This window comes from Corvus cornix, chromosome 1, assembly GCF_000738735.6.
Source record: "Corvus cornix cornix isolate S_Up_H32 chromosome 1, ASM73873v5, whole genome shotgun sequence".
Classification (NCBI taxonomy): domain Eukaryota; kingdom Metazoa; phylum Chordata; class Aves; order Passeriformes; family Corvidae; genus Corvus; species Corvus cornix.
The window spans coordinates 114,810,809-114,949,975 of NC_046332.1; the positions used below are offsets into that span (position 1 = coordinate 114,810,809).

Sequence of the window (139,167 nt, forward strand, 5' to 3'; positions counted from 1 at the left end):
GTAGTTGGTTTGTCCCTGTGCACCTCAAGTGTCCTGAAGCACTAAGGAGTCCAACATTTACACCAGGATCTGGCCAGAACAAAAGTCTAGTCAGTACTCCCTCAAATGATCTGAAATAAAATAATTTTGACTCAATTAGAAGCAGTTCAGGCCCTACAGTGGCCTTGGCAGTGTGATGGAGCACTGGCTATGAGCCTATTGGACAAACTAGCTCTGGTCTCAGCTGTAAAAACCAGGAGCAGTCTTGCATTTACATTCTTTACATGCATTTTATTTGTGTGAATAATAAGTAGGTTCATTTATATGAATTACTCGAAGGAGTTTGTGAAGGTCAGAGGAATCTAATCCCAGGTTCTCTTAAATATTTAGTTTATCATCTCTTTGTATTTAAAGTTTCAGAAGCTGAAACGTTACTGATGTTATGCAACTGTAAACAGATGAGTTCACCTGATATTGAGGAAGGGAAAGGTGTTAAATAACATAGCTCTTACCCAGGAAAGACCAAAAACCTGCTGGCTTATTTTACAGAGTGCATTGCCATTTTTCTGAGCATGTATCTGCCTTGTTTCATGTTTCAAAGCAATTCAATGGAATTCAAAACAATTCATAGAATCAAAGAAAAATTTAGGTCTAAAAGGGATTTCTGGAGGTCGTCAGGTTCCCCAGCTCAGTGGAACAACAATTAAATGCTGAATGCAAGTAAGAAAACATAGTTCAACTGTTTAACATAAATTTCTGGACACTATGTGCAAGGGTGACATAAAAGGGTGACCCTGACCTACAGCCTGGATTTTTTTTTGTTTGTGTGTGTATTAATTTTGTCAGTAACACATTGTTATGCTGCCAGGTAGCATTCAGTATGGGACTGTATTTTTATACAAATTTCAGATGAGTAAAGAGGGCTTCTTTGAGAACTCAGTGTAGTTCCAAACTCCAGCAGGAGATTTCAGCAGCCCTAACACACACTCACAAGGTTCCTGCTGCCATCTGGTCAAGAGTTGTTCCTCAGTTAGAGAACCAGACTATGGAGTTCCTTTGAAGTATGGCCAACATTTTGGGAGGCAGAAAATCTTTGAATCCAGGGCCAGGACAAGGGCTGCCCAGTGCTGGACCTGTCTTACCCTGGTGCAGGAGGAAAACTCTGCCAGTCCTGCTGTAGCCTGTACAAGTGACTCGGGATATTTAGTGGTATCTGAAGCTTTACTTCCTAATGGGATTTTCTGTTGTTGTTTGTTCTGGAGAGCTCAATTTGATGAGCACTGATCAGGGCAAAGACTGAGAAGGAGGTGAATGCCCACTGTATACACATCCTCACTAATACCTCATTAAGCAGGATGGTTAATTACACTCTCAGTGCCACATCTGTAAACAGTTTGTTTCTTATCTGCTTAGGCCACATTTAAACGCAGGATGAAAAAGCAGTGACAAGTACTGTCACTAACCTGTGCAATGGGTGGTGCTTGGTGGGAAAAGGCTTGTGATTAGTGTAAAACTGGGTGACTTGGCTCTCAGGAGAGCTGTTGGCAGAACAGGCCAGTATCTGGTCTCAGTCTTCTTCAGTGTAGTGTCTTTCAAGAAAACAGTTTCAAATGATTGAGGTTTGGTCTACAACAGCAGAGCTGACACGAGAGGCAGCTTCTTGCTGCTGCTGAAATGTGTCCTTCCCTCCCTGCCCGTGTTCTCCTTCCTCCCTCACTGCTGCTGAGTTCTGAACTGTGACCAAGAGTATTGCCAGAATGTTTCTTGCTACTTTCTATTAATGTCAAGCAAAGAAATGTGCAAGTACAGAAACACCCCAACAAACGTCCATTTCCATAGCAGATGTTTATTCCCCCTGTTCTGTTACACACATTTCTAATTTAAAGGAGGACATGTCCGATGCCTGGAGAACAAAGCAGCCACTGTGTCCTTTTGAGGTTTTGTGTTATAAATTATCTTAGCCATAAAGTAAATTAAAATTGCACTGTTCCAGGACCTGAAGGGAGCCTACAAGAAAGATGGAGAGAGACTATTTACAAGGCCCTGGAGTGACAGGACAAGGGGGAATGGCTTCAAACTGACAGAGAGCAGGTTTAGATGGGATAGTAGGAAAAAAAGCCTTACTGTGAGGGTGCTGAGGTCCTGGCACAGGTTGTCCAAAGAAGCTGTGGCTGCCCCTGGATCCCTGGCAGTGTCCAAAGCCAGGCTGGATGAGGCTTGGAGCAGCCTGGGATGGTGGAAGGTGTCCCTGCCCATAGCAGGGGGTTGGAACTGGTTGATCTTTAAGGTCCCTTCCAACCCAAACCATTCTGGGATTCTGGGATTCTCTGAGAATCACCATTCCCTGCACACTGAAATGCCACTTCTAACCCAGGGGCTGGAATCATTAATTGGCTAATGAAATTGAAAGCATGATAATAGATTTATTACTTAAACTGCTGATTATGCCAATTGACCTTTTACTTAGAACTTTATGCCTTCATAAAACCTTCTTGCTCCCTGACAGGAAAAAAAAAGCAGCAACCCTGTGCTAGCAAATCTGTTCATTTGAGAACTGTGGCTGAGAAGCAGAAAACAACAAATGGAGCAAACTGAGTTCAGTGAGGTCTTACCTATGGAGTCTCCAGCATAGCATCGCCTCAGGCAGTGTGAACTGAACACTCAGCACCCTGCACCTGTGGCAGGAAAACCAGCCACAGCCTGGCACTTCCATGGAAATTGTTGCAATTAAAGGCTGTTTAGCTGACGTTTTTAATTGCCTTGGTTGCTGACCCACAAGTGTGGCTGAAGGCAGTGCATCCCTGAAAAGGAAACGCACAGAACACGAGAGATTCTGTGCCCTGTCACTCACTTGCCCACGGTGAACTTTCATCATTAAGCAGCTACAAAAGGGCACGAAGGACACAGGTGCTGCTTGGCAAATCTTGCTCAGTGGCAAAATAAACAAACACAAGCCAAGGAGTGATTTAAGTGTTGTAATGTGGGTAACCATAGCTTGTGGCTCTTCTTACAGTTTCCATTTCAAAGCACCATCAGTGCCTTCATAATCGTCTGACATTAATTGTATCCACCTCTCCCCTACCAAAAGGGATTAGCAGTTGGAATCAAGGAAACCAAGGCTTTGTAACTTATTAGCTGTAAGCTGCTGAGTGTAGCAATACAGCAAAAGAAAGAAAAGCTCCCTGTTTTGGTGGATGATCTTCCCAATATGCATTAGAAAGTCTTCATTAATTATTTCTGATTGAGTTCATTGAAATAATTGAATCGCATCTGCAATGCAGGGCAGACTTTGTCAGCAGCCTGGCCAGTGAGGGAAAAGGCTATAGATTTCCTTCCTTATTTCTTCTGCAGCGCCATGTGGCTGCTCACAGAGCTTGACAGCCAGCTGAGGTGTCAAGGCACCTACTCTGAGGCATTTGGGGTCCTGATTAAACAAGTAAAGCTCTGAGAGTCAACAACAAACTGAAGGCAGAGGGAGAGAAAAAAAGTATCTGCAAAGAAAGGTGAGGAAGAAAACTTCTCTAGAGGGAAATAAAACATCATTGGCAGTGGTGCTGCATAGGTCAGCAGTGGCTTTGTCGCAGCAGGAAAGGAGTTGCAGTGAAAAGGTTTCTGAACACTGAAGCAATTTTCTTTGGGCATCTGCTATGGGGCAGCAGCGTGGGGTGGCAGGGCTGAGTGGTCTCTGCATTGATACACACAGGTGGCTCAGCAAACACACAGTGATAAAGACAAACAGCTCAGCAAACACACAGTGATGAAGACAAACAGCTCACCTCCCTCTTCCCTGTACGACCACGGGGTCCTCTGTTATGTGGCAAAGGGAGCTCTGCCCCCTCAGAAAAAAAAGCCCAGCCTGTCCCTCTGGGAAAAGGATGCTCCCTCCTGTGCCCTGCGAGTGATGCTGTGGTCGTTTCCAAAGGAGCCCCTGTGGCAGGGACACCAAGGACCACAGACAGAATCCCACAGAGCATCATTTAGGTTGGACAAAGCCTCTAAGATGACTGAGTCCAGCCTTTGACTGAACACCATCATCTCAACCAGACCACAGCACTGAGTGCCACATCCAGTCATTTCTAGAACACGTCCAGGGACAGTGATTTTCCTTTCTTGGGCAGCCCGTTCCAATGCTTGAGCACCCTTTCCATGAAGAAATTCTTCCTGATGTCCAGCCTGAACCTCCCCTGGCACAACCTGAGGTCATTCCCTGTTGTCCTGTTGCCTGGGAGAAGGGACCAACCCCCACCTTGCTGCAACCTCCTCTCAAGGAGTTGTAGAGGGTGATGCTGTGCCTCACTGCCTGGTGGAAGGATTGCACTTAAATCTGGAATTAACTCTGTCCCAGAATGGATGGGGTTAATCATCATAACATGCAACCAGTGGAAGCTACAGAAGGTGCATTAACCATTTAGTGTGTGTTGTCTGTAAAAACAACTTTTAAATCTGTCCCCAAAATAATCTGTTTTACAATCTGAGGAATCCCTTTGCCAGGAAATAGAGCTTCTCTGCAGCTCCCAAAGGGTCTGGCAGCAGCACACGGGGTCCAGGCCCCACCAGGCAGGCACCAGAAGCCCAGGTGACCACACAGGTCCAGAGGGACAGGCAGGCGCAAGGTCCAGGCAGCCCAGGAGGACTCCAAGCTCCCTGCCAGGGACTGACCAGAGTTCCTGGCTGCAGATTCTCACTGCTCTTTCTCACAGCTCAGCTGTTCTCACAGCAGTGTGAGGGAAGCATCACCTCAAACACCAGCAGCAAACCCGTGCAGGACGGAATTCCCTGCAGAGGAGGATTACAGGGAAGGGGGCTCCAGTGGCTGCTGGCATTCCCAGGGCCCTGAGAAGCTGCACTGAATGCTCTCAAAATTGCAGTTACAGCAGCTAAGTCATTTCAGCAGGTCCCCCAAGACCTCAGTTCTCAGGTATCAGCTCAGAGCAGTGGAAATATGTGTATGTACCACAGCCACCTCCTCCCTTACCTCGCACTTTCCAGCCCTTGCACTTCCCAGTGTTCCATCCTCTTTAGTACCTGCCTCTTGTAAACACATTTAATACACTCAGCTAAACTTTAGACGTAATGAAAAAAAGTAAAATATGAAAGCCTTGGAAAGACTAAATTTATTTGTAACTCTGGATGGTCCTATTGCATAAGAGAGGTATTTTAGTGTTAAAATAGACTCTACCCACTGAGATCAGCAAAGGTTTTGCATGAGCAAAAGGAACAGAATTTTGACTTGTCATTTAATACGAAGTTATAAAATGTCTTTAAATTTGGTTTCACAACAGAATGTAGAATGTCACAATTCTTTTCAGGATCTCTAGGGAAAGGTAATCATGGAATCATAGAACAGTTTGGAAGGGACCTTAAAGATCACATCTTTCCACCCCCTGCCATGGGCAGGGACGCCTTCCACTATCCCAGGCTGCTCCAAGCCCCATCCAACCTGGCCTTGGACACTTCCAGGGATCCAGGGGCAGCCACAGCTGCTCTGGGCACCTATGCCAGGGCCTCCCCACCCTTACAGGGAAGGGTAAATAATCAACAATTAATATTAGTAGCAAGCAGCATGACAGAATCCATGATGTAACCATCATATATAAGTTATGGGGAAAATAGTTGATTTTCTTTTAAACTGTGTAGCAGTTCCAGCTGTTCTCCCAAGTCCTTGCTCCCCTCCACCCAGCACAGCAGTGTGAGCACTCCTGGTGAGCAGCAGCCCCATCCCAGTCACTCTGTGTTTGTCCTGTGCTCTGGCAATGGATAAAAGGAGTAGGGGAAACTAACTGTTCCTCTGCCAGCTCAGATGCCTCTCCAGTGAATTTTGATGGCTCGGCACAGGCACTGCTTCCCTGTTCGCTACCTTTTTGTTTTCATTTTGCAAATGGAGATGGGGAAGCAGTGATCAAATTTAAAGTGTTTTCTGAGCTCAGGCAGCATCAGAGAAGCCGGCTTGGCTGACAAGCTTAAATCTTCATGAGGATGTTTTTAGAGTATCAGGGAACAGACTTGCAAATTTCCAAGATTAAGAAACACAAAAAATGTTACTAAATTTGCTGGCATTTTAACAGAACAGTCTCTGTTTTAGAATCATAGGATCACAGAATGGTTTGGGTTGGAAGGGACCTTAAAGATCAACCAGTTCCAACCCCCTGCCATGGGCAGGGACACCTTCCACTACCCCAGGTTGCTCCAAGCCCCAGTGTCCAGCCTGGCTTTGGACACTGCCAGGGATCCAGGGGCAGCCACAGCTGCTCTGGACAACCTGTGCCAGTGTTTTGCACAGTTTGAATGTGTGTAATTGCTTTATACTGAAAAATATCACAACATAATGCTAATTTTCAAGCAGGGATTCTTTCCCCAACACAATTCCAATGTGGATCAGATTTGTCAGGAAGATCAGGCTTCTGCATAAGTGCTGCAACATGCAAGAGGCAAACCTAAAGGGAGCAGTGTTCATCAAGGGGGATTCACTGTCTGTCAGTTGGGTGACACCTAAATGAAACCCTGTGCCATGGAATAGTCCCAGCATCTGGCAGATTGTAGCCCCATGTGAATCCTTGCTCTGCTGGGAAAGGAAAATCCATCCTGGCAGCGTCTCTGGAAGAGTGTCAGCTGTGGGGCAGCAGGGCTGAGCCACGAGTCTCCTCCATCCTTCCACAGGAGGTGTGAAATGGGTGCTGTTTGCAGTGGAGAGAGCCAGGGTGCAGGAAAGCACGGCTCAAGTAAGACCTGAGCCCACAGCACCAGTATCTGATGGGAAGGTCACTGGGATTAAGGGAATCAATAGCACAGAGGAGCTGATCCAAGGTTGGAGCAGTCCCTGGGCCCTTTTGATGGGAAGCTAATGAGTGGGTGGCAGGGCTGAGATGGATCTGGTTGACTTCTCTAATAAAAACCTCCCAGTATTGTTTTCCCTCGATTTTGGCATTCTTCCCCCAAAACAAAACCAAGCGGAGCATTTCGCTGGAACATGAGTTTTTTTTAAAAAGCACTTGGTGTAAGCCTCATTTGAGGGAGTGATCATAGCACAGGGGAAAATAAACAATATAAATAACATCTGTGTGACATGAACTCTGCTATCAGAGCTAATGCCAAATGATGCTGGGAGCTCCCAAACATTGATTCTCTGAGCTGGAAAGGAGTAGCCCATTGCAATATTCCTCTGAGCCTGCAAAGATGCATCATTTAAATAACTATCTGTGCTAATCTAGCATAAATAATCCACAATTTCCAGGATAATGGGAAGGAGTCGACAGCAACCTGCACCTTCCAAAGAAGAGAGAGCAGGGTGAGGAATGGGTAAGAGAAAACTGAATTCCTCAGGGCAGAAGGGCAGAACTCTCACACAGAGCTACAAACTGCAGTAGTGTAGAACACTCCTGTCAAATCCCACCTTTCCAACAACATGGAGAACTTTCCTGCTGGCTGAGGAGGTTTGGTGCAGACATATTAATGCAGAACTGATTTGGCTTCCATTTCTTTCTCTTTTTTTTCCCAGCAGCAGTTCAGAACGGTCAGCCAAGGTGTGCACAGTGTCCTCCTGAAGTCCTGGTGTATGGGATGATGGGAATACACAGCCACCAGTGTGTATTTTACTGGATCAACTAGCATTGCTGGAAATATCAGGCAAACTTTCAGGTATGCAAGCCCTTATTCAGGTCTGAAATAGAAGCAACAATTTTCAGAGCTGAGTACAAGGTGAGAACAAACGCTCAGATGTTAATTAGGTATGTATCAATTAGGCCTTTGTTTAAAGGAAATGAATTTGGGAGCTGCAGAGAAGAAAGGATGGGGAAGAGGGCGGAAAATGAGAGACAGAGAAAGTTAAAGTTAAATGAAGCTGCTTGTCACCTGGGGGGAGGAAGAGGCAGGTAGTTTATAGCCTGGGGAACAAGAGTCAATCGTGGTGAGTGGGAGGAGAGTAATCATAAAAGTCACATCTGCCGAGAGCATGCTCCTCCAGATCAAGTGGCTTTATGAATTTCAATGCTCAGCCTCATCTTTAGGAGGGGTTTTGGAGGCTGTTGGGATGAAAAGTACTGAGATGCCAAAGGTGTTTGGGGAGCAGTGTTCTCCCCTTGGCAGCTGAGGTTGTTGGGGTTTATTATAGCTTGAAAATATGAGCCCACTTTGGTCTATCCTGCTTGTTCAGTTTTACTTATACAGTTACCATGAGGCCAGTGGATTAATTCCATGATATTGTTGGGAATATGGGTGTGGGATTTAGAGAAACTCAGAGAGAGGGAGACTTGGGGTGGGCCCCATGTCCCCACTTTAGATGGAGTGGAGAATTGAGAGGATGAGTTATCCCTGACACTTCAAGGAGACCATATTCTGGTTTTCCATGAGCTTCTGCTGGGGAATTTGGTAGCAAGCTCTGTCTTTCCTGCCTCATGCAGGATCCTTTTGAGGAAAGGGATGGTGAGCTCTGCAACCAAAGAGCTATTCCCATCTTTGTCACTGGGAGGCCCAAATCCTCAAAAATGCTGCGTTTTAGGTTAGCAGCACCCCACATCGTACATTCTACCAAATAGATATTGCAAATAGAAGCTCTGTTCAATCAGATCAGTAAGAAACCAAATGTTCAGTCAATATTGTGAGTACTCTTCAGTAAGAGTTCATCTGTTGATTCCACTCAGCCCACACAAACCTGAGGTGCATTTTGTTGAAACAAGAAACCTCCACATGGAGCCAAGTGTTATTTTTAAGTGGCTTTGTATTAAAGGTAGCCTGAATTTTCTGTAAAATACAAAACTGGTGAGATAAGTTTAGGAAATCTTACTGTGGCATGAAAAACTGTTTATCTTCAATGCATTTTTTCCCTGCATATACAAGCACAGAATTCAAATTAGAACATTTTGTAAGGAAACGTGGAAGGGTTTTATATTATCAAACTGTGCACAGTCTGTGAGCTGTAAAAAGCTGGATACTTCTAGATTACTGAAATGTCCCTCAAGTCATAATTATAAATCAATATGCATGTGTACAAAAGATTGGTGTCTCCATAAAGTGCCTGAAATTCAATATTTTTAGTCTACTGTGCCTTCTGAAAGTGCCTGCATATTTTATATTCCCTGTGAGCTGAAAATTGTCTCTGTATTTTATGTATTGTTATTTGTGGAGCTCTATTTGCAAACATAAGTAACAGCTAGTACTGGAGATGATATACAGGCTGTACAACATGCCCGAAGAAAACAAATCTGGAAGGAAATAAATGCCCCCAACCATAAATTCCAAGGACACGATGAGAATTTTTTAACCTCATGCCAACGCTGTTAGGAGTGTTCCATAGCTGTGTGGGATGCATTCTTGTAGCTGGCAGGAAGGGAAAAGAGCTCCAGACTCTGGGTAATGTGCACGTTTCCGTGGCTGTGGTTGGTACCTGTTTGTGCAAAAATCTTGGTTTGTTTGAGTCGGTGAGAGGTGCAGTCAGGGAGATGTTAATTCCTCCTGCTGCTGTGGGATGTGCACAGGCATTTTCCTGCTGGCTGGTGATCCCTGAGGTGAGCATGGCACCTTGGAGCACTTTTCCAGCTGCCAGGCAGGATGCACAGCTGGAGGGTGACCTGTCTGGGCTGTGCCTGGGATGTCTGACTGAGACAGCTTGGAGCTGTCAGCAGGGAAGGGGCTCCCACGTGGTTCCCAGGTTTGAGCCTCACTTAAAATCCTTAAACAGTTTGAGTTTGAAGGGACTTTAAAGATCATCCACTTCCAGTCCCTGCCATGGGCTTCCACTATCCCAAGTGGCTCCAAGCCCTGCCCAACTTGGCCTTGGACACTTCCAGGGATCCAGGGGTACCCACAGCTGCTCTGGGCAACCAGTTCCAAGTGCCTCACCATCCTCACAGGGAAGAATTCCTTCCCAATATCCCTTCTAACCCTACTCTCTGTCAGTTTAAAGCCATTCCCCTTGTCCTCTCATTACAGTTCCTGATGAAGCATCCCTTCCCAGATTCCTTGTAGCCTCTTTTCAGATACTGGAAGGCTGCTATGAGGTCTCCAACCTTCTCTTCTCAGATTGTTCATTCATCAGGAGTGCCAGGAAGCGCCTTTGCCCAGCCACAGCCTGCTAACCAATTTTTGGAGCACTGCTGGTATCCTCTGAAGAGCCTCGAGCACCAGGCAGCACAGCCTGGGAATCTTAGGGGGGACTCCCCAGCACAGAAATCTCCTTGTTGCTGACACAGTCTCAAGTTTGTGTCCTCTGGCCCATGGCATCAACACAGAAATTTGTTTGATTAATGTGGAAGGATACAGATTAACTGGAGAAAAGGTTTTCTTCAGTTCTAGGTTGGCTGCTTTACTCTGACACCAAATAATATCGAAGCTAAGCTTGGAAACAAGGGCTTGGAGATAAACAAAGGAGTACAGCTTGATCCCTTTGCAAAATACATCCCAATGAATCAACATTTTCTGCTGGGGAACCCCTGTCTCCATACAGTTTACAGGTTTTATTTTTCTGACAACCAGGAGGCCTTGTTAACAATGCACATGCACAGAAAGCCAAAGCTCCGTGGTTTTTACCCCTCAAGTCACAGGCTGCTGTTACCCTGGGCCTCCCTCTCCCATGCAATGGACATTCCTCTAATGAAGTGGATTTTTGTTTGTGTTTAGGTTGCACTCAGCCACAGGGGTAACAAGGCAATGTCAGCAATAGGAATACTTGTATCAGAATGAGGTAGATGTTTTTCTCCACGAGTGTTTAATTCAAAACAAGGATATTTTCAAGGACAATTTCAATATGCCACAATGTAAATTGCTTATATTTTTGTCTGTATAACACTACAAAATTCATTCCAAAGCTCCTCCTTAGGCAAACAAGATAGAAAGGCTGTAGATGGTCAGAACTCGAAACAGCTTTGTGTACAAACAGCACATGGCAGACCCTGCCAGTTCTGACAGACTGGCTGAAAATGCCACCATCAGTGCAAAATCTGGCACGAGTTAAGGAGGTGCCAAATGCTAAACGTGCAAAACAACTTTTCCTTCCTGAGTTCAGGTTTCAAATTCCTCAGTTTTGTTGCACAGAGTGTCACTGGAAGTGATTCTAAGCAGGAGCTTCTTTCAAGAGCACCTGCGTCGGTTCATACCAAAGATTACCACGAGACACACTGAATAATTCAGAATTCTTTGAGTGGGTAGAAAGAAGAGTACACTGAAAATAACTTGTTTTTCTGAAAGAGGTTTGCCTTTTTGTAAAAGAAAAAAAAATATTAAGCTTGAACATTTTATTATGAAATATAAAATTTCAGACAAAATATTTCATTAATTTTAGATACGGTTCATGTGCTGGATCTGCTCTGCTTAGAAGCTGCTTTGTTAAAGCATTTCCCATGGTCATTATCAACTCTATCCCTGAGGAAAAAACACTGTTCAAACTGAATTCCAGCAGCCACCATTGCTGTGACACAACTTGGCCCACAAGTAGAACAGAGACATAAAACATTCAAGCAACTCTTCAGAGTCAAGAGTTTCAAATCTACATTTTTCAGCTTAAGATTTCTGAATTTCATTTTTTTTAAAAAAGGATTTTTTTTGGCACATGGGTGATTGGGTTTTATTTTGAAATGGAACATCAGATTTAAGGCAAATAGCTCTTATAAAATAATGTATTGAAATGGAGAAATGTCACTTCTGATCCAAAGAGAGTTTTGTTAGAAATTTTGAAGCAGCCCTCATGAAAACTTGCCTTGATTTTATTACAGAATAGGAATGGAAAAATGTTGTTGATCTGAGAGCTCAAGATGATCAGCTGTACATAAAATACATTAAAAAGCGTAGATATTATATTAACCATTATTATTATTACTATTATTCACCAGTTTTTCTGAGATAATAAATATCTTGCATTTCCAGTCCTTGATCTTGCTGTAACATAACATTCCTGTCTGACAGGAGTTTTGCTGATTTCCTTGGGACCCAAAATGTGGATTCTTCTTCCACAGTCCCATCAAACTCATTGTCTTGGAAGTTAAGGCTGCCCATTTATGTCATTCATGTCCATTATTTTGCTGAGATATCACACGCTGCATTATAAAGGTTGCAATTTTATTTCATTGTATGAGGGGAAAAAAAAAAAAGAAAAATAACTTATAAGATATAACTTAAACTGAGAGAACTGGTTTTAACTTTTCTCCATTGCAGGAAGGCATCCAAACGTGTAAAAATGCAACTGCTAGAGAAATATCTTGGAGAAGTACATCCTACACGAGTGTCACATTCCTGATTTTCTTTGGGCTGATCAGATAATCAGTACGTCTTTGAGGTCGCACCTAGGGGAGAGCAGAAACAGTTACAGAACTAAAAGAGATCCTGGAAAAGCAGTCCCACAACGGGTCTCAGGAGGTTACCTGCCAAGCCCTCACCCCAGAGCATTACAGCAAAATGAGATCTATCATCAGCAACCCACTCAAAATCCAAGCACAAAGGAAAGCACGAGAAGCAGAATGAAACAAAAGCTTCGCATGCAACACGCTGCTAGCAGCTCTGGGAATTCATGATCTGATCTTATGCTGCCCAAAAACTTCTTGTGGCCTCTGCAGTCTGCGTGCTTTTAAGCAAAAGGTGATGTTGGGTGTTTCTCCTCTGGTTGTCTTAAAGGAAATACCTGTTAAGCTGTAAAAAATCTGAACACTTGCTTTCCAAATCCATTAGAAATCGCAGCAATCAGCACACCAGCATTTCCCGTGGCTGGAAGATCACTCTCAACATCTCAGTGTTTATTCAAGGCAGGCTTTTTTTAAACTTCCCAAGACTGGCAGGATTCCACTTCCACTGACTGCAGCCTGTTCTCAAACTGCCCCTGGTGGGATCAGAGCAGGGCAAATGCTCAGCAGTCTTGGAAAGCTTTTCCTCATCTGAAACAAGTGCAGTGCATCTCCAGTCCTAATTACTTGTGTGCTTTTACAAAACATCAGTGGAGAGGAAAAGACAAGGAAAAATTCTCTCTCAAATGCATCCAAGTAACATAAACTCTGGATTTTTAAATGCAGTAGCAACACCTTCTGCAACTCCTCACCTGGTCTCAAGCCCTTGGATATTAATGGAAATGCCACTGTTTTTTCTCAGTGAAATCTTTTATCAAGCAAACGTGGTTCTCTAACTACGGAGCAATCTTCTGAGGTTTGTTTCTGGAGCATTAATCATGCACAGTCTGTATTGCTCTGGTATTCTTCCAGTATTAAACATCTTCAATAATGCATTTGGTACATATACATTATTGAATAACACACAGAGGCAAATGTTAGATAACAAATGTGGACAACATGTCTCTGGTATTTAATGTGTCCCAGCACCACAAGGAAAACTGCGGGATAAATTTAACTATCCTAGAAACATTTCACAAGACAGCTGCCTTCTGTTTTAAACACAACTCTCTTTCTCCTCCCTCCCATTCCTTCTGGTTGCTAGAACATGCTGCTGTTTTCTAAATTTACCCTTCTTTACTGTTTATTTTTGCAGAGAGGAGAGGTACTTTGGGGAGTAACAGGATTGCCTGGCTCTGCTCAAGGACCTTTTCTAAGATCCCTCTGCTGCACTTAATTTCTTGCATCTCAGCCCAAAGACCTCAGTGGTGCTGAGCAGGGAGCTCTCTACTACCACTCCCCCTAAAATAACAAATTTACAAATAGAATAGAAAAAAAAATCTGAAAAAAAAAGTCAAAGGCAAATGTTATGTTTGTGGAAAGCAAATAATCCCAGATACTGTGGTCTGTGAGAATAAAGGATACTGAACCAGTAGCATACTGAGTAACCAGGAAGTTTCACAGGGGGCCCCAGAGCACACAGTCTCTAAAACTCCCTGAAATAGGTCATGGTTTGAATCCCATGTTTAGTGAAATACTGAGGTGAGAATATTTCCCAGAACTTGCTGCAGAAAAATACCCTATTGCACCAGATTTGCTAAAGGTAAAAAGACATTAATCACAAAGTTAATCCAGCAGTGTTGGAAAAGGAAAGTGGAAAGAGGCATTTTTGGGGCCATTTGGAGGCAATGCTACAGGAGATTTAGGGAGGGGATGGTGCCCCTGTGCCCTGCTCAGGTGAGAGCCCACCTGCAGAGCTGCCCCAGCCCTGGGACCAGCACAGGGAGGACGTGGAGCTGCTGGAGAGAGGCCAGAGGAGGCACCAGGATGAGCAGAGGGATGGAGCAGCTCTGCTGGGAGGAAAGGCTGCGAGAGCTGGCATTGTTCAGCCTGGAGAGGAGAAGCTTTGGGCTGAGCTCAGTGTGGCCTTGCAGGGCCTGAAGGAGCTGCAGGAAAGCTGGAGAGAGACAATTCCCAAGGCATGGAGGGCCAGGAGCCAGGGAATGGCTTCCCAGTGCCAGAGGGCAGGGCTGGATGGGAGATTGGGCAGGAATTGTTCCCTGGCAGGGTGGGCAGGCCCTGGCACAGGGTGCCCAGAGCAGCTGGGGCTGCCCCTGGATCCCTGGCAGTGCCCAAGGCCAGGCTGGACATTGGGGCTTGGAGCAGCCTGGCACAGTGGGAGGTGTCCCTGCCCATGGCAGGGGTGGCACTGGATGATCTTTGAGGTCCCTTCCACCCCAAACCATTCTGAGATTCTCTGATTTAGGTTTGCACATGATTCTGAACAGCAGGGAGCCAGAGGACAAGCACCAGCTGGATCCAGGCTGCCCTGTGAGAGCACTGGTGAAAGGGTAACCCCAACAGGCCTCTTTTTCTTTAAAAATCTCATTTTCAAGAATGAGCCATCCATCCCCAGTCCTGTCATGGCACTTCTCCTCACCACCAAAGCAGGAACTGAGCAGAGATTGCTCCCACAGTGGGGATGATGTCCATGAGGGTTCACCCTTGCCCTGCTGCATCTCTCATAGTTATTTGCTTTAGAATTACTTCTATTTCATGCTTACTGTGCTCTGGCATCAATTAATGAATAATTTCATGAATTTCAATCAACTCATGCTGTGTGCTGTCCCATTTTCTGGGAAGCTTTCTCTGAAGCAGCAGAGCCTTCCTGAGGTTGCACTTCACTGAAATGGAGGCTGCTGGCTCCTGGTCACTGACCTAAAACTCATTTTGTGGTGCTATGGAAGATCTCATACAACACATTACAAATAATAATGCAGAGGAGCAGGACCACGAAAACCATTTCGTATTTATATCTATTTATATATTTTGTATTTATATATATTTTTATATATTTACGTATATTTATATATATTTATATATATATCTGCTGGAGCTCCTGCTTGGTTTTGATTTCAAACTTGTTTCCTCTTTAGATTAAGTCAGTGCTCTGCTAGTCCTGCCAGTCCCAGTGTGAGGAAAAATGGCTTCATAATTCATTACATCCTACAGAATGAAGGGAAAAACAAACCATCTCCAGTGGCTTGCTGCACCAGCACAACATCACAGGGGTGAGTTTCTGAGGTGGTTCCCCCCATCAGGAAGGATGCACTAACTTTTCTTTTCTACAGTTTTACATCTCTTTGTACTGTCAGCTTGGCATCCAGTTAACCAGGGATATCTGACAGTCACATGCTTCAAAGCCTGCCTGTTGATTTATCACCTGCCCTGGGTGCCTTTTCACAGGGATTACTATAAAAGGATTATTATACTGGGAGAAGCTTCAGAGAGTTTGTTGGTTTGGTTGAGGAAACAGATGCAGCACAGACCTTTTCATCTCTTGCAGCTCTTCAGCCAGACCAAAAGAGAGCTAGCAACACATGGATGAATCAGAAGGTAAATGGAGTGTGTATCAGCTGGTTTCAGGGTTGAATCCTTCAGTGGTGCTTTGAATACTGATCTTCAGTCAATGAAAGAAGGATTTCTGCTCTTACAAGCATGTTTCAGTCAGTTCTGCAACCCGTGTGATATCAGTGATGTGAATGATGAGCACACATCTGGCACTACGAAACAGGACTCTGATCTCAACACTGACTTGACACATGGCAGCTCCTCAGACACTGATGCTGTGGAAGTGTGTGATAAACTGAAGGCTTGGTATTAGCCAGCCAAAAGAAAGTCAAGTCTAACTGCATTAGAACAGACTGCTGACATTAATGTGGTAGGAGTACTCCCAAATGTGTCTGCATGCATCACACACTGGGCTAACAAAAACAGAACAAAAAATCAGGGAGGCACAGCTTTCTGGGTCTGAAGGTTATTTCCCCCCCTGCCCTTAGTTTTTAATTTTCATTCCAAATTCACTTCATTGACAGGAAAAACACCCATCCCCTAAGTTCTGGATACCCTCAAAATAATTCGGATACACTATTACTTTATGTAGCAAACCAGTTCCCTCCCATCAACTTTCTGGACACTCACCACATTTCCCTGCCCATCAATACAGCCTGGAAACTCCCCCTTGTTTCTTCATGGGTTAATCCCACCCAAATGCCTTCACTCCTCCCCTTCTCCCAGAGACATTTGGAAAAAAACCTGCAAACTGCACCTGCCATTTTTCTATCTGCATCATCAATGTTTATTGCTCTCTTAATCAAGATATGCTAACCAATGGATAGCATAACATGACATATCTGCAGCACATTTCATCAGCAGGGGCAAAATTGTTTGCTTTCATTGATTTATATTTCTATTTATTGACCTTTTAATTCAATTTCGATTGCTTAATTTTTCTTTCCAACAACCCTCAGAGTCAGAGCAGTTCTATATGGGGCAATAAATGGAGCTGCAATTCATCATTCATTTCCTTCTCAGTATAAAACCACAACCACAACTAAATAATATTTCCAGTTTATAGAGTGTCATTTGGAGTAGTTAAGGAGAAAAATAGATCCTTCCCCATTAAGGCAGCCATGACTCACCCTGGATTGGAAAGGAGCAGCAAGGCTGTGGAAGCTTCCTGGAGCTGTGCTGGAGTCACAGCAGGAATGAATCCAGCCCATTGGAAATGAGCATTCACACCCTCTTATGGAATGGGCTCCTGATTTATCAGAGATGTTTATGGCGTATTAAATGGGCTAATTATGAAGCTTGTCTAGGAAATTGTCCAATCCTGCAAGCTGCTCAGTCCTTAGAGCTCCTTCTGTGGGAGCTTGGAAAACGGAGATCCTTGGAGGTGGCACTCAGCACCTGGCAGAACTGGCCCTGTGGCCCTTGTTCAGGCACAGCTGTCTGTGGGGCTGCCCCAAAATCTGCAAAACCCTGGGCAGGGGATCCCCCTCCCTGTGCTTGGGTTTTGGAAGGAGCACTGTGGGTCAGGGAATGAGGAACTGTTCCCTGAGTAGGACGTTGCTCCCTAAAACCCATTTTTCTGGCAGCTCAGCCCCGGTACTGGGAGCAAGGATCACACTTCTCCCATCTCTGACAAGAACTACATTTGCAATTAAACAGAAACCTGCACCTCTGCTCTCAATTGACCTTTTCTCAGTTAATATAATCACAATGAAGACCTTCCAGCACCTCTGACTGATGCTCCTGGCCTCCTCTCCCAGTAGCTGGTAATTTTTCCCTCAGCTCAATAATTTACTTCGTTACTCATCATTTTTTAAATGTCTTGTGCACACCTTTGATTTTCCTCCTTTCTTCTTTGCCAAACCTTTTGTTGAGGTTGTGAATTGATCAGTGCAGTTACTGGGCAGCATTTATCTTCTGTGGACACTCTGCATTAGTTTCTGATTCAAAGAGTTTGAATGGCCAAAAGCTGAGCTCAGTGTTTTCCTGTTGTCACCCTTTACAACAACACACACCAGGGATTTCAGGTTTGTACCCAGCTGGGTCCATGGGTAACAAATCCTGAGGAAGCAAAGCCTGTGATATGAAGTCTCCCTCAATCTCCCAAATTCTTTAAAATTGTAACTTTTTTACATATGGGACAGAAGGGATCAAATTTGAAGCCATTACCCTCAGAGACACAGGAATAGATAAGGTTTTAGGTCTTCAATCTGCAGTTTTTCTACCAGTAGATGCACTTCTTGCTCCTCAGGGAGGACTTGTATTTTCCTTCCTTCTTCTTGACCTCTAAAAAAGCACTGCAAGGACTTTTGCTCACATTTCCTGATTATCCAGGGAGAAAGAAGCAATTTTCTGGAGTCCACCCCTTCATGACCTCCATCCTTCACTATGGAAAAAAATTCTCAGGATAACTTCTTTTCCTCCTGGGTTTTTTTTACCCCCTATTTCTCACTATAAAGTCCTGAAGAATAAAGATGAAAAGTCTTTGGGAATGTTTCCCATATTCAGGCAGGGAAAGCCAACTGAGAAACACAACTTTCTGGGCTTAGAAGCTGCAGTGGCAGGAAGGCAGGTGGTTTCTGAGGAAATTGTTTGATTCAGCACTAACCTGCAAACATCTAAAGGAGTTAACATCTGATTTCTCCTACTTGACAAGAAATATAATGAGAGAGCACTACAATGCTTATTAGGCAATATACTGGCATCAGTGGTGATTAAACTTTATTAGAATATATCCAGGGACACCTTTAGTGAAAAAAACTTGTATTATGCAGCTAACAGGGAAGGTTATGAATGTAAAAGGAAAACGCTTTTTGTCTGGGAAATCTTTTACTGTGTTTGAATATATTGCCATAAAATTAAATCATGGATTGCAAATCCACCATTTAAGGTAAAACTTCAGCAGCCTTTGATCAGTTCCTGCATACACAAGACGTGGCCATCACAATACACTGAGAAGCCCTGTTCAAACAGAAGTTTGTCTTCACCAAGCCGTTTTTAGATTGCTGAATATTCTTCCATGTCGTGGTTTAGCACAGCTTGGTTTTTAGTTAAGGAGAAATGTGAACTAAACCACTACACTCTAACATAGGGAGAATAGCTCTAAATCATTTTTACCTCTAGATTCTCTCTTTGTATTTTCCAAGAATGTGTGTGCAGCTACTGATGCAGGTAGAAGCCACTGTAACTGAGTTTTTATATTGTCCAGGGACAACTGGTTTAAAAACATAACTATTTCAATTTTATGCTGTGTGCCTGTGATGGATTCAGTGTTTCCCTGGCCACTTGAACTCCTAGGCCATCTAACCCAGGGTTTCATGTGGAGGGCTGCACCTTTCATGTCTCAGTTTGAATCAGGGCAGCGAACAGAGTCTCCTGATGGTCCCCACTCAAAACTTTATTGTTCTCACAGTGGATGGAGCTGCCTGAGAACATCCAAATTCGATGCCTTTCAGATGTCACTAAATGGCTTAATGCTACCCCAAACATCAGTGCCCATGAACCATCAATGAGCACCCAGTCACCAGGAAATGGCCAAATGAATCCCAGAATCACCAAATCCCAGAATCACCGAATCCCAGAGTCATCAAGGTTGGCAAAGACCTTCAAGATCATCCAGTCCCATCATCACCCCAACATCACCATCATCACCCCTAAACCACATCCCCAAGTGCCACATGCAGATGCCTCCTGGAGTCAATATCCTGCCCTGAAATGTGTCCTGATTGTCCTCTCCTGATTGTCAGAGCAGACAGCATGTGCCACGTGCCTTGTGCATGGAAGCACAGCCAGTGCCCCACAATCCTGTTCACAAGCATTCCAAACACTGTCTGAAAGTTGCTTGGGGTTATAGATCCACGCTGAAGCCTCCACTGGTTTGTGCAGACTTTTCAGCTTTGCTTGAACTGTATTTTGTTTGACAAGTAACTAAAGTCAACCATCATAACTACCAGGCACAAATGCATCAGTGTCACTGCTCTTATTTTTTACGGGTATTACGTGATCCTTGTTTTAATTGCTGATTGAGTGCTCCCTAAATCTCATTGTGTGCCAAAAGAAGTTGACACACTCTGCTATGATTTATGTGCAATGTCATCCCCAAGACAGATTTCTGCACTGTACATGTTGAAGCAGCTCTTCAGCAATAAATGAGTTATCACTGTGTTGAGGAGTGAACTCAGTACCACATCACTGCCACCTTCTCAAGAGAATATTGGCAAAAACCTTCCTGAGGTGCTAAATGGATTTTACAAAAATATGGCATAAATTAAGATTCACATTCCTCTTGGGCTGGAAGCTAAGAGAGAGCAGCACCAGCCTTCAAAACGAGGCCACTGAGAATGGAACCAGTGGAGGAATAAACACTGAGCTCTTCTTTTTACATTTTAGCCACAAGGAAAAGGGGCAAAGCTCGGGGGGCACTGGGTGTTGGGTGTGTGCTTTCCCTCCCAGCTCTTACTGCTGAGATACCAAAGGTTTCAAGGTCAATGTAAAGTTCCTGATTGAAGCAACTTCTTCAATATTGGAAAATACAGTCAAAAAATGATCCAGAGAAAATGCACATTTATTTACTCTCTCTACACTAGATTTTGCTTGCAAAGGAACCTCAAACCTTCACAATGCCTCCATCTTATATCCACATCTCCTTCAGTCTGAAGGAAAATACAGTCAAGAATGCTGAAGGGACATTCCACTTACCTAATTGCAGCTCTAATTGACTTCTAATTATCTACTTCCACCCAAAATCTATGTTTGGCTATAGCACAATACATACTGTATTGTAAAAACCAAAAAAGGTCAAGATATTCAAGATATCAGCATTACCTTTGGCACAGAACTGATGTACAGATTGTCATCGGGGCCAGCAAACTTTGAAAACATTGGGGGAAGAGAGGCAAGTCCTGCAACAAGAATATAAAAGATTACTGATATTCAGTGTCCACCATGGCATGAACCACAAGGCATTCAGGAATGGCTAAACAGGATTTAATATTGTGAGCCAAACCATGGCTCATTTTTTGGGCTAACATGGCCAGGTTTTTTTATTGAGGGAGTTTGCAGGGGTGGCTTCTGTGAGATGACACCAGAAGCTGCCCCCACGTCAGACAGAGCCAGTTCCAGGTGGCTCCAGGAGGGTCCTGCCTGAGCTGTGACTGTGGTGGCTCCTCTGCCATAATGTATTTAAAGAAAGGTAAAAAGCACAGCAGGACCTGGGAAAGAGGAGTGAGAAAGTATGAGGGAAACAGTCCTGGAGACACCCAGGTCAGCAGAGAAGGGAGGTGACCATCCAAGGCCAACCCAGAACACAAACAAATATGAAACAAGCAATCTAGGACTCTGCAGAATCAATTTGTCCAGGTTCACTTAATTTTCCTTTTATTTTTTTATAACTCCTTCATTTTATAATGCCACGTACTCTGGAAATCTTTCCCCTGTGCTTATTTCTTCACCACTTGTATGTCAGAGAGGAAAGTATGTGTGCCTGGATTATAGACTCTGCACAATAATTTGATGTCATTAAGTGTTTGATTAAATGTTTTGAGAATAATGTGGTTATAAATGCAAGTGGTGAGTAACGATTTGGTGGAGATTTACATTTGCTTTTGAAGAGTCTTTGTGCTTAAGGACAAGAATTTATAATGCCTTAGTAATTTATCAGTAAAATAATAGTTCACTAACTGCCTTTATTCTTTCCCTTTTTTTTGTTGTTTTTTTTTGGGGGGAGGGGGGTTGGGTGGGTTTTGGTTTTTTTGTTGCTTCTTTTTTTGTTGGTAGTGGTGATTTTCTTTTGTTTTCACAGACCAACTGCAAAATATTGCCTAAATTGCTGCTTGTATGAAAATCCAGTCCTCCTACATCTGGCCCCAGAAGACAATTGGAAAAACAAAGGCATTTTAAAAAACAAACCCAGGACTAAATCTAAATTCAATTGCAAGGAACTTGGATGGTTTTTCAATATTTTCGGGGGATTTTCCTCTAAAAAATCAAAAATGTTTTGGAGAGGTCCAGGTCAAGCACAAGTCCTTCACTAAATATTGTGAAACCTCATAATTTTAATTGCCTGTTGTCCAAAAGGCCCATGTTGAGAAGCAATTTGACAACATGTGATTCACCAGCTTAGACTCACTTGGGCTTTGTTCTGTGTTCCACAATTCCTCTGGAATGTATCCCAGATTTTCACTGCCACTCCTCTGCCCGTTTTCCACATCGCCATCTTTTTTCTTCTCAGCTGAAACTTTTCTAGAAAACAAAAAGGTGCCATTACAAGTTCACCATGCTGGGAGAACTCTTGCCTAGCAGACTACAGAGAAAAAAGTGCATGTCTTACTTCCCAAAATAATAGGTGCAAAACATATCTGGACCTCCCAAGCAATTAGCTGGCACAAATCTTGTTCCATCTAAGTATTGTCCATGGAATTCTGTTTGGAAAGTTTCCATCAGCTGCAGTATCAGAAAGCACAAAAATAAAGCAACCTTCAAAGAGTGAGGACTCTCTTCCAGATCACAGGTTTTGTAGAAAGTTAATTTTGATCTCTGATTCTGAATTGCAGGATATTTAGGGGCCCGATAATGGAACACCAACCAGGTCACTTATGACAGCTCATCATTTTGGTGCCCAGTTGCAAAAACAGAGCATGTCCTCTCACATCCCCCCAGCCAGCTCCCAAGTGATTTGTCTGTACACTCCAGAATTAATCTTTCACTCTGAAATTCACTTTACCCATGAGAGAAATTCCTTGGTTAAAGTTACACATCTCTGAATTTGCAGAGTGGTGCCCTCACAGCTGCACAGGGAGAGAATGGTGTTTTTTACCCAAAACTCTGATGTTAGAAGAGATGCTACTCTTGATCTCTTGCTCTCTGGGCCCCTCTCCAGGATAGTCCCAGGTCCACCTCTGCCTAGATTTGAGGTGTGGCAAGAACAAATCGACTGTGGCAAACCAGGAATTTTCAGTGGGAAGGGGTGTTAGTGATGTTTGTAGAAAGTGCTGCGTGTCCTTGTACAAACGTTGTAGTGAGGGTCGGGCTCTGCTCCCAGGGAACAGGGACAGGAGGAGAGGGAACGGCCTCAGGCTGGGCCAGGGGAGGCTCAGGGTGGGCAGCAGCAGGAATTTCTCCATGGAAAGGGAGCTCAGGCCTTGGAAAGAGCTGCCCAGGGAGGTTTGGAGTGCCCATCCCTGGAGGTGTCCCAGGAAGGGCTGGAGGTGGCACTCAGTGCTCTGGGCTGGGGACAAGGTGGGCATTGGGCACAGCTGGGACTCCATGGGCTGGGAGGGCTTTTCCAGCCTCAGGGATTCCATGATTCTGTAATTCTACTTTTTTTATGTTTAGTAGGAACCACTTTGCAGGCCCACAAAGCATCAGAGGGGCGTTACTAATGCACACACAAATCTGGTGAGCCAGTCATCAACTATGGGGCTTTTTTAGGAGACAAACAGGTTAGATACCACTAAGAAACCTGCCATGGTTGCTAGAAGACAAAAGCAATTGTTTGGGGCTACCACCCCCACATGTTACATGACACTGTGCAGCCTCTTTTATCTGATCCTTAGATCCCAACAAACTCAGTAGAATAGCCAAATAAAAAGCAGCTACAAAAAAAAGAAAGGTGTGGGAGGTATAGGAAGATAGCCAGCCAAGTTAAAAATAAAGGTGGGAAATAAACCAGTGTATGTTTGGTCTCACTACTTCTTTGCTACTACAGCAATGCAGCTTCCAAAATCTGGACAAGCATCGCTCTTTTTACTGCAGGGAGGTTCCCCCCAAGGAAAAAAACACAGAGCCTACAAAATCTGTGATTGTTAATAATCCTTGTGAGTTCAGGGCCATTGTTCAGACATGCTGAAACTTTGCAAAGCTGTCAGCACTGAGTCTCTGAGTCCAAACTGAGCATCAGAGACTGACCTTATCCCAGTTTTCTTAACTTAAAGTGTAAGCAAGGTTTGTAAAGTCAGTGAGACAGCTCATGTTTAAAGTTAATGGAGAAATAGTAACTGTATTGTACTGAGAGCTAAAAACATGCATTCTGCCATGAAGGTAGAATTGTATCTGCCCAGACCAGATGCAAAAGCATAGAGGGAAAGTAAAGTTATGCCCTATTGTCAACCTGCTCAGGTTGTCTGAAAGAAAGCACTGCAGATCCACAACAGCAAGGCAGGGATTGGGAAGGACATGGACCTGAATGTTCCAGACCCCACTGCTGGGCAGGTCCTTCCCTGCATTTCAGCTGCTTTTTCCTTAGTAGGGTTGATCTTTGTGGAAGTTTTTGGGATTCTGAACCAAGTCAGAATCCAAGCAATCCCTGCTGATTTAGTCCTGCCCTATTTATACAGCTGCATTTGGCAAAATGATGACTTTAGCCCCACAAAGTAAGAAATCACACAGAAGTTTACATGTATGGCATGGCATAATAAGCATCATTTCCTTAGGAGAAAACAGAGGGTATCTAATTTCCTTATTTTGTTTCCTATCAATAAAGTGCTCTACAAATGGAAATCTGTCAACAGACCTCCACAAACTTTCCCCACAAGAGGCTGCTAATGAAACTGGGAGTTACTGATGTGCCAGGCAACGGGCTGGAACATTTTGTAAAGTCATTAAGGGACGGGGAGTTAAAAGCCCCACAAGCGTAGGCAGAGGATGAATTTACAATGCTGCCCAAGTATAAATAATAATATAAATAACCCCACTGCCATGGCTGTCACAGCCACACAGGTGCTGATAAAAAGGATCTTAATGCCAAGAGCCACCTGTTACTGATTTCTAAAGTTTTCCAGCTCAGTGCAATCATGGTCCAATGGCTTTGTACTGAAACAAATCCGACAATCACTGGAGGAGGTGCTGATACCCATAAACGGAGCAGCTTTATTAATTTTTTATAGAATTATATAATAGCTTGGGTTGGAAGAAACCTTAAAGGTCACCTCGCTCCAAGCCCCTGCCGTGGGCAGGGACACCTTCCACTACCCCAGGATGCTCCAAGCCCCAGTGTCCAGCCTGGGGCTTGGACAGAGAGTCCACAACCTCTCTGGGCAACCTGTGCCAGTGCCTCACCAGCCTCGCAGTCAAGAACTTCTTCTTAATATCTAATCTAAACCTGCACTCTAAACCCCCTTTTTACCGGTTTATCCAGCCTTAAAAGAGCCGGGGAGCCGGTGGGATTTGCCTGCCCCGCTCCGGGGCTCCGCCGCTGCCAGAGCCAGCCGCGCTGCCGGTCTGGCAGTGACACCCTGTGGCGGCGGCGGCAATCGCCCGGCGGGCTCTGGTCGCCAGCCATCCTCCTCTGCCTTCCCCGGGACACCTGGGGGCACAGCCAGCTCCGAGAGATTCGCTCTGTCTTTTAGGTTTAACAGAGCGTCTGCTCAGTTTGTCACCTCTGCGCTGGATCCATCAGCCAGGCGGCGCTTTGGGGTTTTGATGGGGCTTTGATGGGGTTTTCACCACTGCGGGATCAGAGTTCGCAGGCTGCTGCGAGCTCTGGCGCTCGCCTTTCATCCCTAAGGTCAGTCCCCTCCCCTGGATGCTGTCCCCCATCCCTCTGCTGTCCCCACAAGCTCACACAGCCCGACAGCACCGGGAGTTCTGGGATGATGGATGCCAGGACAAGGACACTGGCACGAACCTTTTGCCACCCTGCAGCAGCCTCAAAAAGTCCACTGAACACAAAAAGTTTTCCCACATCATCTGACTTACCTTATTTCATTTTGGTAAGTAGACTCTGAAAAAGAAAAGGAAAAAAAAAAGTGTTTAAAATGCAGGAAACTAAAATACAAAACTTCTGTAAGTTCTCTAAGAGCATGCCCTGAGTTCCAGCTACCCCAGGAGCATCTCTCCACCCCGTTTACAAAATTGGGCAGCCCTGTAGAGGAGCTTACATGGAAACTGGAATGAGGCACACAGCACTGAAAATATTCTTTAATAAAGACCCTTTAAATGTCTTTAAAAGTGAATGTACTCCCAAAAAACATGATCCCCTGGTGGTTAATGTGAAGGGCTGACACTGATTGCTCCGGAATCAATTTATGAGAGAAGCAGGATGGAGAAATTAAGGAGCATCTTAAACAGGTCATAGTTAAGAGCAGGATCTGCCTGTTCACTCTTCTGCTTGCAGGTCTTTACATAGCACCAGAGCTGACACAAGTAGATTTATGTCTAACCAAAGATATTTTTTAATGTATAGACCAACTGTGAAGGTCCACTCACCTCTCCTCTTTAGGCAGCAGCGCACAGCGACCACAATAATAACGATCAGGAGAACAATACCAAGAAATGAAAGCACAACTGCAACTACAATAACCCAGGTGCTCCTGTTGTCTTCACTGTAATCATTTTCTGTTAAATCAAATGGAGAAACATTGGACTATCAGAGCCTCAAAACATCCTTTCCAGAATATTTACCTTTTCTGTGAGATGCTATTAAGTGCTTGGTGAATATTTAACAAGGAGTCTGTGTTTTCCAAATGACAGACTCTGTATTTATGGATGGCACCCAAGAACTTAAAATATTCCCGAATTCAAATCCTTTACTGCAGTTGTAACTTTTCCCACTGCTACTTCTCCTTCGAAAAACACAGGGTTGCAATCTTGTAGCTTTATTTTATAATTACACCAGGCCCCCCAGAGTCCTTTGGAGACACTTGGGGAGAGGTGTTAAGATTCAATTTAGGTGTCCATACTGCAGATATTGAGTGTCTTGCCTGGCTGCTCTTGTCCGTGGAGAGAAAATAGGTATTTTGGGCTACAATTAATTTGACCAAATGTGTATTTGTCCCTTTCAATAAGCTGAACTGATCTGAAAAAATGTCCATTTCTCCCCACAAACCAGAGTTGTAAGTGATTAGTAAACTTGGTGATCTCTAGCCTGGAAATATGATTTTCTAATCAACTCTGTCTTGGGATTTCCCTCAATGATTTCAACAAGTGTTTGATTTTGGGATGTGCTTGGGGGGACACCTGTTCCCCATTTAAGAGCCCCAAAGAGCAAAACCTGTGAGTTTTGCTGACTGAGCTACTGACCCATCTTCTCTACAGCATTCTCACATTTAACTTATTCCTTCATCTTTGCTGTAGTCTACAGGGTTAAATAAGGGGATTTAAGGATGATTCAGTGTCTTGCTGAAATCAGTTGCTATGACCAAACAGGGCTCCCACGTGCAACGAATTTTAAAAATATCTTGCATTTAGAATTATAGAATCATGGAATGATTTGGGTTGGAAGGGACCTCAAAGATCACTCAGTTCCAGCCCCTGCCATGGGCAGGGACACCTCCCACTCTCCCAGGTTGATCCAAACCCTGTCCAGCCTGGCACTTCCAGGGATGGGTAATATTTCTCAGGCAGCTGGATGTACAAGGAAGATGTCAGTTCTGATTTCCACGTCATCCTGTCATCCTGCCCCTTGGTTTGACCAAATATTCCAGAAGCACCTCCACTTTGGCTACCCCTTGGAAAGCAGCCCCAAAACACTTTTGGCAGTTGTTTAGAAACAATCTTCCAACCCAAATTACAGGTGTGAGTCACATCCAAATTTGGCACAGCTCTGTCCCATGGGCTTATGCATGTCTTTTCCTCATTAGAGGTCCCAATTAACAACTCCATGGCCACACTTGGCTCGCAGCCTCTGGGAAAGGTACAACAGGAGGGAGGGTGACTGGGAGCTGCTCAAGGTCAGGGCAATTCCCCTGACATGGGAACCAGCTTTACCTATGGCAGGCAATAAACTAAATCCTTTCTATCTACAAATTTTCCTGGGTGTGTGTTTGGGGTTTGGAGGTTTCAGACTGCAAAGATTCAGTACCAGAGCCTCCTACAAAGCTTGAACCTCTGCCAGGAATCTGCATTCTCCAAAGCTCAGGTCATTATCCTTAAGGAATTTGTTCCAGTCTTCTCTAATCCTAATGCTCAATCAGCATGTTTAGAATGTCTTCTATTAGGAAAAAAAAAGCACTCAGTAACCCAAAAAAGCAGAAAATCCTGTAGGCTGGCATCAACTGATGATAAACTTGTTCCTAGTATTTCTATCTAGAAGTACTGCAACACGTATCTACATTTTAGCGTATTTTGTTCCATTGAGATGCCACAGGGATTTCAAGATGACTAAAATATGAAAGACAGCTAAATAGCTAGAGCGGAAAGCTTAACCCTAATGAGAAGGGAGGAGTTAAACACACCTGCACCGGCCCATTCCTGCAGGCTGGCTGCCACACCAAGGTATTTCACTCCCTGTCAGGGTCAGGTTATGTGCCAAGAGATTTATGGAGCTGAAGGACAGGGTACAACACAAACATTTCCCAGCACTTCAGCCTTTTAGTGTCTGCAGTTTTGGAGGATGCAGAAAGAAACTGGAGCTGGTGTGGATGAGGAGCTGCCAGGTGAACACACAAGCAGGGCTGCAAGGGAGGGGCACTAAATCCAAGCCAAGTTACATGAAGTGGACAGAGCCACTTCCTCATTCCACAGGGCCCATCCTCTGCTGCTATCCCGACCTCTGGCTCCTCCCAAAGTTTTCTAAACATTTACTTTGACAAAGTGTCTGCAGAAAAGGGGATTTTCCCTGGCAGGTGCTGGTGACCAGTGAGGAACGAGAGACTCGAAAAACCTGCATGTGGCTTCTTGGACACTTTGGAGCTTTCTGGCAGAGTTCAAAAGCAAAGGAAGTCTAGGCTTGTGAGAGACTCTCTGTCCTCGTCTTCTGTAGGTGAAAAGCCACAGGAATTCAACACCAAAGCCAAAGATGGCTTGGACCCAGCTAAGGGACTCCACCATGGATCCCATTCCCCAGTCACAGCTCTGTGAGTGCATCTCCTGGGATAACTCTGCAGGAGTTCCCAAATTTCGGACTCAGCCAAACACCACTGGGGGCGAGGTAACTCTGCAGGAAGAGCAAGTGACATAAAAATGCATCACTTTTTAAGGAAAGACTGACCCAGAGGGGCAGGAAGGTCGGACACTCCCTCACTAGGAGCTGGCTGGTTTGAGAGGGCTCAGATTTTTGGTAGTTGTTGTATTGCTTGAGAGGAACAAGGAGGAATCTGATTCCCCAAGCTTTTAAGTGAAGGGGGAAAATGACATTGCAGTAGTTTTGGGAAGGATTTTTTTACATGTTTGAAGCTGTTGTGTTCTTTGCCGACAGCCAACTAAGGCTGAGCCTGTATATGAAAATGGGGACAGCTCTGAGATTTTGAGTGTGATATATACATTATATACCTTCCTCTGTCGTGAATGCCATGCTTTTATTTCATTCTGATCATTTAAAGACTTCAGATTCTGCTATCCTGCCAAATTTTGAGTGCCTGCTGCTGCTGCACAATGGTATTTCCAAAGAGAAATGAATGATGGTCCTATACAATCACTAATTATACACTAATAGTGCTTCATGACATCTGTTTTTCTCCTCTTCTGATTTGCAGTGAGTAGCTATGGAAACACCACAAATGAATAGGCAGGGGAATTTATTAATTTCCTCAGGATAGTCCTATTTTGCTTAGTCAGTAATTAAGATCAATGTGACTACAAAAGGCCGTATTAGGAGTGGTAAAATGACCTTTTCCAACTGCATTACCAAGCAAGCACTTCTGAAAAAGGCCTGCTAATAATAATTCATACTGAAAACAAAGGGCACAGCTACTCAATCTTCTCAGTTGTTTATGTGTCAAAATGTCTACCAAACCCCTCATTGATACCCTGTAAGGATGTTTTGTATGGGCCATGTTCACCCGTTGCAGAAGGAGAATCAGTTCATCAAGAGAAGCTGTCAGCATGATTACAACCTTGGTGAAAATATTTAGAGTTCTCAAAGGCCTTGCTAACTGCTCTGGAGAGATTTGCACGAAATCCAGGCTTGGATTGAAGCAACTTTGAATTTCCTTAAGTAAAAGTCAGTAAAAAGCAACCTAATACACTGCTCAAAAAATTCCATATCTGTTAGTACAGAAATTATTCCTGTGTGCAGGAACTGAGAGGGTTTTTTCCCCAAGTCAGGGTAAAACTGGTATTGGATATTATGGAGAACAATTTCACATGAGGGTTTGGCTTTGTACGAAATTAAGTTAATATGGCAGGCATGGTCTGATCAAGGATATTTAAGATCCAAATTCCTTAGGTGTTTTCTTGGTCAAGGAGCACAGGCTGGTTTCCTAGCAGGGAATCCCCAGGAGTCAGAGGCAGATTATTTGTCAGAGGCTTTGTTTGTCTTACTCAGTCCTCCACTGGGCTTCATGGTTCATTAGACTGGTACCAGCGCATTTAACCCTACCTATACATCAGGCTGTGACTCCTGGCTCTGAATTCCACCTGTGCACACCCCAGAGGATTTCATTTGCAAATAAAAGACTTTTTAAAACAAAACAAACCGGACCAAAAGGCGCAGCTCTGAGTACAGGCGGTACAGTACGGGAAAAGTACAACAACAAACATTCACTTACCCGCAGCAGAGTTGTCAAAAATAAGAGTTACAGTTGCATTCTGAGGGCTGGGGAGTGCTTCTATGTCAGCTAAACAAGTCAAAACCTCAGTGTCCGTCGGAGTCAGAGTTAAGGTGCTCAGGGCATTGTGGAGGCCATTAGATCCTGGACTTTGCTGGTTAACATAGCTCGACTTATCAAGGAAAGAGTCATTTGTCATCCAGGTAATGTCTGGAGCCGGAGCCCATCCTAAGGCTTCACAAACAATCTCAATTGTTTGGTTCTCTTTTACTGTTAAGGTGCTATTTTTGATGAGTAAAGATCCATTAACTGTGGGAGGGAAAAGATGTTTTTGTTCCTTCAGAATGTTTCTTGGCATTGCTTTCCTGCTGGTAGCTTTAAATCTTATCTTGCTACCCAGAAACAGCTATGCCTTGAGATATGGAGTGGAAAACAACCATTATTAACACAGATATACCACATGCATGATGGAAGTGTGCAGTCATTTCAACTGCATGGGCCCATTACCCAATATGTCTAAAGCACAAGTCTCAACTTTCAGTACCTTTCCAATAAAAAGCAGGAAATTGTACTTTTTAGCCATCTTGATGTATTTCCAGCTGAAGGAAATATGAAACATGAACATGATGAAAGAACAGTGTTTCTCTCTAAGTTTTAAATATGCTCAGGTCATAAGAAAAGGTTTACAGGTAGGTGATGAGATGTTACCACTGCACCAAGCACCTCCTTGACAAACGGGTAGTGCCTGGTGGTGAGATCCTGCTTACCTGGCTGGAGTCTGATAAGGAATAAGAGATGAAACAGTAAAAAACAGGGGCAGTTATAACCCTTGTTATTGGCACTCTGAGTGTGACTAAAATCTGCTTGGACAGGAAAATTAAGATGAGGAGGGCAGGAGGCAAAGCATGGTAAAAGAGAGCATGTATTCCTTCCCAGGGATAATTTGAGCAATTCCTCAGAGGATTCCTTTAAGTGTAGCACAATAAAACAGCTTTTTGTTGGTGGCTATACACACCTTGAACAGAAAGAAAAGCAAAGTTGTTCTCGCTGGGTTGCTGGATGCTGCACTCAATCCTCCCAGAGTCACTCAGCTGCGTGTTGTGGATGATCAGCTCTGAGGTGAACTCGTTGCCAGTGGTGTAGTTGTGGGAGGTGAAGCGGTCAGTGGTTTCAACAGAGCCCTGGGAGTTGATGACAGTGAGGACAGGGCTGCCCTTGGACAGCCAGATGAGGACTTTCCACCCTGCAGACACCGTGCAGTTGAACCGGGCCTCTGAGCCAGCCAGGACTGTGGCATTGTCAGGGCCTTTTGTGATGGAGTAACAAAAGCCCAGACCTGCAAGGGAACAAAAATCAGTCCATAAACACATATACACCACCAACAGAGGTGGTTGTGTAGTGTAAAACATCTTAACCAGTTCAGAGATGGAGATGTGAAATCTCATCTTTCAGATCCTGCTTAGATCAAGTGGTTTTTTCTTTAAAAATGCCTTTAATTATCTCATCTCTCCTTCTCCCACTCCAAAATCACCTGTTTCTCTTCAGTAATTCACTGACTACCATTCTGCTGGCAGAAAAAAATTCCACTTTTAAATAGGAAAATACACGAGTTGCTTAGACTTTAAATAATTAAAGGAGTGTGTAACTGGTCCCTTTTCCATATCTTGGATTGCCACTGATTTTTTACAGCCCCATCACTTATCCTTCTGTGCTCTTTCCCCTATTCCTCAATCATTCATCACATACATTGTGATGTATTTCTTCTAAAGCCTTTATCAGGCTTTCTGTTAACTAGAGGTGCTGTAACTCCTTAGTTTTCATTCCTTGAAAGGTAGTATGAATTTTGGCTAATATTTTTCAGAGCTGACAGCTCCTAACAAAGTCATTCTGGTTTTTTTTCCTCCTCCTGGACCCAGGGCCTCCCATTGCCAACTCCACCAATTGCACAGGGCCTCATCCAGGAATATTTTGAGTCCAAGGATGGACATTTCACTCTCTGCAGACCAAGCAGTCCTGACAGGAGGATCAGCCTCACCAGTGAGCTTGTCACGACTTCCTAGGGAACATTCCTGCTGACAGAGCATCAGGACTGCCCCAATGCTTCCAGCTGAACTCTGCATGATGACAGCAATTAGACACCACAGTCCACAGCAGACTAATTAAAACCTCGTGCCTGCAAATCTGGCCTGAGAATAAGTGCTCAATTATGTTCCAGAGAAAGGAAGTCTGAAATGGTCATCGCTGCCTTGCTAAGAGTATTCAGGACAATGAAGTCATTTTTAAAGGTTTCGTTCACACCAAGTTTTTTAGGTAGCTTATTCATTAATGGATTAGCTATAAATTACTGAAAAAGAATATTTTGCTTTCAGTCAGCAGCTGATGTGAGAAAGGAAGGACCTGCTGTATTGTTCACACAACAGGGGTGTTTGATGGTTGTAGAAATGGAACCAGAGCCCAGTCTCAGCGATGACACTGCAACCAGTGCCTCAGTGAATTGCACCCAGGACATAGGGTCTGGAATCTCACTGCTCCATTGTCCAGACCCTTTTGCAGTTCCAGCCCACATTTAACCTGGGCACTCTATATCCAACCAGGTTTGTGCCAGGAATTGTTCTTTAATATAAATAGCTCTTCTCTTTCCTCCCACCTGCTGCAAGCATTTACAGACTTCTTTGTTTTGCAGGATTGTACAAACCTCACTCTCCCTGGTTCTCTGTATGGCTGACTCTGAGTCCTCTCATGTTTACAAAAATCTTCACAAAAATTTTTCACCTCCCTGGGTTATGCTACCTCTGCCATGCACCTCAATCTGCGAAGTATATCTGTGTGTGAGCAACAAAACATTAAATGAAAAGCAAACTTTACCTACTCCGATAATTAATAAAGCCAGATAAGATTAAGTAAACCATATTTCTGTTCAAATTAAAATTTACCCACTCTGCCCCTCTTCATGCAAACTGTTCTTTGTGCACTTGGAATTTATTTCCATGCCTGCGCAAACACTTCACTTTTTCAAGGAGCCGTGGTTTGCCAGGACTCTGAATAAATGATGCAACTTTCAGGACAATGCTTGCTGTTAATTAATCATTGAAATTTATCCCTAAACAGGAATAATCAGTGATAATTGGCTCTAAAAATAATTGGCTTCTGCTTTCTTCAGACATTCAGGGCAGTACAGGCAGGTAGGTATGAGTTCATTATTTATCTATGATAATTATCTTTTATCAATCCATAGGTAGGGTAGGATCTACATCTTCCTCCCCCAACCATGTCTGCTGGAGCAATAAATGGTCTTTCCCTGATTGCTGTCCCATAGGGAACAGGTCCCTGGGCCCTGCATTGGGGATCCTTTGGCAGGCAGAAGGAGTGGCACATAACCTTGCCTCCATTTAGATCCCAGCCCCAGCACAACCAATAAAGGAGTTTCATCAGCTTTCTCCACCTGTTGCCTGAATGGTTTTGGTGAGTTCACCTTTGCCTCTTTATCTTCTTGCTTTTATTGTTTATCCTGCACATGGAGTCCTGAACCAACAGCGTGTTCCATTGTCCGAGCCATGCACAAACACTGATAAAGTCACTTGTGTGAGGTCAAAGAGGACATTCAGGGCAGAAATGGGATCTAAACTCAGCTACCAATGCCTTAAGCCAGTGCTGGAAGTCCTTTCGCTGGACCTTGCTTCATGCACTGGGGAGAAAATGTTAGTACTGGTTTCATTTACATCCTGCTTCAAAAATACCTTGCAGATGGCTGCTTTTAAGCAAATTAAGGCCTCGGGCTAGATTTTCATTGCACTTTACAGGAATTACGTGTTCAGCTCTTAACAGCTGTTTTAACATCTGCTTCCCCACACACGAGCAGGGAGACATCCCACCCAGGCAAACACCATCCCTGCAGCAGGGAAATGTTGGCTGTCTCCCTGATCACCCCTTGGCTTTTGAAGAACAAAGTGAGGACACCTTCTTTGAGGCACATCACTAATGTCTATGGAGCTGTCACCAGAGGTGAAAATTTCCTTAAATTAAATGCTTATGGTGTCCCAGATGCTCAGTCCCTCCCAGCAGCGTGCAGAGCACAAACCAACTCCTTTATGAGCTGGTGTTTTCCCTCCTCTGCCACACAAATTCACTGTCACACCACTGCAGGCTGTGAAGGAATGAAAACGCATCTTGTGCAGGATGATGCCAGCACTGAGGGAACCTTATTTGCCACAGAGCAGCCCTTGCCCTTCATCAACAATGTTTTTTCTTCCACACTTGAGTTAACTCCAAAGGACCACTCTTCCATGCCGGAGTTTTCAACAACAAGGGCATTGAGATGTGGCTACCTTCTCTTCCTTCCCTCCTGTCCTCTGCTGGCTCTGTCTTTCCTCTTTTGTAAGTGACCTATTTGGATGCAGCACAGAGAAGGACAGCATGGGCTTATCCTTTTGCCATAACGATTCCTCTTTTTTTTTTTCCAGCCTCATTATCGTATTTCAAAATAATCTCCCCCTCTATACCCATACTGCCCTTCCACAAATGCTGTTTTTCATCCTTCAGTTTTTGTATCTAATATCTCTCTTCCTCCCTTGCCCCTATGATCTGTTTGAATTCCTACATCTCTTTCCTTCCAGTCTCTTTGAAATTCTTTTCTCTCTTCACTTTTTCTTTAGTCTCTTCCTTGCCCCACCACTGTGGCCCACTGCTCCAGCCACAGCTCTGCTATGAACTGTTAAACAGACAACAATAAATAAATAAATAAACAGCTCAAGTTTATTTCAGAACCCAACAGCCCTGCAGCTGAGCTTTTTGAAAGCCAAAGTAGGTGAGAGCTTGTCAAAGCCTGCAGAGAGGGACTGGCTTGTTCGCTTATGTTAACAAGATTTTTTAAATGCTTACAGGATGTTTCTGTCAAGTAATACCAGACTCCTGATGCTCAGCAACACTGATTTCCTCCCACCTGCACACAAACCTCTCCACAGCCCCCAGGCGAGTCTTCCTCTCTTCTCTTACTCACTGTTTGACAGCAGTCCCTGGTAGAACTTCCCAGTGCCCAAAAAGAAGAGATCCAGGGGCTTCCTGAGCCAATAATTGCTTCTGCACCTATGGATCTACCCTTTATGATATTTGTTTCTAGGTTTTTTCAGCCTGCTCATAATTTGGGATCCCCCACACCCAGTGACCATGAGCTTTACTATTTGACTACGAGCTCTGAGAAAAGAACAGGCTTTGGCTCGCCTTAAACCTTCAGATACTTTTACTGGTTGCCACGAATTCTTTTTGTTATGAGAAACTGTGAATAATCATTTCACCATTCACTTCCATATAATTGATTATTTTAATACATTTTTACTATTTATTCTTTTTCACAAGCAGGAAAATATCCCAGTCTAATGAAGCCTCCTCATCCTTCCCTCACATGGATGCCCCATCCCTGGAAGTGTTCAAGGCTGGATGGAGCGTTGAGGAACCTGTTCTAGTGAAAGGTTGGAACTGGAAGATTTTTAAAGTCATTTCCAACCCAAACCCTCCTATGATTCTTTGATTCTCTACCTTTGATCAGCTCTGTCACACTTTGTAGCTTGCTCAAACCTAACCTGTCCTTTCTGCAGTGGAAGGGTTAAGAAGACAGCCAATATCCAAGATAAAACCTTTCTGTGGATTTACATAATGCCAGATTTCATTTTACCAGCCTTGCTGAAGACATTAAATGGTGAAATTTTCTCCCTTTTCCAGCAATTTTCTCTCTTTCCAAGACATCTATTCTTTTCCCCGCTAGACATTGCAGTTAAGAGATGCTTTGCATTGAATGCTTTCTCTGCCTCTATTACTTACTCATCTGGCATCACGACATTTTCTGGCAAATCTTCCAAGTCTCTTTTTGGATTTGGCTGCCCTAAGTAATTCTGCACCACTCGCAAAGTCTGCCACCTCACAGCTCCCTCCTCTTCACCAGGTTGTTGAATACCACACATCCCTGTGCAGCTCCACTGGGAACAGCACAGCTCAGAAAACTCAGTGTTTATTCCTGCATTGTGTTTCCTTTCACTGACTGTTAATCCATGACAATACCTTTCCCCTCATCCCACTGCAGCTCGTTCCTGTCAGAGCCTGTTAAAATTCCAGCTAGACTATAATTAAAATAAAAAATCAGCCTCATCTCCATTACCCAGCTAGTCACTTAATATTCACTTTTCCTCTAAAGCTTTGCCACCAAGACACTTTTAATCTGAATTGACTTTGAAACTCAGGCATGTGGAGTGCACATTGGTGGTAAACCAGCAACGTGATAATTTGCACTTACTTCTGGAAGTAAAAAGCAGCTGCTGATATTGAGTTCTCTACAGATGCACTCTCAAAAGCAGTCCCAAACAGGAGGAAGAGAAAAACAAGGAGAGGGAGAAACTGGAAGTGAAAAAGGGTGGCCTCCCCATCTCCTCCCCACCCCACACACTGCTCAGTCCTTCACACTGAAGCACGCTTTTAATCATCAGCTCATTCAGGCTTGAAATGCAAACATCCCCCTTTCCAACAGTTCAAATAATCCTACTCTGTGACTGACTGCTCAGTCTGAACTCATCAGCAAAGGCCATTCACACCACATCAAAATTAGTTCCCATATTTTGTCCGTGGTGGCTCATGTCACAGGTTATGAACGTGTCCTACCTGGCAGCGAGGCAGTCAGGATTAGGGGAAGTAAAATGGATTTCTGGAAGCTCTCCATTGGAGCATTCTCTCCTGGTCCCTGAGACAGGAAGCCACCAGTGGTCACTGCATGCTTGAGGAGAAGCTGAAGGACAGAACTTATCGAGAAACTCAGGAATGAGCCGCTGCTTTGGGTCCTGTGACAAGGCTGACTTTGTGTGACCTGTATCGCCAACAAGGGGAAAAGATTGAATGAGGGAGGGCTGGGAAGCAGAGCAGAATCTTTCCTCAAATAACTGTTTCAAAAGACACAGAGGAACTTTCTTCAGCAGAGAAAATTACTCCTGCAGATCTCACATCCCTCAGTCCCTCCTGGCTGTTACAACACTCCTGCTTCAGCACTGACAGGGCCAGGGCAGCTCCAGCTGCATCATTAAAGTTACTTGTGAGCAACTGGCAAAATAATTCTCTGAGCTGCTGCATTTGTGAGGCTGAGAAACATCAAAATCTCCTCCCAGCTCCCCCGACTGAGCCCTCAGAAAGGCTGATAGTGCAAAGAAGGTCCCCACAGTTATTCCTCAGAACGTGAGAGTGCCTTCTATACCCCAAAATAAACCACCAGCAGCTCTCCACCGTGGTCAGAAATAATATACTGGGTGTGAGACACCACCTTACTTCCGTATTTTCTGCTTTTTCAGTGTTTGTGATTCACCTGTGGGATATCATTCTCCTCCCCCTCAAAATATGTGGGAGAGGCTTTGACTGAGCTTGGTTTACAAACTCCTCATCTGGGCAACCGAAGCTTGCCTTTATGAAAGGGACCCACGCCAGAAGATGGGGTTTTGTGGCCAGACCATATTTCTTGTCAGGAAAGTGTTTCTTGGTTCCAGGGGTGTTCTTTGTGGCAGCACTGTGCAGTGCATAAAAATTAGTGTCACCACAGAGACACCCTGAGTTTCCTGCTCAGCTGTAGCACCAGGCTGTGCCGGAGCTCCGTTCCCTGCCCGGAATCTGGCAGGCTCAGCCAGCATCTTGGGCCACATTTTCCTGTTTTTCAAGCTTTCAGTTTACCTTGGGAACCTACAGGACAGCCCTGTCACGAATCAATGTTTTAAGCCAAACCTGCGGGATGATTTCTTCACCTGCTCGTTCAAAGGCTGGTTTGGGTCTTCCTAGTGCATTTTGAAAGGTTTGGGGGTTTTTTACCTCCACATTTTACGTATGGAGGAGTCCCCAGCAAGTGGGTGGGGAGGGAGGGTGACTGTGCACAGCCTGGAGGGATTTCTCCTTGCTCTGTCACTGTGACAGCTCTCGGCATATGCATAAACCAGTCAGGATTACAGGAGCAGGTATCATCTGTCATATGAAGTGAAACAGCCCGAGTAGAACACCTGGAAACAAATCCAAAACACAGGGCTGGGTCCCTTTTCCAGCCAGCGCAGCAGCCTTCATACCTCCACTTACAAATCCAGCTGCACCCAAAGCAATCTGAGCTGGGCAAAGTTTTGTATGGTGAAGAATACTGGCTAGAATATTGTGCCAAACCCAGGACAAAAATCAGTAAACAGCTTAGGGTGAAGTAGAGCAAGACAGGAAAGGGAAGGATCTATAATATTTTGTTTTACTTTGTTTCAAAATGGACTTTTAAAGGGCCAGGAAACACTATCCGATCCCCAGATGAAACAGGATATTTTGGCCAACGATGAATTAAATACCTGGGGTTTGTTCTGGGCTGCTTTTCCGCTCCTCTGCAGGTGCACAGAGTGACTCATGTTGCCAGTGCTGCTCTGAGCCTGCTCCCTCCCTCATCCACGACACAGGTAGGGGATAATAACAAGGATAATACCACTCTAGAGGAATGGCAGCTGGATCCAGAGAGGGGCTTGGATGCTTTGGGCACCCCACAAAGGACACTGACCCCAAATGCCAGGAAGCAGAATAAGAGATAGAGCCACAAAACGCCCCTGCCACCCCAGGGCAAGCTCCCTGTTGAGGCAGGAGCAGGGACAAGGGTTAAATTATCTTCCAGCCACCAGCTCCGTCTGCTGGGAAGCAAATAAAGGCTGCAGAGGGTTTACCTGGCTCACATCCCTGGTGCTGAGATCCCCCACCGCTTTCCGTCTGACAACAGGTCCGGCTCACTGCCCACGCAGGAGGCTGGAGGTGTTCCAAGCGAGGATCCTGGGCCAGCCCTCACCTGCTGTCCCAAGGAAGCGTCCCTCAGGTGTTGGGGACACCGTCCCTGAGGGCAGGGCGGCCGGTCCGAGCTGCGCCTCGCTGCAGGCCGTGCCCGGCACCGTCCCGTGACACGCAGGGATGGCCTCTCCCTCTCTCCCTCCCTCCGCCCCGTCGCCTGTCAATGTTTAACCGGGCCCCGGGGAGGAAGTGAGGCACGGCCGGTGACACACGGAGAGAGCTTCAGGCCGCCCAGCCCGGCAGCTGCGCCATGCCCGCGCCTCATCCTCGGCAGGGCCGCAGGGCCGGGATGGACACGGGGCACGGCAGCAGGAGAGGGCTCTGGGCCTCCGGGTGTGCAACCACCGGAGAGCGCGATGGTGCCTGGAGGAATGTCCCCTGTTACAGTGACACCGAGGAGCGCGATGGTGCCTGGAGGAATGTCCCCTGTTACAGTGACACCGAGGAGCGCGATGGTGTCAATTTCCCCCTGTTATTGATGCCTTTTCCTGGTCTTAAAATCAAGAGTCAGACACGGTTAGAAGGGGGAAAGGGATTTTACCTTGGTATTTCTTTTAAGGATCCTTAGGTGCACACGTCCAGGTCATATGCATCAAGATGCACCCCGCCGAGTCTATCTCCCCAACATCGGGTATAACATTATAGGTGTTACTAATTAGCACATCTATCAAAGATTCCCCAATGAGAGGCTCGAGTGAGCCCCCCTCCCCAAAGAACCTTCCCCTGGATGGTTCTCTCTTGGTTTACAGAATGTGTTCTGGAGAGGACCTTGGGCTCTGGGGCACACTGATCCCTGGCTACGAAGCTTCTAAGATGTTGAGTCTCTTAGCTTGACAAACAAGTCCAAGAACGTAGGCAAAAAGCACTAGGAGTACAGAAGTTGTAAAAAGGTGTAACGGGTATAAAAGAAAGGCAAAAATCTTCATGGCATCATTATAATGACACAGGTGGGTATGATGGTGCCAGTGCCCCCATTACAGTGACACAGGTGAGGGTGATTGTGATGCCATGATGATTTTTTGCCTTTTCTTTTATACCCCTGTTATACCTTTTTTACAACTTCTGTATTCTCAGTGCTTTTTGCCTACATTCTTGGACTTGTTTGTCAAGCTGAGAGACTCAACATCTTAGAAGCTTCGTAGCCAGGGATCAGTGTGCCCCAGAGCCCAAGGTCCTCTCCAGAACACATTCTGTAAACCAAGAGAGAACCATCCAGGGGAAGGTTCCTTGGGGAGGGGGGCTCACTCGAGCCTCTCACTGGGGAATCTTTGATAGATGTGCTAATTAGTAAAACCTATAATGTTATACCCGATGTTGGGGCGGACAGAGATAGACTTGGCGGGGTGCATCTCGATGCATATGACCTGGACGTGTACACCTAAGGATCCTTAAAAGAAATACCAAGGTAAAATCCCTTTCCCCCTTCTAACCGTGTCTGACTCTTGATTTTAAGACCAGGAAAAGGCATCAATTGTACCGATGTCCCCCATTTTACTGACACGGGTGAGTGCTATGGTGCCAATTTCCCCCTGTTATAATGACACAGGTGAGTGTTATGTTGCCAATTTCCCCCCGTTATATAACACAGGTGAGTGCAACATTGCCTGGCGATGATGTTCCCTGTTGTAATGACACAGGTGAGTGCAGTGGTGCCTGGAGTGGATGTCCCCTGTTAAGTGATACAGGTGAGTGCAGTGGTGCCTGGCCCCAATTCCCCCTGTTATAACAACACAGATGAGTGTGATAGTGCCAATTTACTTTGTATACAACACAGGTGAGTGCAACATTGCCTGGCAATGATATCCCCCATTATAATGACACAGGTGAGTGCGATGGTGCGTGGAATGAATGTCCCCTGTTATAATGGCACAGGTGGGGTGAGTGTGATGTGCCTGGAGCACATCCCACTGCTAAAGTGCATCAGGCAGCATGGCAGAGAGCAGAAGGGCCTGTGCCAGCTGTGCCCTTGCCAGTGGTCACTGTCACCCACAGCCGTGGTCCATCAGCAACCCTTGACAGGGCGAGGGGCTGGGAGCTTCCAGGGGGCCCAGTTTGCAGCTGAAGGAGATAGGGTAGGGCTGGAGACCAGGCTTTGTAAGACTTGTTTTGTAAGACTTTTCAGGTAAATCTTCTGCGTGTAAAAATAAGGTGCCCATCCAGGGCACAAGGCCAAGGACAGCGATGGATCAGGCTGTGGCGTCACTGGGGAGAATCACAGTCACGGAAACAATTAGGTTGGAAAAGACCTCTGAGATCATCAAATCCAACCTTTGACCAAACATCACCTTGTCAACCAGACAAGAGCACTGAGTGCCACATCCAGCCTTTCCTTGAACACCTCCCGGGATGGTGACTCCACCTCCCTGGGAGTGCTTTCCAGTGTTTAATCACCCTTTCCGTGAAGAAATTCCTCCTGATGGCCCCAGGAGACTGAGGGGGTGTGTGTGCTCCCTGCTGCCTCTGAGATGTTCTGACAGCCTTTGTCTTCCTCCAAGAACTGCATCCTGCATTTTATGCCATTGTTGGTCAGTGAGCTGAACTGATGTGACACTTGAGGAGATTTTTATGATGAGTCCATCTGCCAGGAAGCTTAAATTGTAAAAAAGGGACATACAACTTCTCTGCACTGTATTTCCTACTAAGCACAGTAACAGTAGCAAGTAGAAATTAATGCAAAAATGACTCAAATTGGAAAGGTTCAGTTCAGCAAAGGGAAATGAATCATTCAGTTTGGGGAATTGTGAAAAATTTCTGAAAATAAATTTTAAAAGCTTTGCTTTATTAGAAAAAAATATCACCCTGACTTGTTAAAAGAAATAGCTGTGAAACCTGCAGGCAGAGTTTTTTTGACCAGTGATAACTTTTGTTACTATTTTCTTGACTTTACAAGCACCTTCTTTTTTAAAGTCTAAAAATCTCACACTCTTGTTCCACCAACTTAAATACCAGTATTCTTGAAATGCCTTCCATACAGGTGTGTCTGAATAAAGCTAGAGCAAGAAAAGGGATAAATAACATCTAATGAGCACGTTCCATCTCTGGCTGCCCAAGCAGGAAAAGTGCAGAAGGTTAAAGTGAATTTTCAGCTTGAATTAATCAAGAAAACTCTTCACAGAAACGCTTTGGAAAGGATTATAGCTGCTTTGAAAACATTTACAAAGCTATCATTTGGCACTACTGAGGAGAGATTGGCTCTGTCATCTCTCTAATTGCTCTTCAGGTAGGCTTAAGCTGCTCTGAGGTTCGTTCCCATCCCCTCAGTGTAGAAAGGACAAAATCATTTCTGTTAGAAAAGACCAGCATGAGCATTGATATTTTATTAATTATTTATTACTGCCTTTGTCGGTTCCTTCCTTTGGCTTTCCTAATGAACCATAATGTTGGGATGAGTAAAACCTTGGGTTGGGATGCAGTGGGATAAGGCATGGTGAAGTGTCTGAGTCCCCAGCCTCTGAGAACAAGGTGCATGCCTGTTCATGATGTTCAAAAGACCAGGTCCTAAGTTTGCCAGCCTGATTTAAATGGAAAAGCATTTGGGTCACTTTGTGAATCACCAGCCTGCACACCAGGCAGAGTCCTACCTCCCACTCCAGTTCCCTTAGACACTTCTTTCCAATTTTTCCTTTTTCTTCTGCTGGTGAGTAGGATGATTTTCTCCCTTTTTTTTTTTCCCCCCCAACCCTTCCAAACCCATTTCTGGATGGTGTGTACACTGTGAACTCCTAAGCAACCCCCCCCATTTTTTGTTCTGGGGTGTGTGAGGCTGGAACATATGTCTGCACAGCTTGCTGTGCAATCCCACGCAAGGAGCTCTGAGGGAAATGGACTTCCTGGGATTCGCTTGGTGAAACCTTCTGTCACTGCCATTGGGGCCACAAGTGTGATTTCTTTTTTTGGGGGACAAATTGTCATGATGGGAATGGTTTCAAACTGAAGGAGAGTTGGTTTGGATTGGATATTAGGAAAAAATTCTTCCCTGGGAGGGTGGGGAAGCCCTGGCACAGGGTGCCCAGAGAAGCTGTGGCTGCCCCTGGATCCCTGCAAGTGTCCAAGGCCAGGTTGGATGGAGCTTGGAGCCACCCGGGATAGTGGAAGATGTCCCTGCCCGTGTCAGAGGAGTTGGAATCAGATGATCTTTAATGTCTTTTCCAACCCAATCCATTCTATTCACCTGCGATAGAAAATTAACACACCTAGATAATTTAGACACCTTCATCTGTAAGATCACCAGGCCCTACAGTTCCATGCTGTATTTTGGCTTATTTAGCTGAGTCAAAGAAAATATGGTCAGATGGTGTGAGCACTAGAACAGCAGAGAACAGCCACTTACCGGTTAAAGCTGATTTAAGGTCGATGCTAGAAACAGGAATAAAATTCTTCCTTTCTTCATGAAAATGGGCTTGAAAGGAGGTTTGACCATTACAAGGATTTTGAGAAATGGCTCCCTATCGAAGAAACAAATGTTCTTTTCTCTCATGCAGTGCAGGGGAGTTGAAACACCTAGAAAAGGCAGGAGGAAAGCTGCCCTAGGGACTGAATTATCTGTCTCTATCTTGCTGCCTACAGCATGCTGCTCTCCAGTAGCAATTCAGCCCAAGGAGATGCTAAGCCATAACTTTTCCAACTCTGCTTTTTTCCCCTTTTTCTATGCTCTTACTCCTTTTCTCTGCTGTTTGCCAAAATATTTGGTGCTCTGCAAGTCATGTTTCTCATTCAAAACAGATTTTATTAGCGTTAGCTGTAGAAGTCTAAGTGAGACACACAGACCCGTCTCTGTCTCTAACAGGTTTTTCAAAATCTTTTTAATTCATCTGTTAATGTAGCCACATTTTTTCCTTAATCAGAAGCTTAGAGGAAAAGCTCTGGAAATAACAGGGCTGGGCCATTTCCTTTTCGTGTTACCATTGTGAACATTGAGATGCATTTTCCCCCATTGTCTCCCTCCTTATTTTGACTCCAGAGGAGTCTGAAAGCCTGGGCTGGACTGGACTTCCTGGTTTAGACTGCAAGAGTAGCTGAGACCAATCCCACCAGGATGCTTCCCACTGATCTGAGGAATCCTGCTTTATCTCTTTCCAAAGAAGTCAGGTAATCTTTGCCTTGATGTAAAGATTCATGAAATTATGCTGCTATGGATCTAGGCCTGGATAAATTCTCAAAAACCTTGTGACACCAATTTAACTCATCTGATTTTTTCTTATATTTCTTTTTTCCTTTTTTCCTCAGTGATTATAATTAAGCCACAGCTCTGTGCAGAACTGCTGTGGACCCTTAATGAAGAAAGTTTTGGACATAATCTTCTTCCAGACTTTTACACCCAGGAGGCCACAGGATTAAACACTTTTTTTTTGGCACGAATATCCTTGCAGTTTTTATTTGGCCTGAGTAAATCTGCAACACTGGAATGTTGTTCTCCAGTCCTTCTCTGCCAGCACTCCTTGTGAACTACATTCCATGTTCCATTCCACCCTTTGCCAGGTGCATTTCTCCTCTCCAGCACTGAAACCGGTGACTTGTAGCTGGGAAAATGAAAATGTCATCATCCAGGGAAGGTAGGTGAAGGCATTCATCACGGAGTTCAGGCAAGATGAAGTAAGAAAGTTTGTCACAGAATGACAGAAGATGCAGCTTTGGTGCTGTCAGAGGGAGTGTAAATCTGAGAAGGAAATTTTTAGTGCTCTTTAATACATCAGTTCCCCTGGCAACATTTTCTTTAGCTTTAGAAATGCTTTGTCTCTGGTTCAAACAGCTTTAATTGCTGTGGTTATCCTTTGGTTTATTCTAAAGAACTTTTCAATGCGTGATAATGTGCCAAGGAAATGGAAACATTCTCTACGCTCATAATCATGATTACATTTTTCATTATTGCTTAGGGTCATGGTTTTTAGACTTCCTGAGGCTTACATGGAAAATGAGATTTTTCAAGGAGTTCAGGTAAAGTGCAAATCTATCCAGAGCTCCTTTAAAACTGGTGCTCAACACCTCTCTCTGGCAAGCACAGTAAGTCCAGCTCTGGACACATCAGATGAACAAATGGGCAGCTTTGTCAGAGGTATGCACACACAAACACTGTGTCCAGGGCTCCAAATCCCACAGGACTTCCCAGGAAACTTACTGTGGGGCTATGGAATGAAACCCCTTTTCACACAGAATCACACAGAATTGTTAGGGTTGGAAGGGATTTCTGAAGATCATCTTGTCCAACACCCCCAAGCTTTTCTTTTTTTCCTGATGATTTTGCAAGGGCTGCCAGTTATGAGAAACATTCATACTCACACCTCTGAAAATAGAATATTAATGGATATTCCCCAAGTGACCCACAGGCACGATCCAGAGTGGCACTGTCATGATGAGAGAGCAGATTGGCACCAGAAGAGTAGGTGTGATATTGGAAGAGCTGCTTCCCCTTTGCATTTTCATGAAATACATCCTTGTGACTGACATCTTGCTGCTCCCTTTGGGCATTCAGTTAAGATCACCAAGTAGAAATGCCAAGGGTTTTTTGGTTTTTTTTTTAAATCAGTGTCTCCTCTGCACTGTGTTTGTGATACCAGGTCTGTGACTGAAAGCTGCTCTTTTTCAGTAAGACACCGTAAGGCTCTGGCAGAGATGGTTTCAGACATTCAATTTCTCTTTGTGTAGCAGAATCACTGCTGTATTTTGGCTTTCTCCTGTAGAGGAGCAGTGAATTTTATTTTGATATTCAGGCTGAGAGAGTTGGGGCTGTTCAGACCGGAGAAGAGAAATCTCCAGGGAGAACTTATTGCACCTTTTCATTATCTGAAGGGGCTACAAGAGAGCTGGAGAGGGATTTTTTACAAGGCCTTGTAGTGATAGGACAAGAGGTAATGGCTTTAAACTGAAGGAGGGTCAGTTTAGACTAGATATGAGAGAGAAGTTTTTTACAATGAGCGTGAGGAAAACCACAACAGGCTGCCCAGAGAGGTGGTGGATGCCCCATCCCTGGAAAAATTCAAGGCCAGGCTGGACAGGGTTCTGATTGAGTTGAAAATGTCGCTGCCCATGGCAGAGGGGCTTGGATTGGGCAACTTTTAAAGGGTTCTTTCAACCCAGCCACTCTGATTCCATGATTCTATTCGGTCATTTCCTTTGCAACCCTTGTACACAAAATGAGATCTCCTAAAAGCTGAGGGAACTGGTGAGCACTAAAAGATCTCAAGAATACAGTAAAGATTGACATATTTAAAGGATAAAGTTTCCAGTCCCTTCCTCTTTGCTCAGCAAAGTTGCTGACAGAAGCATCACTGAGTTTCCAGCAGGAAACCTCCTGCCAGAGCCACACCCACAGGGCTTGGCCTCAGGATAAGGGGCTGACATCCCCAAAATGGGCTGAGGTACACCACAGTTGCTCATCCTGAGCTGCTCCACTCCCTCCTCACCCTGTCAGGACCCAGCAGCATCACTCCCACACCAGGTCCTGCTCCCGCTCACGGCTCAGCTCTCTCTGCTCTTTAATTCCCCCACTGACCTTTTACGAGCAGCAACACGTGTAAAAGCTGCAGGTCCCTTTGTGTACTCGAGTCAAACATTTACTTACAACTGCTGTTTCAGCAGTAATAATTAAATTAAACATGAAGGGATTAGAGCTGCCTGGAAGATCCACGAGCTGGAGGTGTAAATCACACCACATCACTAATTTATGACATTCTGCGCCTCCAGCTGTGCACGGGGGCTTGTGGAGTGTAATTGTAAATGTAACTGTGACTCCTGAGGAGCAGCAAGATGATCACAGGCCTGTGTCCCTGCACCCAAAGGCTTAAATTAAACGAGGTCGGGTTAGGGCTGTAGCTGAACACAAGGAATGTTGTGTACACAGTTCGCTTGGAGAGACTCTAAGAAGGGGCTTGGATTTATTTCTTTTTCCCTGCAAAAATAACGCATTTTTGAGTATGTGAAACATTATTTCTCAGCCATTGAAATTGTCCAATTACATTTTGCAGTGAAAATGTACTTAAGTGAACTCTTTGGAAGAACAGCCTCAAATCCACTGCATTACCAGGCTTTGAAAAAAGTCTCTATTTGCTCAGCCAGAACATGTGCAAATTCAAGTCTGCTTTTTTCAGGCTCAATCTCCTATGTGCTGCATATGTCTAAGTCCTGTGAAAATATTTGTAGATATTTCAGGGAATATATTTCTGTCATGAACTAATGAATTTAAGTCCAGCTGCAAAAAAAAAAACCCCAAGCAAAATACATCAGAAATGTAAGCAAGAGAAAATAAAAGATAAAGGCAGTAAGGGAGAACTTCTCTCTTTATGGTTTTTGGTTCATAAGTGCTTGTGTTTGGAAAACAGTCTGACAGTCTTCAGTTATTCCACATTTCTCTTTTAAGTGATAAGAGAATAGCCCTGTACTTCCAGGCCCCAGAAGGACCACGATAGCCATCCCCAGGCACACAGTGGGGCAGAAATCATTTCAGGTTGGTTCTTGTTCTTCCCAAAAGTATCAGCTGTGGTTAAATTTATCTTTTTCTTTCAATTCCCTCGCTGTTTCCTAAGTGATTTTTGGGAAAGGGAGAAAATTCAACAGTTTCAGATTTAACAAGGCCAAGTCCTGGGTCCTGCCCTTGGGTCACACCAACCCCGTGGAGCTCCAGGCTGGGCAGAGGGGCTGGAAAGCTGGGAAAGGCCTGGGGCTGGACACGAGCCCAGGGGTGCCCAGGTAGGCAAGAGGCCACTGGCCCCTGGGCTGGATCAGGAATTGTGTGTCCAGCAGGAGCAGGGCAGGGATTGTCCCTCTGTGCTGGGCACTGAGAGGCCCCTCGAGGGCTGTGCCCAGTTCTGGCTCCTGCAGGAGAGCCCTGGAGGGGCTGGAGCGTGTCCAGGGCAGGGAAGGGAGCTGGGAAGGGGCTGGAGCCCCAGGAGCGGCTGAGGGAGCTGGGAAAGGGGCTCAGGCTGGAGCAAAGGAGGCTCAGGGGGGACCTTGTGGCTCTGCACAAGTCCCTGACAGGAGGGGGCAGCCGGGGGGGTCGGGCTCTGCTGCCAGGGAACAGGGATAGGATGAAATTGTGTCAAGTTGAGCCAGGGGGAAGTTTAGATTGGATATTAAGGAAAATTTCTTCATGGAAAGGGTGCTCAAGCCCTGGCACAGCTGTCCAGGGCAGGGCTGGAGTCCCCATCCCTGGGGGGATTTAAAAGCCCTGTGGATGTGGCATTTGGGGACAGGGGTTAGTGCTGGACTCAGCAGTGCTGGGTTAAAGGTTGGACTCGATGCCTTTAAATGTCATTTCCAACCTAAACAATTCTACATTGCTACTGATTTTAACTGGAAAAGGAACCAGCCCCCTAACTTGATGACACCCCAAAATGTTGATACATCCACAACTGGGAAGACAAGTGAACACACGCAACAGTGTGGTAGCAAAATTCTTTATTAAAATATCAAACATGGAACTGTTGGCTCAACACTCTCATGTTCTTTGCAAACAATACAAACACTAGCACATGTTTGACATTGACATTGCATTGTCACCTGCACAGATCCGGGAGGAGCAGCATTCCTGTCACATCCTGCACACACCAGGAGCCTTCGTGTCCCCTTGCACTTCCATGTAAGGCAAAACTTTCACTGCAAAAATCCACCCTGTATTTTCAGAAGTGCCTGGGAGCATTGTACCTCCACAGTGAGGCTGAGTCAGAGGAGCTGTGAGACCAAATCCTTGAAAATCCTAATTTAAACTGAGAATGTGTTAGTTGATTAATTAGGGTTGTGGGGGAAAAAAAATTGTATAAATTTTTCTGCATCCAAAAACTGATCTTGGAAGAAATAGAGTGTGTGGAAATGCAACCAATGCTAAAACACTGTCAGTTCTGCTGATTTCTGTACTCCTCCCTACTTAGAAGCAGTGGAGTAACTTTCAGATGACCTTTTCAAAGCTATTCATAAAAAAAAAAAAATTAATGATCTTCTAACCCAGAATGCATAAAAACACTGGGGTAGTGCTCTACTTCTGCACACAAACTGCCCCCAAACTGCCCCCAAACTGCCTGAATTTTTTTATCAGCCAATACAAAACTTAAAAAAATAACTATATGTACACTGCAGTATTGTGTTTACAGTTCTAGTTATATTTCTGATCATTTTTTGATGGTTTTTCATTGGAAAATACATATAATTTTGCAAAAGGCCACTAATGCTGTTTTGATTGTTTTAAAATTCATGATCTGAGGCCTCAGCTGCAAAAGCTAATTTAATTTAGCTGATACATATAAACTCACTAGCACAGTGGTTTTGTTTAAACAAATGGATTTGCCTTACATGCAGTCATCTGCTTTTTCTTAAATCACATTTTCCAGCAGGGTAGCTTATTATTATTCAATTAGTATATTCTTATTCAAAGCAGCCTAGGGAGCAGGGAGGAATTTAGTCTGGAGAAAAGGAGGCTCAGGGGGGACTTCATTGCTCTCCACAACTCCCTGACAAGAGGTTGTGGCAAGGTGAGGGTTGGTCTTTTCTCCCAAGTAAAAAAAGCAACAGGACAAGAGGAAATGGCTCCAAGTTGCACCAGGGGAGGTTTAGATTGGACATAGGAAAAAGTTCTTCACAGAAAGGGTGGCCAAGCACAGGAACAGGCTGCCCAAGGAAGTGGTGGAATGACTCTCCCTGGAAGTCTTCACAAAATGTGTAGATGTGGTGCTTAGGGGCATGGTTTTGGGGTTAATGGTTGGGCTCAGTGAACTTGGAGGTCTTTTCCAAATTAAACAGTTCTGTGATTCTGTGAATTACAAAATTATTTTCTGATTTGCACAAAGAAAATCATTACATTGAGGAAAATTCTGTGCAGCAACTAAAAGCATTCACTTGGGAAGCCACTTTGCAAAGAGGAGAGGAACAGGCTCCCAGGATCCCTGACATTTCAACCTGGACTCATCTGCTCCTCAGCTGAGCTTCAGCAGTAACAAATTAAATGCTCATGGACAGCCAGGCCATTAGAGACTGATGTGGGGACCAAACATTCTGAAGGCAGCAACAGAGACAACTTGTACAGGTCACTTGAAATTCCAAATGCATCTCCCTGGAAACAGGATCAGGATGGTTTCTCAGACCATGCCCGAGGACTTATTCCCAACAGCACATCAGCGATGGATTTCATAGAACCACAGAATGGTTGGGTTTGGGTTGGAAGGGACCTTAAAGATCATCCATTTCCACCTCCCTGCCACCTCCTACTAGGATTTAGCCCCAAAAATACAGTGGTTGAGTCTGCAAAAGTGGCTGACTGAGAGCAGCACCATCTTCCCAGTTAGCAGCTGGATTCAAGTAACTGGGAGCACTCCTGAACTCCAATAAAAGCCACAGCCAAGAGGTTGAGCTGGACTTGGTCCTCAAGAGTGACTCTTTTTATGCTGATGCAAAGCCACAGACTGCTGACACCAGGCACAGAGGTGGAAGTGAGACCTTCAATTGCCTGCAGGATTATTTCATTATTGTTTTATTATTATTTATGACTATATTATTACCTCTGAGAAAAAGAGGAGAACATCGGGCTGATGATGCTGTCCCAACTCACAGACCTCAACCCCTCAAGACAGGGAGCTAGGAATGACCAGGAAACATTCCCTTCTGCTCGCCATTTTTCCATAAATTAAAGGAATAACCAGTCTGCACCTTGGGCACAAGAGCAATGAATGGCAAAAGATATTTCTGCCTAGTACATGGAAAGAATAGTGATTAAAAAGATGTTGCTTGGCTTTATCAGTCTGACCCATCACACTTTTTGAAGGCAGCAAAAGTATTCAGAAAATAGCTGAACTTTAAGTAAAATTGAGCTGCTTAAATATTTTAATTATTTAAATAAAAGATTAAAAGTTTACTGAAGAATCTTAAAATGAAGAAGGCTATTCTTCTGACAAACAAATAAACATAGCTTCTTCCGTCATCAGTGGTCAAAAGTAAGTGCATGATCTCAGGTTACTCTACACCAGAAGAAAATAAAAAATATGTTATGACCATTATTAAACACTTCTCGGGATTTTCCTGCTGAAAATATTTATCCTGCTCTTCAGACACAGGCAAGTAAAAAGAGATACTTGGGAAATCCTCGCCAAGAAGGATTTGAAAAGAAAGAAAGAAGAATCCTTCTTTTCAATGAAAGGAAAAGAAACAATAAAAAAATAAATAACACCAAAATAATAAAATCTATTTTCCTGTCTTTCTTCCATGCTTTTACCATGCCGGGTGTTGGGTCCCCTGAGCTCCCCTCAGGAGCAGCTCCACTTTCACTGCTTTTTGGAAAGAAACAGTTCACACAGACATTACAGGCATTCCGTGCTGCTAACACCGACCTTGCCTGTGCCTGCAGGAAAGTCAAACAGGACCATTGCATAAGGGAGGATTTCTGAACTCCCTTCTCCCTCCTCAGAGCCCTGAAGTATTTTTCACAGCATCTGTTGTAAAGACCCTGCTCCTTATCTCTGACACTTATAATCAGAGATTTCATGAGGCTTTGCTTGGGAATGAAGTAAGAGATAGGGCTCCTGGCCTGAATGATTACTTGAGCACATTTCCCCACTAGGTCTTGTTCTTTAAGGAGAAATATCCTCCTGTCTTCTCCCTCACACACCCAGTTTCTCCTTGGAAAAAAATGCCTAAATCACTGTTAGTGACTCTAGTTTAGCCTTGGCAAACCATTCACAGTAGCTCTCAGGCAATCAAAGTGAGACACAAATATAAAAGATGTCTCCAGGGTCTATTTTAATAGGAAGAGCAGGGCACCCTCCACTGGCTCCACCATGGATTATTTCCACCAGGAAGCACACACACCAGGAAGCAGCTGCAGCAGCTTTTACACATCCACCAGGTGACCTGCAGTGCCCAAGGTTGTCCCAAGAGCATTGCAAGGGCAAATTCTACCATCTCTGCGAAAAAAAATTGGTGTAGACTGAAGGAGGGATCTGTGCCAGGATGCAGCTCAGCCCACACAGAGCTGGCTGCAAGGGCAGGGCTGCAGCTTCCTCTGCCAGGAGGGAGCATCCTGACAGCTACAAATACCATTCCTTACATGCCTGCACAGATGGGTGCAGTAATTCATCAAGATGGTGCAAATTTTATTCTCTGAACAGAAGTGCTTTGACTGTTTGTTTGGTACTGCAGAAATGTTCCCAGGCCTCTGGCAGCAAGATTTGGAGGGCAGGTTAGCAGGCCTGAATGTTTCGGAAAACAAAACTTAATCATAATTATAACTTGGGTAGAGCAGGGATGCACGGAGGTGGGAGTGAAGGGGAGAGAAAGAGGTTTGCACATTCTTGGACAGAAATAGGGAATTTTTTCACAGAGAGGGTGGTTAAGCACTGGAAGGGGCTGCCCTGGGAGGTGTTCAAGGAATGACTGGATGTGGCACTCAGGGCTCTGGCTTAGTTGACAAGGTGGTGTTAGGTCAAAGGTTTGACTCAATGATCTTGGAGGTCTTCTCCAACCTTAGCAATTCTCTGATTCTGTGATTAAAATGACCATTTAAAAAGTCTTTTAACGAGATGGAGCTGGAGTTAGTTGGGAGTTTGCTGGAGTTGGGAGCAGCCCTGTAAAAGCAGAGAATTTCAGTTTGTTAAGTGGAGCAGGGTAGGTGCTAGAGCACTCCTCCTTGATTTCCTGCCACCAGGCGATTCCAGTAGCTCAGCTGCTCGGATGGTTTTATTTCATGGCACGTCACGATTTTCTTAAAGCGAGGGACAGAGAACCTGATCCTCTCCGGGAAAAACGTCTGCTCCGAGTGAAGCTCCTCCAGCTGAATTTTCAATTTGGCAAGGCACAGCCCTATGAACACATCCTCCAGTTTAATGAATGGAACGCTCTCAGAAATGTTGTAGATCTGACTGGCTACGTCACTGGATAAAACATATCCAGTCCCGGAACAAAAGGGTGGGTAGGTCGTTCCTGGATACTCCTTCCTACTCACATACCACTTACTCCCTCTTGTCCTTATGGGGTACTCGTGCAGTTTTAAAAAGCCTGTGAAGAACCCAGCAGTCTTCTTTTTCCTCAGAAGCAGCTCAGTGAGGTAAAAAACGTTGACAAACACGTCTGTGTCGGTTTTCATCACGAAGCCGGACTGGGAACAAAACCGGTGAATCCACTCCATTCCCATCATGGTCTTCAGGGTCAGGTTGTAATAGGTGTCTGTAAAGTTCTTCTGGATGATGTCTCTGTACCTCCGGCTCTCTTCAGCGATGCTAGCCTGCTGGCTGGGATCCACAGGGCTTCCCAGGAGGAAAAACGTCACCAGGCTCTTCCCAGCCACTGTCCTCTCCTTGCCCCAGGTGTGCCGGATGGCCATCCTGGCATCCACCTGCTGGAAGGAGGACGCCACGAGCAGGACAAGGAAAGGAGGGGTCTTGTGGCAGTCAACATCCGGGAGCAGAGAGAAGTTCCCTTCGAGCCTCCTGAAAGTCTCTGTGGGGAATATGTAACCCTGGCTATTCTCACAGAACACGCAGAACTCGGGCCAGCTGTACAAAACCCAGAAGCTGGCACTGCTGAGCCCGACCAGGCAGACAAACAGCCTGAACTTTCTGAAATCCATCTGAAAGGAACAAGAAGGAACAGCACATCCATAAAAATAATCCCTGCTTCCTCTCAGTGCTGTGCTCCCAACTCCCTGCACAGGGATTTAAAGCCAGGTCAGCTCTAACTGAAAGCTGCCTGTTTGAGGGCACTCACCCACATTTCTCCTCCTGCCACCCCCACGAGATGTTCTGCTGGCAGATTCACACTTGGGCTTAACTTGAATCTGCCCTCCAAGCCACTGTGTCCTCAGACATCCACACAAGCGTGCCCACTGACACCACGTTACCCAGGCTGATGCTTCAAACCTGCTCCCCATTTTCAGCACCCTACAAACCAAGTTTAGACCCACCAGGGCCAGAGAAGGAGCAGATTATGTGCCCACATCACAGGGCAGAGAATAACAATGATGGGGGTTTGGGGGTTTTTTTTAAATACCATGTTTCTCCATTTGTGCCTGTGTCCCAGAGCCAGCAGGTGTCCAACGGGCACACCCAGCCAGGTTCCTCTCATCTTCATCACCTTTGTGTCCTGTGGGGCTCTTGCACCAACCCAGAAACTGCTCCTGATCCTTTTGCTGCAGGGGCCATGCGTCACATTTTTGAAGTTGGGTCAGCTGCTCTGAAGACAAGAAAAAAACCAAAACAGCAGTGGGTCACATTATTTGGATGTTTCAGCTTGTGCAGAGTTTGAGTGCTGAGTTTGACTCACTAGGACATGCTGAGGTAAGAAGGGGGTTGTCCTATTCCCCTCTCCTTTTTGAGTGAGAGAGATCCGAACAACAACAACAATGTTCACTCATTTAAACTTGTAGCAGATTAATGAGCTGCACAACTGCCTATAAATCTAATAGAAATTTTGAGTGAGAGAAAAATTATCAAAGCAAGCCCAAAAACCTTACAGTGCCAAAATGTTACACATCTCCATTAATTAACCCGGTGAGAGGAGTTTAAGGCTCGGGTTGCTCATTCCAGTAAGCCACAGACCCACCAACTACTATTTTAGAGCACTAGGATGAGGCAATTTTTATCAGGGGGGAAAATGCATCTCCTTCCACTTTCCCCCTTCTTAACAAAGAGTTGTATCTGGCTCCCCAGCTAAAAACACAGCAAACCAAGTTAACCATGCCCAGAGCTGCAGCGTTCTTGGGAATTTGATCTTTGCCTTCTGACCAGGAATGTTCTGTGTAGACTCCCCCAAGTCAGATTAGTGCCTTCCTTTTGCTCAAATTCCCCTTTCCAGGCGATCAAAGGTTTTACATTGCAGGATTTAAGTTCATTTGAATGTCCAGCCAGGTGTTCCTGGAACCAAATCCAGTTCATTTTACCCATAAGAATGTTCCCATTAACTTCAGTGATTCTTAAAAGCATGGAACAAGTAGAACTGGAGTCTTGGTTTACTGGCATTCCCCCCACAGTGAAATGCTTTTTTGCAATGATTCACTGATGAATTTTGAAAATATTTCAGAAGTTCACATTTCTTCTGGCACTTATATTTAAATTAACTTTATCCTTAAATAGATAAGGATGTTTTCTTGTATGTACAGTTCTGAGTCGTCCTGTAATTAATTTTAAAACCACTTTAGTTAAATGCATACGTAAAATTGTGTGAGATTATACATTCACATATATATATATATATATATATACAAAAGGTTATACAAAAATCTGCTCTACATCTGTTTTAACATTCTTCAGTGGCCTGGGAGGAAGCACATGAATATCCTGAATTGTGTTTTCGGGACAGGAGGGTGTTTTGAGGTTGACAATGGAGATATACAAGAGGTTTATTCCTGTCACCAGGAACAGTACCTGCCTGATATTTCTCTGTCACAGAAATTCCAGAACACATACAAACGAAACACTGAATTAATTTAAAAACTGAGACCAATTTTGTATTAAACCCATTAAAACCTTTTCACAAATATCCAAGTGCAAGATGCCCTAACACACAACAATCATTTTACAAGATTCCAGTAGAATCAGACTGATATAACAATCATTTTACAAGATTCCAGTAGAATCAGACTGATATAACATGACCATTGTTTACTTTTCTTTCCAGCACTGGTAACAGATCTAAAAAAACTTTAAGAGGTCCTTGTTTTGGACAGCTGGGAGAGCAGCCTCCCACCTTTACCATTCTGCCTTTCCAGAGCCACACTGTCTTCCTGATTCAGCCGATGCGTGAAGGAGCACAGCTCGTGCACACACATAAACACACAAACACTCACAGCTGGGCAATGCAAATGTTTGTAAATGCATGCAAGGTGTAACCATATTTTATAAGTTTAGCAAGAGGCACACATGTCCATGCATCCTTTCCCAGCAGGGCCCTGTGCAGGGATCAAGGGATAGGCAGTGTCTTGATACGAAGCGCCCACTACCCCAGAGCAAAGTCTCCTTTGGTTCTGACCAGCTTTTGTCATCAGCTTGATCATCAAAAGGCAAAGTTGGGGCTGTCTGGAATCTGCCCTCCTGAGCTGGAGGAGTGGAGCTCTTTTTCCCTCACGTGGAACATTTGCCATTACTCACTGAGGTATTTGTGGAAGGGGGTGGGGAGCGAGGCCCAGATCACACCAGTAGCACCTTGGGCGTCCCCAGTTTGGTGTCTCAGCTGTCTCTGCCTCCCCAGCTGTGTAATCCATCCATGTGTAACCTGGAATCATGGAATGTTTGGGTTGGAAAGGATCTTAAAGATCATCCAGTTCCACCTCCCTGCCATGGGCAGGGACACCTTCCACTATCCCAGGTTTCTCCAAGCCCCATCTGACCTTGCATTTACTGGGAGAGGGGTGACAGAGACACAAGCTGCTTCCTCTTGCCAAAGCCATTGTTCTTCAAAAACCATCCATTCAATTCTCGTTTGCAGGTGAACAGGGAGAATTCTGAACACTAAAACCATTTGTATTAGCAGAGGCAGGGCAGCTCCTTGGAGCACTGAAGTTTCTGTACCAGGGGATTAAATCACCCTGGTATTGTCTCCTCACCCCTGGGATGCTGAGCCCCCATCCCATCCCCATTTTGCATCAAAGCAAATCTTTCTGGTTTTATATCAAGTCCTTTTGCATGATGTTATACGTGACTTTTCTCTGTGATCTCAGTCAGAAATCACAGGTTTTAATTATCTCAAAGCTTTTTCCATCTCCTGTTGTTCCAACTGCAAAATATTTTATGAAGGGCATTACCAAAAAATTGCCTGTTTCATGTCCTAGAGACTTTTCTTAAACTGACTGGCACTTCCTGGGTCTCTGCAGATCCAAACGTGGCTTGCATGGAATGCTGGCACCAAACAATGTGGGAGTTGCAGCTGCCTCTCACACCCACCTGAAATGAGCACCTAAAAAAAGACTCTGCTCTCTCCCATCAACTTAAGGGGAGTTGAATTTTTTTATTCTCTTTGTTATTTATTAAATATCCCCTTTTTTCTTGAGACTGTCTCTTTTAGACAAGTCTCAGTACTTCATTTTTCAGCACAAAGTGTTACAACAACTCTAGCATTGAATACAAGCAAGCAAACACACTGCAATGGTTACAAATGACTGCACATGGCTCTCCAATTTGGTAGCCATGAATTAAGCCAATCTCATCAAAGACTTTTCTTTTTTTGGCCACTCTTCAATTGCTTTTTCTATCGATTTTCATCTGCTGCGCTTCAAACTCATCCCTGATGTAAGTGCAGCATTCTTGTCCTGTAATAGCACATTTTTCCGTAAGGCCATGTGGTTCTGTAGAGCCTCATTCCTTCCAACATTCTATCCAGCAATTAGTTACATTGAATATTTTAGCTGCCTTAAATTTTCATAGGAATTTTCATGAAACTCTAAAGGTGTTTTTGGCAAACAAAGATTTTGGTGGACTATTAAGATACATCTTACACACATGAGCAACACTTTAGTTACCAGGTTATTCATTCTTTTTCCTCAATTTTGTTCTGGTTGGGGATAATAATTTAAGTTTAATAGCATAATTCATTCTTTTCACCTTTCCACTGGCTTGTGGCTGGCACAGAGTGTGTAAATCCTGCTGAATTCCCAAGGCCTTGCTAACTTGCCCCACTGCTCCTGCTATAAAATGAGACTCTCTGTCTGATGACATTCCTAGAGGAGCTCCAAAGCACGGAAATATTTGATTTAGCAATATTTTCACTGTTTCTTTTGCCAGGTTGGTGCAGCAGGGAAATTCTTCAGGCCACCCAGAAAAGGGATCCACTAAGACTAGAAGATAGTTACAGTTCTCTTTGCATGGAAGTCCTGTAAAGTCAATTTGCCAATAATCTCCAGGAGAGCTACTACATTTGATAGCCTCTATCACAGCTTTATTTTCTCAAGAGCTATTACTTGGCCATAGGGGTGACTGCCCATCCACCAGGGTGAAATTTAGAATATAATGCCTCAAATAACTGACAAATTTTTGAACTATATTCTGGTTTAATACCTGACTCCACAGCTCCATAGCTGTGACTGCTCACAATCAGCTGGGCAATCCTTGGCATAAGGGAATAATTCAAAAGATTTCCCAGGATCTGGGAAGTCCAAAGCTGGAGGCCTCATTAGTGCTTTTGAAGTCGTTTAAAAGCAGCCCAAGCATCATCAGGCCATATAATAAAGTCTTTATGGGCAGTTTAAAAAGTCCGTACAAAGGGTGCGCCTGTAATCTGAAATTCCTTTAAATCTATTACAGTGAACCATTCCAAATTTATTTATTTGTTTGTTTCCTTTTTTTTCAGTGTGGTTACGAGTGTTTTGGGTTAGTTAGCATTTTTATTAACTGCTCTTAAGTCTTGTACTAACTGATAATCTTTAGTATTAACATTTTTGGCTGGCAAAATTGGAGTTCACCAACAACCTGGACCTTAAAAATTTGTTAATGAATAGGTAATGAGCCTTTTCAGTGTGTTGACTTTAAAAGCTGTTGGGTTTATATGACCAGGCCTGGGTCTGATTTTAGTTTGATTCTCACAGGTTCTGCTCTTTTTGATTTTCCAGGGATGTCCCTGGCCCACACAATGGGGATTACTTCATCCTTCATTTCCTTTGGAATAGGCTCAGATTGGAAAGTCAGTTCCTGTAATATAAAAATTGAAGTTTCCACATATTTAGACACCGGGATTTTAATCTGAAAGTCTCCTTCCTGAAACTTGATTTGTGCATTCAATTTTCCCAGTAAGTTTTTCCTTAATAACTGTTTCAGAGAGTTAGGCAGGTACAAAATTGATGGGTTATTTATAGTTTTCCTGCTTTGAACTTAACTGGTTTGAAAAAGGGGCACAGTTCACAAGTTCCTGTGGCACCAACAACTGTGATGGAGGCATCACTTATTACCTTGCAGGGTATTTAATAATGAGTATTTGGTTCCTGTGCCTACTAAAAATTCCAGTTTTTCATTTCTTAGTGTGGCTGTTACCAGAGGTTCTGCTATTGCCATGAGAGGGTTTGGAGGAGTCCTGGGTTTTACCTGAGGATCCTCCTGCCTCCAGTATCTATGTTTTTTATGAAATGTGCATTGATTTGTTCCCAATCTTCCTAATGAAGGCTGAGGAACTGAACCCCTTCCCCTGTTTCAAGGCTCCTCCCTGGGGACGAGAATTTTTTACTGTTTTCTTTTAGAACTGCTATCATTTTTGGTTTAGTTTTTACCTATTTTTTTTCTTTTTTGTTTGATTTGCACATTTTGATATACTGCTCTTACAACATCAAGTAGTTTACCTGTATTAAAACTGTCCATTTCTTGGCTTTTCTGTAGTTTTATTCTAATATCATCTGAGGGTTGTCTTATGAAAATAGGAGCCAGGCAACTTTTACATTCCTCCCAAACGTTTTATCTTTACTTCTCTCTTATCTATGCCTGCAGCCAGCCTTTTCAGTCCTCTATGCACAGGACTTTACAGCTAAGTCTTAAACTTTCTTTTTTCCTTGACAATCTAAATGCTGGTAGCTGTTCCACCAAAATATTAGAAAACCAGGTTTCAAAATCTCTGTTTTAAAATACCAGAGGGCTAAGTTCTAAAATACCAAAGTAACTCATATTTAAAACATTAAAATACTAAGTTCCAAAACACTAAAGTAACCCAGTTTCAAAATATTTGCATACCAAGTTCCAAAGCACTAAAATAATTCCATTTCAAAACATCAGAACATCAAGCTTCAAAATATCAAAATAACCCAACTTCAAGATATTAAATTCTAAAGTACCCAATTCCAAAATACCAATTTTCAGACATTTTATATGGTCAGGATTCCCAAACCCAAAAGAATGCCTTAATGTCACAATGGGATCCTACCTGTGTCCCAAACGAATCGGGGGGAATCTGTGATTTTCTGCTGAAAAATTACAGTGCCAGGATGAAAAATCCAGAGACCCCCCCAGGCTTCACAGGAGACCAGGCACTTGTCCCGTCTAGGTTCACCAGAAATGACACCAAAATTGGCAGGAATAAACTTTTCTAACTTTCCTTCTGTTGCTTCTTTTTACATAATTTGCCAAAAACCCACTGGAGGCCTCTTTATCTGTTTCCCCACTGGTCCCAGACATGTTTTATCATCCTCTGGGCACACTTTCACATTGTTTTGTTTTGGGGGTTTTTTGCCAGTTAGACTTCAAGGTCTATTCAGCAGCTTCAGGGGAGCTGAAAATGTTTGTTCTCTATGGTATTTTTCACTGTGACCCGATGAAGAAGGTGGCCAAGGTCTGGGATCCAAATCCCACACCACAGCACTCTCTACAAGTCCCTATTTCCACAAACTCCCTCCTGCATCCTGCCACGGGCAGCAGGTTGGCTTTAGGGTCTCTCTGCTCACACCACTGACCCTGGTGGAATCCCTTCGTGTTCCCCAGAGATCAGGCCATGGTAACTCCTGTGACAGAGCCCAATTACTCCATCAAAATTAACCTGATGTCTCCTTTAGGTCTGTTAATGAGTGTAATTATCTGAACAGCACCAAGAGATCAGGGCTATGAGCCATATAGTTCAGGAAAAGCAGTCGGGCCTGAGGCAGAGAGAGGGAAGTAGGTCTGCAGTCTCCCTGAGGAACAGGTTCAAAATATCAATTTAAAGAAGCAAACTTTTCTTAACTTTTCTGGGGCAAAGCTCCAGTTGGGCCACTGGGTCCAGGGGATGGTTGGTGCTGTCTTTGCACTGAGGTCACACACATCAGCCAGGGAAAATCCCAAACCACAAATGATCAAAGTGCTTTGCACCACCTGCAAGAGTCCTCACTTTGTAAAGAGACTCAAACAGCTGCAGCCCCAAAATCAGAGGCACGGCTTTTAAGAGTGTGACCAGGAGCTACAACCTCAAATCCTGCACAGTTAAAGTCAGCAGCCTTATTCCCATTTTCCTTTCCCAGTCACTGACTGTAACATGTGCCCTGGTATAAGGACTAGCAATAGCTGCTAACTCCCGCTTTTCCTTGGAATAAAGCCCCTAAATTGCTTTTTCATAAGCTCAGCATGACACAGAGAAGGATTAAGCGCACATAGATAATAAGAAAATGTCAAGAACAGCAGGACATTTATTTTTTTCCGAAATGCAAGTGTTTCAGAGAAGCAGGGGCCGGTTTGGAGCTCTCCAAAATGACATCTCTGGCAATGCAATGGGTTCATCAGCAGCTGGGTCACCGTTTTTATGGGAACACACATGGGCAGCCTGGTGTCCCCTGCAGCTCAAGCTCAGAAGGCAGGGAGGGATGGCCAGGGCTCTCTGGCTCAGCAGTTTTTTGGTGTCCCTCCCCTCCTGGAGCAGGACATGGCCTGGCACCTTCCTTGTCAGGAACAGCAGCACCTGCCCAGCTACCACACAGGGCTGCCAAAACCAGGGGTGGTGAACCTCTGCTTGAAATAGAGGGTTTCATGGGGACAGGCATCCCCCAGGAACTTGGGCTGGCTCCTGCCCTGTGCCCTGTGGAGCCTCCCAAGCCAGGGGTGACTTTTCCAGCTGGAAGAGCTGCACATGAGCAGCCACCAAGGTGATGAGGCTGAATGCCTCCCTCTTGGCACTTTAAAATGCTACTTTTCAAAGGGAGGGGCTTAGGGCAACATGTATTAACAGTGTGCTCGCCCAAACTGGCAGGGGAAAAGGGTGGAAACCCAAAAAAAGTGCAGGGCAAGGGAAAAACTTTTTGTGCTGCCCTTACTGAACCTTTTTCCCTCTGATATGTCTCACCAGCCTCTGCTATCAGGATGGTGTCTCCTTGTCAGTCCAGCAGCAAGACAGAGCAAGGCTCTGTTCCTCTTCTCCACACACACCAGTTTCTATCACTTCAGCACTGAGTTTCTGGGCTCATTATTTAAATCCTCTCCTTTTTTTCTTCCTTTCTTTTTTGTCCTGATTATTTTTGTCTCTTTGGTTTTTCTCTGGTTTTTCTCTCATTTTTTCTTCAGGGCTGCTGTGGTGGGGGCTTGGCTTTCCCAGTTGTTCCCAGCTGAGGGGATGTGCACAGCGAGAGGGGCTCTGAGGGCTGGGGTTCTATTTTAAGCTTTCCATGCTTAAAATTAGCCTCTGGCTCTCCAGAAAGGCCAAAATGTTTTATGGCCAGGGAGTGACTCTGTCACAGACCCAGAGCAGGAGTCCCTAAGCCATCAATTAGACAACAGATAGAGAAGGAGCATTACTGTTATGGATTTGCAAATCCTTCTATGTTGCCTGGCTTATGTTCTGTCATTATGTTACTAATACCCATTTAGCTGATTGACCCTGTGACTCCAACAACAGATTGAATTTTCTTTGTAAAAACATTGGGCTGGTTTTTATTTACCACTTCAGGTTTTAATAAGGAAAGAATTAAAAATAATTAAAAGAAAAAAAAATATGTACAGTAAAAAAAAAGTGATGTTATTAATTTTCTAGAGAAAAAAATATAAAGAGTGAGATGTTACATTCTAGCTTAATATAAGCCAATACAAGTGAAATGTATAAATTATATGATGTATACAGATATTTGCTGTATTCTTAAGAGCCTGGCCAACACTGGCACAGTTATAATAAGCAAAGAAAGATTTTTCACAGCAATCAAAGAAAAACCATGATCAAAAAAAAATAGAGAAACTTTAAATTATAAATTGGTTAAAATTCAGTAACTAAGTAAGAGTGCCTGCAAGTTTCACTTCCATGCCCCACTGAGCTATGAGACAATTTCAGAAGAACCACCTGACCCAGAATAACTCCTTAAACTCACCCCTGTAGAGGCAAATTTGCACCATTTCTTCCTCTGAATCCTATTTTCTGTACCACAGAGGGTGATTTACTGGTGGTTAACCACAGTCCCAGCAGATTGTATAAACACAACCTAAACACAGCCACTCTCCCAGAGGCAGAGCACAGGCACAGGAGGAGTTTTGCAGGCAACACTCACCCATTTAATAGCTCCATCTTAATTTTTGCAAAGGAAAGAACAAGCATTTGTGGGCCACATCCACCCAGAAAAGTGGCAGATAAAGAAGTGTCACCTCGGGTGTGGAGATCTCCATTATAAAAATAGTTGCAATGGCCCAGACCAGGTGGCTTTGGGTTCTGCCTCTGTCCCTACCCAGATGCCTAAAGGAGAATAAAGATCATGGCCAGAGAGAAGCCTTTGTGGCACAGGATTCTTTTGAAGCAGAGGATACATCTTCCTCTTTATTAAAAAAAAATCATCAAGAGCCATTAGCTCTTAATGCACCTTGATCTCATCCACCCAGCCACGAGCGCTTGCTCATAACATCTGTTTGGAAAAGCCAAAAAAGCATCCTCAGACCAAAATGTGATTTTGCTCTCAAAACCAGCAAAAAGTTTGGCAGGAGGTGCAGCTCCTCTGGTAATGTTGCAGGAAAGAAGTGCTGCAGCTGAGGAGTCAAAAAGAAATGTATTCCCAGGGACTTTAGCCAAGCTAAGGAAGCTCGCTTCTATTTTAAAATATCAGTTTGCTTTTCCAAGCCACCTGCAAAATTCTCCGGATGAGTTCTGGCCCTAAAACACCCACAAAAACGTTCAGTTTGGGTACTTAGTAAGACCAGATCCTTCTTCCAGGATGGAGAAAGATGCTGCAGTGGGGGCTGGAGGCATCCTGTTGCAGAGCTCGGACCATCAATGCAGGGACACGGCACAGGACACCCAGTACAGTCCAACCCCCACTGCAGGTGCTCTGTGGCCTTTTTAGGAGCATATTTGGACACTTTTGATTTAATCCACTTCCACTGGTGATGGAAACACAGCTGGCAGCCAGCCAGCCAAGGGCATCCTCTCTCACAGGCAGGGAAAATAGCAGCACCCTGGGTCTCTCCCTCCTTGCTCTTTCATTTTGGTTTCTTCCCAAACATTCAGCCTAAAAGCCTTCTCCTCCTATCACTGTCCTCCCTTCACCTGGTGAGTCAACCGTCCCTTCAACCATCCCTTTCTGGGTTTCTCTCCAGTGCTAATAGACTCTTCTTCTAATGCTCCCTCTACTCCTACAGTGCCTCCACTCTCCTTCAACCACTGATGCTAATGGGCATATTTAACTTCAGGATGGCCTCATGGATCAGCAATTTCACCCTACTTGCTACATTCCAAACATCAGATCTCAGCACAGATAAGCAGCTGTCCACAATGGGATGAACCAGAGGAACCTGACCCTGTGTTAACCCGTGTTCTTCATTGTGCTGAACAGGAACAAAATCCAGCTCACGTTCTTCTTATCTTCATAAACAAAGCAAGGAGGAACTTTCTTCCTCGGGCTCTTCTGGCCACTGCCAGGACTCCAAAAGTCCAGTTCTCTGAGTTACAGAAGCACCATTCTTCAAAAATTCTATGCCCCCAAAGCAAATTATTGATTGCACCCTCATTTACAAGTAGTACTGCTTGTTGTTTTTTATCATCTTAATGCAAAAGAGAAATAAAACTGAAAATGGTATTTCAGATAGAATGAAGATCTTGCTCTTCTCCCTTGGAAACAGTCTCAAGATACATGAAGGAAGAAGTAAAATAGCACTGAAGTGATAATTATGCAGATTGTACCAAAAAAAACCCATTCAAAATGGGAAAAATTACCAATAAAGATATTCCAGTATTACTCCTAAATCTTTGAGTGCTGCTCAGTCCTGATGATATCACTGTAGGATAAGGACCTGTCAGGATGTTACCTTGCAGATGTTTTTCCTCCTCTATTTTAAGCTGGGGGAGCACTTGGAGCAGGTGAGCCTGGTGCTTGTGCTTTGCCCTTTGGCTTCATGCTGCCTCTTGGCACAGTCGTTTTTTGGTGTTTGGAACTTTATGCTCCTCCAATAGTTGAACTAACTCTTTGCATTCGTGTCTGTGAAAGCAGCAAGTCTGGTACTTCGGGAGGAAAAATCTTCCTGGGCTTCAGGGAGTTTCCACTCTGGGCAGAGAGAGCCCAGGACAGGCATCCGAACTCCCCTCGCTGTCCCGTGGCAGATGTTACCTGGGAGGGACAGCGTCCAGCTCCTCGTTTGGCTTGTGGGGCTCAGGCAGAAAGCAAAGGAACCCAAATCCAACAGCGGGGCCCTGATGCTGCCAAATCCCTTGTCAATAACTACTTGGCTTTAAAAGTGCTGATTACACACAGAAATGTTTGCGGGATCAGGTGCGGTGGCTGCTTTTTTAATTATTTACCTGTGCTTCGTTGGTCTTCTTTTTTCAGCATTTTATCCAAGCTCCCAGCAGGACAGCGAGGAGAACGCTGCCCTGGCTTTGTCCTATCTGATCCTGGTCTTCATGTGGGGCTGCCAAAATGTTCCCCCGTGTAAAACACCCGATAAGTCGGGCAAACGAGATTACTCGTTGCGGCGTTCTCACCCCCAAATCAGTCTGCCGTGGTGTCAATTACCACGATACCCGTGTTACCAGGGGATGGACATCGCAGTCCGGAGCCCACTGTGAGGCCACGCACTGCTGGGGACATCCCCGGACAGGGAGGGCTGGATTTTGATCCCGGTCTTCCGAGCGGGGTCACACCTGCAGCCCCCTCTCCTCTCCCTCTCCCCACCCACCGCGGCCGTCGGAGAGTTTGGGAAAGTCGGAGACGGGGTTCCGAGGGCACACCCACGGGTGAAGGGGCTCAGCCGCTGCTCAGGGTCCTACCTGGAGCTAGGGGAAGGAAGAGGCACCTCCTCATCCCGGGCGCCCGCAGCGCATCCTCCGGCGGCTCCGGCGGCGGGCGGCTCTTCCCAGCGGGATCGCCGGCTACAGCCGTGCTGGAGTCCCGCTGTCCCCCCGGAGCCCGGCCATCCCCAGCGAGGGGCTCATCCTCGGCTGCGTCTCCGGAGCCAGAAGCGAAGGAAGGCGGCGATGCGGCAGCGGTAACCTGAACTCCCTGCCTGCCTCTTCCCTCTCTCCCTCCTCCCTCCCTCTCTCTCTCCCTCCCTCTCCTGCCTCCCTCCCTTCCTCCCTCCCTCTCCCCCGTGGGGAACAGACCCACTGAACCGCTGCGGCTCCATCGGCAGGGAAGGGCAGGTTAGGAACTGGCTGTGAATGTTTTTATTTTGGATATTTTGGATGGGAGGGGGAGGCAGCGTCCTGCCAGGTGCGGCAGCTGGGAATCGTGTCAGAGCAGCGCCAGCCCTTCCCGGCGCTGCGAAAGTTCGGCTGGGCGCTCCCAATTTCCAGCAGCACAGCCTTGATTTGCTCAGTGGGAGAGAAATCCCCCTCTCAAAAGCCGGCATCGAGGCACCCTCGGAGGGGTTTTTCCTGATGAGGAACGACAACCCGCGGAAAGGGGAAAAAAACCTCACCCTGTGCGTGCCCCGGGGTGACAGCATCCCTCAGGCTCCGCTCACCGCCCCTTTCCTTGGACCCCCGCGTCTGCTTGATCCCGGAGCTGTCTGGGCTCCGGACAGCCCTCGGCCCCAGGCACAGTCAAGCCTTTGCTTCAGGGCAAAGTACAAGTCCAGGCGGGACACCCGAGCCCTTTCCCGGGCCACTTTCAATACTTGGAGCACGTGGAGAACTGCAGCACTTTCTCCTTGATAAACTGGCCCCTGGGGACAGCAACAGGGACAGCTTCACACCACAACAATTATTGAAGCAAATGGCTCCGGGGGAAAGACATTTCTCTTCTACAGGATGCAAGCTCCAGCAGAAAAGAATATTCCCAGACAAACGTTATGGATAAAGCAGCGCATTTAATAGAAAAATGCCCGCGGACGATCCAGGGCACTGTGAATTTCTAGCGAGAAAATACTCGCTTTGATTTGTCATTGTCGTTTTTTTGAAACAGGTTGTTAGAGCGCAGCATGAAAAAACACGAGACAGATCAATCACTGCGAGCTGCTGGCAGCTCCCTTTCTCCTCCCCCTCCACTCCAAGGCTGGAGATGGAGAGATGTAGTTAAGGAGACACACAAAACGCTGTTTGCTTGTTGTACTTCACAGAAGAAATACGAGCGAGAAGAGAGGTCCAGATCCACTTCCAGATTTGCTGCAGAAAGGACGGCCCCAAAAGCTTTTTGTATTTTTTTTGTTATTCAAAAAAACCCACTCCTGCGTAGTTTTAGTTTCCTGTAATGAGGAAGCATTAGCTAAGGCACCTAAGAATGCCTGTGCCTCCCTCTGCGTGCATGACTCTCTCCTTTGTACTCCAAGTTCCTAAATAAACCTTTCCTTTAGTTTTGGGAAAGTGCTAACACTTCCTTTGTCACAGTCTGACCTACAAAGTCTTGACAGCTACTGCACATACAAAAGCTTCTGCCCTCCACCTGGAAACGGGGCATTTTCTCATGGAAAATGGGAAAGCAGTGCAGGGGCTGGGGCTCCAAACTCGGCCCACACTGCTGCTGAACGTCACACTGCACACTGGCTGCCATCAGGGCAGCCCTAAAATGAGAAATCATGGAATCACAGAATGGGTTGGGTTGGAAGAGACCTTTTTATTTTGGATATTTTGGATGGGAGGGGGAGGCAGCGTCCTGCCAGGTGTGGCAGCTGGGAATCGTGTCAGAGCAGCGCCAGCCCTTCCCGGCGCTGCGAAAGTTCGGCTGGGCGCTCCCAATTTCCAGCAGCACAGCCTTGATTTGCTCAGTGGGAGAGAAATCCCCCTCTCAAAAGCCGGCATCGAGGCACCCTCGGAGGGGTTTTTCCTGATGAGGAACGACAACAAGATTATCCAGTGCCACAGGGAGGGACACCTTCCACTGTCCCAGGCTGCTCCAAGCCCCAATGTCCAGCCTGGCCTTGGGCACTGCCAGGGATCCAGGGGCAGCCCCAGCTGCTCTGGGCACCCTGTGCCAGGGCCTGCCCACCCTCACCAGGAAGAATTTCTTTCTCATATCTATTCTAACCCTGCCCAAAATCAAGGCTGTTCCTCCTTGTCCCATCACCCCATGCCCTTGGGGAAAGTCTCTCTCCAGCTCTCTTGTAACACATTAACTGAGAGGGGCTCAAAGGTCTCCCTGAATCCTTCTCTTCTCCAGGCTGAACAATCCCAGCTCTCTCAGCCTGTCTCTCTAGCAGAGGTGCTCCAGCCCTTGGATCATCCTCGTGTCCCTGCTCTGTGCTCATTCGAACAGATCCACGTCTGTCTCGTGCTGGGCACCCAGAGCCGGACACAGCGCTGCAGGTGGGGCTCACAGGGGCAGTGTAGAGGGGGAGAATGCATTGCCAATCCATGTAAAGCAGTTTCCACTCCCTCCAGCCAGGCCAGTCAGCTCCAGGTCACTGCTCCCAGCCCGCTCTGTGAGTTTTAGCAATTTGCTTCTCCACGGTTTTTAGGCTTCCCAGCTGTCAGCAAAGCCAGGGAGACTCCAGGGCACTCGGTCTCAAGGCACTCCCTGCACGGGCAGATTACATGGCCCAGTGTCTGGGAGGGGCACGGGGGGAAGGAAAAGAAACTCTGGAATATCAAGCCTTTGTGCTGGGGAAAAAAAATTACCCAACAAGCGCAGTCTGCTGCTCTCTGCCTCTGATTCAGGATTGTGTTTGCTGTGTGAGTCCACCCCTACCCCAGCATTTCAGCAGAGTACTGCACACATGTGCCTCTATTTCACTAGCAGTAAACTTAAGCCAACATATATCTATATGAAGTCAGGCCTCAAAGAGTGAGTCAGGGCTTAAATCAGTGTTGCAAGTGAACTAAAATAATCTAAGCCTGCTCTAAATGCACATAGCTTTAACCTGTCACATCAAATGAAAATTATATACTTAAACTGTAATCTTCCTGTTCCCTTAGTCATCAAAAGACGCCAGATCAAATTAAAAAAAAAAAAAAATGAGAGCGTGGATGCTGTTCAGTGGATGAGGAGGAGGTGGGGCTCACGGAGCAGGATATTCACAGAATCTTTTAGGTTGGAAAAGACCTCCAAGATCATCAAGTCCAAGCTGTGACCCATCCCCACCTTCTCCCCAGCCCAGAGCACTGAGTGCCACATCCAGGCCTTCCTTGGACACTTCCAGGGATGGGCACTCCAAACCTCCCTGGGCAGCTCTTTCCAATGTCTAATCGCCCTTTCAGTGAAGAAATTCTTCCTGAGGTCCAACCTGAGCCTCTCCTGGCACAGCTTGAGGCTATTCCCTCTTGTCCTGTCCCTGTTCCCTGGGAGCAGAGGCCACCTGGCTGCCCACTCCTGTCAGGGAGTCATAGAGAGGGACGAGGTCCCCTCTGAGCCTCCTCCAGTCTAAACAACCCCAGCTCCATAAACCACTCCTCATATGACTTAAAATTCAGCTTGAACCAAGGGGTGTTTCTGCCTTCCAAGCCAGACTCAGCCCCAAACTCAGCCCCCCCAGCACTCCCATCCATTCTTCAAGCAGAAAACCAGCAACTTGAATCGCTGGTTGCCTCGGTGGCTCTGTGCTGTCATCTCCTCTGACAAGTCTGGGTTGGCATGGCCTGGTGAAGCGACAGTAAATATTTCCACATCCGGGTTTGTCAGAGCATGAGGCAGGCAGAGATAAGGTCAGGCTGCAAACACCCACCAAAAGATGCCATTGTTTGCCTGGGGTTGAGGTTTGCTGCGTTTTGTTTTCTCACCACTATGAAAAATATGAGTAGGAACTCTGTCCTTGGGTTTCTCTGAGCACGTGTGCTGATAAGGCAGCTGTGGGGGCAGGAGCTCTTGCAGCTGAAGGGGGTCACTGATTTACAGTCTGCCACTTGGTGTAGGAATGGGATGTTTTGATGGCTTCACTGCTGACTGCACTAGGAGTTTCAAGGATATTCACTTTAATGCAAAATTAAACCCAACGTTCATGTAGAGCTTTTCAAGATTTTTCTACAGAGAATCTACACAGATTTATTTCAGTCAGGAGGAGGAGTTTTATTGGAATAACAGCCTCAGCCCTTCAATGGGCGCAGTTTACGTTACAAAGACACTAACAGCAGTGCAGATCAATCTAATGTGAGGAAAATTGTTACCAGTGAAACCTACTTGTAAGGCAGCAAAATGGTTCCTACCCTCAGATTTACAGGTTTATAATTCTACTGATGCAAAATTGATGGGTTTTGCTCAAAGAAGCTGTGGCTGCCCCTGGATCCCTGGCAGTGTCCAAGGCCAGGTTGGACATTGGGGCTTGGAGCAGCCTGGGAGAGGGGAAGGTAGCCCTGCCCATGGCAGGGGGTGGAATGAGATGAATTTTAAGGTTCCCTCCAACCCAACCCATTCTGTGATTCTAAACCCACACCTTTGGCAGACAGTGCAGGGACTTTGGTAGACAAGACACATCAGGTACCTCATCATGCATGATTTATATTCACTGATTTTATAACAGCACCTCTGCTAATGGGGTGGGGGAGGGTGTTGGAACAGTGCTCACTTAATGAGACCAAAATATGCAAAATTCTGCCACAACTTGTGCAAACAAGGCATAAATAACTCTCTGCATCAGCAGGTAACAAGACAAGTGGGTAGCCAGCATTGCATACTATCCCCACAGCTGACTCCTGTAGCCATCAGTGCTCCTGGGGCTGTCTCCTGTCCTACTTCAATCCCTGGGAGCTCAGAAGGGTTTTTCCTGCTGACAGAATCATGTCCAGGAAGGTTTTGAGTATCTCCAGAGAAGGAGACTCCACAGCCTCTCTGGGGAGCCTCTTCCAAAGCTTTGTCACCACAGGAAAGTTTTCCTTCAAATTCAGATGAAACTTTGTGTGTTGCAGTTTTTGCCTTGTCCTGCTGCTGAGCACCACTGAAGAGTCTGGCACCTGCCCTTTGATATTTGGGTGCATTGATAAGTCATACAGTCACTGAATGATTTGGGTTGGAAGGGACCTCAAAGCCCATCCAGTGCCACCCCTGCTATGGGCAGGGACACCTCCCACTGTCCCAGGCTGCTCCAAGCCCCAATGTCCAGCCTGGCCTTGGGCACTGCCAGGGATCCAGGGGCAGCCCCAGCTGCTCTGGGCACCCTGTGCCAGGGCCTGCCCACCCTCCCAGGGAACAATTCCTTCCCCATATCCTTCCTGAAGATGCCAAAGCCACCTCACCACCCCAAAGAGCAGGCTGAACCCTGGCTCTGCATGGCTTTCAGCTCTCCCTGCCCTCTGAGGATGTGCTCGGGGCTGGCAGCCAGGGCACTGTGGGTTTCAGCCCATCCTCACCCTCATCCCTGCCGGCCTCACGCTGGCCAGGGCTCAAAGGTTTGGCCTCAGCCATGACCTACATAGAGCAGGCAGCTCCCTCCTCATCCCCCTCGCCGGGCTGAGCCATCTCAGCTGATTACATCCCGTGTCCTGAGCTCTTTCCAGGGCCTGAGTCCCGTTAACTCTTCCCGTCGCTCCACATCCCTCCTTGAGCACGAGACCAGCGCCTGGCAGAGCACCCTGGATGAAAATGTGGCACTGGCGCTCTCAAGTGCCACCAGAGCTTCCCACATCCCTCCTTTTGCATTAGGGGGATTGGGCTTGGAGCCATTTAGGCTTTAACTGAGGCGTGTGGCTTGTTTCAGTAAACAGTGCAGGTTATGAAATGCTGGGGCCACCAGAAAAGTGCAGCACAACCTCACCCTCACTACCTGTGGCATTTGGAGCTCTCCTGGAAGGAGCCTTTGGCTGTGAGGAACAGTCTGGAGGGATGAGGACTGGACACAGCTGAGGGTGTCCATGTCTGCCCTGGGCACCAGTGACCCCCCGAGCCCCCCAGAGCTGTCCTCTCTCCCAGCAGGCACAGAGCACTGCCCTTACACTGATGATAATCGAATCACACACTCCAGGGCTTCTGCCTGAAGGAATAAGGAAAGCAGATTTTGGTTTTGGTCCCTGCCCACTGTGCAATTAACTGGAAGTATGTGAAGGCTTCCTGTGTGTTTGTGGTTTTTTTGCCCTGTCCGCTCATTTTGAAGAAAAAAAGAAAAAAGGAAAAGAAAGGGGAAAGGGAAAGGAAAAGGAAAAAAGGGAAAGGGAAGGGAAAAGGAAAAAAGGGAAAGGAAAAGGAAAAGGAAAAAAGGGAAAGGGAAGGGAAAAGGGAAAGGGAAAGGGAAAGGGAAAGGGAAAAAGGGGAAAAGGGGAAAAGGGAAAAATGGAAAAACTGAAAGGGATAAAGGGAAAGGAAATGGGGGAATGGGAAAAAGGGGAAAAGGGAGAAAGAGAAAGGAAGAAAAGGAAAGGGAAAAAGGGTAACGGGAAAGGGAAAAGGAAAGGGGAAAGAGGAAAAAGGGGAAAAGGGAGAAAGGGAAAAAGGGAAAAAGAGAAAGGGAAAGAGATAAAGGGAAATGGAGAAAAGGAAAGGGGAAAAGGAAAGGGAACAGGGAAAAGGGGTAAAGAGAAAGGGAAAGGGGGAAAGGGAAAAGGGAAAAAAGAGAAAGGGAAAGGGAAAGGGGAAAGGGGAAAAGGGAAAAAGGGAAGAAGAGAAAGGGGGAAAGGGAAAAAGAGAAAGGGAAAAAGCAGAAAAGGGAAAAAGAGAAAGAGAAAGGGAAAAGGGGAAAGGGAGAAAGGGAAAGGAAAAGGGTCAGTCATGAAGAGCCATGGGGAAGGTCAGGGGCCACCCTGGAGCTGTGCAGGTCAGAGGATGGAGCCCAGGTGCTGCAATACTGCTGTAGGATCAGCACGGAACAATCCATGCTGGGAACCCTCTTTGGGAGCCGAGAATCTGCAGCCTCCCCACGGGGACAGGGCAGAGCTCTCGTCCCCTTAACTCCTGAGGGAAGGACAACACCCAGGCACGGATGTGATCCCGGGGAAACAACAACTGAAAGCCAGGTTTAATAAACTCCTTCCCTCCCAGCCTTATCTGCCTGCAAATGTTTTCTCAGCCCTGACTGATCTGAGCGCTGTTATCTGGTGCAGAGCATGAGATGATGGAGGTTTTGATGGAGCCTGATTGAAGTGCCAAAAAATGTTCACTCCGTTATGGCTCTGACAAATGGATCCTTCTGAGCTGCTGAGTTTAATGTGCTTTTTTTTAAAATTTATTATCAGCCTGTTCCTATTCTGGGCCAGCAAGAGAGCAAAAGCCAAGGGGGAGGTATCCAAATAGAATATTTTTTGATCTGGTTCAAAACAAGAGCTTGTCAAGAGAGAAGTTTCAGGTCATTTGGGTTGAAACCAAGTATACCAAAGTTTCCAGATTTAAAAAGCAAAGCCCACCCTGCCCTGCACATGTCCTGCAGAGCCCTGCATAGAGCAGAAGGCTCCAAATCCAGCTGAGCACAAGTTAATCTGCTGCTGGGCACGGCATTGGTATAAAGTGGGATGCAGAGGAAATGTGATACAATATTACCTTCAAAGAAATTGGAAATTCAAAAAAGTTCTCCTAAAAGCTCAACAGAAATGAAATATTTTTGACTTTGTCACTCTTTGAAATGTTTCCACTCTGCTTCAAGATGAATTCCAAGGAGTGAAAAGTGTTTTTCACAAAGAAAAAAATGCCATCCAGTGAACACTTATTTATATTGTTGTTTATATTTACATTATTTATATTTATATTCTTATTCTATTTCTTAGATCTGGAACTGATCTATAGCATATAGCCCTGTCAGCATCTGAAATAAAATTATAACTTTTTTATCCTATTTTTTAGGGAAAGCCTTGTTTATCAGTACAGTTCTCCATCCACTTGCTGTACCACACAATTTTCTGTTCCCTCAGAGCATTTTTTGCAGTGGTTTTGTAAATTGAGTAATACCCTTGGCTCCACAAATACTTATCAATGCTTTTTAAATATTTACACATTAAAATATATACTTTTTTTTTTTCTGTTTGGGTTTTGGGTTGGGCTTTGTGTTCAGGTGGATGACAGTGGATATTGGTCAACCACATGTCCATCTTCTCCACGATTTCCTGGATATTTAGCTCACACTTGGCATCTGCTCTATGGACGGCTTCCAACCTTTTTTTCTTTGCTGCTGGAGGATTTGTCGGGTACATGAGGCAGGGATCTCGTGGATGAGGATCCAGGCTGGAGCAGGGGATGTGACCCTGAGAGAGGGGAGAGGCAGCTCCTGCAGGACCTCTGGGAGCTGCAGTGCTGAAGCCCCCCCATGCCAAAGGTGCCGTTGCTGTGTCCTCCACCTGCTGCTGGAACACAGAACCATGGAATCACTGAGGTTGGAAAAGACCTCCAGGATCATCCAGTCCACACTTTGATCCCCAGCCCAGAGCACTGAGTGCCACCTCCAGCCCTTCCTGGGACACCTCCAGGGATGGGCACTCCAAACCTCCCTGGGCAGCCCCTGCCAAGGTCTGAGCTCCCTTTCCATGGGGAAATTCCTGCTGCTGTCCACCCTGAGTCTCCCCTGGCCCAGCCTGAGGCCGTTCCCTCTCCTCCTGTCCCTGTTCCCTGGGAGCAGAGCCCGACCCCCCCGGCTGCCCCCTCCTGTCAGGGACTTGTGCAGAGCCACAAGGTCCCCCCTGAGCCTCCTCTGCTCCAGCCTGAGCCCCTTTCCCAGCTCCCTCAGCCGCTCCTGGGGCTCCAGCCCCTTCCCAGCTCCCTTCCCTGCCCTGGACACGCTCCAGCCCCTCCAGGGCTCTCCTGCAGGAGCCAGAACTGGGCACAGCCCTCGAGGGGCCTCTCAGTGCCCAGCACAGAGGGACAATCCCTGCCCTGCTCCTGCTGGACACACAATTCCTGACCCAGCCCAGGGGCCAGTGGCCTCTTGCCTACCTGGGCACCCCTGGGCTCGTGTCCAGCCGCTGGCACCAGCACCCCCAGGGCCTTTCCCAGCTTTCCAGCCCCTCTGCCCAGCTTGGAGCTCCATGGGGTTGGTGTGACCAACATTCCCTCTATGAAAGTGTCTGGTTCTGAAGAGGATCTCCCTCATTCCTGCACCCTGGGCTGGTGCTTGCATCACTCACCCTGCACAGGGCGACACCCTGAGGGTATTTAAGAGTCACTAAATAAAATAAATGGCTGGTGGAGCAGATCTTGCTCAAACAGCAAGCTGAAGAGCCCCAGTTTTGCTCCCTGCACCCTCAGCAAATACAGAGTTCAGGTCTTCTTGCAGCCAGGGTGGCCACAGCTTGTGTATTTTACTTCAGCCCTCTTCCACTCTGCCCCATGAAATATGATCTCCAAGGTGTGGACAACAAAGGCAGTGCCCAGCTGAGTGTTTATAGATTTATTTCTGAGGGCTTCCTTGACAGCTGACTTTACAGGAATGGCATTTTTTAAACATGAAACATGATTCTCAAGTGAAAGAATGAGAGGAAATGGCCTCAAGTTGTGATAGTTCAGATTAGATGTAAGAAAAAGACCTTTTTCCCTGGAAGAGTGGCCAGGCCTTGGAATGAGTTGCCCAGGGAGGTGGTGGAGTTGCCAGCTCTGGAAGTGCTCAAGAGGTGTTGGAATGTGACACTTTGGGACATGGTTTAAGGGTGATTATGGTGGGACTGGGTGATTTTGAAGGTCTCTTCCAACTTCAATGATTCTGTGACTCTATGAAAAGAAATTTTTTTTAAAAAACCCAGCAAACTTTGCAGATAGTACAACTTGCTCTGTTTATAAGCATTTTATCTGATCTCTAGTCTATATTCCCCCTCTCAACCCTCTTTTTTTCAGGAGATCCAAACCATGACCCACCCAGATCAGGGTGGGCTGTGCTCACCCAGACACGGGGGTGTCAGCACCCTACCAGCTCCTCTTTAGCGTGAGTTGGGCCAGGAAAACTGGCTGCCCACAAGTTCAGAGCTCATTAATCTTTCATACAGGGCAGTAAAACATAGCTGAGCAGTAAATGTACCTGTCCTTGTTTCCTCTTGCCCACTATATCACCTCTGTGCTTTTAGGGATTCGGTCAGAGTTGGGCTGCAAATGTTAAACCATCAAATCTTTAAGCAGTTGGAGATTCTGGAGTCTTTTATTGGGTTTGCATGGCCAAGCTTTGGTAGCGGGGGCAGGAGTTACAGGAGTTAGAAGTTCCCTTTTTGGCATCTTCTCAGCACAGAGGGTGTCTCCCAGCCCTTGCCCACAAAGAAAGAGGGGAAACACTTCTTTTTTAAAAAAAAAAAAAATCAGGCAAAATATAAGAAGGCCACGGAGCTTTGCTTTTGTGGAACCTGTCTTTTTTAATCTAACTCCTTTAGAGGAAATGCCTTGTACAAAAAGCTCATCTAACTCACGGGAAAAAATTTACTCCTGCTGGACTCAGTTTTTGACCAAAAGGCAGCTGTTGGGGTTTTCTTTCTGCGAGCCATCTGTGTCACTGAGAAATGCTTTCAGGGATCCAGGGGCATCCAAAACTTCTCTGGGAAACCTCTTCTAGTGCCTTCTACCCTCACAGTAAAATATTCCTCCCTAATATCCAGTCTAACCCTACCCTCTGGCACTGGGAAGCCATTCCCTGGCTCCTGGCCCTCCAGCCCTTGGGAATTGTCTCTCTCCAGCTTTCCTGCAGCTCCTTCAGGCCCTGCAAGGCCACACTGAGCTCAGCCCAAAGCTTCTCCTCTCCAGGCTGAACAATCCCAGCTCTCGCAGCCTTTCCTCCCAGCAGAGCTGCTCCATCCCTCTGCTCATCCTGGTGCCTCCTCTGGCCTCTCTCCAGCAGCTCCACGTCCTCCCTGTGCTGGGCCCAGGGCTGGGGCAGCTCTGCAGGTGGGCTCTCACCTGAGCACAGGGACAGAACCCCACAGCTGATGGCCCCAAGCAGGGAAGAAGAACTTCCCGAGTTTCTGCCGTCGGCTCCGCGTCTAATTTGGAAACAAAACCCACAGCGTGACAGGGCACCCTTGAGGAGTGTCTGACCTTTATCTCTGCCAGCCCGGGCACTGCGGGCTGGGGTCTGTCTGTAACCCAAAGAGGCTTCGTCACCTCCCGGGGGATTATCCCGGAGCAGGTTCCCGAGCCCGCCCGCTGACGCCACAGGGATCGAGTGTCTGCCAGGCCCTCTGATGTTCGAGTTGTAGCAGACACGACTTCAACACGCCCCCCTTGAGACGGCAGGCACCAAAATATCTGTGTTCTTAGCAGGAGTCGCTTAGGGAAGAAGTTGATGCTGAGGTTTGGAATAGTGACAGTCGGGCAAAGATCACTGCGGGTTGAAAACGCACTGCTAAGGACAGGAGTGAGGAGTAATTGGCTAAGGACATTTAGCCCTGGTTGAATTCACTCTTTTCAGGTGCCTCTAACACACTGCAGGTCCTGTACACCCAGTATTTGCTGTCTCTCCTTGCTTTACAGTCCATGTTCCTCCTGACACGCCGTACTGCAGTGCACAGCTGACAAAAAGATGTTATTTCCTCTTCCTCTGGACTGTTTCTTCCTCAGCTTTATGTTTTCTCTATTCCTGAGTATGAAACAACTTTCATTTCCCACCACTTTTGGGAATTTCCAATTTGGAAATGTTGCTGCAATATACCAACCAAGGTCCTGTTGCCTCCTCTCATAAATTGGACAGTGGAAGACCTGGATAACTGGAATGGCTTTTCCCTGATCTCTCAGTGTGGATTTAACCTGTTTGGTCAGGACTGAAACATTGCACAGGACCTGCCCCAAAGGAGGTGCCAGGGCAGTGCTTTGCAATGTGACTCAGTATCCCCTTTACTTCTGAAAATAACTCCTTGGGACGTCTACTCATCACATTCCTCTTTGCCATGCCTGCATCACATTACAGCTCCCCATGGCTTGGAGACAAACCTGTGCATACAAACTTTCTGCCTCCTGGGCCAATCTTAGGAGGATAGAATCCCAGTTTCTAGCAAAAATTCTTATTAGCAAGTGATGCTGGGACTCCATGCCACCAAATTTCTTCTGACATCTGTACTTTGGGATCTTTCACTTCATCCTGGGATGGTGTCCTGTTTTCCTCCACACTGGCAATGCTCCTCAACTCACTGCCAGGTCAAACTCCTTTGGCACAGGCAGCCTGTGCTGGGGCTGATGTGAAACACAGTCCCCAGGAGCCACCCTTGGAGGTTTTCTCTACCCTGGGCATGTCCCTGCTGACCCCTCATCCTTCCCCACAGCCTTCCCCTCTCCCGGTGCTGGGGGTCAGGTGGAGGTGTCCTCAACACAGCATGGCTGGGTGACTCCTCACCCAAATTTTGGCAACCCAAGGCCCTCCAGGAGCTGCTTTCTCCACCTTCTGCATTTGTCTCTGGAGAGGCCACACTGGCAACTCCCCCAAAACCAGCCCGAGGCTGGCCAGAAGCTGAATATAATTTTCTTACAGTGATTTATCTGATTAGGAGCACACAGATAGCATTATCCAACCCATTTCAACTGGATGCAACACAGCCCATCCTTAAAATCCAGCAACACTCTAATGCTCATGGAAAAGTACTGGAGCCAATACTCCTGCTCCATCACTGACTGCTGGGAATCACTCATGTGCTGTGACATGCCCAAACTGTCACCTCCCCAGCCAGAGGGATGTGGGAAGAGAATGTGCCTGTTTTCTTTATTTCTTTATTTATTTGGAGCCTATTGTGGAGGTGCTTCACTTCTGTTGAAATAAAATAATAAACAAACAAAAAAAATCCCTGTGGTTAGGGGTAAGGAAACACAGGCTGGGCAGCAGGAAAGAAGGCAGCTTGTGTGCTTGGTGCTGCCTGGAGATCTCCAGGACTGCAAATTTTATCAGAGTAATGTGATTTTGAAGGCTAAGGCTGGCAACAGCCTGGCTCAGCAGTGCTCAGCACACAGCTCCAGCTCACCTGCAGCCTCTGCTCAGCCCCACCAGAGCAGGGGACTGGAAATTGGAACTGACAGGACAATGGCATCCAGCCAGGATCCCATCCTGGAGTTCAGCAGAGCAGAAACCACGGAGCTTTGACCCCAGCCCCACAGCTCAGGGGCTCTGGATTCAACAGCCACCCTCACCCTCTCTTCGTGCACTCTGAGCTCTGCTGTGTCCTGGTATCGATTTTAGAGTCATGGAACTGGTTAATTTGGAAAAGGCTTTTAAGATCATCAAGTCCAACCATTCCCCCAGCACTGCCAAGGCCACCACTGACCCATGTCCCCAGGTGCCACATCTTCACAGCTTTTAAATCCCTCCAGGGATGGGGACTCCAGCACTGCCCTGGGCAGCCCATTCCAGTATTTGGCAACCCTTTCCTTGCATAAATTTTTCCTCATATCCAATCGAAACTTCCCTTGGTGCAACTTGAGGCCACTTCCTCTTGTCCTATTCCCTGCTCCTTGACAGCAGAGCCTGACCCCTCCCTGGCTGCACCCTCCTATCAGGGAGCTGTGGAGAGGGGGAAGATCTCCCCTGGGTTTCTCTTTGATCCACTGAGCTCCACTCTGGTGCTACAGAGTTAAGGAGAAAAAAAAAAAGAAGATCCAATTAAAAAAGTTCTTCTAGGTTCTTGCATTGTTTTGTGCCTCCAGGCTTCTTTTCCTGGGGCTACATTTTCCTGAGGGATTACACTGCTGAGGAAGGAGAGGGGCTAACAGCTTTTTCCCACACCTCTCAGCAAAATCCCAGCTAGCTGGCAGGAAGGCACTCTGTGTGACATCTTCCTCTACGTGCATAAGGAAGCAGCCTCTGCAGTCTCAGAAATACGCTCCAAACTTTTTCAATGAAGCAGGGAACACAGATAAGTTCTGTTCTGCTTCAAAATGTCATGGAATCACGGAATCATTGAGGCTGGAAGAGACTTTCATGGTCATCCAGTGAGCAAAAAACAGGCCACATTCTCAGCCATTTCTTCTGCAGGCTGCTTAATAGGAGAGTTTGGTGAGAAAGCAGTGAAAATACAATGTGAATTCTTTATGTGATAGCTGTCAGGTATCAATATGATGGGGGGAAAAAGTTATCATTTTTAAAGGGGAATGGACAATTCAGAAGCAAATAATCTTATCAAAGGAAGAAGGTGCAGTTATGCTTTCATCCCTTGATTGGTGCATTGATACTTTGATTTTATTCCCACAAATTCTCTGCAATATTTTCTCACTTTCAAAGGGGAATAAAGGTGCAAGAAGTTAAATGGATAGTCTGTGGTCATAAATGGGCTTGGATGAGCTGGTATCAAAACTCAACTTCTCTTAAATCCAGTGGCAGAATTATTCCTCACAAATCAGACATCCTGAAAGAGAAGATACTGTGCCTCAAAGAAACTGTGGTCTCTGAAACAGTCCCAGGTGTTCTCAGAGATTCATCCTTCATCTCTCTGAGACAAGGAGTCCACAGTTCCTTCCTGCTTTTATCCCTGGAGATGTTTAAAAGTCAAGATGTGACTCCTAAGGACGCTTTTTTGTGGTGGGGTTGGCAGTGCTAAGTTTATGGTTGGACTCGGTGATCCCAAGGGTCTTTTCCAACAGAAATGATCCCAAATTCTCACTCATCACCATGGTTCTCCACCCCTAATTTGGACTCCTGTGCCCTTGATTTGTGTCATCCAACTCTGCACCTCGAGTAACCAATGAGTTACTTTCCCCTGAGCTAAATGGAGACAGAAACTAGCTAAGATTAATCTCAGCTGAGATTTGTTGCTCCCTCCCTGTGCTTCATGCTTGGCAATGATGGAAACAACAAGCATCCTTCAGGATATTTGACATCAAACCTAAAACTCACAATCTGCTTCCTGAAGAAAAAACTTTCTTGAGTTCTCAGCTTCCCAGATGATATGTCAAGCATATTTCCAACCTCCTGAAGTTGTCAAAGGATGCAGGCAAACAGACTTATCTCCTTTAATGCTGATATTCTCATATTAAAGAGAAGGCTGTAAGCAAGTTTTATTACTTGGAAGGTGGATGAACAGATGTGGTGGCTGGAAAAGTGGCCAGAAACCCTGACTGGGGGCTGGCACTGCCCTGGCAAAGCTCCTGAGCAGTTTCATTTCTCTCCAATGAATTTCACGAAGGGTTTTCTTAGGAGAAAACCTCTTACAGTTTTTTGGCTCAGAAGTGCTCTCATCCATGGCCCAAGCTGCCTTCTGGACATGCCATTCCAAACCATTTATTAGCAACACAGTGAAGCACCTCATATTTATTTTCCTACAAAACAAACCACTGACTAACCCTATCCACTTTGTTGCTTGCCATGGTACTTGAAATCACTTCTTTTACACTTCAGCAGCCTGTGAAACTTGACAATCAATCATCCTAAAGTGCCAACAGCCACATCCTATGACATATATGGATCTGTAGGAAGCATAGCTTGAAGCCTTTCTAATTTTAGCTTGTTTCAGGATACGAGAAATTTCAAGCATCAATCATCCAAGGAAAACGATTTACATACCAAAGTGTCACCAAAAAAAAATAAGAATGGCCTGCTGGTTTGTGTGTAACTGGGGTGCACTGGGAGGATTTTTCATCCACATGTTTCTGGAGCCTGTGAAATGCCATGTGCTCTGTGTTAACCAGCTGCAGTTGCCTTCTCCCAGTAAAACAGGAATGACATAAAAATGCAGACAGTATTCCTCCAAGTGCCTTTAAGCCAACAGCTCACAAATTTGTGCTACTGGTTTTCATTCAGCTGGAGTTCAGAGAAGACTTAATTCTTTGCCCAGTTGCACTAAATTACTACAGAAAGTATTAAGCTTATGTAAGCAGAATTAACATTATGGCCAAAATCACTGAGCAGCAGCTGGCCCCCAGTTTATCCTTGGCATACTCACAGCCTCCTTTTCTCCTGGCAGGATGAGCAGCACATGCTGATCCCAAGGAACGCCCCAAATTTCTGTGCTGGCTGTAGGATCTCCCGCTATCCCGTTTGCTGTTTCACCCCAGTCACCAGCTGAAGACCAGGGTAGTGTGTCCCTCCCACACGGGAGGCTTAGCATTCCTCACATTCCCTCCCAGCCTTCCCAGATTAGACCCTCTCCAGAAGATCACTGCTGTGTTTCTGCCTTAAAAAGAATGTGCAAAGTGTGGTGGGTTTTGTTTCAAGCCCAAAGTCTGTGCCCTGCCTGATGTCCTGAGTACACTCAGGTTTTTGTTCAGGAGGGAAAAGTGGAGCTCGTGGTTCATCAGCCACGGGAAGCTCAGGCAGCCTGGGAATACATCAAGGTACAGCACACATTGGATTTACCACACTTCCAGAGTGATTCACAGTTCTGTGTTCATGTTGTCCATCACACTCCCAAAAGTCCAGCCTTCTGCTCAAAACCTCTGCAGCAATGACTGGCTTTGATTTGGCTGCTGGCAAGATGGGGAAAATTTTCCCCAGGAAGAGGAATCTCCTGCAGGAACATAAGGAATGGTTAAATCAGTGGCTCACCTAATCTGGTACTCAGTCTTTGGAAGTGGAAATGGGCAAAGCTATTTAGGGACAGGCAAGTCTGACGTATGTAAAACCTTTTGCCCCCAGTCCCCAGCATCTGTGATTCCTTGGATTGGGGATGTTGTGGACACATTCCAGGCTGTAGTATCCATTTATGAGTCTCCTGTTCCTAACATTGCTTGATCCCTTCCTGGACTCATTGGCATTGTCAGCTTCCATAACATCCTCTGATGACGAATTCCAAAATTTCCTGACTCACTGCATAAAAACAAACATTCTCTCTTCTTGCTCTTTCAAGCTGCTCTATTAATTTCATTGTGTCTGCTAATTTTCATTATGGTGTTGCAGGATTTTCTGACTCACTGTTCTGCATTCATCTTTATGATTTTTTGTAGTTGCCTTGGCTTCCTCTCCCAATTGAAGAGTCTTCTGTCTCCTCATGGAGCAGCTGTTTCATCCTCTCCAGCTGCTCTTTTCTTTGAATTTCTTAGATCCTCAGGTTTTCCCTGAGACCAGACTGCACAACCTGTTCAAGATGTCAACACAGCTAGGTTTATATGGCAGCAAAGCCCTGCCATCCTACTGACAGTGCATTTCCCTGGGTCTTGGCCACTGCTGCACCTTGAGCTGATGATTTTGGAAGGACGTGGAGCTGCTGGAGAGAGGCCAGAGGAGGCACCAGGATGAGCAGAGGGATGGAGCAGCTCTGCTGGGAGGAAAGGCTGCGAGAGCTGGCATTGTTCAGCCTGGAGAGGAGAAGCTTTGGGCTGAGCTCAGTGTGGCCTTGCAGGGCCTGAAGGAGCTGCAGGAAAGCTGGAGAGAGACAATTCCCAAGGCATGGAGGGCCAGGAGCCAGGGAATGGCTTCCCAGTGCCAGAGGGCAGGGCTGGATGGGAGATTGGGCAGGAATTGTTCCCTGGCAGGGTGGGCAGGCCCTGGCACAGGGTGCCCAGAGCAGCTGGGGCTGCCCCTGGATCCCTGGCAGTGCCCAAGGCCAGGCTGGACATTGGGGCTTGGAGCAGCCTAGGATAGTGCAAACTGGATGATCTTTATGGTCCCTTCCAACCCACACCATTCCATGATTCTGTGATTCCATGACTTCGTACAGCCCACAGCCGTAATGATGGAGAAAACATCTGCATGCAGAGTTAAATTAATGCTTTTGCAGACAAAGAGCAGATACAACAGAAAACACATTTATTTAAACTGCTGCACGATGGGAATCTCAATCATTTTCAAATGCCAGCTGAGGGAGAAATGACTCACATGGCTTCTTTACAGGAAGCCTCTTTGCAGTTTTCAGTGGTGGATTTCTTTTCCTCTGAAGACGTCACTGGTGTGAGTGCAGTCGGCTGCTGAGTGGCAGCAACGTGCCCGGCAGTGTTTAGACGTGGAGGGAGACATGGTTCCTGCCCTGGGAGCTCACAAGCTAAATGTGACGTGGACAAAACTATCCCAACACAGAACAATTGACTGAAATATCATCTGTCAGACATAAGACCCATTTTAACAAGCAACTGGAATACCAAATATATATATAAAGGCTACAGGTGGGACAGAGTGCTGTCTGTGTTCTGTTCATGTTTATGTGTTCATTACTCTACAGGCACAAAAGGTAGTGGTGCTTTGCTTGGGAAAGGGATTTTCTTTTCTTTGGTGGGGCGGCTCCAGCTTGTGCTTCCTGGACAAGAACAAAGAAAATTAGATTAGAACTCAGCACTTCTCTGGTGTTACAGGTCTGAACTCTGGACAATGTTGTGATGAATTAATTCCCATGCAAAAGAGGAACCCGGATTTGGGAGAGGCAGCAAGAAAGGAGTGATGGATTTCCCGCCCTGCTGAGGTGATGGAAAATCCCACCAGCATCTGCTTGGTGAAACCTTTGGCAACTATCTCAGGGTCAGCTGGAAATCCAGCCCAGGACAGGTTGGACAGGGCTTGGAGCAACCTGGGGTAGTGGCAGGTGTCCCTGCCATGGCAGGGGATTGGAACAAGATCATTTTCAAGGTCCTTTCCAACCCAAATCATTCCATGATTCTACGGATCCTGCTAGTCCTAGAAAGAGCATTTTGCACTTTGTGTCTGTGATCAGGACGAAGTCCCATCACCCCAAGGGAAATCTGCTGGAAATTCCAACTCTCTTGTAGGTTACAGTTTCTCCCTAGTCCATGATTTTCTGATCTGTATTTCAGTGCAGGGGAGAAGGGACAGAAGAAGGAGAAAACCTGAACATTAAAATGAGAAAGCACATGCTGACAGAACTTGAACAGTGCTGGATGCTCACACACCTATACAGGACATATTCTGCCTTCCAGATGCTTCCTATTTTGAGGTTTTAAATGTGGCCTATTGTCAGTAATTTTATACTGAGTCATATTTCTTGTCAGGCTCCTCTCCCTTACCAGTACTTTAAGTTTTCAACTAAATTTGAGAGAGGGATTCATGTGAGACATGGAGCTCCTAAAAGCCACAGTGAAATCAGCAGCTGAGTAAGAAAGCAGAGGGAAGAATTCTTATTCCATGTGAAAGACAAGTAGCAACAGTTAAATCTACTTTTGAGTCATCAGCTGGGCACTTTGTGCATGGACACTTTGCCCCTCCACAACAATAATTACAAAAATTGCAAGTTTATGTTACTTTAAGGGTATTTAGAAACAGTGCTTGATATCTCAACAGTTACCTGAAAACCTGTTCAAGAAATATTGTGTCATAGGGAACCGTACTAAGACTCTTCCTTTTCCTCCACCTCTTCCTTTTCTTCTCCCTCTCCCTGCTTTTCTTCTTCTTCCTTTTTATTTTTTTTTAAATGGAAAATAGTTGTAGTTACCATACAGGAATTGAAAGAAAAAACAGTCTTGAAATGCAGAGCTCTGCTTTTACAACTGTTCTGTTTCTAGTAAATGCAATATTCTTTGAGATTCAAAAATAGAATTAATGTTATTTTTTAATCTCAACATGCCAGAGCTTTAGTTTGTGGAGTTAATAGGCAAGTGATGGAATATAAGAACCCTTTTCTTAAGGAGGTTAGAGCAAGTGGCTAAGATGCAAATAGATGCTTAAGATCAAAATGAGAATATGAAATAAGTGTAAATATGACAAAAAGTTTAGTATTTTTAATTATACAATTATAATTATACAATATATACTCTATATATACAGTATCTATAATTATACAACTATATATAATTTAATTCTATTTCTTGGAGCAGCAAACAAGTAAAGATTCATGGCACAGGAACTAGACTCCTGAATGATCTAAAAATCATCTGGAATCAGATAATAGAGCCTTGTTTCTATTTCAAAAGTTCTTCTTTCACTTTTTTCTGCAGGAGAAATGACACAATTGAAGGAAAACAGCGCTTTGCTTCAATCAACAGTTATCTGAAAGCTTGAATTTGTGTAACACAGACAACAATCTCTGCTTATTGTCTTTCTAGAGTAAATGAAGCTCTACTCTGAAAAACAACTGGAAATTGCTTTGTGGGCTCCTCTCCTCCTCTTCCAGATCTCTTGTCCAAAGCCACTCCCATGTGTATAAATCAGCTTTATCTCAATCTGCCATCCCTTCACAGATTGCTTAGACTGCAAAAGTGATGTGAATTTCTTGCTGGCATAATCAAACAACCAATCAAAGAATCCATAATGAACTCTCAGTCAGGACTGCAGCTCGTGTACAAGCAGCAGAAACCTTTGTTTTGTCTCTTGGACACCTCCTGTCTGTGCAGGAGTCACACCTGAGTTGCTGAAGTAAAATCCTGGTTAAATATCTCCTTGGGGATGGAGCTGTTGGAATCAGATTCCTGGTTTCAATCGTTTTTCAGGGAAAAACACTGCACTAAAGAATCACTCCTGCAAAACCAGGAATGTAATACAAACATCTGTGGGTTAGAAGTTCTTATGCCAAAGGAATATTGCATCTGTGGGCATTTTCCCCCAGGAAAGGTGCCTTTCTTTATCTCATGAGAACTCTGATACAGGGCCAGGAGAGACACATCTTTCAGGTATTACCAACTGCCATTCAAAATTCAAGTCAATTAACTTTTACAGAAAAAAAAAGAGGGAATTTTTTCTGGCTTGAAACATCAGTTGGTGGTGCCAGGGTACAACTAACCAGCCTTGATGGCCCTCACCAGAAACCCCAGGAGCTCCCATACTTTGCTCATGGGTCCAGGAGCTTTAGGGTCTGGTAAACACATCCTGGGAGGAGCAGCTGAGGGAGCTGGGAAAGGGGCTCAGCCTGGAGCAGAGGAGGCTCAGGGGGGACCTCACTGCTCCCCACAGCTCCCTGCCAGGAGGGGCAGTGAGGGGGGTTCGGGCTCTGCTGCCAAGTGAAAGGACAAGAGGAAATGGCCTTAAATTGCACCAGGGGAGGCTCAGGTTGGAGATTGGAAACAATTTTTCCCTGCCAGAGTGGTGAAGCCTTGGGATGAGCTGCCCAGGGAGTGGTGGAGTCACTGTCTCTGGGAGTGCTCAGGAGGAGTCTGGATGTGGCCCCTTGGGGACAGGGTTTGGGGTGATGCTGGTGCTGCTGGGGTGGGGCTGGATGACCCTGAGGGTCTGGGCAAAGCAGAAAAGTGTCTGAGGATTTGCACCTGGGTTGTACAAATTCTGGCGAGGAAAATATCTCCTTTATGGGCAGAACTGCCTAAATTGTCAGCATGAATCTTTCACACTCAAAATGCAATCACAGCATGGTGTCAGTGAGTGATTATCAAAGATAGACTTGTCTTGGGAGTCCTTGGCAAATTTTACTGAAGAATCTGTGACAGACAATTTGTCTTCCATTTACAGATTTTAATGATTAAAGGCCCATCTTTGTTCCAGCCAATAACACCACAATATGACCCATCATTATCTCTACTGTTATGACAGTAGAGATAATTATAGAATTATATTGTAGAATATGACTGTTGTGTATTTACTTTCATGAATAAGAATCTACTGGCTTTTGAGTGAAGCAAAGGGACTGAAAAGGAATTAAATACACACAAGCAAAAGATGATAATAAAATATCCAGGTATACTGTACCCCTGTTGCTGCATGCTCTTCCTTGCCTTCCTACAGAAGAGATACAAAAGACCATGTTGAAAACATAAATTAAAGAAAGAATATCAGGAGGCAGACAGGGAAAACACATCAGAAGTTAAACACTGAATTTAGGAAAATTATGTGGAATTCACTGGATTCACTTGGAGATAATATCCTCCAAATTAACTCACAATGCACATTCAAGCTTAACTTTTATGTTGGAAAAGGGCTACAAAAATCATTAAATCAAGCTCCCTTTTCCTCAGTTACTTCCAATCAAATCTGCTTCATTGGCAAGCAAACATTTGGAGCTGGGTTTTGTTTGCTTGTTCAGGTGGAGTTTCTGTGGAATTTTTTGGTAATTAGCTGGTCTGCAAAACGAAAGTTAAATCAGAATTACAGAGAGTTTTATCTACGCTATATATCATCACTCAGAATCTGGCTTGTGATTCTGTTAACTGTTGTAGGCTGCAACAGATGCCTTGGCTCAACAGGGAATAAAAAATAATACAAGCTGGTTTTAGACTGTAGATTGAGCAGAAGTGATGAGAGAGATAAAAAAGAAAAAAAAAAATTAATGTACAAAGTGAATAGAATTTAATGTTAGATCCTAAGCTGCCTGTTGGGGGAAAGAGCTGATCCTACACGTAATCCCAGAGAGAAGAGGCAAATGTCACAGTGCCAAGCAGAAGGCAGAGGGGTTGATATGAGTTTTCAGGGAATGAGTTAAGGGAGTGAGTTGCAGTGCCTGGGTTTAAATATGGCCTGGGGAATTGCTGAGACAGGATACAGACCTGCATTATAATATGATTTTTGAACATGTTTCTAAAATAGCTTTGCTCTGAAGGGAGCCTAATCTGTACTGAAAACAGGTTTAACTGGGACACCAGTTAAAAGATATTCTAACCTCCAAGCTTAAATCTGAAGTCCAAATCAGACAGTAAAACTACAGGAAACTTACTACCAGCACATCGAGTGACCAGCAGGTCCATGTCGTGCTGGAGCTTAGCCTTTTCCTCAAGAAACTCAAAACCAAAGGGACAGACAAAGCAAGAAGGAGAAGCACTACATCCATGGTTTCCTCATGGTCATATCAGCCTGAGACAAAAAGCTGGAGCTTCTGGATTTCTGCATCTCCCAGGAAGGGCAGCAGAAGCTGGAGAGAGCTGCAGCCTCCACATTGACCATCCCCTGCTACCGAGCACTGGAGGAGCCTCCCGAAGCCTGGACCCTCCCTGCAGCCCCACGGCTGAGACAGTCCCAGTTTGTTCTGGTATCTGTCTCTATCTTATCTTTGCTTACTGGCAAAGGCTGAGGTAATTTTACCTTGCCAAGACTCTTCCAGAATTTTTCCACAGTGCTGGTATTTCTCCTGCAAAGTCACTGGAGAAAAGCTGGCTTGGTTACACCCCACAAATGGGAGTCATTTTTGAGATGGTTTAAAGCAGTGCTAAACAAGGCCAAAATTCCAATACTAAATTCCCCCTGGCATATTAATTCAGCCACAGAACATAAAACTGCCATCTTTCAATTTTTTGTGTTGAAAATACCTGTATCCTTCAGGACTTAACATCCAGTAGAGATACTCTGATGGCAATCTGGCAGTCTTTGAGCTTATTTACTTTCAAAAAACCCTGCCCAGATAAGGAAATGGTATTTTAACTTTCTTTTATAAGCCTAAAATGAGATACAGGGGCAAAAGGTGGAATTCACCTCGCTGTAGCTGCCTCAGAGTTGCTCTTCTCATCTAACCCTGTCCTCTGTGTGCTGTCTGTAGTGAGTGAGAAGAGCAGAGTTCCTACAGAATGATTCATGCCATCCCAACTGAAGTGATAATTGGGATGAACTATAGCAAGGCAGGCAGATGCCACGGCACTGAAGCGATTTGCCCTGGCTGACACGGGAAGTGGGTGTCAAACAGGGCAATAAATGTTTTCTGTACTCTCTCCTCTGCCTCTCCCCTCCCTGAAAAACTGAAAAGAAATCTATTTTCCCCTTTTAGCTCCAATCCTTTCTGTGAGAAACGGAGCAAGGTGCTGGTTGCATAGGAGTGGTACTGCATGATATCACTGCAAAACCTCTCCTACACAGCTGCTTGACACATTTGCAGATGTGTTCCAGCATTCTGTTCTCATTTGAAAAACATTAAAGCAGAATGCCAGCCAGGCACCCAGGCCAGCCAGGGGATGCACTGCAGTTTTGGCTCCTCTCAAGAGCCAGAGAAAAAAGGAATTTGATGGCACTCACCTGCCAGCTGAAATTCATAGCAACATGATAATTTTCCTTAAGGAGGAATTTAGTTCCCACTGAGGACAGTCTCTCCTCATCACTGTTTTGAAATTATGAGTGGGACTTCCCAGTGGCTGAGACTTGCATGAAGGTGTGTCAAAGAGGCTTTTCCAGCCTAACAGTGACTGGATCACTCATTATTAAAAAGGACAATGGGGAAAGGTCTACAGAGAGGTGTTTCCTCTGGAGAAATATTGCAGCTAGATTAAAAAAAAAACCAACCAAACTCCATTTGTTCTGATCTTTAATGAAAGAGATGATGCATTTGTGACAGATATCCCCCTGGGACCATCTGATCTCCAAACCAAAGAAGAACATGACAAGAGTGAGTGCTTGATGCAGCAGCAGGCCTGATTCCCTGGAAGTGTCACCCAATGCTGCAGCATTCAAATAAATCCATCCTTAAATCCAAACTGAGCTGCAGTTTGAGATCATTACCAGACCAGGAGCAGACAGAAAGGAAAACCCTGGCCTCCGTTTCTGCACTGCCCAGGGGATTCTGCAAGGCCTGGAGAAGGCACTGTCAGACCTGCACCAAACATTTATCACCCAGATTTACGAGCACTGCACATGCTGGCCATTGAGAGTGGCAATTTTTTTTTTCCACACAGGCAGGACTCAGATGTCTAGTCCTAAATTATCCTCCATAACTAGACTCTGGTTCCCAATGACCATCAAGATAAAATAAAAAGCTTGTGGTAACAAGTGGCAAGAGGCAGCTGCTGTTACTCAAGATCCAGAACAAAGCTCACTTTTATCTAGGTTTCATATCATCCTGATATCAAAGAAAATACACCCAAAAGACAAGCAGGACTGCTCTGCAATCAGTCAGAAGGGCACACTAGGAGGGCCTGTGGGTTTATGTTTCATGTGCTTAGCACAGGTAAAACCCTCAGATCACAAAGAGAAAGGAAAAATTACCTGTTGACCTTCTGGTGGTGTCTGGTCAGACTGAGCCTCTTCTGGAGCCCCTTCATCTGCCTTGTCTTCTGTGTGTGCCTCAGTTTCATTCGTGGCATCAGACTTTTCATCCTTGGATTCAGACTTATCTTCCATGGCATCAGACTTTTCAGTCTCCTGGTAGCAAAGGGGAAGTCATTGTAAGCTTCAGGGCACACAACCAACAATTCATTTCTATAAAATTCTTGACTTTCTTGTTTTGGGAAAGTGTTTTTCTAATTCAAATGAAAATACCCCCTTTTAGGGTGTATTTCTCCTGTGAAAAGAACACCTGCTGGCATGTTGACCTGGTGGGCTTTGTGTGGGGAAAACATGAATTCAAGCACTTCTCAGCATAGCAGATTCTCTAACCTTTCTCTGGAAAGTTTAATAGAAACCAGCGTTCACCCTGATGGCACATTTAAGCTTCAAGAGAAAAAAGCTTTTTCCACCAGCATGAATTCCAATTAAACATCATCCAGAAGCTACAGGAAAACAGAAGTAATAAAGGATTTCACATTTAGTCTCTTAACTTTCTTGCGTAAAAACATCAGGAAACTCTTCCTGCATCATTCAATCAAGTCTATTTGTTCCAGCACCATGACCAAGCACCAGCTGGGAGGTTCTTTATTTGAAAAATATCCTGGTGTCCTTTCAGCCAGGTGGCTGTGAAAGGTCACAGTGGCTCCCACACTGTGTCAGATAAAAGGAGGCCTCGAGTGGAACAGCAGAAATAGGATGAATTGCAAGAGCATGAAGTGCAAAGTCACCGTATTTGGGCCAAGCAATTCTGGGTCAGAGATTAGGAAGTGATTTTTCTATTGCACTTTGGGAACTTGTTAGTTAATGATCACCAAGGAAGAAAAAGATGGATGTATTTAAATAAGCACAGGATAACTGAGCCATGAATATGATGTGACAATGAAAGAGGTAAAAATGTGATCCTCAGACGCATGAGGTGAGGCAAAACCTCCTCTGGATTGCTCTGTACCATCCTAGTCACTCAGGCTCAAGAAAGAGAAACTCAGACTGGAACAGGTGCAGAGGGGAAGGAACATCTGAGGGAGTGGAGAGCTGTCTTATGAAAGGGTGACAAAAAAAGCTTCATTGCTTTAATCTACTGAAAGTGATGCTGTGAGGGGATATGATGGCACTCCCAAAATAGAACAGAGTAAACATCAGACGGGGATAGGGTAAGGAAGAGCGCTGAGGTAGATGCAGAACGAGTACAAATTGGCTGTGAAGAAAAATTCTAATCATCATCAGTGGGAGATTTCAGAAGAGACTGGTAGTAGAGAAGCTGAGGTAAAGGACCTAATTATTAAAAGGAAATCTGACCCCTTCTGAGAGGTGTTATCTGGGGTAGTTTCCTCTGGAAATAGAGAATTGGACTCAGGGGAGGTTCTGTCCTGTGCCATCCTGAGTCCCACGCGCTTTGGGAAGAGCAGCATATCCCCGAGAGGACACAAACTCCTTCCCCATCCCTGTGACCAAACCCTTACAACTCAGCCACCTGGTTGGTTTGGGGTTTGCTGCTTTTCCGTAATTTCATTTGTCTCTACAGTTAAACAGAAGCCCTCAGTCAAGTTCCCCTTTCCTTTAAGCTTCACAAGTTCTCCTCCAGTATCTCCATCATAGATATTTCCTCAGCCAGTGCACTTATCCTTCAGAACAGGGTGTGTCTGGCTGGCTTTTATCCCCAGAGCTGACTGGCTGAGCGCTGGCTTAGGGATCTTTGTCCCAAGATGTGCTGCAGGACATAAGAGATGTCCTCCTGATGACAAGCTCTGCTGGATAGGGACAAAAATGATGTAAGGGAGCTTAGGAACATTAGGAAGAAGATATCAGCAGTTTGATGTTTTTCCTGAAACTCGACTGCCTGTAAGACTTGGTGCTCTTTTGGCAATTTTCTCCTGAATCATGGAAAGTCAGTTTTACATCTAAGTAACCTGCAGTGAAAAGAGAGTGGGCACAAAGGTCCCAAAGATTCTCCTTCCTCTGGAACTGGAGCTGATCAAGATTAAAGCTTTAAAAAGCAAAACATTTCTACCTCACACCAGCTTCACACTCTGTTCCACAGCTGCACAAATGTTCCTGCCAGCACGTGGGGGATGCTCGGGGAGAGGAATGAGCAGCTGGGAGTGAGCAGAAGGAGCCAGAGGAAGGAGGAGGGAGAAAAGACAATTTCTTTTTCTGGCAGTATCATTTCATTTCAAGTACACATAAAGCTGTGGGCTCAGTGCACTCTGATGTTGGTGGCATTGTTATTAAAAACAGATATACAGAGACATTTGTTTGGCTTGGTTTACTGTTTACTTTTCCCCCAAAAGCTAACAAAATCTTTGAAGATTAAAATATGTAATAACACAAACATACATTGAAATTCCCTTGTGCAACATAGTGTTAATACATTGTTTTCTTAAGGAAATGGTAACTTCTTACAGAAGAAGTTCCTCAAATGAAAAGGAGAGTGTTAATGAAAACTAAATTCATAGAAAAATGGAATGGTTTGGGTTGGGGAAGAAGCATTAAAGATCATCTCGTTCCAACCTCCCTGCCATGGGCAGGGACACCTTCCACTAGACCTGGTTGCTCAAACCTGAGTCCAACCTGGCCTTGAAATTGGTTAAATATTTATTTTCAGCACAAATATTAACACTTCATTAAAATCCATGCACTCACTATTTTTGGCTGGCACATAAAATGCACAAGGACCACAGAGAGCATCCTAACTGAAATGACCATATTGTATGAATCCATCTCAGATCAACCATATATTTAGATAATAAGGCACAAAAAAGAGGGGTAGCTGAAAGAACTAAACTCTAGAAGCAGCGTGTTATCAGCCAGAACACACACACACACAGAGCTCCTGTTAATTATATGGAGAACTCTGACATTCAGAATATCATCGCTACACTGGCTCTCCATAGAAACACAGAATTTAATTTTCAACTAATTCAAAATGAAGTACCATTTCTAAAGATTGGCTGACAGGTCATTTTCTCTTTAAATAAAAAGCACACAGCACAAATTTGTAATTCAAAGCAGATTTAGGAGAAGCCTTCCTCCACTAACTTAAGCTCAAGTATCTACAGATTCAGGGATATCAAGATTCTGGATATTAAGATCAAGAATAGTGGGATTAAGGCTTCAAGTATGCACAGTATTTGAAAACAGACCCTCAACTCACGTAAATCACTGAGTTCACTGCATCAGACTGAGCATAAAAGTGGTGCCAGCTTTAAAAAAAATGTACCCAACTTTTGAGGCAGCTGAGACTGACACACCCAATCTCAAACATACAAACTGCACTGGTTATAGCTCAGATCTGGTTGTAGCTCAGATCTACACATGTACCCCACTGGGACATCACTAATCAGGTCACTAATCCAAGATTAAACAGGATCTTTCAGAAATCTATCATGAATTTGATTGATCTTTGAGTCAGGCATAAGGTACAGCTGCCCTTAAAACCCTGCCCTGAACCATGTTTGGAATTAATCTAGACCAGGTATTCCTTCAGGTGAGGAGGTATTTGGTATTAATAGATTAAATTATTTATTAACACAAGCACTGTGTCTGCTGCTTCTCCCAGGCACATAAAACTTTCTTCTCAGCCCTGTTAAATGATGCTTTAGAAAACACAACAACCACTGTGGTGGGGAGGCAACAGGAGAGAGGATGACGTGAGCTAAGAGACCCTTGCTGAAGCACCACAAATATGGATTGCTTTCCTGTAAAGTCACTGAATTTTATGGGCACATTGCACCATTTAAGGAAATAGATGTACTTGGTGTGATAAAATCACAGAATCATGGAATCACAGGATTATTTGGGTTGATCATCTTGTTCCATGGGCAGGGACACCTTCCACTATCCCAGGCTGCTCAGAGCCCCAATGTCCAACCTGGCCTTGGACACTGCCAGGGATCCAGGGGCAGCCCCAGCTGCTCTGGGCAACCTTTTACAGTGCATCACTACCGTCACAGGAAGAAATTCCTTCCTAATATCTAATCTAAACTTCCTCTCTTCAATTTGAAACCATTCCCCCTTGTCCTGGCCCTCCATGCCTTGGGAATTGTCTCTCTCCAGCTTTCCTGCAGCTCCTTCAGGCCCTGCAAGGCCACACTGAGCTCAGCCCAAAGCTTCTCCTCTCCAGGCTCAACAATCCCAGCTCTCGCAGCCTTTCCTCCCAGCAGAGCTGCTCCATCCCTCTGCTCATCCTGGTGCCTCCTCTGGCCTCTCTCCAGCAGCTCCACGTCCTCCCTGGGCTGGGCCCCAGGGCTGGGGCAGCTCTAATATACAGAATATATTGATATATAGAAATAACAAAACCAGAGAATCTGCAGAACTGAATGTGCATTTTGCACTCAGCAATGGCAATGAATTGGCAATGAATTTAACTACAAGCATTGGGAAGTTACATTTTGTTGAGGGAGCCCCAAAAGGTTCATCTGTTTCCTCTAGGAAATAGGCTCAAGACAGCCCTGCTCAGGATGCTGCTGGACTGTGTTGTGAAACAGCATCAGGGCCATTAAAGAACTTCTCTACTCCTGTTGCAATATGAGACAAAAGATAGACGGAAAAATAAACAGAATGTTTTAAGACAAGAGTACCAAGGAGGTATCAGCTTCATATTAATCTTTTTCATGTCTCAGCATGGTAAAAATCCCTAGAAAGCAAATGCTCACTGCCTTGTGGTAATTCCATGCTTTAGAGTTTGCTGCTTCATTCCAGAAAAAAACCCCAAAACCCACACAATTTTTTAAGAAGGGATTAATAGGAAACCTTATCATATGTGTCATCATCAGCATCTCTTCCACACCTGACTTATAATTCCAGACTTATCCTGCTGGAAATCAGTGTCACAAGCCATTCATTGTGCTTATCTAAGGTCGAGCTGACAGAGAATGAGGGGGAAGCAGAAGCAAAAGCAGAGCAGGAGAGTTCTTTGTTTGACAAAGCACAGGCAGCCTCTCCTGCAGTGAAGATGCTGAGAGACACCTTTGCAAGAAGTGTATGTCTCTCTCAAACAGAAATAGGATCTGAAAGGGAGACTATAAAAATCCCACTTTTTCATGGACTTTACAAACACTCTCACTTATTTGCACTCTCCGGACTGAAGCCACCACCAAGGCAGCAGTTAATCAGTGTAAACAAGACTTCCCTGCTACCAATGGCACTGACAAACGAATCTGCCCAGCAGAATGCACCAAACATATTATTTTCAACATTTCCAAGGTTGTCACGAAGTAGAAACTGTAATAGCCTCTGCTGACAGCTGGGAACAAATGAATTCTAAAAATTGTTACTTTGCTTCATAGATATGGCATCTACCAGGACCTTGCATGAAGGAGCAGATAATCTGTGGAGTGGGAAGGTAGAAAAATGCAATTTTCTTTATCTCACTGATTCTCCACATATCTTTTATAATTATTATAATATGCAATACCTGCAGTCCTTTAAGCCCTTCATGGCTTTCTAGATGTTAATTAAATGAATTCTCACAAGACCCTTGTGGGGTAGGCAAGTCATTTTTATTTCCCTGGGTGGGAGATGGCACAGCTAAAGCAGAAAGTTTAAATCACTCTCCTTATCATGGAGGGACTCAGCATCAAAGACATTTATAACAACTGGGGCTCTCCCCTGGGTGTATTTTCAGCTGTGGCTCTCAAAGCACTTAGCAAAGGCTCTTTTTTTTTCTTTTCTCTGCTTTTACAGAAGAGGATAAACAGAGACATTTCCAATGATGTTTCACTCAAAGCTGCTGCAGAGTTGGACCAAAGGCAGATCTCCTGCTCCAAGGCAGATCCTCAGCCAGGTCACCACAAGGCAGCAGAGTTCTCCTGTCACTCTGGCTCATCATTCCCTTGATTAATTTCTTTTGTTCGCTCACCCACGTTAAAGATGGCAACATTTTATTACCATCTAATATGATCTCAGGATAGCAGAGCTGTAATTCTCTCAGTTATAAAACTTCTAATTAGAAGAAGATTCTAGTAAAGAAAAAACACATTGCTTTCTATAAAAACAACACAAGGTAAAAACAGGGGAAAAAGCCCCAAAATAAAATGTTTTTCTTTTGCCAGAAATACATTAGAACATTGTCAAAATGTTACGGAGAACCACGGGCAGACTTGCCAAAGGGACTTGGTGAAGGGCTGGGTGAGCCTTTTTCTCCTCCAGGCAGAGGGAGTGAGCTCCATGGTGCCACTGGAGGATGGGATGTGTCTGATCCCAGCCCTGCTGTCAGGGGCCAGGACAAACCCTCTGATATAGTCAGGGGCAAGAGAAGGCTTCTTGTAACCAACACAACCCAGAAACCAAGTCAGGGAATCTGCATCGTTTAAAAGCTGAACACAATAAAACACTGCTTTGTGTCAACAACATCAACAAACCCATCAGCTGGAGCCATGGTAACAAGCCTGCAGTGAAAGAAGGGAGGAAAGAAGTATTTTCTAGTATTTACTGAACCAGCCACTTTTTTTCCCTCTAAGAACACTTTGCTGCTTCAACATCTAATGTATTGCTTGTCACTGCTTCTTGTGTGACATGCTGAGTCACTGCCTATGTTCATCTTTTATTAAAATCAAGTAAATGGAAGGATAGAAGTCCATACCTTTGTGCCTGGAGGAGGAGCAAGGCCCAGGAACGAATAAATAATATTTTCTTCCTTAGCAGAGAAAAAGGATTCAAAATCCTAAGAAAGGAACAAACAAAAAAACCCAGAGAATTGGTATCAAAAATCAAATAAAAAGCACAGGAGGAAGAGACCAGCCCAGGTAAATCCTACATTGATGAGAATGACCATGCATTTGTACAACTGTCTGCATTATCTCAGCCCCAGGAAAAAAACACAGATAAAGGGAGTTTCACACAGGGTGGCAAAATGAATATGAGCAAATCTCTCCAGAGACTTACACTTTAATTATATCCCATCCATGTCAGAATCAGATAAAATTAAGTGTCTCATTTTAACGTGCCTCAGCTGTACACTCCCAGGCAAAGCTATTCCCATTCAAACATTAAGATAAAGCTTGTTGTGAGTAAGGACACAAAATAGGCCCTCAAAACTCTGGAACTTCTTTGTGGCAAATAAAAGGCAACAGTCAACACAATAGCACAAGTGAAACGATAAGAAGGAAACCTTCTTTTAAAGAAACGCACTCTGGTTAGAAAATGAAGTTATTTTCAGACCAGCTTAGGAAAGGGTTGTGCTGCTCTCTCTGGTATCCATGTACCAGCCAAAATCTCTGGTGCACTGGTGAAATGAAATTATAAACCATCACATGAAATGCCTGTGTTCAGTGGAAATGGAACTGAGAAGACCAGGGACGCCTCCTATCCTGCCATCTAGAGCTTGCATGCTCTTTACTGTTTTCACCTGTACAACACTCCTATCAATTAAGGAAGTTTCGCTATCACATTTTTGTTACTGGGAAGTTCATGGCTCACATCTTACTCAGGTAAAAATCAGAAAGTGTTTAAGATCTCAGCAGAAACTCCAGTCAGAAGCGACTGGCCCAGAATCACACCCAGCTCTGGGACAGGGGACTGAACATGTCCTGCTGAGCCCTACACTACTGCCTTGATCATGTTATCATCCTTTCTCTAATCCCAAATAACTCCCAGAATAGAAGCCTGTAAATAATAAGGTGCTGAGTCATCTTTGAGACTTGTTTGTAAAGCTGGGTTAGGACCTGAGTTGTTTTATTGAACTGTTTTAGTATTTCCAGAGTATAAATTATTGGAAAGGCTGGAGTGGATGGTTTAGAAGTCACCTTAATGTCAACAAGAGCAGAATCAATGACATTAGAGTGCAGTTTGGAAGAGCTTTACAGACATGACAAATGACAACCCATTTCACTGATTTATCTGAGGGACAGATTGGCTTTCACACCGTCACACCCAGTGGGAACTGCCCCATCTAGGAGATGCCCTGGAGCACATTTTGCTGCTGCTCCAGGCCACCCATTTCTCAGACCATCTCTTTGCTGTTTTCCCATTGCTGTGGGATTCTCCTTCTGGTCTAACACAGGCAGTGTCTGCATCGGATTCAGGGATTTAGGAGTAGTGCAGCAAACAAGAAAATGAGGATTTTCTGCAATTTGAAGGGCTGGAGTTTGACATGGCCATGCAAACACAGGAAACTTGTGCCCTCCTGAACACCACATACTCATAAACCAGCCTGAGCAAACCATGGCACGACATGGCAAGAGCAGGGGAACAAAGAGAAGACAACAACAAGGAAAGGCTGTGGAGTGGAATTGATATTTTATATGTCTTTTTGAGGAAAAGCAGCATATGGCAAGTGTATGAAAATTCTCAAGAAACACAAAGCCTTGTAGGTAACCAGAGCTGAGGACACAAGTGAAATACATGAATGACCACATAACTCCTTATCAGAAGTGGGTATAATCTTCTATCATATCAGGTGCTCCTTGGCAACAGCGAGTGTGCAATGACATCCCACAGTAAGTGGAAGGTCGCTTATTTCCTCACACTGAGGAGGAAGCTATCATGTCTTAAACAAGAGATAATGGAATGTCTACAGTGATCACGGAATAGTTTTCCTATTGTGTATTTGCACCTATGCTTTACTAATGGTGACTTGTTCACATCTTCATTTGCTGAATGACTAAAGATAATTGTTCCCAAGGCAGGCAGTAAGAAAAAAGAGCAGGAACAATTTATTTCAGGTAAGCAGTAATTCTATCTGTATGAAAAGACATAAATGGTCTAAGTGGTGCCATTTGTCAACTGGATATCAACAGAAAATTCTTCTCCCTATTTTGGCTAGAGCACCAGGTCAGAGCACACAGAGAGGGCATGGAAACACCATCCGTGGAGTCTTATGGAATTCAGATGGCCAAAGCCCCAGGCAATATAAACTAACTTTAAAGCTACCCTGCTTTGAGCAGCAGGCTGGACTAAAAACCTCCAGAGGTCCCTACATTTCCATAAAATTTGACTTTAGCAGTTACAGAACTGATAGAATCATAAAATGGCCTGAGTTGGAAGGAAGCATAAAGCTCATCCAGTCCAACCTCCTGCCATGGGCAGGGACACCTCCCACTGTCCCAGGCTGCTCCAAGCCCCAATGTCCAGCCTGGCCTTGGACACTGCCAGGGATCCAGGGGCAGCCCCAGCTGCTCTGGGCACCCTGTGCCAGGGCCTGCCCACCCTCCCAGGGAACAATTCCTGCCCAGTCTCCCATCCAGCCCTGCCCTCTGGCACTGGGAAGCCATTCCCTGGCTCCTGGCCCTCCATGCCTTGGGAATTGTCTCTCTCCAGCTTTCCTGCAGCTCCTTCAGGCCCTGCAAGACCACACTGAGCTCAGCCCAAAGCTTCTCCTCTCCAGGCTGAACAATCCCAGCTCTCGCAGCCTTTCCTCCCAGCAGAGCTGCTCCATCCCTCTGCTCATCCTGGTGCCTCCTCTGGCCTCTCTCCAGCAGCTCCACGTCCTCCCTGTGCTGGTCCCAGGGCTGGGGCAGCTCTCCAGGTGGGCTCTCACCTGGGCACAGGGGCACAGGGACACAATCCCAATCCCTCACCTCTGCCCACACTGCTTTGGATGCAGCTCTGGACACAGTTGGTTTCTGGGCAGCAAATGTACATTCCAACATCAAATAAAAGTCTTACCTAATAATTCAGGGATGTTTTTTAAAGTATGTACGTGGGTACTTTAGTCTACCGATTTCAGTTTACAGAAGAAAGCAGAGATTTCAGCTTACAAAGAAAAACAGATGTTTACTTTCCATTTCTTTCCTAGTTTTCTAGGGGTTTTTGTTAAGCAAAAGCAAAGACAAGAGCAACAGAGTGCTCAATACATTTTGCAAGTGACACAGATGCAGAAGTCTGTCTAGACATGAGCAAAGAAGCAGCTTAAGAAAAAGATCAAATAAGGACATAATTGCCAGCACTGATAGATTCGAATGGATACTTGAAATTGGTACTGTAGCAAGGCATACAAAATGAATCAATTTCTAATCTATTTCTTCAAGCGGCAATACCAAAGATCTGAGGGAAAAATACGATCTGAGCTATTTATAAGACAGTTTTAAGCTTCTCTGACCTCGTGGAAACACTGCTTTCAGGCAGTGTATCTTCATAAAAATCCATCCACAAGAAACCCCCACTTTACAGTACAAGCTGAGGAGTGGAGCAGCTCTTCATCGTCACCCAGAAGATGCAGACACTTTTATGTGCCAGCAGAAAAGCAGATGAGCAGCAGGACTGACTTTGCTTGCTCATCATGTCATTCTATTCTAGCACAAAAAGGAGACTCCTCACCTGTCCCCAGTACCCCCTTTCCTTATGACCACTCCCAAAATGTCACTGAACTGCAGAAGAGGACATCGGACAAGGTCTCAGAGGACCATTCCTCCAAAGCAGGAACCACTTCATTATTCCTGACAGGTGTTTCTCTGATCCACTGCTAATGACCTTTAATGAGATAATGGGGCAATCTCCTGAAAACTGCGTATTTTCTGATGTCTGACTTAAACTTCCTCTGCTGCAATTTCTTCTCATACAGCTCATCCCACCTCCAGTGGACGTGGAACAGAACGTATTTTACAAAATCCTACATAATTCAGGTAGGAAGAAACCTCAGGAGACCACCTAGACTAACCTCCAGCTCAAAGCAGGGTCTATACTGAATTCAGACCAATAATTTGCTTTTTGCCACAGCCCTTAAAATAGTTGAAGGTTGTCATGTATCTTTCTAAATCTCTGTTTCTCAGGTTAAGGAAGGAAATATTTTATCTTGACTTTTTATCTCCCAAGGCCAGATCTCCCAGGCAATCATGATGCAATGTGTACACACATGCACATGTGTGAATGAGAACCAAACATTGGTAAGAACAATTGATAAGACCACTGATAAGAAGGGAAATGAGAGAAAAGAGTGATCCCAGAAAGAAGAATGGGGAAAAATGAAATGTAACAGATTTCATCTTTAAGAAAGAAAAAAACCCAAAAGCTACTACCTGGGAATTAAGAACATAAAAATTAGCAGGAAAATGTCTTACAACAGAGAAAAAAAAAAAAAAAGAGGTGTGAAGAGCTTGACTCATTTAGCACAGCAAAATGAAGATTAATAGAGGATATGATTCCCATTAAAAAGTATATTGGACTGGGGCTGTTGAAGCTAAAGGCTGATTGGGGCCTAGCAGGAAATGGGTATGAACTGCCTGCATTTAGCCAGGCCACAAATTCAAAGGGTTTTAGATGCCACAAGAGTGAGGGCCTTAAAGGCTCATGAGAGCAACATATTTTAAAAGGACTTTCATGAATTCAAGATACTGGACTGGAGTCACACAGACCTTTGCAATCCTCAGGGATATTTTTAATAAAATGGCTGAGGCCAAAGGAAGTGGGACACAGGGGAAGATGTATCAGATAAATGTTAACCAGCCTAAAACAATTCTGGATTTCAGAGCAATGGCTCTGCTGGCCCTGCACAGGTTACACAGGGAAGCAGGATGAGAATCCCCAGGTTTTCATTGTAGAATGTGCCATTTGGGAGGATTTTGCAGCAGTCTGGCAGCCCCTGGCCATGTTCTCAGCCCACGTCACACTCCCTGTGCAGCTCCCTCAAGGCACCTTCCCCTGGGGAGAAGGGTAAGGCTCATGTACTGACATGGATCTCATTACCTTATTTATTTGGAAATAATGATGCTATAAATTAGTCTTTGTTATGCACCCGCTGGGATCATTAGCTCTGAGCTTTGAGAGCTGGGTACATTAGAATTCTGGAGACTTTTAGACTAATTGTAAATTTGATTGAGTTTTTAAATTAGTAGCTGCAACTCCTTTCCCCATGGAGGTGTCTTTGCAAAGGGCTATTTGTTCACTTAAATTTATTTCAAGATGTAGATTATTCGGCTTCCTGAAATAGCTTTAGACATGGAGTAAGAATTGTGTATTTATCATTTACTGTCAAGACTGACCAGTTGCAACACTTTATAAGGCAATTACTCTTTAATTCCTTCTATAACTTCTCCAGGGAACATCAGAAATATTTATTGCAGCGCTGGCCGCCACAAAACCCAGAGTAAGATTTTTCAAATTATACTTTTTATTGGTGCAGACTGGATGCTGAAATGCACATGAACTCCAACCCACCAAGTTCTCTTTTAGGAATTCTAAGAGGAAATGAGGAAACAGCTGCACTCCGATGTTCATATTATCCACTTTTGCTCTGAGAGCACTGAAGTTAATTCTGAAAACTCAATGGCTTGTAAATCCCTGCTCCCCCAGTACAACCTTGCAGTAGTTCACACTGGATTTGTGCAGTAACTTCAAACTGGGCTCACTGTGTGCCCTGTGTTCCAGAGCACCTTGCAGGTTCATTTCAGCCATCAGATCTGAGCGCTTTCCAGTCTGGGCATTTCCACCCAGACTATGAGAAAATAAAAGCTCTCAGATTATCTCTTTTGATTCACAGTCCTAATATTCATACTGGCACATTATTATCTTTCTCTGCTTTGAACAAACTGTTTCAAGAGAAAGAACCTGTTACAAGCACATATGAAAATATAAAAGCATCTGATGAGCACTACAGTTGCTGTTATGAAGAGTTGGATATTTATTGAATAAGCAATATAATTTCAGTAAGTCAAACCCCATTCTAGAATTATTTCAGTAAACAAACATTCCTATTTATTTGTATAATACAATGGAAAGGCAAGATTCCTTTTCACAGCCTCTGGTACCTCAGATATTGACTTGACATCCTTGAAGCCCAGATAAATCCAAACAAACAAAATATCAACACTCTCCATCAAAATTAACTGAAACTTCAAGAAGCTTCTCCAGCCAGTTTTCCCTTTATGCATATTTTGCTCTCAAAAAGAAATAATCTTCTGTTTCATTGCTTTTCTGTGCTTAAAAAATGCTTCCTGAGAATTGTTCTTTCACAGTGAATCTCAAATTGTTTTAAGGAGATTGTTTGACACTTCCTACTAATGGAAAATAGTCCCTTTCCGTGAGAAACCACTCTCTGAAGATATTTAAATTTCCAAGCAGCTTCTTACCCCACAGTACCGCTCCTCGTTGAAGATCTGTGGCGGGAGGGGAATTCCATTCTGAGGCTTTTTTTCACCCGGGACATTCTCTCTCATCCATTTCCTATTGTCCTCATCTCCTGCTATGTCCATTTGCTGAAAGTCAATCTTGTTGGCCTCTAAAAAGCCCAAGACTTCTTGCTGTTTCTTTTTTATCTGGGTAGGAAAGAGGGAAAACAACATTCCTTCTTTAAAAAGAAAATGGTTTTCTAAAAGCAACTACTATTACAAGAACTCAGGCAAGTTTGTCAAGTTCACAGAATCTTTTAGGTTGGAAAAGACTCCAAGATGATTGAGTCCAACTTTTTGTCAAACCCCACTTTGTCCCCAGCCCAGAGCACTGAGTGCCACGTCCAGGCCTTCCTTGGACACCTCCAGGGATGGGGACTCCAAACCTCCCTGGGCAGCCCCTTCCAATTCTTGACAACCCTTCCTGTGAAGAAATTCCTCCTGAAAGTTGGAAGTTCCTGAAGTTGAATTCACTTCTCCAGTAGCCCTCAAACTTTTTGGAGCTGAGATTCAACACTTTCTGTCAGCACCCAGAGTGCTGCCACTACATCCCTCCCACCATACACCCACCCCCCAGCTTCTTTCTTTCCTCCCTGGATGCAGTGAAAACTCCAGCTAAGAAATGAGGCTCAGCAGGAAGCCTCCTACTGTGTTCCCAGATCTGGGAATGTGGTGCATAGATACCTAAGGTGATCCTGCCTGAAGTCAGTAGAGGTCTGAAAACGTACATATTTTCCTCAGCATGGAACAGCCTCCTTCCCACCAATCACATGTGACATTCAGCTTCCTGTGAGCCACGTTTCTCTCTGTCTCTGTTCTTTAATGTTAGCCATAAATAAATTTCACAGAATCAGAATCAAAGAACAGTTGGGATTGGAAGGGATCCTCCAGTCCAAGCCCCCTGCCAAGGCAGGGTCACCTGGAGCAGGTGACACAGGGAAGTGTTCAGGTGGGTTTCACACATGAATATGAGTGAAGGCTCAAGAAAATCCAGCACAGCTGAACTTCTGCACTTAAATACATCCCCCATTACAGAATGATGTTCCAGTTGGACCACGAAGAATATGTTACGTACAAATAGAGCTTGTCACACACAGCTTCTGTCACACCTAAAATTCACTCATGGCACCTATTCCCTTTGATTCTGTTTCTGTACAGGCCTGGCATGCAGGCATTGAGCTGATAACCCATCCCTTTACTCTGCAAATGTAACACTCACTATACTTCCCTACTAAAGGAATGCTACTCCTAAGCAGCTTTTAAAGAACTTGCCACCAGACATAACTAGAATGAGGCATCAAGGAAATTCTTCTACCTTACGATTTGAAACCATGTTCTCCATATGTTAGACATCTGAACACCTGAAATGAAAGTGACACTGAGCTAGTGTAAATCAGAGGGACAGGCAATGAGATGAGAAGCAAATCAGGGATTACATATTTCCATAATCTAATAAAACAGAAAAGCTGAAGTAGAGTGATAGCCTATTATCCAGGAAAGATGAATTCTCATGAGTAAGGATAAAATTTATTTTCCTTGTCAAAATAAAGAAGCATCTATCTACACATATGCTTGCTTAGAAAAAGTAAAAAACATTAAATGCTGTACATTTTTATGACAACAACAGAGGTTTATGGCGAGCTAAAAAAAGTACATCACTTTGAATGGAAACACTAATCCAAAGTGGTCAAAAGCCATGCAGTTGACAGAGCTGAAAGCTGCTGCTTTCTTCTATTCTTATTTTTTCTTTTTAAACAGAAATAATTTTATTACTGGCTATTTAGTTGCAGAGTTATTTGCAGAACACATTCAGGCAGCAGAAAGGATTGCCCAAGAGACATTTCATGGGAGAAAGTGGCAGGATAATGTTTGTTTAAATGGTTAATAGAATCTGCACAAGCCAGCACCAGGAGTAACATCACACGCTGTGACAGCCAGGGCACTCAAGTGCTGTCAGCTGCAATTCCAGGGTCAGCCTGTGCCGTTGGACACAGGCACTGCAGGAGATAGGGCTCCTGGAATAGCTGCTGCTCCAGACGGATGGTGCCTCTGAGGAGATAATGGAAATGGAGCCAGAGATCCTGTGCTCCCCTGCTTATAAAAGCTGTAACTTTTAAACCTGGCTTAACAATTTCTCTTCAGCATGCGGCTCATAGTGCACAGGAGGCTCAGGCAGCACCAGGCCTGAAAGCAAAAATTAGGTAAAAAATGGTGTGAAAAAATTAATGCTGAGGTAAAAAAGTAAAGTTACATGGAATTATGCTGCTTAAGGAAAAGGCAAGGAGCTTCTTACTATGACAATGACCATAAGCAGAGCAGAAGATGTGCTGTGTCTTAAGGCTCACCATTACAGGGGTTTAGGCAGAGCAAAAGGGTTGGGACACAACCGAGTGTGAAACCACAAAGCAAACCTTTGCTGTGGGTGGCACTAAGTGGGCAACCAAAAGAATCTCTCCAGGAAGCAGCACTCACAGAGGGAAATTTAGGATGTAACAACACAGAGGACATGCAAAGGCTTTCCCAGAATGGATGAGACTGCAGGAGCTTGTTTGTGCCCTCACTTGTGTCTGATGGCATGGGGAGAATTCAAATTACTTGGGCATAGATTACTTGGAAAGTGGTGATGAGCAGGATATTATTTCAGCAATGCCATTTTTTCTTTCAGCAAAGCTTGAGTTGCACCATCCCTAGCTACTAGTCCCTTAAAATAAGAAAAAAAGTTGTAAAGAAATATAATCCAGCTAGAGCATAAGAGTTGCCCAGAGAAGTTGTGGACACCCCACCCCTGGAGGTGCTCAAAGCCAGGTTGGACGAGGTTCTGAGCAACCTGGTCCAGTGAAAGGTGTCCCTGCCCATGGCAGTGGGGTTGGAACAAGATCTTTAAGGTCCCTTCCGACCCAAACCATTCATGATTCTGGCCTTGGACACTTCCAGCTGCCACAGCTGCTCTGGGCACCCTGTGCCAGGGCCTCCCCACCCTTACAATAAAGAATTTCTTCCTAATAGCCAATCTAACCCTGCCCTCCTTTAGTTTGAAGCCATTCCCCCATTTCCTGTCCCTCCAGGCCCTCAAAATTGTCTCTCTCCAGCTTTCCTGCAGCTCCTTCAGGCCCTGCAAGGCCACACTGAGCTCAGCCCAAAGCTTCTCCTCTCCAGGCTGAACAATCCCAGCTCTCGCAGCCTTTCCTCCCAGCAGAGCTGCTCCATCCCTCTGCTCATCCTGGTGCCTCCTCTGGCCTCTCTCCAGCAGCTCCACGTCCTCCCTGTGCTGGTCCCAGGGCTGGGGCAGCTCTGCAGGTGGGCTCTCACCTGAGCACAGGGGCACAGGGGCACCATCCCCTCCCTTGACCTGCTGGTTATGCTGCTTTTTGAGGCCGATAAAACATCACCAAAACCACAGGAAATAAAAGGATTTTAGAGGTGTCATAACCATGAGCAGCAGGAAGCAAGACCATAAGACTTCCTCTGTGTAAGACACGAATCCTCTTTCTCCCACAGTTTAGAATCTTGCAGGATATTACCAAATCCTAAACCCCTCTGTGACTAGCAACAAAAATATTTTACTTTTTTACTGCTTGCTCCAAGCCAAGCATTAGTGCTTTTTAGTGCTATAAATAAGTGTCTCCACTCCTGCCTGCCTTAATGAATAGTTCAATATCAGCTAAGTCTGGAGCAGAAAGATAATAAAGATGAAGATATTTAAAATAAATTTCTGAAGCATCAAGGGGAAAAATACAGACAGCAGATTTGCTCCAGAGCCACAGTGAATTACAACATTCCAGCATCTGATCCAGAGCACCAGAATGTCACTGGGTTCACTGCATTCACTTGCACAAAGTATTTATTAAAATGAAAACCACTTGCAGTGAGTAGGGTGAGCATGACATAAAATAGAGATGTTTTTTATTCTTTGCCAGTGATCCATGCTGGGCCCATCTTATATTGAAATTCAAAATCAAGAACATGCATTTGATGGAGATCAGCCACTAAATTTGAAGAGATCACCAGTGCTAATAGGACAATTTAAACTTCCAATTTAAAATGTTTAGGGATTAAATTAATTCTCCTCAGGAAAAGCTGTACATGCTTGACACAAAATTTGTATTTAATAGGATTTTAGTGATATATTGAGCTTTGTGCTAACTTCTTGTGTGGGTCAATTTTATTTTATGCATACCAGAACTCATTAAACATTCATTGAAAGGATACCTTCCATCCATATTCACCAAAAAATGTGGAAAACTACTCCAGCTGAACACTGGGTCTACTTGGCATTGCAATTTGGAATCAGCAATCTGAACACAGGCTGAGATTGCTACAGCTGCACACACACCCAGCACACCAGAAAGAAGCAAATACAGAGGAATTTTGCTGCGTAAAGATTCCATAAATTTCTTTTGGAGTCTTCAGATCAAAACAGGCCAAATAGGAGCAAGAAGAGTGCCCATGCACAGCACAGAGCAATTTATAAAGCTTCTTGAGCAGTAAATGCTTTATTACAAATTGCAAATTACCAAATCTGAACTTCCCAACTTCCTTTTCTTTTTTTATTTTCTTTTTTTTTCCCCTTGTATCTGAGGTTTATTATTTTTAAAAAGAGGAATGCTAAATGTCAATAGCAATTTTAGAGTGTCAGGCTTAGGAACAGGTTGGGTGAGAGAACTGCAAACTTCCTCAGCAGTATTCCAATGGAACTTTAGTGAACGACCCCCGGTTCACTTCCTACAGGTGATGATCCCATGAACAGTGGGTGTTTCTTGGAGCTTTTCCACTCTGGAAGCTTCTTAAAGAAATGGAGCTGGTGTCAGGGAGATGGAGATGTAGTTACAGCTCTGTGCAAGCACCAACCAGTTTGTTTAGCCGTGTCACCGGGAGGGAGGGAGTGCCAAAGGAAAACTGAAATCTGAGCTCATCTGGGAACTGGATATAAAAGGAAACAGTCCTTTCCCGGTTCCCACCTCCCACGGACTTCCAACCTCCCTACTATTCACATGCCCTTCCCTTCGGCTGATACTCTCCGCTGACAGCTACAGCAGTAGATCTCAATGCTAAAAATCATCAGTATAGCATTTCAGCAGACACACACCAAAACCAAAAACCAACCGAAAGAAAACACCAAGCAAACAAAAAACCTCCCAAAACTCAGGAAAAGGAAGGGGCTTGGGAAAGTTTTTCTGCCAAACTTTATCCAGCTCCAGGCTCTTTCTTAGACAGTTCCCCTTTCACAGGAGTAGTGTCCTAAAGTCTCTTTTAAAAACAAACACTTTATTTTCAGTCTACCTTTGCTTTTGTGCAAATACAATACCAACTGTTTTCTTCTTCAGGGTATATATATTGCAGATACTTTCCCAAACAGCAGTAAATCTATGAAATGACAGATAATTTAGATGTAAATGTTAGAACTGTGGTAAAAACTCGCAGGCAAGCCAGCCTGCACTGACAGGAATTCTCTACATCTTAAGCAGCTTTCAAGAATAAGGTGGTCAGGGCAGAATAAAACTGAGGTTTATTCCTGCTAAGAATTCCAGTGGGTTTTTTGTCATGTGCAGGCTGTTTCCTGGCATCTCCTAGGCTAATTTCCCACCCTGATCCCAGCAGTAAGAGGAGGATGTTAAATGAGCCACCTACCGCTGTGGACCCCGAAGATGTGGCGACAAAGACTTTGATCACCATGCTGACAGTGATGGAAGTGAATCAGCAGAGCAGCCCTGCTATCCACAAGTCACCACGATCCCAGGAGGAATCCAAATGTTCCGCAGCTCCTGGGCTAAGCCGGGTCCTAAATGGATGCCCCCTCCCCCCTGCAATCCGGCAGTTTTGCCCTCTCCCTCTCCCCGGAGTCCCGGGTTTTCCCACTCCATTGGCTCTTGGGTATTTTGGGACGAGGATTGGTCAGTAAGAGGAGCCATAGCAAGGGGTTTGCACCTGCCCCTGGCCTTATTGCATTAGATTGACAGGGTGGCAGCCCAAAAAAGGCAAGGGAGAGTAGTGCACCAATGAGACAGGGCTGGAGAAATATTTGGGAGAGGGGGAAGGGACAACTGAGAAGGGAGAAGGGACGGGGAGCTGGCAGCTTCGTGCTGGGGGCAATCTCGAATCTGTCGGGTTGCATGGGCACCGTCACAGCCACATCCTGCAGGAAAGAGCTTTCCCTGACCACAACAAGGCTGTGGAGTTGTAGCTGGAAATTTCAGATTACAAAAGGTGAAGGGGAAAGCGAGGGGAGTATAGATGCAGCAGTAATTATAGCAGAGATCATATTGAAATAAGCCGTGGTTATGAACGCTCTCAGCTTTAAAGAATTCAGATCATCACCTACACTGCAGGGCTCAGGGACTTTCCTGGCATAAATGTGTGTCAGGACACTGCCAGGCACTGAGGAGGGTGATTTGGCTGATTCGATGTACCCAGAACCTATTGTTACATTTTCTCCTCCTTTTTGCATCACCAGGGCAAATTTCCAGAGCACAAGGTGTCAGAAGAGGTCCAGAATACTTGGCAAAAAAATTCCCATTCTCCTGTGTTATCCAGGATGCTCTTTTTTTTCCATCTGGTGTCGCCTTCTACCCCAGAGATCGCCACAGTTCAGTGGCTGGCTGCACATACTTGCTAAAGGAGGTCTCTGGGCATGAGAGGTATTTGAAGAATGTTAAACGGTCACAGATTATTTTCAAATTTTAAGGGACAAGTCTGTTTCTGCTGTGTGCAACATGAGCTCAGTAAAGCTGACCCTGTGCCAAAGGTGAAACTGGACTAGGTTTCAGAAACACACGTTTCACATGATAAGATTGAATGTAGCAATGTCTGATCCTGAAAACACTTAAAATGGACTGTAATACTTTATTTCCAGAATCGGTTGGATAGGACTAAATACACTATCATATAGTAGTAAAGACTAAAAATGCTGTAGAAAGGAAGTTTTTTGTCTATGTTAACCAGTATGTGAAACTGGAAATGCAGTACTCCATGTATGGAGCTGGGATCCTGAAAAACCCACTGAAAACTAAAAATAACAATATGGATAGTTTACTGTGGCTCACCATCTGTCATTTCTTTTTACTTTTGAGAGCCAGCAGGAGGTCCAGCAAAAAGCCTATTAGAAACAGGTATTTTCAGAGTATTTTGCTGAAAAAGAACAACCACCAGAAAAAAACCCCAGTGAGAAAACATAAATTATTGCCTGAAATTATTACACATGCTTGTTTATCGGGAGATTTTATATGTGAGTATAGTCTGGGAAATGACTGGCCATTCAGAATATAGTGTTTCCAAAATATTTGGTTTTCTGTGCCCTGAAGAAGTACAACCAAAGGATGAATTGGTCCTGGGCTTCACAGCATACTGATAAGCCTTGTGATAATGATGTTAATAATTTATCAGAGAATCACAGAATAAGCTGAGTTGGAAGGGACCTACAAGGATCTTCGAGTCCAACTCCTGGCCTTGCACAGCACCATCCACAAGAATCACACCATGTCCTCAAGGCAGTAAATACTCATACCACCAAACATCCACGGTCAAATGCTGGGACAGAATTGCCAATGAATTCTCTCTCCTGCTCGGCTTCATCCCTGAAACATTCACTGACCCGCTCACGGAAAAGCCATTCCCAAAGCCCCAGCGCACCGGGGGCTGGCTGGTGAGGGCTTTGGATCATGATTCCCATTGTGTGCAGCCTCGAAGGAAAACATGACTTCATTCTGAAGGGATTTTTCCCCTTTTTCAACATAAGAATGTTGAGTTTAGTGCCAAGTTTGGAGCCCGCTGGGTCCGGCCTGTGCGCTCTGAGGGCGCGTCCAGGCCGTGAGGCGCCTCCATGGCCAGAGCACAGTGGGACCCACATTGCCAAATCGCCATTAAAACCCCGGTGTGGTACTGAAATATGAGGGTGAAAATACACACACAGGCTCCTCTGCCAGGTCTGGGGTGAGGGAAGAGGGAGGGAAGAGGGAGAAAAAGGGTGAGACCTCACTCCCAGGGTGCTGCCGCCATTTCCCACAGCAACAGTGATGGAGGCTGGTGATGGCGGCTCGTGAGGCCATGAGGGGACAGCACACACTGGGGTGGAAGTGGGGAGAGACTCCCTGAGAGGACACGGAACAAGGTGGGATCCTTCACCTGTGGGTGCCAGGGGGACAGGGAAAACAGGGCGGGGTGAGGGGAGGACATGAGGCTGGGTGTGGGATTGTGTGTCCAGGTGGGACACTGAGGGGGTGCCAGGGAATGGGGCTGGGTGTGGGATTGTGTGTCCATCTCAGACACTGAGGGGGTGCCAGGGAATGGGGCTGGGTGTGGGATTGTGTGTCCAGGTGGGACACTGAGGAGGTGCCAGGGAATGGGGCTGGGTGTGGGATTGTGTGTCCATCTCAGACACTGAGGGGGTGCCAGGGAATGGGGCTGGGTGTGGGATTGTGTGTCCATCTCGGACACTGAGGAGGTGCCAGGGAATGGGGCTGGATGTGGGATTGTGTGTCCAGGTGGGACACTGAGGGGGTGCCAGGGAATGGGGCTGGGTGTGGGATTGTGTGTCCATCTCAGACACTGAGGAGGTGCCAGGGAATGGGGCTGGGTGTGGGATTGTGTGTCCAGGTGGGACACTGAGGGGGTGCCAGGGAATGGGGCTGGGTGTGGGATTGTGTGTCCATCTCAGACACTGAGGGGGTGCCAGGGAATGGGGCTGGGTGTGGGATTGTGTGTCCAGGCGGGACATTTTCATCTTTGACACAGGGATTTGGTCCTAATTATTTTATTCCTGCACCTTTTAAACATAAATTCTCCTGGAGTTTGTCCATTCCAGCCCCGTTTCAGCTACTGCCTTTTTAATTCTATTGTAGTATCTTTCATTTAATATCTGTTTCTTGTCCTTCACTTTTGGTTTTGCTGTCTTCTCCTTTTCTATTTTATTTACTTCTCAACACCTGCTCTGGATGAGGCCACACTTCTCATCAAAACAAATTAAAGCAGTAGTTTTTAAGTTTAATTTTAGGTAATTTACTTTAAAGACAATTTGCCTAGAAAGTTTTGGCAGTGCCAAATCAAATTTAAACACAAATAGCGTTCTATGTACCAACCTGGGCTTTGCCTAATGCTCAAAGTATGATTTTTCATCTCTTGTGGGTTATTTAGCAGGACTGTGGCATTCCTCAGTATTGCACAAGGAAAAATTGTTCATGCAAAGGAATTAAGAGTAATGAAACTGTTGTGATTCAGCCTAAAATGTTCCGTGCAATCCTGAATTACGTTTTTTAATTTTCTGTGGGAGCTATGTGATTCCCCTCTCCCCCTCAGGAAATTTGATTAAATTTAATTTAAAATGAAATGCCCGCACAAAGCAAAAATGCCAACGAAGGAGTTAGAAGGTTCTAAGAAAATAGTTTCATATTTTGTTAGTGAAGGGGTTGTGTTAAAGCCCATGTGAACTAAAACAGCACTTTAACCCCCTCAAATTTCCTTTCTACAGTTGCCATGCTCCTTTTAGACCCCAAAATATACAACTTATTCTCCTACTGTGTAAGATTCTTTGCCTATAAATGAATTTTAAGGGAGGAAAGATTAATTTCTTCATGGCCCTGTTGTTGCTATGAGGTGAATATGACCTTGCCTCTATTAGTATATATTTTCCCACTTTTAAATTTTTTCCCTCTTTTATGCAAAAAATAAAAGTTGAATTATTGCTTTTATCCCAACATTTAACCTCTTTTGTGTTTTAATCTCACTTTTGGGGTGTGTTTAGAACCTAATTTCTTTCCACAATTGTGGCTCAAGGCAAAACTTGCCTCTCCTCACCTGAAATGGATTGGAACATAACAGTAAGAAAATGGAATGGATCTCGAGCCATATCCCAAGAAACAATGTTTACCAGAACTACAGTGTTTAAATAATTCTGCCAGGAGAATAAACTGATCTGTTCTTGTACTTCCCAGTAGCCTTGATAAGGAAAATAAAAGAAAAAAAAAGGTGGGAAAAAAGGAAAAAAAAGAGAAGCATAACAGTTATTCAGAAAGATCTAGAAAATTAGTTAGAATGATTTATTTTATTCTAAATATCTGCTTTTTACATGCATATTAAAATTGCTTTAGGTTCTTCTCTATCCTCTGCTTCTACTGTTAATATGGCAGCCAGGGTGGTTTTTGTGCTATTTTAGGGGATTAACTAATTTTGTGATCTTGTGATCTGACTTGCTGTCTAATTGTTGAAAAATGTGACTAAATGGTATTTTTATGACATGAAATATTATGAAATCACAGGTAGGGTAGTGACCTCTTGGAGAAGATACAGGTGAACACTCTCACAGTGATGATTCCCAGGGCTTTGTCAGTGACTGAGCCTGAAAGAGTCAGAGGAGGCAAACCTCTAGAAACACCAGGAATTGAAGAGAAGGATACACAGAAAAAGGACAAGACAAAAAAGGAAAAAAAGAAATGTGGTCAGCGTCTCTTTGGCCAAGGAGATAAAAAAGGTAATTTTGTTTTCTGGTGGTATGAGACTCTCTTAAGAAATATCATTATTCCCTTTCTTTGGCTTTTTTTTTTTCAATAATTAGGGACAGGGACAACAGTTTCTCAGGGAAAGAATATAATAAATTCTGTTTCAAACACCAGTAAGGGAAGGGAAGAGAGAGAGAGATTCCCTACTGTGTTATCCCACAATACTCATTGATCCAAGGGGATAATCACCTGGCATGTGGGAGCCCTTGGCAATCCTTATTCCTCAGCTTTACCCCAAGGACCTGAAAATGGCACTCCCACATTTTGGTTTCTGACCATGCATCACCTGGAGAGTCTGAAAAAACCTTCCATGAGAAAATGGTTAAAAATCATGCACAAAAGTGTCAGTTTTGACCAGAAAACAGCCATTTTGTGGCCAGCTTGGGCATGGTGTATCATGTGAAATGAGGTTTGTGCTTCAGTGGAATGAGCATACAGGACAAATACGTAAATGTAGACTGAATCCATGTCACTGTTAACAGTGAGGAATCCCTCCATATCTGCATCTTTTCTCATCTAGACCCATCCTTTCTTAAATCCTACCAGGCCACATCGAAAAAAATCAGTGGAAAACCAGCAACCCTTTTCCCTTTTCCTGCTGAGCTTCAAAATTTCATCTTGATTTACCAAAGCTACAAGATGGAAATCAATCAAAAGAACAAGAGAAGAGCCACTGATTGTCTCTGTTATAATCTCTGTTATTATATGCTGCTGTCAAGAAGCTATACTGGCAAGAAACTAGCAGACCAGAAAAAATAATGACATTTTTTAAATCTAGTCAGCAAAAAATCATTGTTGACCTCTACCTGTGGTGGATACTTTATTGTATATATTTGTAGATGGCATACATCATTTGGATAAAGTGTTTATTTTTGCTTGTCCATGACTACTGGAAATTAAATACATTTCACAGTACTTCTGACAGCTTTTGCAGGAAGGTATTTGCCCTTTTCTTTTCCATCCTCTCAGTCCATTCTGGCAAAATAAAATAGTAAAATAATGTAATTTTGTAAATACTTGTGTGGCAATATTTGTGGTCTTATTGTAGTTTTCCTGCAGTGGAATTGTGTTACAGAAAACATTGGATTCAACAGAAATTCTTGGAAAGATCTATCCTTTTATTCTGGTGGTTTTTTCAGTCAGGACCTCACCTGTTTTATCCATAAAATATGAGGTGATCTATAAATTATAATAAATTTTTCAGCAAAATACTTCCTGAAATGCCATGAGAGCTGTAATAAAATTGAATATATGCCTGAAAGAGGGGAACACACTCAGATTTATAGTCTTGACTGTTTTTAAATTCTAATTCTGCTTCAGGAAAAGAAAATTAGAGTAATTCACACAAAATCCTGGCCATAAGGAGAGGGAAATGGAAACAACACACTGAGAAGTAGCCCATGAATATATTTTTTTCAGCTGTTGTTTAGAAACCATGTAGACAACTGCACACCTGTTCTATGCAAAGAGCATTTAAGGTTTAATTAAAAATGTAGTTTAATTCAAAGCTGACTGGAAAGTTGTAGAAAACTGGTTAGAAATCCCAGCTGCAGGGATTTTAACCATGTGCTGTTGGGGTCATGTTGGTTTTTGAAACCTTGCAGATCTGTAGAATACTCTGATGTTTGGGGTTTTCTTACCATGCCCCTATTCAAGGTGTAGATCCTGATGGGTTGAATTTGGTTCCTCAGATTGTGGCTATGTTAGTGAAGTGCATGATTTACAGGGAGAAAACTTAGATTGAAAATTGATTTCCATTGATTTATTTCCATTGGCTGCTAGCTGTGGTCTGCTGCAGCCACAGAAATACACAGAGACATAAAATATTTAATGCATTTATCTGTGAATTATTTGAATCACACAATCCTAGAATGGTTTGGGTTGGAAGGCACCTTAAAGATCTCTTGTTCCAACTCCCTGCTGTGGACAGGGAACCTTGTCCTAGACCAGGCTGCTCAGTGAACATCAGAGTTTTGGGGCATTTTGTAAAGAAACCACAATTATGTCATTGGGTGAGCATTTTAGGAGTAGTTAAGTAGTAGGAGGAGTTTATGTGAGCAGAAGAGGCACACAGGGATTGGCTTGTCTCAAATTATTTCTCTGTATCAATGCCCATTTGCTCTGATCTCAATGCAGGAGGGAAGAAATGGCCGGCTGCAAAAACCTCGTATTTGAACTCCTCATTTTTAACCCTGCAGAGCGGGGTGGTTTACCAGGACAAAAACACCACAGCCCAGCGAATATCATCAGCCAGGCTGCACAAAATCAAAGAGCTGAAGAACGAAGTATTTGACTTGCAAAGAAAAATCGAGGCGTCGAGCTTAGAGAACCAGGCTTTGAAAGATCTCAACCGCCAGCACGCCAAGGCCATAGACAGGTACTGCAACGCAGAGAGCCACTTGCAGGAGCTGCTAGCAGGGCATCGAAACGAGATGAAGGAGCTAAGGGAACTCCTGAAGATGTCTCAGGAGGCCGAGAAAAACACAGCCAGGGAGCTCAAAAAAGTTGAAGCGGAGCTGAGGAAAACTAAAGGTGATTTGAAGACCTTGCTTGTGCTGTCAGAAGACAAAGCTCTTGCAGAGAGAGAGGAACTTGATCACAGGTTGTCAGTCCTTAATGAAACACTGGAAGTAAAGGATGAGAGAATACAGGTAATGCCTGCAAAGAATTGTATTTGTGGAATATAGGGCCATAGAATATCCTAAATCGGGAGGGAGTCACAAGGACCATTGAGCAGGAGAGCTTTTGGCGCAGGAGTAGTGGAAAATTTTTGGCTGCTTATCACATGAATGGTTCTGATATAATCCTGTAACACTGGATGCTGTTTAATCCAGTGCTCTCCCAAGTGTAAGGAAGTTTAAGAGGAGGTAATTCACCTCCTTTTAATAGCTCATGTTTCTTTACTCTCACTGACCCTGGCACAAAAAACACAGGAACACAGTTTTTAATACAAAACTGAAAGAGTCAAATTTCCATGGTCCTCCAGGAATTAATTTCTCATTTCTATGGGGTCCGTTATGCACAGAATTAAATAAAGAGCCAGGAAATCTTAAGAGAAACTGTAAATATTAAGAGCTGAATGCAGACCCTCTTTTAAAAACCTTCTGTTTCCAGGAGTCCTAATGAGCAGCTGTAAAAAGCACACAGGGTTGGGTGTCCACCCTACAGTTTTAGGATTTAGAATTCCAGTGCATGGCACTGGGTTCTGAAGATAAAGAACCCAATAAATTACCAAATTTTCATTTACTCTAAGCCTCCTTATTCTGCCACAGTTCATAGGTCTCTGTGAATAGAAAGCCTTAATGTTTCTCAAAGACGGTTGTAATTATTAATCCAAAGAAAGGTAATGTATTTTTTGTGATTAAATGAGAAAACCTTTTCCTTTGCTTAGTGAAATTAGGGTTTAAATTATATTTTTCTTATTTTGAAAGCAATTTTTCAGATACTTCATTATAATTTCATGTATTGTTTACAATATATTTATAATATTATTTATATTATAATTAAATGGTAGTAACTGTTATTATATATCATTATAAGCTTAAATTTCCTTATATTATCACACTTGCATTTTAAATCTGTCAAGAACTGAAATTTTTCAACTGTCACACTGAGTCCATCCATATGGTAAAATCTGTCACTTTTTAAGAGTCTGGAAATGCAGATGAAGCTGAACAACAGCACCTTTAGTCGTCAGCTGGCAAGTGCGAGTAAAAAACTCCTGGAAGCTGGGATGATCACAAAGAACTTGCTAATGGAAATTCACATTGTTCAGCAAAAAATTAAGGTATTCCAGATTTTATCCAGGCTTCTGTCTCTACAAGAAAATTCAAGTATTTAATGTTACCTATTCCTTTTGCTTCTTTTATAGTATTTACTAACGGAATTTGGTTTCCTGCTTGAGTCTGTATCTACTAAAAAAGCCAAAAATGTCCAATTCTGGCATTACTGTAGGGCTTATTTGTTAGAAATAGTTCAATAATGAATTGAAACAGAGATTAATGCCTCAGAAATTGAACCCAAATCCACACCAATGTGCTACCATTTTGCTACTTCTGGGTCAAATAGATTAATCTACTCACTTTAAAGGAGCTCCCTCACAGAAACAAATCAAAATGAGCCAAATATTACAACCTGCAAAACTAGACCTTTGCATGGAAATGTTTCAAGAGTTCGCTCAATTTCCAGTTTTGTTTTTAGACAAATGTTTTTGGGACAAATAGGTCCAGTTCAGCACTTTCTGTAATACTTACTTGTAAATCAAACATACAGGAAAACTAAAAGGAAATGAAACCAAAACTGCCAGGAATGGGATGTCATGTGAGTTGTAATGAATAAAACCAGTACATATTCCAGAAAACCTGGAATCCCTTGTGGCTTTTTCATAATTGTGTCTGTAACACAGTTAAAATACATTTATTTATGCATTTCTGTGTCAAGGTGATCCCATGGGGGAGTTTTCTCTTCCCAAATGGAATCAAATGTCTGTGAAAGACATTAAGGGGAGTTTTCCCAGATATTGTGAAGGGCAGGACAGGCAATTCCTGAGGATTCATGGAGGTTTAGATTTCTGCACAGGGGTGTTATTTATCCCTCTTCCCTGTGTGTCAGGTGCAGAAGTTTCCTTCTGGTACTTGGCAGTGCTATTTCCCTGTCAGAGTCTGATCTCCTCCTGGATGTGCAGAACTGGGAGATGAGAACAATTGTAATCTCAGGCCACTAATATAAAACTGTCCCCAAATGCAAATTATTCTAAAGTAGAGTTCTCACCTTAACACTTCTCTAAAATAGTTCTATTTCATCTTTTTTCCACATAGTTTTCTGTGTTTCCAGGTCTCGGAATTTTCTATTTAGATCCACAAAATCTTCTATTGATTTGCACAAAGAAGACCAGACATGTTTATTAACCTTATTTCTGTGCCAGAACAGAGTTTATCCTTACAAATTCATAGTTTTAGGCACCTGTCTTATTTCAGGCCATTCCACTTCCAGGATAATTTGTAATTTTCCTAAGTAAATGAAGCTCCTCTTTTTTCCCACTGAAAACTGGTGTGGTGAGAGTGTTACTGAGATTTGTCTTCTGTTTTTAAGGAAGATTTCATTAAGGAAAGAGGAATCTTGCTAAATAAATATCAAAATGTGCCTCTGGAGTTTATGTCACCACCAGAGCAACAGGTTGTGGAACAACTGAGCACTTGACAAGGGCACTGAGTAAATGTGTTAAAGAAAAAATCAACAAAAAAAGAGGAAGTAAAGGCAAAAAATATTTAGTCTGGAAAAAATGTAAAAGACAAAGCCACCACGTGGGTCTGGCAAAAGGTGAAATCCCTGATGGGTTTCACCCAGCATGGGAAAATTGAGTTGCTAGGGAGTAATTTTTAATGCATATTGGAAGCTTAATTGTGTCTCTTTCTTCTTAGGAAAAGGATCGGCAACTTTACATAAGGAATATTTATGCAAATCGGATGCCAAAAGCCCTGAGGGACAGAAGTGACTGGATACCTAATGACCAAAGTACATCTGTAATCATCTTCCTTTTGTTTAGTTAAAGGACACTTCCACTCTTTCAGAACGGGGAGGTATATTCCGAATTAAATGCCAAAGTAGTGCTTTTGTATGGGCTGAAAAGGTTTAGGAAGGTTAAAGGCTGGAACGATAGAAAAGAACAATGTAACTTAAGTTCTACCAAGGAAGAAAGAGCTCTTTAGAGTATTTCTTTCACATGGATGCTCAGATAGATATTGGGGAGAAATATCTGTTACATGCAGCCTTGGCTATCCAACATTCCAAGGGCAGCTGCCTGGAGTGGGATTCAGCTGATTAAAGCCAACCAGCCCTATTTGAGATGCCCCAGTCTGCCTCAAGTACGCCCAGAATTTAGGATTGAATGATCTGAACATGGACTTCCCTGGGTAAGGCACCTCTTTAAAACACTGATCAGATATTCCTGCTCCTAAACTGAAGCAGAAATCAGGACTTCCTTCATAGGGGTACCAAAGAGCACTTAGCAAAGTGTCTGCTGGAAATGCTGCTCACAGAATTCCTCAAGTTATGGCAGCAGTACAAAATCTTATCACACTCAGTTGCTTATTTCTTTCCTCTTCATTGCCTTTGCAAACCCATTAACTCTGCCTTAACTGCCATGATCTACAGGGAAAAGATTGGCAATTCAAGGTGGAAAAATAAGAAAAAATCATATTCCCAAGTCAGACTTTTTTTTTTATGAAACTCTGAATTCCTGTTTCAGTTACACCACATAACTACCATTTTTAAAAATTTTACTCACCTATGGCCTTGTACAATATTGCTATTCAATTATGGTACTTAAATCGCTGTTATTATTTAAATAATTAAATATTCTTCTTTCCTTTAAGCAAGATAAGGGAGCTTAGCTGGAGAGAGACATGATACTTTGTAATGAAAACTTCCAAGCAAAGTTGCTCGATCCTCTGGAATTTTTACAATAAAGGTTTCATTCTCTGCCAGTCAATGGATTTGGAAACCCAGAGCTGGAATTGCTGACAGCTTGTTTTCCTTTTCACTCTTGACTTGAATTTTCCTTTAGCAGATTCCTAAAGAGTTGCTTTTTCAGGTCATTATTTTCTCGTCAACATCCACAAAAATTTTTTTTTAGCCATCAGGAAACAAATCCTGAAATTTGGAGCTGGGTCTTTTAACACTGCTGATAAATGGCTGCAGGGAGGCTTCCTCGGGCGGTCCGAAAGCTCTGCGCACGTAACCGGAATGGATTTATTGGATGGAGCCCTGAATTCCAGGAGCTCGGGCTGGGAGCGGGGCGCGGGCAGGTGGCGGCGGCTCACCTGGGGGTGCAGCGCCCCCTAGTCCCGATCCCGGGAAACGCCTCGCGGATCCGGCTGGGAAAACTCCTGGAGCAGCTGGGAGAGCCAATTCCCCCCGCAGCATCAGAGCCATTCCAGACTGGTCACCAGCGTCCCTTTCACCGCCCAACTGCGAGCACTGGGATGGCATCATTTTTATGCATTTTATCCTTTGATTTCTGAGCTCAAAACTGGGAATAAGGGCCAATGTGGATGTGGGTAAGATCCCGTTTTTGCTGTTGTGGTTGTAGCAACTTTCTCAGCTGCTGTGTTCATGTCAAAATTATTCCAAAAATACAGTAAAGGGACAATGTACTAATCTTCTCCATCTCATATCCAGCTATTTCTTTAAATGTCTCATTCAGTCACTCCCCTTGGAATCTCTTCCAAAGACCATAGATATTTCAAACAGTGTTAAACATTTCCCATGATGAGCTGGTTTCCATAAAGATCCACGTTTAGGAAACTGAACTCTGAGGCTTCATAGAAGACCTCTCAAATTTACACTAGAATGGAACCAAAAATTGAGCCCATGTGGGCTCTGGAGCATAGACACACCTGTCTGACTGTACATGTTCTGTCTGAACAGGACTTTGTAGTATATTTTTATATATATTTATGCATGTAAGTATGTTTAGGATGTAGTGATGTACAGATAAAAAGGCTCAGAAGTCCAGGTTGCTGTTTCTGTTCCAGTTTCAGCATTTACAGTTTGGGCAGAAAAAATAATTTCTTTTATTCAAGGGCATTAAGATATGCATTAAAAAACGTTTAAATTCTTGGTCACATATTGTCAGTTGTCAGAGATATCTTTTATTTATATCAACAACCTAATTCCAGAAATTACTGTGTTGCTAATGCTTGTCCTATTCAACAGGTCTGAGAGTAGACAGATCAGTACAAGTAGATAAAGAGAGTTTTAGAGAGCTGCTGCTGTCTCAGCACCAGGAAACAGAAAAAAATCCAATCCAGCTAAAAAAGGTGGGAAAGATCTGGATCCAAACCCAATCCCCTGTTTAAACTCTCAGCCAAGGTGTATCTTGTTCCCTAAGTTGCAGGAATATGCCTGGATAGCCTGATCCATCACCTTGGATGAGTGTAATTACAGTACAGAAAAGATGCTGTGACGCAAAATAAGAATGTAACAGCAATAGAAATTCCTAATCTTTTTATAAGTATTGCACTGATTGTGTTCTTTTAAAAGTCACTAAACAAGCATTCCCTCATTATTTTTATCTTTAATGGCCAATTGTAGGAGAAAAAGCCTTCAGAAGATAAGGGTGAAGAAGGTAAAGCAAAGGAAAATGCCCAGTGTAGAAAAGAAAAGAAAGCAACTAAGAAAATACCAGTGCCAGAAACTTCTAACAGGACACACAGAGGTATGTTCAACATTTCTCTCAGAAACTCACCTGATCTTTGCAAATTAACAGAAGTCCTGGTAATTTATGTGGTCTGACAGCCATTAACTGGCACCTGGCTGACAGGAACTGGTTCCAAATGATGTATGAAGTGTCACTGAAGGCACAGAACCATTTGGGATGGAAAATGCAGCTGCTGGTGGTGCTGCACTGACAGCAGAGCTGCTCTGCAGGATGTGACATCTCCATCCTGCTGTTCTTCCCAAAGTACTTCCTGGTCAGGCTGATAGAAATTCAGTGTTCTGTCTGTAACAGGATAATTAAGAGTTGTTAATCCACACTAATCAAACACTGATCTCAAAGGGATATCTGGGAATCTTCATCACAGCTGGTGTGAAGGTGTTTTTCCATGGCTGGGAAAGGAAAAGGACTGCAAGGGCTGGGAAGCATCTCCTCATCACAGTGATCCCTGTAAAGAGATTTTATGTCAATCTCAGCCACTGTGTTCTCATGGAAAATTTACATACAAGGGACTCATCTGTAAACATCTTTATTCTGAAGAAATTCTGTAAAACAGAGGGAAGAAAACCCAGTGCTGTTCACTTATCCAAGTTTTTCTTTCTGGAAATATTCCTGGTTTTTCCATTAAGGCTTGTAGGAAGAGCAAAGGTCTGAGTGCCATCATTCTAAATATGTCACAAGTGGCAGGAGGCCTCCAGGTCACACATTTACTCAGGTGAAACAGGTGATGCCTGGGCACTTCCTGGAGCCTGGAAGCTGGGATGTGTTAACTCCTGAGGTTTGTACTCTGCCTTTTCAGCCTGCGGCCTTTGCAGAGGCCCCCAGATAACCAAACTCATCATTTGTCTTTGAAATGCCCTTTTAAAACTGACAGAAAACACAAGTCTTCAGATGCTCCCTATGAATCTCTGAAAAATCGGTGAAATCTGAGTTTCTCTCATTGATATTAGACTTTTATTGAAGCCTTCCTTGGCTTTTTTAGTTCCTGAAACTTCTTATTTCTCCTCAAAGCTTGGATTACGTCTCATTTTGGGGGTATTCTGTGAGTCTCTGCAGAGCACAGGATCCATTACAAGTCGTCCCCTGCACAGATAAATGGCATTACTGTACACACATTCCTTTTCCTGCTGAACAGTGGAGCCCCCTCATTTCCAGGTGAGAGAGTTGCTGTATATTCTGCTCCACACAAGCAACTCTGTTGTGAATTAAGGGAAAGGAAATCACTCATATCTCTAAGTTCCACTTAAAAATCAGAAAATGACGATTAGAGTTCAGATCTCACCTGATTTCTCTGTTGCATTGTACATGACCTTTCTGGCACTGTATTTAGCCATCACTGATTGTAATTGCAGCTAAATTCATTTAATTAAATCAACATCATGAAAAAAGTAAAGAGATTAACCTCGATTCAGTGCAGAATGATCTTGCTTAGATCGTGCCCCACCCTGTTGTATTTATTATAAATAGTATTTGAAGTACCATCAATAATAACTGGAACAGTGAAATAAGGATGTGATACTTGCTCTCTTTAAGGCTTCATAACTCTTCATGTTCTTAAACCCCACAATATTTCAGGGGGCAAACTACTGATGGAAGAACGTGCTTGTTCAGAATTTCTGAAAGAAATGGAAAAAGAGACAGAGTTTCTCAAACAGGAGTTGAAAATTCTGATGAAAACTGAACAAAATCCTGAAAGTGACAGAGTAAAAGAGAACAATCAAGAGGGAGATGCAGTGGAAGAAGTTGAAAAAGAAGAGAAAAAACCAGATGAGCATCAAAAGAAGAAAGCCAGGAGTGAAGGTGCAATTCCAAAGAAAATCCCTGCTAGGCTGAAAAGTAAATACATCTTCTCAGAAGCCGTTGAGAATTTGCACCAGGGGGTTCACACATCAGGTACCAAATCCAAAGCAGGCAGCCTGTGCAGCCAGAGACAGGCGGGCCAGAGCTGCAGGGACACCGCTGGGTCCAGAGGGAAAATCTCCTTCGGGGCCTATGAACCTTCTTTTGGGCAAATCGCCGTGGCCAGGCAGGACAGCGCCTCTGGAGCGCAGCGCTGCAGCCTCCTGACGCTGGCTGAGAGGAAGAAAGACCCGATGAAGGAGCTCTTTGGGGAGGGCTGTTTGCAAGGAGACAACCCCGCAGGGTCCAGCACCAGAGGGGCGAGGGCAGACACGGGAGGGATGTGGGGGGGGCACAAGGCAAATCCCAAACTCCGTGACGGGGTCGGAGTGGGAAGAGCCCAATGCTCCTCGTTAAAACAACCTCCTGAGAATACACTAATTATTTCTGATAGTTAAGTACATCAATTTACCTTTAGAAAATTTCAACATTAAGACTGTTAAAAAACATTTTATTTTCATTAAATGTTTATTAAACCTTACAAGCGCTGGCAATTGCTTTCCATGATTTTTCCAGAACAACAAAAGAACATTCTGTGCTTGCTGTGTATCCCTGAAAATGTGTTGTATTAAAAATTCTTTAACATTTTTACCTGTTACCAGGTGAAAGTTAGTCCTTGTTTGGTAACTTCCAGGTTTTTGCATTCCCAAAGAGCTGGAATTTGGAAGCTGGGTGGTTGTCAGCCTGCTTTCATAAGGTCCACTGTTGGACAAGGACCAACAATGCCATTAAAGAAAACATTTTTTAGTTCCTTCACTCCCCAAACAGCTTCCAGAATTCACAGATTATAAAAATAATTTGCTCTTACATTGTTTTCACGAGCATTAGAAACCTCTAAAGCCTCATTCTTTCCCACTGTTAGAACTTATCAAAGCAGTTTGCCTGGTAACTTCCCCAGCTGACATCCAGAGATGAATGTGCAAGAGGAAAGTATTGTTTTGGAGAAGTCAGGCATAGCCAGTCCCCAAAAAGCCTCTAAAAATCCTTGTTTAAGGTTATGTAAGCAAGGGGAGGAGGATTGTGTTTTGTTCCTCACAGTAATTAATGAAATACTTGCTAAATTAATGTGAAGTTCAGAAAAATTAGGGGTAGTCTGTTAATTTTTAAAGGCAGTAGCACTTGAAAAAAACTGCAAAAATTACACTGCAAAAGCTTTTGAAGAGCATAAAGACATCCAGAGCTGAACTTGCTTGCAGCAACATTTCAAAAGTTTAGAAAAATAAAAAAATAAATTAGTTCAGTTGATTCAAACAGTATTTCCTCATGCACAAACATGGGGGGGGTTGTTCTGGCGTGGATTTTGGTGAGTTTGGAGTTTGGTTTGTCAGTTTGGGTTGGTTTGTTTGTTTGGGGGTTTTGTGGGGTTTTTGTGGGTTTTTTAGAAAAACTGCAGTTAACATTAAAAAAGTGATGAGAAAACCTAAGATGGGTTGAAAAGCTTTATTTCCTTAATAAAATCACAATTATACATCACATTCAATCACAACATTTTTTCCTTGATATTTATTTTTATGTTTGCTAAATGCATCCCCAATACAAAATCCCGATTTTTAAATTAACATTAAAAAAACCAAACAAAAACCATTTAATCCATATACACACACAACACAACATGACCTTTTGAACTGGTTTTTAAAGGCAGTGCCAATTTTGGAGGGTTCCTGGCCCCTTCCTTCCTGCAGGGAGGCAAAGGCCCTGGAACAGCAGAACAGATCATTCCTCTGTGGGAATTCCAGAGTGGGAAGCTAAACCAGCACCACCTCTGCAGGAACAGCACTGTCTTCTGCTTCATTGACAGCAGCCTGTGTTTGGCAGCTGAAGGAGCCTCTTAAGAGATGAAATCCCGATTAAACACATCTATTTTTTTAGCAGAGCCCAAGAATATTCCAATTTTGGGGTAAAAAAATCACAAGGAAACCGTTTTGCCCCAAGCCAACCAAACCACCTCCCTCTGCCCTCTGGCACCACCAGACATGATCCCACCTTGGGGTGAAGCTACGACATTTTACAGCAAAGAAACAGCCAAGCTCCCAAACTGATTCCTAATGCCAGCGCATTTCCAATTTAAAACCACAAATCCAACACTTTTAGATGTTGGTGACAACAAACCATGACAAAACCTTATGGTTCTGCCATGAATAAACCCAAAATGAGGTTCTATAACCAGCAATGCTGTTCTTTCAAAACTGAAAGACAAACTCTGGGAAGAGAAATCAAAAGGAATACTGACTGATATCCAAGTGGAGTAACAGGGATTGTCTCAGACCTTGTCTCATGAAAGACAACTCTCCCCTTTATTTCTTTTTTTAATTAATTTAAAACCGTGATGATGCAAATGCAGTTGAGGACTCTGTGGATTGCTGGGATTCATTCAGCTGAAGGGGTGCAGCATGATAGCTACAACTTTATTGCAGACCACGAGCCAGCAGGTAATCCCCACACCTCCTGGAAAAGAGGGAGAAACCATGATTGAAGTTGTTGGATCAACAACCCTGAGGCACCTGTGCAGCTGAAAACAACCTTGGAAGTGTAAAAAATGAAACTCAGAATTCATGAGGCCAACAGGAACAAAACTCTTTATATACAAAAGGGTCTCTTCAAGAGATGGGAGATAAATCCATGCTGGTCCCAAAAAAATACCCATTTATCTTGAGAAAAGAGTACCAAGTACACAAATGTGAGTGCACCCCACAGCTAAAACCATCTGCTATGGACCCAAGAGAAAACATCTGGCAAGTCACAGAACACTTTGCTTGAACCTAAATTTAGGATTTGAGAGAGGTAAGAAGTAAATTTCCTCTGAAATTGCTATCAGTTGTTTTTTAAGTACACAGCAGTTCATAGCACACCTGTGAAGAAAACTCCCTTTTGGGTGATTTTCTGATTTTCTAATTTAAATCTTCCCCAGGCTCTGTTCAATACAGATAAGGGCAATGATCTGTTTGGGTGGAAATAAAGATGACAAAATTTCATGATCAGTTCAAGAAACCAGAACTGAGCACACAGGGAAGAGCTGCTCAAATATTTGAACTCCCCACTGTGCTCTGGGAGTTGCTGTTAATCCATGGATGCTTTGGGGCTTGGGAATGTCCTTTTCCTTACCTGCCACTCCTGTAGGGAAGGCCACCAGGCGCTCCAGGGGAGCCAACCATTTGCTTGGAAGCACTGTGACTGGCTCAGAGTAGTACTTCCAGATCAGAGAGATCATCAGGGCAGCCTGGAATGGACATTTTTATTAGTTTGGATAATAATACACATCAAAGTACATTCCCAGTGCTATTTGGAAACAGCAAATAATGAGTTCTGATGAAAGGGAATTGGTTTTTTGTTATTTTATCTTCTTCAAAATATTTTTAGATTCAGTATGACCTTAAATTTATACACAATATTAGGAGGTAGCAGTGAGAACTTGTTTTCTTTCAAGACCCTGGTTCCAGCCCAGCAAACACACTCACAGCACCTGTAAAATTCTGATGACTCTTTTCAGCCTAAATTTTTGCCTGCCACAGATGCAACTCACTTTAACAGTCCCCTAAAGAAATCTTCAGGCTGACCACTGCCATCCTCGTTAGCAGAAAATTCTTCGGCAGCAAGTCAGAACTCCACAGACAATCTGATGAGGCGCTGTAGGGAAATGAGTGGCAGCTGTAGGTGGAGATTCGCATCCTCAGCAGAAGCGTATTTTGTTTTCAAAACCAGATTTATATTTACATGTAGCAGAACTTCCCTGGATTTGGTGTCATTCATTAAAAAAAAACCCCCAGTGATTAAAGTCCAAACTCCTTCCATCCTCCACTACCAGACTTTATCAGCAGCATCTCCCTTCCAGTTCCAGAAACTCCTTCTGTTTGACAAGCTCTGTGTCATTGGAATCTTTGAATGGTTTAGGCTGGAAGGGACTTTAAAGCTCATCCAGTGCCACCTCTTCCATGGGCAGGGACACCTCCCACTGTGCCAGGCTGCTCCCAGCCCCAATGTCCAGCCTGGCCTTGGGCACTGCCAGGGATCCAGGGGCAGCCCCAGCTGCTCTGGGCACCCTGTGCCAGGGCCTGCCCACCCTGCCAGGGAACAATTCCTGCCCAATCTCCCATCCAGCCCTGCCCTCTGGCACTGGGAAGCCATTCCCTGGCTCCTGGCCCTCCATGCCTTGGGAATTGTCTCTCTCCAGCTTTCCTGCAGCTCCTTCAGGCCCTGCAAGGCCACACTGAGCTCAGCCCAAAGCTTCTCCTCTCTCCAGGCTGAACAATGCCAGCTCTCGCAGCCTTTCCTCCCAGCAGAGCTGCTCCATCCCTCTGCTCATCCTGGTGCCTCCTCTGGCCTCTCTCCAGCAGCTCCACGTCCTCCCTGTGCTGGGGGAGCCCTGAGTCATTGGCCAACAAACCAGGAGAGAACTGAAACACTGCTGAGGATTTGGGTTAAGTTGTATCCATAACAAAACACTTACTTACCTGCAATATGTAGAATACAATATTTATGACCCACTTTATTTTGGCTAATTGGGCAGTTCGTGCTTTCACTGTTAAAGAAAAAAAATACGACTTTCAATTACTTCTAATAGTGAATTAGAATGACATAGAATTAGTAATTTTTTAATATTTCACTGATGAAGGCCGGACATTACCCTGTTTAAAAATCTCTTTCCAAATGACTTACAGCTATATTAAAAACACCCTTCTGCAACAAACTGCCAGTTCTGTATTCTGTAGTTATGTAATTTCTTTCTTAAGTTACTCAAAACAGGACTCAGTGATCAGCATCACTCAGAAAGAATAAATAATTACACAGGGAAGCCAAGGAAGAAAGAAAGAAAGAAGGAAGGAAGGAAGGAAGGAAGGAAGGAAGCAAGGAAGGAAGGAAGGAAGGAAGGAAGGAAGGAAGGAAGGAAGGAAGGAAGGAAGGAAGGAAGGAAGGAAGGAAGGAAGGAAGGAAGGAATTCGGAAGGAATTCGGAAGGAATTCGGAAGGAAGGAAGGAATTCGGAAGGAATTCGGAAGGAAGGAATTCGGAAGGAATTCGGAAGGAAGGAAGGAAGGAAGGAAGGAAGGAAGGAAGGAAGGAAGGAAGGAAGGAAGGAAGGAAGGAAGGAAGGAAGGAAGGAATTCGGAAGGAAGGAAGGAAGGCAAGTTTGAAAGACAAATACTTAAAACAGAAACCACTCTTGACAGAATGTTTTTCAGAACCAGAAAATGCTTTTCCTTTTGGAAAAGGGAGCAGACATGGAACTGTACCATGGGTTTTGAGTTTGTCAGTCATTTTGTTAATCTTCCTTTCCAGCCGGGCGTATCTGGCAAACTCATCCATCATACTGATGGTGGCAAGCTCCTGCTTCATGGTCTGGATCTCAGCTCTCATCTGGGATTCCTGCTCTGCATCCTTCTGTAGCAGTCTGGATATCTAAGAAGTGAAGAAATCTATCAGTTATTGATCCAGAATTCCACTGCTTTGCTTTAATGCATATAAAGTGTGATCTCAAAAGCCTCCCATAAAAAAGACCCTTTCAGTGAGACGCAGGAAATCCTTGGGTAACAAGGGAACAAGTGACAAGATGAGAGGAAACAGCCTCAAGCTGGACTCAATGATCGTGAAGGTTTTTTCCAACCTAAATGATTCCCATTTCCAGCTCCAGCAGCCAAGTATTCCAACGTCTTCTCCCTTTCTTTTACTTTCCTAATTTCTTTTCTTGAGGCACCACCAGCTTGGCGGTTCATGAACTCTGTTTGCCATAGGAATGAAGGCACAAAGGACACAAAATCTTTTTCTTGCTGTTCCTTAGCAAATCTTTTCAGCTTTCCTAAGACACAAGGAATTTGTTCCCCACAGGTGCTGTTCTCAGGCCTGCAGTCAGTGAGAGCATTAACACCACCCTCAGTCTCAAACCACAGCAGAAAGCTGAGCACAGATTTTCACAGAATCATGGAATTTCCTGAGCTGGAAGGGATCCACAAGGATCATCAAATTCCACCTCCTGTCCCTGCACAGACCCCCCAACAATCCCAGCCTGGGCATCCCTGGCAGCGCTGTCCAAACGCTCCTGGAGCTCTGGCAGCCTCGGGCCGTGCCCATTCCCTGGGGAGCCTGGGCAGTGCCCAGCAGCCTCTGGGTAGAACCTTTCCCTGCTCTCCAGCCTGAGCCTGCCCTGGCCCAGCTCCAGCCGCTCCCTGGCTGCTGTCCCTTGTCACAGGGGGCAGAGATCGGAGCTGTCCCTTGGGAGGAGCTGCAGCCCCCGGGGAGCTCTGACCTCTGTCTCCTCCAGACTGAACAAACCAAACGCCCTCAGGTACCCCTCACAGGGCTGTTTCATCAGTCATCTCCAGTAACACTGAGTTCAGCTTCTCAAACTGCAGATGGTAATTTAAGTTTTAAAGGATTTTTGTCCATTATTGAACAGTACACACTGATCTCTGTGCCAGTGAAGTTATTTCCATGGAAGAGCAGAGCAACAGGGGTTTCAGCATCTTTGTACACATGTGAGTTTGTCTGGCAGTCACAGAGTTTATTTGTCCTCAATTCCATTATCCACACTTCCACGGGAATGCTTCAGATCAGAACAGGGGCATCCTGATTAGTGGCTGAGACTAAAGGTTTATTCCTACAAAGGCTCAACTCCTTAATCTCCATATCCACTGATCTCCCATCTCAACAATGGGAATGTCCATCTGTTGAAAACATGCAAGACCGAGCAAAGCTGTTCTTCCTATTCCCGAAAACGGAGAAGTTGTGGATGCCCCATCCCTGGAGCTGCTCAGGAGCAGACTGGATGGGGCTCTGAGCAGCCAGGCCCAGTGGAAGGTTCCCTGCCCAGGGCAGGGGGGTTGGAAGTGGATGATCTTTACGGTTCCTTCCAGCCCAAACATTCCATGATTTCGTGATCCATCCTAAGGGCTGGAGGCTCAGGAGCATCGTTAAAGACACCGGTAATTCACCCCTGATAAATTCAGCGCCCGGTGTAGCCGGGGCTACGGGAGCCACCGAGCCACGGGGGTGTGTTCCACCATGGCCAGCATCAGCTTCTCCTCTCCCAAGGCCAGGAGCAGGACCAGACCCTGCCCGTCACAGCCGGGGTGCGGGAGGGCACCGCTGCCCGCGCAGTTCCCCCATCCCTCAGCTGTGGGGGGAATCCCCTTAACGCCCTGCCCGCGACCCGGGGTCCACCCCAGCCATCCTCGGGCCCGCGCCCCCCTCCCGCTTCCCCATCCCCGCGGGCGCGGGGCGGGCGCGGTGCCACACTCACGACGGAGGAGCAGGAGGGCAGGAGGATCTTGAGCGCGTTGCAGAGGAACACGACGCTGAGCACCAGCAGCCAGGCGCCGCTCTCCGCCATGGAAGCGGCCAGCGGCCCTGGCGGGGCCCCGGCACCGGCACCGGCGGAGCGGCGGCAGCGCCCGCGCCAGGGGACGCGGGGCCATGCGCGCCACGTGACGCGGGCGGGCCAATGAGGAGGCGGTGCGCGCGGCGGGCGGGGCGCGCCCCGCGCCGATCCGGCTGGATCCTGTTGCGGCGCCGCTGGCGCTGCTGGGATGGGGAGGGGGAGGCGGCGTCCCTGCGCAGCCGGGCTGTGGCTCGCAGGCAGCCGCAGCAGCGCTCGCAGCAGCCGCGCCGGGGGAGCCGCAGCCGCGGGGGTCGCGGCCGGGAGCCTCGACATGCCGAAGAGGAAGGTGAAGGCGCGCGGCAGCGAGCGGAGCCGCCGGGCGGGGACGGACGGGGGCGTGCGGGGACCGGGCTCGGTGGGAAGCGGCCGCGCCGCGGGCTCCGGTGCGGCGGGCGTACCGGGGGCCGGCGCCCTCCCCTTGTGCCGGGCGGCTCCGCGGGCCGGGGAGGGGCTGGGGGAGCGGGAGGCTTGGGGGGGGGGCTCGGCGGGACTCGCGGTCCGGGAGCGGCGGCGGGAAGGGGGCGGGCGGGGGGCGGCGAGAGGCCGGTCCGGTCCCGCCCCGCTGACGCGCGTGTGTGTTGCAGGTGACGGTGGCGGACGGGGACGCCCCCGAGGAGGTAAGGAGCGGGCAGGGGGGCGGGGCGGGCGGGGCTGCCCCCGGCCCGCCCGCCCCTCACGCCCTTCTCTCTCTCCCTCTCCCTCTCTCCCCTCTCCGTCTCCGTCGTCTCTCCCCGCCCGCAGCCCAAGCGGCGATCGGCGCGGCTCTCCGCGGTAAGTGCCGAGCGGCGGGGCCCTGTGCCCGGGAGGGGGTCCCCGAGGGCTGGATCCCCGCCTGACGTGTTCTCTCTCCTCAGAAACCCGCGCCTGCCAAAGCAGAGCCGAAAGCCAAAAAGTTACCGGCTAAGGTGAGAGTGAATTGGAAAAAGGGAGGGAGAGGTGGTGGTGCCTGGGTGTATCCCGCGTTGTGTCCTCGGTTCACCGTGCTGGAATGGTTTTATTCCTGGTGGGAACACTCACTTGGCTGAAGTATTGTTTTAATGTAATTTGGCCAGTATTTACAGGTACATTCCATCACTGTGTGTGTAGATCCTTGTTAAGCTCCAAGCATTGCATGGAAACGTGGGCATGGATCCATGCATGTTACATTGTGGTTTGGTATTGGGTGGAACTACTTGACTGTCAAAGCAACTGTACGTTAGAACATCAGGAGGAATTTCTTCACAGAAAGGCTTGTCAAGCATTGCAAAAGCTGCCCAGGGAGGTGGTGGAGTCACCATCCCTGAAGGTGTCCAAGGAAGGCCTGGATGTTGTTTGACTGCTCTGGTCTGGTTGACAGGTGTTCAGTTAAAGTTGGACTCGAGTATCTTGGAGGACTTTTCCAACCTCCGTGATTCTGTGCATAGGGTTGTATTTCATCACTGTAACGAGGGGATAAAATACACATACTCGTGTTTTAAAGCAGTGTGTTAGGACAGTGAAAAAAAAATGTGTTAGCCACTTAAAAACCACATGAGTTTCCATTTGTGTGGTCAAGCTTTCAGGTATTTGTGTGTAAGAACGTGGGTTTGTGTGATCTTTGAATTTTTCAGCACAGCTTTCACAGTGCCAGTAAGTGAGGTGTAAAATTCTTTGGTTTTGGGGAGAACTAAAACTGGCCTTGTGTCTGTTGGCTTGCTGCTGTTTGTGTTGTTAAGCGTTCCTTTGTCATCATAAGCTTTTCTTTGTGATTTATGGATTAAAAGCTTTGGGCTGACCTAATTGTGGTCTTTCAGTACCTGAGGGAAGTCAGTAACAAAGATGGAGAGAGACAATTTACAAGGGATGGAGGGACAGGATAGGAGGAATGGCTTCAAACTGCCAGAGGGCAGGGCTGGATGGGAGATTGGGCAGGAATTGTTCCCTGGCAGGGTGGGCAGGCCCTGGCACAGGGTGCCCAGAGCAGCTGGGGCTGCCCCTGGATCCCTGGCAGTGCCCAAGGCCAGGCTGGACATTGGGGCTTGGAGCAGCCTGGGACAGTGGAAGGTGTTGGGGGTTGGATGAGATGATCTTTAAGGTCCCTCTCAACCCAAACTGTTCTGTGATTCTCTAATTTCAGATAAACTAATACTCTTCTTTGCAGACTTCCTGATGTTTTCATTGTTTTAATCCTGTTGAGCGGTTACTGATCAGGAATGCACCTTCATTCCGGTGGTTTGAGTATCAGTGTGTTCCCACTCTCAAGGCTGTAAGCCTGAAGAATTTGGGGAAGCTTTTCAATGCTACTGCAGTTGTAATTTCCTTTTTTTTGCAGCGTCTGTGATGCATCTACACTTACTCCTGCTCATTGATGTTGGCTGACATGTGTGATACTTGACTACTTCAAGCTATTAATTAACAGTCAGATTTTTTATTTGATTCATCAAAAAAAACTTTTTTGCATCAATTTTGTCACTTTTTAAACCTTTCCTCACAGTTTTTTTCCCAGCTGGGAGAAGTTTGCTCATTATGGAGTTACTTAGTGGGCTTTTTTAATAGATATTAGTGGAGAAAAATACATTTTGGCAATCAAAGTACAGAAGTCAATGTGTTGCAGTTATGTAATTCTGAAATATTTTGTAAGCGGGTGATCAGGAGTTGTTGGTAGCTTAGAAAATCCATCTTGGTTTTCTGTGCTTTTTATTATTTCCAAGGTTTACTTGGAAGGTCATAATTTATTTACTGGAAATGTATTTCCTTGTAGGATAAATCCGAGGACAAGAAAGCTCAGTCAAAGGGGAAGAAGGGGCCTAAAGGAAAACAGACAGAAGAGACAAACCAAGAACAGACAAAGGACAACCTGCCTGCAGAAAATGGGGAAGCTAAAACTGAGGAGGTAAAGTTTGGAGGGCTGGGTTTGGGTTTTAGTCTGCATTTGCTGTTACTGAGAAGTTTTTTACAAAAGTTTTTTGATAAATGAAATATTCCTTTTTCTCGGGCCTGGAAAGAGTCTTCAGTGAAAGGCCAGAGTTGAAATGATTTGACCAAAGTTGAGGTGACATTGCCAGACACTGCTGGGAGAAGAGACAGGTTGGTGCAGGGACAAAATACAACTGTCAGTGAGTTGCTGGAGAAGTGACTGTGCGAGGTCAGTCTTGGCTGCACCACAGTGCCAAAGTGGCCCTGTGGCTGAACTTTTTGGAGTCACTGGTCAGGTAACTTACAGCATCCTCCACTCTGTATTATTTTCCTGGAATGCAGATGTAATTCAGTTACAAATTTAGGACACGATCTGTAGGGAAAAGCAGTGCCTCTTACCAGGGCCGCTGGATGAAACGCAAGTGTGGTAACAGGCCTAGAGTTGGTCTCATGTTTCTGTGACAGTGAATGTGTCACTCATTTTCAGTTTAGTGGAATATTTTGGTTTCAGGTAGGTGATGAGGTTTGGTGGGCAAGGAAGGTACAGGATGGTACTTCAGTGAACAAGAGGATTTACTCTGGGGTAACACTTTGTTATTTGCAAGCTTGCAATGTGAAAAAGTTGTGCTATAACTACGAGTTCTTCAGTTGACTCAATTTTTGGCATTATCACAGTCACACAATTTGGTCTTTTAATTTGTGTTTGGAATATTTCAGCAATGAAACCAAATTTGGCACCATTCTCATCTGGGGTCTCTTTAGTTCACAGGTGTAGAGATTATGTAAATTTACCAGGAATGGATGGTGACTTGGTCACACCACCCAAAATTCTAGGTGTAATGTACCAAAGTCTAGAAGAGGCAGAGTCTATCCTGCTGCATGTTACTGTTTCCTAAGAATTAAAACAGGGTTAAGATTGGAGAGTATTTTAAGTGTGGCACTGAAATTTAAAGGCATGAAGTGTTACCTCATGTATTTTCTAAACACCTCATGTGTAATTGCAGCTGTGTAAAAGCTAAAGTGTCTTCTGTCATAAAGGCAGTAATTCCAATTAAAATCCTTTGCAGTGTATGTTAGTAACAAATCAACATCCTGAAGTCCATCCTGATGGATCCAAGGAGCCTTTTTGTGACAGCTTGGTTTAGCAGGTCATGATTCAAGAGAAATCCGCAGGAACAAGTCAGGGTTGTCCTGTGTGTCACTTTGTGCATTAAAACCACTCCTAACTAAGTCTGAGCCATTAAAAACTTCTGAAGTGTTCTGGGTTTTTTTCCTTTCCAGACCCCAGCACCTGATGCAGCTGCAGAGAAAGAAGTGAAGTCTGAGTGACACCTGCTCCCACATCTGTAACTGGTGGTCCTTAAACCTTTCTTCTTGTACAATTCAGAGGAATATTTTTATCAACTATTTTGTAAATGCAAGTTTTTTAGTAGTTCTAGAAAGCACATTTTTAAAAAGGAGAGAATCCCAACTCAACCCATTTTTTTACATATTTAGATAAGTGTAAATGCTTTTTTTAAGTGGTAAAATGATGTATTGGTTGTCTGTTTTCTATGAAACCAGAAATTAATGGCATGTTAATTAAGGAGAGGGCTTTGAGGCCTTGATTAAGCCTCATGTTCCATAGACTCTGAGGGACAGTTTTCTATCCTATAAAATGAAGCATAGCACAGATCAGACTTTGGAATTCATAACGATGTGTTGAGAATGTCTTAACATTTTAGTTACTTATCTTTATCTATGGTTGTACCATCAGTAGAACTGCTTATCTAATAAAACTGCTCCCTAGTGTTGGATTTCTTGCTGAGTGATGTATATCAGTGACAAAGTTATTTTTGGTAGTTGCAGCTTTATTTTTTTCCAACAACTTTGTAGCTGTGATGCAAAAGATTGGAAACTTTTATTTTATATCTTTAAATACTGTCTAAGTAAAAGTTTCTGCTTGGCAGATGGAACTTGTTATGTCAATATTTGAGATACTGGAACTTCACATCTAGTTTTAAAGGACAGCTTGTCTACAAAGATTGAAAAATATTTGAAATAGTGCTAGGAAAAAAAAACAGAATTAGTTTTTAGATGAAAAAAAGCTCTGTGAATAAAAACAATTGTAAAATTGTTGATAGTGTTTGTGATCACCAAACAAAAGCCAAATAAATCTTGATTATGAAAGGATGTTTCTGTAGCTCCTGCATTGACTGTGAACTCACAATCTGAGTGGTTTGGATTTTTAACTGTGTCCTTCAGAGCATTAAAAATGTACTTCTAAAGAGAAGGGTGGTAATTCAGGGAGTGGAGAATTGCAGTGTTAATCTAAACTTGTAGTTTGAATGCTGAGAGCTTTGTGCTGCTGCTGTTTGCTTTAAAAAAAGTCAATAATTAGTAAGCATCAGATGCCAGCCAGACAACTGTCACCTTGTCCTGGGAGGAGCCACGATCAAACAGTAACATTTGTTCTTTGTTAGTTTTTTTTTTCCTCTTAACCCCAGAACTTGTTTATGCTCTTAAGTAACACCTGCAAGCTCAGTATCTGCTTCCTGTACATTTTTAGTGCTTTTTTCAGATTGTTGTAGTTATTTCTAAAAAAAAACCCCACTTTAGTTTCACCTCTAACTTAATCACTACTTTCATTTCAGAAAGAATTTAACCATTTTTCTCTCTTCAATATTTAAGCAATGTTTAACTTTTTTATAGGAAGTCTCCCAACCTTAAACCACAACCTGCTCCTGTTCCATCACATGTCTGTTCCTCACAGAGCACACCTGGCTTTGGCTTCAAGTTCTTGGATATTTCAAAACTGGAAATTGATGCCACTTTTCTAACTCACTTCCCCCAACACACCCTTCCAGGTACCATGTTTGTTGGTTTAATTTAATAGTAACACGATGTAGCTCCATGGTATTATTTACTCTCTGGTTTTGGCAAGCTAAACCCATCAGTTGAGTAAGTAATAAACTTGCAGGTAAATCCCCCAAAATAACCACTCTTCCCTGTTTTAACAGAATGCCTGTTTTTCATGTGTTTTGGGTCTCTGGGGCTGTGATCCTGTGGACTTTCAGCATCTCCCTAACATCTATTATCCACTGCTTAATTTATTGTAACTTCTCCCTGATACTATACTGTCCTGTGTGATACCAGATATATTTGCTGTGCAACTAAGGACTGGAGTGAGAGCTGATGCAGATTTGCATCCCAATAGAGCACAATCTGATTCAAGATAAAAGGAAGAGAACAAAACCTGTTTCTTGGAAGATACTCGGTTGTCTTTGCATGCTGCAAATCCTTGGGTCAAGGGAAAAATACATAAAAATATTTTACTTCAAGGTTCTAAAAATGCACTTCAAAGTACCACGGTGGGGAATGAAACGGGGAAAGAAGAGCTTGGATTTAAAACATAACAGAAGTATAGCCATTGCTGTTTCTATCAGAGTTGATGCTGGGCATGGGTGAGAAACAACTGTGAAAAGAAAAAAGATAAAGAATGGTTTGGGTTGGAAGGGACTTTAAAGCTCATCCAGTGCCACCCCTGCCATGGGCAGGGACACCTCCCACTGTCCCAGGCTGCTCCCAGCCCCAATGTCCAGCCTGGCCTTGGGCACTGCCAGGGATCCAGGGGCAGCCCCAGCTGCTCTGGGCACCCTGTGCCAGGGCCTGCCCACCCTGCCAGGGAACAATTCCTGCCCAATCTCCCATCCAGCCCTGCCCTCTGGCACTGGGAAGCCATTCCCTGGCTCCTGGCCCTCCATGCCTTGGGAATTGTCTCTCTCCAGCTTTCCTGCAGCTCCTTCAGGCCCTGCAAGGCCACACTGAGCTCAGCCCAAAGCTTCTCCTCTCCAGGCTCAACAATCCCAGCTCTCGCAGCCTTTCCTCCCAGCAGAGCTGCTCCATCCCTCTGCTCATCCTGGTGCCTGCTCTGGCCTCACTCCAACAGGTCCATATCCTGGCTCCCAAAATCCTGTTTCCAGGAGCCAGGCTCGAGGTGGCACAGGGACACGGGTAGAGCTGCTTTTTTTTGGATCGGTGATACCAAGGCAGCAGTACTGCCCGAGTAGTGTGGGAAATGTCCCTCCTCAGACTGATGTTTGGGGCAGCCAAGGTGCCCCCAAGCATCCCCCATGGAGCTCTGCTGTCACAGCAGGAGGCTGGGCCGTCCCCAAGCTCCAACACGGACACAGCACTGATGCTCCCGGTTCTCTGCTGGCATGGGGCACACCGGGCACCATGCCGGGCAGTGCACTTTGAATCACATTATCACAAAATCACTTCGTTTGGAAAACACCTCTGAGATCATCAAGTCCAACCTTTGACCACCACCTTGTCGACGACCAGAGCACGTCCAATCAGTCGTTCCTTAAACTCCTCCAGGAACGGGGACTCCAACATCTCCCGGGGCAGCACATTCCAATGTTTAATCACCCTTTCAGCAAAAAAATTCTCCCGACGTCCAACCTGAGCCTCCCCTGGCCCAGCCTGAGGCCATTCCCTCTCCTCCTGTCCCTGTTCCCTGGCAGCAGAGCCCGACCCCCCCGGCTGCCCCCTCCTGTCAGGGACTTGTGCAGAGCCACATGGTCCCTCCTGAGCCTCCTTTGCTCCAGCCTGAGCCCCTTTCCCAGCTCCCTCAGCCGCTCCAGCTCCCTTCCCCAGCTCCATTCCCTTCTCTGGATACGCTACAACCCCTCAATATCCTCCTCGCAGTGAGGGGCCCAGAACTGGACACGGCACTCGAGGCAAAGGCCTTGGGCCTGGCGGCACACGGCGTCCGCTCCGTCACCGCATCGCCCCCTGGAACCGACTCTCGGTGTCTGGCCGCGGGTCCCGGGGAGGGCCGAGGCAGCGGCGGCGGCAGCACCGCGGTTCCCGGGGGCGACCGCAGCAGCTCCGCAGCCGCCGCCTCTCCCCCGCCACCCCTCAGCGCCGCCGCCTCGCCGCGCTCAGCCCCGCCCTCGGCTCGCGTCACCGCCGCCTTCCCCGCGCGATCCTTCCGCACCTTCTCCTCCCCGGGCTCTTTTCCCCGCCGTCCCCCCCGCCGCCCGCCCCGCCGCCCTCCGCCTATATCCCCGCGGCCCCACGCCCGCACCACTGTTCCCCCGGT

General features: G+C 44.9%; 6 protein-coding genes and 2 long non-coding RNA genes across 12 annotated transcripts; 4 read left to right on the forward strand and 4 right to left on the reverse strand.

Moving 5' to 3' along the window:
* Positions 1-11,189: 11,189 nt before the first annotated feature.
* On the reverse strand, positions 11,190-39,361 carry IGSF5 (immunoglobulin superfamily member 5). The gene is made up of 9 exons (XM_010411248.3): positions 38,758-39,361; positions 36,701-36,902; positions 31,071-31,391; positions 30,056-30,364; positions 25,836-25,964; positions 25,326-25,350; positions 21,760-21,872; positions 20,457-20,533; positions 11,190-12,248 (listed from the first exon to the last, which is right to left on the reverse strand). Exons 2-9 carry the CDS (start codon positions 36,756-36,758, stop codon positions 12,180-12,182), a joined length of 1,101 nt encoding a protein of 366 aa, XP_010409550.1. The 5' UTR covers positions 36,759-36,902; positions 38,758-39,361; the 3' UTR covers positions 11,190-12,179.
* A 933-nt stretch (positions 39,362-40,294) lies between these two features.
* LOC109146201 lies at positions 40,295-42,139 on the forward strand. Its single transcript, XR_002048110.2, has 3 exons — positions 40,295-40,378; positions 40,464-40,560; positions 40,650-42,139. It is a non-coding gene; the product is annotated as an uncharacterized LOC109146201 (long non-coding RNA).
* A 10,147-nt stretch (positions 42,140-52,286) lies between these two features.
* B3GALT5 (beta-1,3-galactosyltransferase 5) lies at positions 52,287-81,359 on the reverse strand. Of its 4 annotated transcripts, XM_019292943.2 has the most exons (4): positions 65,450-65,717; positions 55,930-56,053; positions 53,834-54,016; positions 52,287-53,414 (listed from the first exon to the last, which is right to left on the reverse strand). In XM_019292943.2, the coding sequence occupies exons 3-4, from the start codon at positions 53,912-53,914 to the stop codon at positions 52,461-52,463; spliced, it is 1,035 nt and encodes a 344-aa protein (XP_019148488.1). In that variant the 5' UTR covers positions 53,915-54,016; positions 55,930-56,053; positions 65,450-65,717; the 3' UTR covers positions 52,287-52,460. The 4 variants fall into 4 exon arrangements, with proteins under 4 accessions (XP_019148488.1, XP_019148490.1, XP_019148489.1 ...); XM_019292945.2 differs by lacking the exons at positions 55,930-56,053; positions 65,450-65,717 and adding an exon at positions 81,290-81,359; XM_019292944.2 differs by lacking the exons at positions 55,930-56,053; positions 65,450-65,717 and adding an exon at positions 66,100-66,397.
* LOC120410140 lies at positions 65,583-66,991 on the forward strand. The gene is made up of 2 exons (XR_005602103.1): positions 65,583-65,667; positions 66,585-66,991. It is a non-coding gene; the product is annotated as an uncharacterized LOC120410140 (long non-coding RNA).
* A 1,710-nt stretch (positions 81,360-83,069) lies between the features above and the next one.
* On the reverse strand, positions 83,070-109,038 carry SH3BGR (SH3 domain binding glutamate rich protein). 2 transcript variants are annotated; one of them, XM_010411245.3, is made up of 7 exons: positions 108,861-109,038; positions 103,194-103,379; positions 96,773-96,853; positions 90,133-90,288; positions 86,923-86,952; positions 84,575-84,682; positions 83,070-83,575 (listed from the first exon to the last, which is right to left on the reverse strand). In XM_010411245.3, the coding sequence occupies exons 1-6, from the start codon at positions 108,903-108,905 to the stop codon at positions 84,617-84,619; spliced, it is 564 nt and encodes a 187-aa protein (XP_010409547.1). In that variant the 5' UTR covers positions 108,906-109,038; the 3' UTR covers positions 83,070-83,575; positions 84,575-84,616. The 2 variants fall into 2 exon arrangements, with proteins under 2 accessions (XP_010409547.1, XP_019148474.1); XM_019292929.2 differs by lacking the exon at positions 96,773-96,853.
* A 4,457-nt stretch (positions 109,039-113,495) lies between these two features.
* LCA5L (lebercilin LCA5 like) lies at positions 113,496-122,079 on the forward strand. Its single transcript, XM_039553289.1, has 6 exons — positions 113,496-113,691; positions 115,859-116,370; positions 117,369-117,506; positions 119,140-119,233; positions 121,436-121,539; positions 121,814-122,079. Exons 1-6 carry the CDS (start codon positions 113,529-113,531, stop codon positions 122,012-122,014), a joined length of 1,212 nt encoding a protein of 403 aa, XP_039409223.1. The 5' UTR covers positions 113,496-113,528; the 3' UTR covers positions 122,015-122,079.
* A 3,182-nt stretch (positions 122,080-125,261) lies between these two features.
* On the reverse strand, positions 125,262-131,238 carry LOC104696780 (guided entry of tail-anchored proteins factor 1). The gene is made up of 5 exons (XM_039553334.1): positions 131,067-131,238; positions 129,064-129,229; positions 128,285-128,352; positions 126,939-127,053; positions 125,262-126,281 (listed from the first exon to the last, which is right to left on the reverse strand). The coding sequence occupies exons 1-5, from the start codon at positions 131,154-131,156 to the stop codon at positions 126,208-126,210; spliced, it is 513 nt and encodes a 170-aa protein (XP_039409268.1). The 5' UTR covers positions 131,157-131,238; the 3' UTR covers positions 125,262-126,207.
* A 121-nt stretch (positions 131,239-131,359) lies between these two features.
* Positions 131,360-136,250, forward strand: HMGN1 (high mobility group nucleosome binding domain 1). The gene is made up of 6 exons (XM_039553347.1): positions 131,360-131,490; positions 131,789-131,821; positions 131,946-131,975; positions 132,059-132,109; positions 133,924-134,055; positions 135,360-136,250. Exons 1-6 carry the CDS (start codon positions 131,476-131,478, stop codon positions 135,405-135,407), a joined length of 309 nt encoding a protein of 102 aa, XP_039409281.1. The 5' UTR covers positions 131,360-131,475; the 3' UTR covers positions 135,408-136,250.
* The last annotated feature ends 2,917 nt before the right edge of the window (positions 136,251-139,167 follow it).

What these genes read in the sequence shown, in the direction of transcription:
- SH3BGR (XM_010411245.3), bottom strand. Translation starts at nt 108,905, where the DNA reads ATGGTGATCAAAGTCTTTGTCGCCACATCTTCGGGGTCCACAGCG. An exon ending in ACGAGGAGCGGTACTGTGGG is followed by an intron (nt 96,854 to 103,193) that starts GTAAGAAGCTGC and finishes TTCCTTTCTTAG; the next exon opens with GATTTTGAATCCTTTTTCTC. An exon ending in AAGAGCATGCAGCAACAGGG is followed by an intron (nt 84,683 to 86,922) that starts GTACAGTATACC and finishes AAAAATAAAAAG; the next exon opens with GAAGAAGAAGAAAAGCAGGG.
- HMGN1 (XM_039553347.1), top strand. An exon ending in ACGGGGACGCCCCCGAGGAG is followed by an intron (nt 131,822 to 131,945) that starts GTAAGGAGCGGG and finishes CCCCGCCCGCAG; the next exon opens with CCCAAGCGGCGATCGGCGCG. An exon ending in GGGAAGCTAAAACTGAGGAG is followed by an intron (nt 134,056 to 135,359) that starts GTAAAGTTTGGA and finishes TTTCCTTTCCAG; the next exon opens with ACCCCAGCACCTGATGCAGC.
- IGSF5 (XM_010411248.3), bottom strand. Translation starts at nt 36,758, where the DNA reads ATGGAGAGCTTCCAGAAATCCATTTTACTTCCCCTAATCCTGACTGCC. An exon ending in ACTTACCAAAATGAAATAAG is followed by an intron (nt 21,873 to 25,325) that starts GTAAGTCAGATG and finishes TTTGTTTTCTAG; the next exon opens with AAAAGTTTCAGCTGAGAAGA. An exon ending in ACATCAGTTCTGTGCCAAAG is followed by an intron (nt 12,249 to 20,456) that starts GTAATGCTGATA and finishes GCTCTCCCCTAG; the next exon opens with GTGCGACCTCAAAGACGTAC.
- LOC104696780 (XM_039553334.1), bottom strand. Translation starts at nt 131,156, where the DNA reads ATGGCGGAGAGCGGCGCCTGGCTGCTGGTGCTCAGCGTCGTGTTCCTC. An exon ending in TGCCCTCCTGCTCCTCCGTC is followed by an intron (nt 129,230 to 131,066) that starts GTGAGTGTGGCA and finishes TTCACTTCTTAG; the next exon opens with ATATCCAGACTGCTACAGAA. An exon ending in CTTCCCTACAGGAGTGGCAG is followed by an intron (nt 126,282 to 126,938) that starts GTAAGGAAAAGG and finishes CCTCTTTTCCAG; the next exon opens with GAGGTGTGGGGATTACCTGC.
- LCA5L (XM_039553289.1), top strand. Translation starts at nt 113,529, where the DNA reads ATGATTCCCAGGGCTTTGTCAGTGACTGAGCCTGAAAGAGTCAGAGGA. An exon ending in TAAAGGATGAGAGAATACAG is followed by an intron (nt 116,371 to 117,368) that starts GTAATGCCTGCA and finishes TCACTTTTTAAG; the next exon opens with AGTCTGGAAATGCAGATGAA. An exon ending in ATCCAATCCAGCTAAAAAAG is followed by an intron (nt 121,540 to 121,813) that starts GTGGGAAAGATC and finishes GGCCAATTGTAG; the next exon opens with GAGAAAAAGCCTTCAGAAGA.
- B3GALT5 (XM_019292945.2), bottom strand. Translation starts at nt 53,914, where the DNA reads ATGAAGATGAGAGGAACCTGGCTGGGTGTGCCCGTTGGACACCTGCTG. An exon ending in GGCACAAATGGAGAAACATG is followed by an intron (nt 53,415 to 53,833) that starts GTATTTAAAAAA and finishes TGTTCCTTTCAG; the next exon opens with ATGGATTTCAGAAAGTTCAG.